Raw genomic sequence first — 116,999 nt, 5'->3', positions numbered from 1 at the left:
TAGTCCAAGGAGTCGAGGACCAAACTACAGACTGTGACGGAGAAAAGTGTACGTGCGTTTGATTTTAGGGTTTCATGGATAACGCATCATAAGAGTCCGATGGCGTCACGAATTTAAACTATTCACCTAAACAAGTGGCGCTCACCTGTCTACCCACAAAATGTCTAAACATGCTACTGCACTGCCAATGTGATGGGTTTTCCTGACGTGTTAGTCACTGATGCGGATGCCAAAAGGGGACCATCCATTGCATCAATACTTTAACTATTATTCATTTTACTGAATGTTATTTCACGGCGTGTGACGCACCTTGCTCTGAAATATTAATTAAAATAAATTTAATCTTAGCCAAGCTTTTTAATCCAAACAAAATTTACAAAAATGGAACATTATTGTATATTGCAAATGCCTCCCTAGAAGTAACATACGGGAATTTTCAAGATGTCAGCCCTCAGTAGAAATTTGGTTGTTTTAAAAATATTGGAAAAGGTTTTTTTTGTAAACATTTAGTATTCGGACATGTTATCATTTGTGTGATATGACCTTGCATTTATTAATTTTAGAGATTAATGGTGTTGTCATAAATTGCGTCCTGAAACATTGCCTTGTATACAAAGGTCAAAGACTACGCAAATGGTGGCGGTGTATTTTCCATTCTTAGATGTTGGAGCACCAACCACGTCGTAGTCTTCAAAACCCCAAATCACTAGATTAATACAGACTTTTAGAAATGAACGTTTTGCTTAATGGTGTAGTGAAAGTTAAAAGTTTGTTTTGTTTATCAACACCACTATTGCACATTGATTAATTAATCATCGGCCATTAGAAGGAAGGAAATGTTTTATTTAACAATGCATTCAACACATTTTATTTACGGTTACATGGCGTCAAACATATGATTAAGGATCACACAGATATTGAGAGAGGAAACCCACTGTCACCACTTCATGGGCTACTCTTTTTGATTAGCAGCAATGGATCTTTTATATGCACCATCCCACAGACAGGATTTTACATACCACAGCCTTTGTTACTCCAGTTGTGGAGTACTGGATGGATAGAGAAATAGCCCAATGGGCCCACCCACGGGGATCGATCCTAGATTGATCGCGCAGCAGATGAGCACTGTACCACTGAGCTATGTCCCGCCCCAGCTATTGGATGTCAAACATTTGTTAATTATGACTTGTAGTCATCAGAGGAAACCTGCTACATTTTTCCATTAGCAGCAAGGGATCTTTTATATGCACTTTCCCACAGACAGGAAAGCACATACCACAACTTTTGACCAGTTGTGGTATACTATTTTTCTATTTTCTAAATTACAACGAATATGTCACCAGTGTTTTAAATGTTGAGCATTGGCTGGAATGAGAAAGAGCCCAATGGGCCCACCGACAGGGATCGATCCTAGATCGATCACACAGCAGACAAGCGCTGTACCACTGAGTAATTATAATTTGTCATTGGAGGAAACCCACTACATTTTACCATAAGCAGCAAGGGATTTTTTTATATGCACTTTTCCACAGACAGGAAAGCACATACCACAGCCTATGACCAGTTGTGGTGCACTGGTTGGAACGAAAAAAACTTGATCAGTTGAATGGATCCGCCGAGGTGGTTTGATCTTGCGATGTAAACACCTCAGGTGAACACTCAACTGACTGAGCTAAATGTGACCCTTGGTGTAATGAATTATGTAGGCTGCAGCATGACTAAGATGAGTGTATTTTTTAAGTATGGTAGATTATTTTTATATTTTCTAAATTACAACGAATATGTCACCAGTATTTTTAAAGGGAGGGACATAGCTCAGTGGTACAGCGTCGCCTAATGTGCATCCGATCTTTGATCAATCCCCATCGGTGGGCCCATTGGGCTATTCCTCATTCCAGCTAGTGCTCCACAACTGGTGTAACAAAGCTGTGGTATGTACTATCCTGTCTGTGAGATGGTGCATATAAAAGATCCCTTGCTGCTAATCGGAAAGAGTAACCCATGAAGTGGCTACAGCGGGTTTCCTCTTTCAATATCTGTGTGGTTTTTAACCATATGTCTGACGCCATATAACGGTAAATAAAATGTGTTGAGTGCGTCGTTAAATAAAACATTTCTTTCTTTTTTTCCTTCCAGTATTTTAAATGCATTTCTGTTGGTTTTATTATTCAACAGGTCATGAAACCTTTACCCTGTACAGGTAGTTCAGTTCGACAGTGCAGTTCCAGTGAAGAACATGCCAAGTTTTTCCCACCAGAGTTGTCTCCCATGCTTCCTGCTGGAACATTCAAAAACAAAACTGCATTTTTAACCGGAGGAGGCACTGGGCTTGGTCGGGGCATGGCACAGTTCCTGTCCCACCTTGGTGCCAGGGTCATCATTGCTAGCAGGTGAGTGACACAAATTAATGTATCATCAACGTCCCTAACTGCGTTATGCTTCAAATTCCGTTCACTATGTTTTCTCGTTCACGGTTCGCGCAATCAACATCCGATTTGTTGTCATCGGCATGTCGTTCATTTATGAGGTTTTTTTTCACAGTTCAGGAACATTTTTATAAACAATAAAGTGTAGAAAAGTAAGTATCTAAATACAAAACGTTACAAACCAATTTTACCAAGTCGTTTTTGTTTATTCCTTAAAATTACCGATATCGGGTCCACATGACTCGTAGAAATTGACTTAAAATGGAGAAAGATGAATTAACATTCGGTGCGTGTCACATGACCTCACACGTGCCAGATCAACAAGGCCAAAAAATTTAAATTTTAAGATTTTTAAGACTCATGTTGTAAGAATTTGTTTTCAATTATTATATTCGATCTGCAAAAGGTATGCTACATTTTTGTGCCGCTATTGTTGTGAATAGTATTCATAATCCATTCATAACAGTTGTAAATAATTTTGAATATATAAATTGTGTTAATTTAGAATCAATTCATTTAAAAAATGATATTTTACAAACTATTCGCAGGTATGAATGTAATGCCTATCAGTATTGACATCAAGTGTGAGCGATGTGTGTTGATAAAACATGGACCGGACCAGAACGCTTGACAAATTGAAGTTTTCCTTTAAATTTTTTTAAATAAATTAATTGTTCGGCAACTGTGCATAATTAAGAAACATATATTTTTTCATGTAGTTGCCTTAAAAATGGAAAATAATGAACTGCACATGCGCAGTACGATGCTTTTTGGAAACGCATGCGCCTGAACGCAGTTAGAAACGTCGCACCCTTTCCTGTTTACCGGAGGGTGTTTCACTTTTATTTATTATAATGAATTTGTTTTACGTCCACATTGTTGATTTTTTACGTTACTTGATTGCAATTTATTTTGTTTCACGTATTGTAGCTGAAAAATGTAGAATATTATTTCCGTAAATATCGTATTTTTGTCGTTAGGTGAACACAGTTTGGGATGTCGATGGTATATATACTGTAGATCCTGAAATTAATTAATGTGATCATAATTAATACGAAAAATATGAACCAGTGCTAGCTTGCATTATTAAATTGACGCATTTATTGCTTATACTTTTCTCTGTATCACATGTTATTCAAGTACTAGTATATATATATATATTTTTTTTTTTAAAGTTCAGGGTACGTAATAAAGTATAAGGGATCATCTCTAAATTTCATCACTTCTCCCTAAACGAATAGCCCTCTAATAGTTTTCAACCCTCCTCCCCCCCCCCCCCCCCAAATGAATTTAGTCAGGGGAAAAGGTGTTGAAATGTTTTGTTCAAAGAAGTTCAAAGCACGCCAATTTCAAATAAAATCAGTTGTATTCGTATGTATTTTGTATTGTAAACATTTGGCTATAGAAAGAACACTGTTGTGCAATGATGATGGTGATTACATAATGTAATGATTGTATGGGTATGTGACATAATGGCTGATGGAATTCCCAAGAAGCAAACCATGGTCGACGAGTTTATTTACAATTTTTAATAGTCATCCTGCAACTCCTGTAACAGAGTGTATGTGTTTAAATAACATCCCGGCACATTTTTGTTTCACCTAACAAAGTTGGAAGACAAGATGTAAGTGTCACTGCTATCATTGTCAGCAATTTTGTGTTACGTTTTCATGTTCAGCACCATTTCTCATAATACAAACTAAATTCCTTAATATATCTGTTGTTTTAATTTAATTTCAGTGCATTATTGGGTTTTCTTTTAAAGCAACATAAAATTAAGTTTGATTTGATCATATATGAATTTCAAACAAAATGTATCATTAATTTATTATACATATTAATTTTTTGTTAATAAATTTCACGGTTGAGAAAATAATTCATAATAGTTTTACCAGAGTTTTGTATGGTACATATGATATTCAGTTACTCAGTATTCTTATTTGGATAATGCACAGACATGTACATGTATAACACATTTGTTTGCATATCGCTAACATCAAAGTTCTTTTTATTATTATGCTTGACAGAAAACTGCCAGTTCTAGAACAAACTGCAAAAGAAATCAGCCAAGAAACTGGAAACAAAGTAATCACACATTATATTAAATATGTTGTATCATAGTTGCATAATGGCCAACGTCATGTATTAAAGTTGCAGATACTAGTTTGAACCCGTGAAAATAGACATTAAGTTTGGTTAATCTACAAACCTATAACACATCTCAATAAAGTTACAAAAGAATGAAACGAGAATCTGATGATGAAATGGGAAATGCCCTCTAAAAATAAACTAATGTTTCATCTCCATAACCATTACTTTTTAGAGGTATGTGCATTTTTAGAATGATGAAAAATATATTTCATGGCATTACAAACACGAGAATGACCATAAACAACTTTGGATGTTTAGAAAAGGATATTCTAAAGAATAAAATATAAGTAACGTTTGATTTCAGTGATTAAAAATGGCTTCAATTTTGAAAAATATGCCTTGGTGTTTAAAAACTATGGTCTGTTACTTTAAAGTTTTCTTTTAAAATGCCAAGAGAAAACCTTAAATAACTTGCCCATAATCAATTATAATTAAATAATTTAATTTACTAATTGAATTTTGTTTTATTTTAGTAAATGTGTGGAAATCTTTAGAGGGTAATTGAAAAGTTAACGTGTTTTGATAGATATGTGATACATACGTGTACATTTTTTAGTTTCATTACTCTATATTTTCATCGAGAATCCTCGAGGAATTTATTACAGTTTTGATATTTTTTAGTTTATTATACAGACAATAATGTGTGATAGTTTAATTTGTAATTGTTTATTACAAATAATTGTAAAAACAAAGAAGGCAAAATATGGCATTGCAACTGTGGTAATGGACCTTTAATTATTTCTTGTAATTAGTATATTTATTGCTACACACTGGTATCTTAATTGGTCATGTTTTAAATTCAAACCTGCAGTCTACATGTACATCATTTCAAACTAATTTTTATTTATATTCTACATACAAACGTATAGTTTATATTTAAACACCCCTGCACGTGCTGTAACCTCACCGTGGTGCAGGGGTGTAACATTCTCTTTGAGAATGGCCAATACAGCACAAATTGAAGTTTAGAGTAAAAGTCAGTATCTTATCTGTGATGTTTGTATTTGTACTTTTTCACAGTTCTTTACACTATTTTTATTTATATCTTGAATTTTTCTGTTGATGTTGATCATCACCTTGTTTGTTTCCATTACCATAGTTTGACACCCGGTGGCCAATGTATTTTTCGTGCTGGGGTGTCGTTAAACATTCATTCATTCATTATATTTAAACATTTCATATTATTATTTTATTTTTATTTTTTTAAAGTGTTTTTTACAGTCCTAATTAAAATATTTCACTGAAATTCAGACACAATGTCTCTGTTATTATTATCTTATATGCTTGCAGGTGATACCACTGGCTATGGATGTTCGCGATCCCAATGTTGTGAAGGCAACATTTGACAGAGTAGAACAAGAGTTCGGTTTGCCTAATATCATCATCAACAACGCTGCTGGAAATTTTGTATCCCCATCTGAGAGGCTGTCGCCGAATGCATGGAAGACTGTGGTTGACATTGTGCTTAATGGGACAGCTTTTGTGACTCTTGATGTTGGCAAGAGACTAATAAAAGAAGGAAAAGGTACGTTGTACATGTAGGTGGTGTGTTTCAACACAATCTTATTCAAAGGTACGTTGTACATGTAGGTGGTGTGTTTCAACACAATCTTATTCAAAGGTACGTTGTACATGTAGGTGGTGTGTTTCAACACAATCTTATTCAAAGGTACGTTGTACATGTAGGTGGTGTGTTTCAACACAATCTTATTCAAAGGTACGTTGTACATGTAGGTGGTGTGTTTCAACACAATCTTATTCAAAGGTACGTTGTACATGTAGGTGGTGTGTTTCAACACAATCTTATTCAAAGGTACGTTGTACATGTAGGTGGTGTGTTTCAACACAATCTTATTCAAAGGTACGTTGTACATGTAGGTGGTGTGTTTCAACACCATCTTTTTAAAAGGTACGTTGTACATGTAGGTGGTGTGTTTCAACACAATCTTATTAAAAGGTACGTTGTACATGTAGGTGGTGTGTTTCAACACAATCTTATACGTTGTACATGTAGGTGGTGTGTTTCAACACAATCTTATTAAAAGAAAGATATTACTTAAAGCCAGATCTGAGCAGCAAGGGACAGGTCGTAGCCCAGTGGTAAAGCGTTCACTTGATGCGATTGGTCTCGGATCATTTCCCGTCAGTGGACCCACTGGGCTATTTCTTGTTCCAGCCAGTGCTCCACAACTGGTGTAACAAAGGCTAATGACGTCATTAGCTTTCTGGGTGTTATTTTCATTTCATACCGGAAAAATAATGTAATTAACCAATCATAATACAGAACACATGTACTTGCCATCAGTTTACAATGTACGTGTATGTTACACCAGTGTATGATAAAGATTTTTATTTCTCCAGTTAGGAGTTCTCACTGGGATAAAAAAAAAAGTGTAATGTGTTATAATATGCTAACTTTACTCTTGTCGCAAATCATTTGAAACAGTGTCTGTGGTTTAAGTTTCGATTTGTATGGATCCTAGAGGTTTTAAATATTATGTTTTTATTAATTTTGCTTTCTTTATCTTCAGGTGCTGTTTTCTTGAATATATCAACAGACTATGCTGAAACTGGGTCAGGCTTTGTTGCTCCAAGTTCAGCTGCTAAAGCAGGGGTTGAAACTTTGACAAAGTAACTTTACGGCATTACATTATAAGTCACTAACCTAACAGTGTTTCTGCCAGAAAGAACTTTTTGGGTGTAGCGCTATGGAATTGAATGCAAACACAGTAAACAGAGGATATGGGAGACCTCTCCCAGAAAGAAAATGTGTTAAGTTTAGGGTTAGGGTTAAGAAAATCATACAGTAATGATAAACGAGTCATTCATTTTGTCAAAAGGTTAACTTTAAAAAATAAAAGCTGCCAAAAAAGTTGGGTATGGCGCCATACTCATTTTACGCTCTGGCAGAAACCTGAACTAATGATGTTGAGAAAAAAAGAAGTTTGTTTTGTTTAACGACACCACTAGAGCACATTGATTTATTAATCATCAGCTATTGGATGTTAAACATTTGGTAATTTTGAGTCTTAATTAGAGAGGAAACCCGCTACATTTTTTCATTAGTAGCAAGGGATCTTTTATATGCACCATCCCACAAACAGGATAGCACATACCACGGTCTTTGATATACCAGTCGTGGTACACTGGCTGAAATGAGAAATAGCCCAATGAGTCCATCAATCAAGCGAGTGCTTTACCACTGGACTACGTCCCGCCCCTAATGACGTTGAATTGTTATTGTTAGTCAATATATTTAAAAAAAATGGACGGGACTATATGTTTTGTCTCTGTCCTTCACTGTCTGTCTGTCTGCCCGTCTGTCCCACATATAGTTTTCCAGAACGTTTTTTCAGCAGTGCATCAGGATACTCAGCTGAAATGTTGTATATAGCTTTATCATAAATAATTACAGATGAAGTTTGACTTCCATGGCGATTTACCCATTTTTAACGAGTTATGATTGGATCAAGTTTGACTTTCCTGGGAATTTGAACCGGCCTAGGTGGTGTCGTGGTTAGGCCATCGGTCTACAGGCTGGTAGGTACTGGGTTCGGATCCCAGTCGAGGCATGGGATTTTTAATCCAGATACTGACTTCAAACCCTGAGTGAGTGCTCCGCAAGGCTCAATGGGTAGGTGTAAACCACTTGCACCGACCAGTGATCCATAACTGGTTCAACAAAGGCCATGGTTTGTGCTATCCTGCCTGTGGGAAGCGCAAATAAAAGATCCCTTGCTGCCAATCGGAAGAGTAGCCCATGTAGTGGCGACAGCAGGTTTCCTCTCAAAATCTGTGTGGTCCTGAACCATATGTCTGATGCCATATAACCGTAAATAAAATGTGTTGAGTGCGTCGTTAAATAAAACACTTCTTTCTTTCTTTTCAAACCCTGAGTGAGTGCTCCGCAAGGCTCAATGGGTAGGTATAAACCACTTGCACTGACCAGTGATCCATAACTGGTTCAACAAAGGCCATGGTTTGTGCTATCCTGCCTGTGGGAAGCTCAAATAAAGATCCCTTGCTGCCTGTCGTAAAAGAGTAGCCTATGTGGCGACAGCGGATTTCCTCTAAAAAACAGTGTCAGAATGACCATATGTTTGACGTCCAATAGCCGATGATAAGATAAAATATCAATGTGCTCTAGTGGCATCGTTAAATAAAACAAACTTTATTTATTTATTTCATGGGAATTTATTCAAGGGCCATAACTCTGGTATTTATCCATGTTTGACAGAGTTGTGACCTTTGAAATAAGGGTGTCAGATGGGGACATGTATTGCTTTTGCAATATTCTCAGGATGCTTGGTATTTATGGGGTTTTTTGGTTGTGGTGGGGGTTGTTGTATAATTTAACGGAACAAGGTAAGAAAGAATCCAAAGAGGAATCCCATCAATATATACTTTGTGTTTTTATTAGGATTTGTTGCTTCAAGCTCTGCTAAAGCCGGGATGGAAACTTTGACAAAGTAACTTTTCTGCATTACATTATCAGTCTCCTACCTGTAGTGGACGTAGGAATGAACTGTTTCTGTTTTTTAAGTCACAAATGATGTCCCAGTAGTGTTGGTCAATATCAATCTAATTAAAATTAGCTCCACTATTACATGTGGATCTAACAGCAGCCAGTTGGAGCTCATGTCCACCAATCAAAACCTTACTTGCAGAATCATGTCAGTGATTTAAAAATAATTTGAAAACATTCCAAATAATCCTGAGGTATACGACATATTTCGTGTGAATTACGAATGCCTTAAAACGTTTTATTTTATAAAATAAATAATTTGTAATGTAAAACTGAAGACTGATTTAGTTGGGTTTTTTATAAATAAATAACTAATTTTTAATGTACAATTGAAGACTGATAACCCATCCCGTACGTATTGGTAATGGTTCGCTGTACTGTGGCCACTAAAATAGACTCGCCTGATATTTTTAGAATTTGTATGCTCCCAAATAACGTTATAAAAGGCGAAGTGTGATTGGTCAGTATTTAAATTATTATTTACAGACGAAATGTTACCTGGACATTGGAGATTAAAATTAGTTCTACTGGTCTAAATAAGGCATTCGTAATTCACATGAAACATATTGTATACCCTCAGAATAATTCGGAATGTTTTCAAATTATTTTCAAATCACTGGCATGATTCTGCAAGTGAAGGTTTTGATTGATGGACATGAGCTCCAACTGGCTGCTGTTAGATCCACATGTAATAGTGGAGCTAATTTTAATTAGATTGGGTCAATATACATATATATATATATTTTTTTTTTTTTATTAAATGTTTTTTTTTTTTTTTTAAATAAAAATAATTTAACTACAAAAGGCAAGAAAGAATCTTTTAAAAATCCCATCAATTACATGTATATTCCTTATGTTTTTATTAAATACCATATTTAATATTATGTTTTGTTATTTCAGGTCACTGAATGCCGAATGGTCACGTTATGGAATGAGGTTCAACTGTATTTCTCCAGGACCAATAAGAACCAAGGTAACAATGCAGTTATTAGTTCCCTACTGGTCCAATCAGAGAGGACTATATAGGTTTTGTCTCTGTCTATCCCACATATTTTTTTTTCAGACTCTTTTTGTTTTTCATTGTCTGAAGATGTTGAGCTGAACTGTTTTGTATAGCGAGGCAAGCAATTTTATTTTTTAGCTTTAAGTGACAGCATGTCACAAGCTGAAGCACAATTATTATTAGTCCCCTGCAAGTCCAACCGGAAAATGTTGTTGAGCCTTCGAAGAAGTCAAGACCGTTTACTTTTCCAGATGGTTTAGAATTTGATACTCACTTGTCCAGGTCATAAAATATAATTACTCTTCCCGTATGCAATTCAGCACCGACAACACATAGGTTAATTTCTTGGCGTTGTTAACATTACATACATAAACTGTTTCTCTACCAATACAAATGTGTTACCAGAGTACCCATGCTAAACAAAATTTCCCTTTCTAATAAAGAACAATCATTTCATTAATTAGACAGCACCTTCTCCGGTGGATACAGTATCATCAGTAGTTGGTCTAAAACAAACTGTTCATCCATCCCATTGCAAATATTTCACATAATTAGAATTGAATCATTACCACAACTGTATAAAAGTTAGAATTGAATTCCGGTTACTACTACTTTTAACGCGGACTGGTATTGCATCGATGCGTGCGAACATCAGTACGAAAAATGAAATCCGGAAGTAAATTTATCTAGTGGACGCTGCTGAAATGCGGAATGACTATAATTGCTTGCAATTGCACAAGTGCGCGCGAACATCGATGCAATTCCTTATGAGAAAATGAAACGCGGAAGTCCGGATTGCATTGCCTGGTTTACATTTGGAATCGAAACTACCGTTACCTTGAAACTTTTGTCGAGAACGAAACACCGTTCTCGACTTTTCTTACATGTGGTAACCTCCCGGAAACCTGAATAACTGTTCTCAACTTATTTCGATGCCTGGTTTCCTCTCTCAATATCTGTGCGTGGTCCTTAACCTTATGTCTAATGCCATATAACAGTCAATAAAATGTATTGAGTGCATCGTTAAATAAAACATTTCCTTCCTTCCTTCCCCCATTATTGGTTGGAATAATTCTAATCATTGCTAAAAGTCAAAGATCTGGTAGATGATGTTTTCAGAAATAGTTTTGATATTTTGTTGCACTGCAGGGTGCCTTCGATCGTCTTGATCCAGGAGGGAAGTTTATTCGAGAGTTCACAAAACGGATACCAGCTGGTCGTACAGGGGAAGTAGCAGAACTCTGTAACCTGGCAGTGTACCTCGTCAGCGACTATTCAAACTGGATATCTGGGCAGGTAATTTCAGTGTTGTATTTATATCCATGAACAGACTTATGAGAAATGACAGTTTATCAGCTGTATTTCCTTCAACACATATTTCATTTTCTTCTTTTCTGTATGTTTAAAAACAAAAACAATAACAAACATTAAAATAAAAACTGATGGACCAACCCTTAATTTTATTTAAAAGAAAAGCAGCTCCACCGCTAGGCTTTTGATGTTACGAATACAAGTGACTGTTAAATTCATGTCATACAATTAAGGTTAAACAAAGTCTATAATGGGGTTTTTTAAATGTTAAATGGAATTTGATATATTTTTGGGGTTCTGAATTACATATTCTTTTTTATAACCGGCCTCAGTGGCGTCGTGGTTAGGCCATCGGTCTACAGGCTGGTAGATACTGGGTTCGGATCCTAGTCGAGGCATGCAAATAAAAGATCCCTTGCTGCTAATCGGAAAGAGTAGCTCATGTAGTGGCGACAGCGGGTTTCCTCTCAAAATCTGCGTGGTACTTAACCATATGTCTGACGCCATAAAATGTGTTGAGTGTGTCTTTAAATAAAACATTTCTTTTTTCCTTTTTTTAAGATAATCCGGATCAATGGTGGTGAATTTCCGAGTGGATCAGGAATGTTCAATCCACTAAAACAAGTAACTAAAGAACAGTGGGATGTCATGGAAGCCATGATCAGATCGGTTAAAGGATCCTGATTGGATGTTCATTATTCTTACGTTGTCCGTGATTGGACAGATTAGCATGCACAATACTTTTCATTGGTCAGGATGAAATTCTACAGCCAATGATAGAATGAAGAACTGCATTCCGTATATGAGATTTATATTTGATTTTTGTGACTGGCCTCGGTGGTGTTGTGGTTAAGCCATCGGACATAAGGATGGTAGGTACAGGGTTTGCAGCCCGGTACCAGCTCCCATCCAGAGCAAGTTTTAACAACTCAGTGGGTAGGTGTAAGACCACAACACCCTCTTCTCTCTCACTATAACAACTAACAACTAAACCACAGTCCTGGGCAGACAGCCCAGATAGCTGAGGTGTGTGCCCAGGACAGCGTGCTTGAACCTTAATTGGATATAAGCACGAAAATAAGTTGAAATGAAATTAAATAATTGTTTTTTAAAAGGTAAATTTTTCTAAAATGACAAAAAAAAATACATCAAGACTAAAGATTATTCTTTGCTGTACAGCATCAAATCAAATAGATTGTGAATATACCTACATGTATATAAAGATATGATTGATAGATTGAAACATATGTTATTGCTTTAAAAGAAAACCCAAATGGATTAGGCACAAGTTATACAACTTGCTAGACCTCCTCCATAATACATGGACGTCACGACACTAATATATTTATGCAAGGTTTGATTTGGTGGATTATACGTGAACAATTCAATGTACTCGTGCATAGGAGCATAGGTTAGGTGGATATTACCCCACAAAAGTTTGCTTCCTGGTTTTGTTGTATATGTCTTCTTCTCTTTTGTTTTTGTTTTTGTTTTGTTTTATGGAGGTGGTCGGGTGAGTCAATTGCTAACGATCGTCCAAGTAAAACAGTGTGTATTGGGACCTTGATGTTTTTCAGTTCTACTCCATCAACTTAAAGGGGCGGGACGTAGCTCAGAAGTACAGCACTCGCCTGATGTGCAATCGATCTAGGATCGATACCCGTTGGTGGTCCCATTGGGCTATTTCTTGTTCCAGCCAGTGCTCCACAACTGGTACATCAAAGGCTGTGGTATGTGCTTTCTTGTCTATGGGATGATGGTGCATATAAAAGATCCCTTGCTTCTAATCAAAAAGTGTAGCCCATCAAGTGACGACAGCGGGTTTGCTCTCTCGATATCTGTGTGGTCTTTAACCATATGTCCAACGCCATATAACCGTAGATCAAATGTTTTGAGTATGTCATTAAATAAGACATGTCCTTCCCTCCTTCCATCAACTCAAAACACCTTCGTACATCAATCATCACTGTACACTCATTCCAAGCCCGTAAGTAAGAGTAAACTTGTGGGGGACAATCGCATCCCAGCCAGTGCACCACTACTGGTATATCAAAGGTCATGGCATGTACTATGCTGTCTGTGGGATGGTGCATATAAAAGATTCCTTGCTACTAATGGAAAAATGTAGCGGGTTTCCTCTCTGTGTCAAAATGACCATATGTTTGACATCCAATAGCCGATGATTAATACATCAGTGTGCTCTAGTGGTGTTGTTAAACAAAAACAAACTAACTTTCAAGTTGGGGACACCGTCCAAACTCCCAGTTCTATTATTCCATCATTCAGACGGAGAATTAATTCTTACTATAGAAATATTTGTGGTTCCAACAAAATATATATCTAACCATTAGTTTAAAATGGTTCCTTACTATAAGAGAAATATAGTAAGTGTAATAGTATTCAAAATTGTGCCTAAATTCCTTCATCACCTTTGTAATACTACAACCACTTTGTTTTTTGTTTATTTTTTCAACCTTGTTTTCTCTGTACTAGCCCGTCCTCAGAACAAATAAACATAACAAATAGCTTACAGGTGTATATTGAGTGCATTTCAATATCCATGATTTAGTTTATAAAAAATGAATGTACTGTACAATTAAACAAACTGTGTAGATTTTATATACCTGTTAAAATGTGTGTGTATGTTGAATATATTTGAATATTTTCTATGCATATAAATTCTGTAAGGCATTGAGACAAGGCGCCCCAACCTTGACTTTGCCAAAATGATCTGGGGAAATAAATTAAAAAAAAAAAAAAAAAAAAAAAAAATATTTTATCAAAATGCGCACCATTTCTCTTTGGCTTAATCCTACGGGACATTCCAAATTCCATAGCACCATACCACCCTCCGCCTGTTACCGGCCCCGGTCAGACTGCTGGTACTCCCTTGCACCTGCCAGAGCAGGCGGTCCCTCCTCCATCCACCCCAACCCTTTCCTGTCCTGGATGAAGGAACCGGTTGAGGCCGGCACTTGTGCCCAGGACAGGCATGCACTACAGAAGCTTGCTCTGAATGTTCATGTTAAACAATTTTCCATTCCATTCCAGTATTAGTATTACACAATATTCTTGTTTTCGGTCAAAATGCATCAACCTGAGACTTTTTTACCATGTATGTCCATTTGCAACCTTGTATAGCTGTTTTGTAGTAATGCTAATATGAATAAATGTTGTTATCCAGATTTGGACATTTCTGTTTAGTTCGGGTAAACACCAGCCTCCCCACACCACCCCCCCCCCCCCCCCCCCCCCCCCCCCCCCCCCCCCCCCCCCCCCTACAAAAAGGGAAACCTGTACGCCTATGGTCTTAAGACTAGGTCTAATTCTTAGATCTTTTGCAACTTTGTGGTTGGTCTTGCAGTGTAATGTAAAAACGACATGCAAGGGCAGTGCAATGTTGTTTAAGAGAGTTTTGTGAATTAGGCCATTGTCTGTAACTGTTAATTAGCGGGATGTAGCCCCGTGTTAAAGCACTGGCTTCATGTGCAGTCGGTCTAGGATCGATTCCCATCAGTGGGCCCATTGGGCTATTTCTCGTTCCAGCCAGTGCACCACGACTGGTATATCAAAGGCCATGGTATGTACTACCCTGTCTGTGGGATGGTGCATATAAAAGATCCCTTACTACTAATGGTAAAATGTAGCGGGTTTCCTCTCTAAGAGGGCAGGACGTAGCCCAGTGGCAAAGTGCTCGCTCGATGCACGGTCGGTGTGGGATCGATCCCCATCAGTGGGCCCATTGGGCTATTTCTCGATCCACCCAGTGCACCACAACTGGTACATCAAAGGCCGTGGTATGTGCTATCCTGTATATGGGATGGCGCATATAAAAAATCCCTTGCTGCTAATCAAAAAGAGTAGCCCATGAAGTGGCAACAGCGGGTTTCCTTCCTCAATACCTGTGTGGTCCTTAATCGTATGTCTGACGCCATATAACCGTAAATAAAATGTGTTGAGTGCATCGTTAACTAAAACATTTCCTTCCTTCCTCTCTAAGACTATATGTCGAAAATACCAAATGTTTGACATCCAGTAGCTGATGATAAATAAATCAATGTGCTCTAGTGGTGTCGTTGAACAAAACAAAGTTTTAACTTTTCATTCATTATGTGAGAGTAGACATTTATTTTTACTTTGATCACTTTCCGATATACTGTTATATTATTTTAATAAAGGTTTTTTGTGTTTGTTTTTATTGTCTTTTCACTGAAGGAAGGAAATGTTTTATTTAACTCCGTACTCAACACATTTTATTTACGGTTATATAGCGTCAGACATATGGTTAAGGACCACACAGGTATTGAGAGAGGAAACCTGCTGTCGCCACTTCATGGGTTAGTACAGGTAAAACACTTCCTAAATACCTAACAATGGACCTAATAATGCAGTTAAACATACACTGAATTAGTTTACAATAATCAGATTTGTTAGACAACACTGGCGTAGGAAGCGGGGGGGGGGGGGGGGGGGGGGGAGAGACAAGGGAGGCATGTCCCCCCACTTTTCAGATATTTTGCTTTATAATAGTGTAAAAGTGTGTAAATATAAAAGTGTGCCCCCCATACACACACTTTTTGGTACCTTACGCCACTGAATAATATAATTGTAAGACTGTGAGGTGACATTTAATAAGTTAGCTGGATTTTAAAAAGACGGTAAATTTTTATTTTATTAACGATTGGTTTTTTTCATAAATGGAATATACTGTGAAGTCAGCATTCTTAGTCTTAGGTATTTTACAAGCAGAAATCACAACAAGCATTTAACACGACGCTGAAATCAACCGCACCAACATGGCACAAATTATGAAACTGGTGGGAGTGGGGAATTGGTGGGTTACTTAATTTTATTTTTTTTTAAAAGAAAGCATGATTAGGTGGATTGAAGGCAAACACTTAACCGTTTTCAACCCACTACCCCACTTATTTTGGCTTGATTTGTGTTATACTGATGCTAAAAATGTAAGCTCCTTAAAAAAATTCTGGGTAAAGGCCTGCAAGCTACGTCTCGCCCCCCCCCCCCCCCCCCCCCCCACTATGTGAGAACAATCATATGGCAGCCTACGACTTGTTAACACATATGCGTGTATCTCACCTGCAATAGCCCCATCCTTAGATTGCCATGGTGCTTCAGGGTCCAAGCAAACCTAAAACAATTATATTTTTAATTAAAGCTGACAACTTTAAAGCATATACAAACAAATATTCAAGAACTGAACTTAAAATAATTTTATTTGTTTTTCAAAACAAACTAAGACCTTGAATTTCATGAAGTTGAATCAAGAAAACTCAAGTGTCTATTTTTTTGTCTAGTTTTTTATTTAACGACGCACTCAACACTTTATTTACAGTTATATGGCATCAGATATATGGTTAAGAACCATACAAATATTGAGAGAGGAAACCTGCTGTCGCCACTTCAAGGGCTACTCTTTTCGATTAACAGCAAGGGATCTTTTATATGCACCATCCTACAGACAGGGTAGTACATACCACAGCGTTTGATATACCAGTCGTGGTGTACTGGCTGGAACGAGAAATAGCCCAATGGACCCACCAACAGGAATCGATCCCAGACTGATTGCGCATCAAGCAAGCACTTTACCACTGGGCTACGTCCCGCCCTTCAAGTGTCTAATCACATGTAGTTTAAAAATAGCTCCCAGAGAGATTAATATAACAACTTGCAGAAAAACACGGCAAAAAAGGAGACAAAGATGGGAAATAATTCATCAGTTCTTGCAGTTAATAAAAAAACAACCAAGCTTGAGCAAAAATAAATCTTGAGGCGAAAGTAAATTTCCTCAGTTAAAATACACTTTTCCCTGGCATTTGTGTTTCTGATATTTCTTCACTAAAATTACTTCAGCTTTACCCTGCTAATATAAAAAAACCCTGAAAAAATGTGCAGTGGTTTTGCGTTTCTCACTAGCCCGAACTTAAAAACCACTAGCCACGGGCGTCAGACTAGCGGATTTGTCGAACTCTGGGGTTACTCTTTTTGATTAGCAGCAAGGGATCTTTTATATGCGCCACTCCACAGACAGGATAGTACATACCACGGCCTTTGTTACGCCAGTTGTGGAGCACTGGCTGGAACTAAAAATAGCCCAATGGGTCCCCCGACGGGGATCGATCCTAGACCGATCGCGCATCAAGCGAACGCTTTACCACTGGGCTACATCGCGCCCCTGTCTTTTCATTGAAGCCTATGTTATATTTGTGTAAGACGTGTGCTTGGAGAGCTGTGACATTGTGGGGTCGTAAGTAATTGCAGTTGAACATGGCCGGTGTATGCATTCTTAAAATCATTGCGCTGTGTTTAGTTTTCAGAAGAGAATGTGCCGGTCCCTAGCAAAAAAAGAAAGAAATGTTTTATTTAACGACGCACTCAACACATTTTATTTACGGTTATATGGCGTCAGACATATGGTTATGGACCACACAGATTTTGAGAGGAAACCCGCTGTCGCCACATAAGCTACTCTTTTACGACAGGCAGCAAGGGATCTTTTATTTGCGCTTCCCACAGGCAGGACTGCACAAACCATGGCCTTTGTTGAACCAGTTATGGATCACTGGTCGGTGCAAGTGGTTTTACACTTACCCATTGAGCCTTGCGGAGCACTCACTCAGGGTTTGGAGTCGGTATCTGGATTAAAAAACCCCATGCCTCGACTGGGATCCGAACCCAGTACCTACCAGCCTGTAGACCGATTGCCTAACCACGACACCACCGAGGCCGGTCTAGAAAAGTGTTAAATGCACTAAACAAATGTAAATTATTTACGGTAATCACTAAGCGTACCTCTGTATAAAACGTTTAAGGCAAAAGTGTAAGATATATGTTACGACACAACGATATGATACATGTTGAATATCAATTTAAAGGCATCTGATTGGCTTCTTTCATATAAATCCAAACCATCCACTGAGATTAAGATTACACACGTCGATTTCTATTGTCAGATATACAGGTCAAAAGTGAATATTACGTAAACGCGAGAGCCGTATATAACTTGGTTCAGAATACGTTTTAATTTCTCTTAAACTTGTATTTTAAAGAAAAAGAATTCTACACTCGTGTCTCCAGCTCTCGTGTCAGTTATATACCATTTGTCTTGCATTTCGTTTACAATTGTATTCATCTCGCGTTCGCTCCCATTGGCGTAGTCAGGATTTTATATTGGTGGGGGACCACAATAACATAGAGGGTCAACCACATTGTTTTTAAGAGTGAAAGAAGGAAGGAAGCAAACATTTTATTTAAGTTCGGACATAATTATAGTTAAGGATCACACAGATATTGAGACAGGAAACCCGCTGCCGCCACTTCATGGGCTATTGCACCATCCAACAGACATGATATTACATACCACGGCCTTTGTTACATCAGTTGTGGAACACTGGCTGGAATGAAAAATAGCCCACCGACGGGGATCGATCGTGCATCAAACGAGCACTGTATCACTGAGCTACGACCCGGCCCCCATGTTAATAGAGTGACGGACAAACATAAACAGTGTAATTGTGGGGGGGGGGGGGGGGGGGAGATGTGTGCTTGGGCAGAGCATAATCCCCCTTCCCCTCCACAGGCAACGCCAATGTTTGCTCCTTAGACAAGGTTTGAAGCAAATCGGAAGCTAAACGGTATGTAACGATCATTCATGTAGTTTTTTTTTATGTTTATACAAGAACATTCTACAGCGGTCACGATTTAAACGCTTGGTGATGCTATTAATATTCAATTATATAAATAATATAACAAACATAATTCCCCTTTTAAGAGTGGATATTTGAAAACATAAGCCACACCTGGATAGGCCAGTAGTATAATACAGGTCACACCTGGATAGGCCAGTAATATAATACATGAGTTGACAAAAAGAAATGTCAGTTTTTAATTAAAATTACTTTATTGAAATCCAACAGTTAAAGCTCCTATATCCTATATCCGGTTTCCATGTCGAATACTAATGCAAAATAAAAGCACAAATGCACCTTTATTGCACATTTTATCGCTATCAACGAATATTGTCAAAAACCTACTAAATTCGCAAGACGTAAAAGTGCGGTTATGCCTGCATTTTGATTTCGTAATCGATGTTATAACATGGTAACCGGATATAGCAGTTTCAACAAGGACTACAACACACAAGACATCCGGCACAATCCACACTGTTCAACAGATAATAATGTTTTTAGCCCAAAAAGACATCACCACAAGCTTCAAACACATTCTCGAACAGCATAGGAAACTGCTGTCCAGTAGTCTTCCAACGTACGCCGCCCATTATTGTAAGACTGTGCGCCCCTTTTCCCTTCGAGTGTTTGGTGAACTTGAACTGATGGATTTTCTCTGCGTGGTGCTGCCGCCGCTGAAACCTCCAAGAGTTGCTGATCCCCACAAAAATACTATATCCAAATAATTCCATTGGCTCCAGGCCATACTAGTCTCTATGTTTCGAACATGCACGGATTTGAATGTATGCTATGCTTTTGAAGCCAGTTTAAACTGAAGCTTGATAACCAGACTATTTTTTTTTTTTTTTTTTTTTTTTTTTGTTAATTCGGTAACGATTTAGTCACTGATTATTCAATTTAATAATTTTTTGGAAATATTTCACGCGAATCCAAATAGATTCGGATGTTTTATGCTTGCGCGAGGGTAAAATACATGTTAACATATAACGCCCTATTTATACGATGCACATATCAGACGTAGTAAAATATTGGCCTATATTCACGGAGTACAGTGTTTCGGATCAAAAGAAAAAGAAAGAAAGAAATGTTTTATTTAACGACGCACTCAACACATTTTATTTACGGTTATATGGCGTCAGATATATGGTTAAGGACCACACAGATTTTGAGAGGAAACCCGTTGTCGCCACTACATGGGCTACTCTTTCCGATTAGCAGCAAGGGATCTTTTTTTTTTGCGCTTCCCACAGGCAGGATAGCACAAACCATGGCCTTTGTTGAACCAGTTATGGATCACTGGTCGGTGTAAGTGGTTTACACCTACCCATTGAGCCTTCAGGAGCACTCACTCAGGGTTTGGAGTCGGTATCTGGATTAAAAATCCCATGCCTCGACTGGGATCCGAACCCAGTACTTACCAGCCTGTAGACCTTTGGCCTAACCACTACGCCACCGAGGCCGGTGTTTCGGATCAATGAACCTTCGAACTACTAAACCATCGGTCCACTGAACCTGCGGACTATAGATCGAGCGGTCCCCTGCGCCAGCACAGACGCAGTGTGCTTTGTCACATTCGATTCAGTGCGTTTCATTTTCGACTGGTACCATTACATATTCGCCAGACCCAGACCTGGTGTGTTTTGGGGTTTAGAGAACTAGACGGACATGTGGATGGTTTTCATTTCATTTCAACTTTTGTTCGTGCTTATATCCAATTAAGATTCAAGCACGCTCTCCTGGGCACAAACCTCGGCTATCTTGGCTGTCTGTCCACGACAGTGGGTTAGGTGTTAGTGGTTAGTGAGAAAGAAGAGGGTGTAGTGGTTTTACACCTACCCATCAAGTCGTTAAAACTCGCTATGTGTAGGAGCCGGTACCGGGCTACGAACCCAGTACCTACCAGCATTATGTCTTAACCACACACCTCAGCTATCTTGGCTGTCTGTCCAGGACAGTGGGTTAGGTGTTAGTGGTTAGTGAGAAAGAAGAGGGTGTAGTGGTCGTACACCTACCCATCAAGTCGTTAGAACTCGCTATGTGTGGGAGCCGGTACCGGGCTACGAACCCAGTACCTACCAGCATTATGTCTTAACCACACACCTCGGCTACCTCGGCTATCTGGGCTGCCTGTTCAGGACAGTGGGTTATGTTAGTGGTTGTTATGGGGATGGATATAATCGTTCTCTCAGTCAGAGGTAACTTTGTACATAATCATAAAAAATTGGATTTTTGCCCACTGCTGAGTGGACTCGGTAGGCAAATATTTCGCTCCAATGCAACAATAATCCTATGTTTGATGTTAAATACCATTACATTGATGATTTTCGAATTCTCCGATAACAAATATTTAAATAACTAATCGCTAATACACATTCTACATGAAGAACACGTCGGCATCAACGTATTTAGCAGACACGTTGTTGAATGGGACAATCTGGTTGAAATCAGCTCTATACATCACATATATATGTATCAGTAACACTTGTATTAATTGCTTGCTACATCGTGTTTAACTCTTAATCTTGTTTAGTATATAGAACAAAAGAAATATTATTGTATTATATGCACATACATACACACACACACACACACACACACACACGTATATATATATATATATATATATATATATATATATATATATATATATATATATATACACACACACACACACACACACATGTAGTTTTGTCTATATATATATATATATATATATATATATATATATATATATATATATATATACGTGTATGTGTGTGTGTATATATATATATATATATATATATATATATATATATGTATATATATATATATATATATATATATATATATATATATATATATATAATACAATAATATTTCTTATATATATATATATATCCTTACACACCCGTTGGTGAGCACACCATTTGTTATTTTTGATAACACATGGTTGGTTACACATGTACGTGTGTTAACAATTTCAAGACATACGACTGGCTGTTCCTAGGTGATGATCAGGTCACCACTTCCATACATCCAATGAAAAACTACACGATGGAAATTAATGACATTGTGACGTATAGTTAACCTGACAATCATGGGTCTGTGACGCGTAAGTTAGCTACAAGTGCAACGGCTATAAATAACTTTTAGTCGAAAAAGTTGTTAAAATTTGCTTAAAACCTAGTCTTTGAGGATATGTAAGAAATAGAATAACACATTCGTGTCCGTTAGATACCATTTATCTCACAACTCGGTTGTTTAAAAACGTAGCAATCTCGCTTTCGCTCGTTAGATACATTTTCAAAATGGAATCTAACTCATGTATTATTCTCTGTTTACATTGATGATTTTCGAGTTCGCCGATAACAAATATTTAAATTATTAATCACTAATACACATTCTACTTGAAGAACACGTCCGCATCGACGTCTTTAACAGAAACATTCGTGAATGGGTCAATCTAATTGCAATCAGCACTACTGCTCATGGTTATTAACTAGTGGAGTTGGTTTTAAAGGGACATTCCTGAGTTTGCTGCATTGCAAGATATTTCCGACTAATAAAATATTTCTACAAGTTAACCTACATATTAAATATATTTTCTTGTTTAGAGTATCAATGTCTGTATACTCATTGTGTTTCTGGTTGTCTTAATATTTGTAAGAAACCCAAACTGGATTTTGTCTTCAAATGATTTCGTACGTACGAAAAAATAATATTTTAGGAAATAAAATTATATTTAACCTAGTACATATATAAGAACTATCAAAAACACGTTTAATATACAGCTACTAATATTTTATGCAGAAAAAAGATATTTGATATGCAATTACAATCGATTAAAAGTCTGTTAGTCGATAACATCTTAAAAATTGCAGCAAACTGAGGAATGTCCCTTTAATCAGACTGTTGAATGGGAGTGCTGTTGCGTGTCTTCCTGTATTGTGTGTGTAAGTGGGTTTGTGTTCCAAAACCACGCTACAACAGATTCATGAAATATTCATTTTGTTCTTGGCGAATTGTAAAACGATCGATGTAAAGGTATTTAGCGTCAAGCAGGATTATTGTTACAGTGCCACAAAAGAAAATTGCAGGAATGTGCAGAGCCGGTTTAAGGAACTTCGGGGCCTGTAGCACAAATAACAGCGGAACCCTCTTCCCAAGATATATATTTTACAACCCCCTCGGGGAGAGGGGGGAAACCTACCTGGGGAAAATAAATGTGCACATCACCGGTGGGCCCCCTGAAGTGCGGGGACCGTAGCACGAGCTACGTGTGCTACTAGGATAAACCGGCTCTGGGGATATGATAAATTCATTTGTTAGTGGGAGACATGTAATATTATAGTCGGCTTGGTGTTTTATGGGAAGATAGCCATATTATAATGCCCGTTTCCGTACTCTTTTAAATACTGTGGCGTTACCCCTCTTCAGACAGAAGGGCAACTACCCCCCCCCCCCCCCCCCCCCCACACACACACACACACATAGTGTTTGAATAAATCCTTAAATTCGGGTAAAAACGATGGAGATATTCGGGACAAATTAGCTGGTCTTGTGCTTATACAGAGAATAATACATGATTGGCCGTTAGATACCATTTATCACACAACGAGTGGTTTTAAAATGTATCTAACGAGCGAAAGCGAGTTTGATACGTTTTTAAACAACGAGTTGTGAGATACATTGTATCTAACGGACACGGATGTGTTATTCTATTTGTTACATATCCTCAAAAACTAAGTTCAAAGTAAATTTTAACATCTTTATCGACTAAAATATATCTACAACCCTTTGCACTTGTAGCTGCCTTGCGCGTTACAGACACATGATTGTCAAGTTAACTATATGTCACAGTGTAATCCATTTCGATCGTACTGGGTTTTTTTTATTGGATGTATGGCATTGGTGACCAGGGCCCGTGCTTATAAAACTTAAAGTCTAGACTTTAATAAAGTCCAGACTTTAACGTCATGGCAACGCCATTCAAATAGCATTACCTTAAAGTCTGGACTTTATTAAAGTCTAGACTTTAAGGTTTATAAGCACGTCTAGACTTTAAGGTTTATAAGCACGTCTAGACTTTAAGGTTTATAAGCACGGGGCCTGGGCCCGTGCTTATAAAACTTAAAGTCTAGACTTTAATAAAGTCCAGACTTTAACGTAATGCTATTTGAATGGCGTTGCCATGACGTTAAAGTCTGGACTTTATTCAAGTCTAGACTTTAAGGTTTATAAGTACGTTTAGACTTTAAGACCCGGGCCCGTGCTTATAAAACTTAAAGTCTAGACTTTAATAAAGTCCAGACTTTAACGTAATGCTATTTGAATGGCGTTGCCATGACGTTAAAGTCTGGACTTTATTCAAGTCTAGACTTTAAGGTTTATAAGCACGTCTAGACTTTAAGACCTGGGCCCGTGCTTATAAAACTTAAAGTCTAGACTTTAAGGTAATGTTATTTGAATGGCGTTGCCATGACGTTAAAGTCTGGAATTTAAGGTTTATAAGCACGGGACCTGGTCATCACCTACGAGCAGCCGGTCATATATTTTGAAATTGTTAACACACGTACGTGTGTAAACAACTATGTGTTATTAAAAGTCTAGACTCCAACTCTAATAGAGACTGAGACACTAATGTCATGACAACGCTATACAAATTGTATGTGTGTGAGGTCATTAGAGATTGAGTCGATATTTTAGAAAACACGGGAACGGGGTTCATTTACACTAATCAATATGTCGATTTCACATCCTATAAACAAGAAATAAAACAAATCTCGGCGATCAAAGAAATGTTTTATTTAGCGACGCACTCAACATATTTTTATTTACGGTTATATGGCGCCAGACATATGGTTAAGGACCACACTGATTTTAAGAGGAAACCCGCTGTCGCCACTACATGGGCTACTCTTTCCGATTAGCAGCAAGGGATCTTTTATTTGCGCTTCCCACAGGCAGGATAGCACAAACCATGGCCTTTGTTGAACCAGTTATGGATCACTGGTCGGTGCAAGTGGTTTACACCTACCCATTGAGCCTTGCGGTGCACTCACTCAGGGTTTGGAGTCGGTATCTGGATTAAAAATCCCATACCTCGACTGGGATCCGAACCCAGTACCTACCAGCCTGTAGACCCATGGCCTAACCACTACGCCACCGAGGCCGGTCTCTCGACGATCAATTCATACAACAGTAGTTTTTCGGACATTATAAAAACATTTAGGGCCAATTTTAATTCGAAATCAATTTAACGAGATTGTCGTACTAAAATACATACTGATATAACTCAGGTCCGTACGCGGGGGGGGGGGGGGGGGGGGGGGCAGGTGTGCGTCCGTGGATGTGTAAATTTTTTAAAAACATATTCCAATTTACTTCCCAGAATATAAGAAAATGCATCTCCTGCGTTCTAGATTTTTAAAATTTCAGGGGGGGGGGGGGAGCATGCCCCCGGACCCCCTGGCAACTCCGGCCATCGATTACGCACCCCCCTCCCCCCCCCCATATAAATTTCTGCGTATTAACTAACTTGCCTACTTCAGAGAACACCATGCGTTATTTTTCATAACACATAGTTGTTTACACATGTACGTGTGTTAACAATTTCAAGACATACAACTGGCTGCATCAAGGTGATGATCAGGTCACCAATGCCATACGTCCAATAAAAAACAGCACGGTGGAAATCAATTACACTGTGACGTATAATTAACCTGGCATTCATGCGTCTGTGACGCGTAAGTCAGCTATAAGTGCAACGGCTGTAAATAACTTTTTGTCGAAAAAGATGTTAAAATTTGCTTAAAACCTGGGTGGTTTTTTTTTTTAGGATATGTAAGAAATAGAATAATACATTCGTGTCTGTTAGATACCATTTATCTCACAACTCGTTGTTTGAAAACGTATAAAACTCGCTTTCGCTCGTTAGATATATTTTGAAACAACTCGTTGTGACATAAATGGTATCTAACGGCCACTCATGTATTAGTCTCTATTTAAGATTAACATTAGAAACAGGTAGATAGATTAACATGCTATGTAAACTTTGTAATGTTGATATCGGAGATGAACACCATTATTTATTCAATTGTAAAAATATAAAATATATACTTTAAAAAAAAGCAGGGGAACCTGAAATATTAATATCAACTATTAGACCAAAGACATCCTAGTAAAGAACGTTCAGGTCTGTTTATCAACACACCGAAACACATTCTATAGTTTGCACATGCATCACGCAGTTGCCCCGTACACGTGCGTGGGGTGTCATTCTCGATTTTGACCATTTCCAGGAAGGTTCATTAATCACTGTGGAATATTATTTCAGTCAGTCTTTTTCATTCTGTTGATCATACAGTTGTTATTGTTTTGTTTTGTTTTAAGTCATTTTTATTGTTTGAATTTGCGATTTATTGATAAAAAACCGTCAAGTTTAAAATTTCACTTCTGACCCCAATCGTCCTTCAAGATCTTCGGTGGTCATAAAACCTACTGTAATACTGAACTACCGGTTGTAATATTTGCCCAATTAATTCACTATTATCATATAACCATTCCCCACAGCTAATATACCTTACAATGTTGGCCATTGTAAATTCGTATTAGAATTCCCTTATTTTTTTTAAAGAGTATATTACAAACAGAAGAAGAAATTATATATGAAAATATAGAACTAATCCTAGCTCAGGTCAGGTCAGGGCAGAGAGTTTAACGTGCACATTCAGAGCAAGCTGTTGTAGCGCACGCCTGTCATGGGCGCAGGTATCGGCCTCAGCCGGTTCCACTGTCCAGGACAGGAAAAGGGGGTGGGTGGGGGGGGGGGGGGGGGGACACCTGCAGTCCGACCGTGATCGGTAACAGGCGTTTAAAATGAAAGGTGTGCTGTTCTTGTGCAATGCATTATTATTGAAACACCTTTCTTTCTTTATTGTAAACATTCCAGTCTTGTGAATTGATGTTTCTCTATCGCACACTTTAGCTATTTCGGTTAAGTACCCGATATTCATTGTTAATTATAGATAGTCCGTGTTGACGCGTGTTCTTGTCATGTACTGTAACTATGCATCTGCAGTCTCCTCTAGTTACATACTATAATGTGTCACAGTGTTTTTCAATAAATCAATCCGAATCCGTTCAGTCGGCAATTCAAAGCTCGTCTCAAAATAGTTCAGAGCAAAAAAAAAAAAAGAAAAAAAAAATGTGAACTGATCTGGTGGTTTTCTGCATGAGGTTCCGGTACATATTTGTTTTAGTCATACTGTTTTAGTGTTGTTCATATTTTTTATATTTGTATTTATAATTTTGAGAAGTCAAAATACATAGCTAGGTTAGCTACCAATCACTACTGCATTATGATTTTTATTTGTTTTCGTTCGTAACTATGCTTTTTAGCGGTTATTAATACACAATTCAAACTATAAAAACATAGTCAGTTTAATGATTCAGATGTTGTTTAGTTGGTATTCGAATATTCAAATATTCGCTCTCATTTCCATCAAATATTCGATTACCATTTCCAGGTCGAATACCGAACACTAAAATTACCAAATGTTTGACATCCAACAGACGATGATTGATGAATCAATGTGCTCTAGTGGTAACATTATGACATTAAACAAAAATAAAACGTATGTAAGTTAAACAAAATATATTGCTAGTCTCTGGTCAGCGCGCGCGTCGATATTTATTTCCAATTTACCGCGGTAGCTATACCATCGCCATCTATACCATCACCATCTATACCATCACTATCTATTCCATCGCCATCTATACCATCGCCATCTATACCATCGTCATCTATACTACGTCATCTATTCCATCGCCATCTATACCATCGTCATCTATACTACGTCATCTATTCCATCGCTATCTATTCCATCGCCATCTATACCATCGCCATCTATACTACGTCATCTATTCCATCGCCATCTATACCATAGTCATCTATACTACGTCATCTATTCCATCGCTATCTATACCACGTCATCTATTCCATCGTCATCTATACCATCGCCATCTATACCATCGCCATCTATACCATCACCATCTATACCATCACTATCTATTCCATCGCCATCTATACCACCGCCATCTATACCATCGTCATCTATACTACGTCATCTATTCCATCGCCATCTATACCATCGTCATCTATACTACGTCATCTATTCCATCACTATCTATACCATCGTCATCTATACCACGTCATCTATTCCATCGTCATCTATACCATCGCCATCTATACCACGTCATCTATTCCATCGTCATCTATACCATCGCCATCTATACCACGTCATATATTCCATCGTCATCTATACCATCGCCATCTATACCACGTCATCTATTCCATCGCCATCTATACCATCGTCATCTATACCACGTCATCTATTCCATCGCCATATATACCATCGCCATCTATACCACGTCATCTATTCCATCGTCATCTATACCATCGCCATCTATACCACGTCATATATTCCATCGTCATCTATACCATCGCCATCTATACCACGTCATCTATTCCATCGCCATCTATACCATCGTCATCTATACCACGTCATCTATTCCATCGCCATATATACCATCGCCATCTATACCACGTCATCTATTCCATCGTCATCTATACCATCGTCATCTATACCACGTCATCTATTCCATCGTCATCTATACCATCGCCATCTATACCACGTCATCTATTCCATCGCCATCTATACCATCGTCATCTATACCACATCATCTATTCCATCGCCATCTATACCATCGCCATCTATTCCATCGCCATCTATACCATCGCCATCTATACCATCGCCATCTGTTCCATCGCCATCTATTCCATCGCCATCTATACCATCGCCATCTATTTCATCGCCATCTATACCATCGCCATCTGTTCCATCACCATCTATACCATCGCCATCTATTCCATCGCCATCTATACCATCGCCATCTGTTCCATCGCCATCTATTCCATCGCCATCTATACCATCGCCATCTATTTCATCGCCATCTATACCATCGCCATCTGTTCCATCGCCATCTATACCATCGCCATCTGTTCCATCGCCATCTATACCATCGCCACCTATACCATCGCCATCTGTTCCATCGTCATCTATACCATCGCCATCTATTCCATCGCCATCTATTCCATCGCCATCTATACCATCGTCATCTATACCACGTCATCTATTCCATCGCCATATATACCATCGTCATCTGTTCCATCGCCATCTATACCATCGCCATCTATACCATCGCCATCTGTTCCATCGCCATCTATACCATCGCCATCTGTTCCATCGCCATCTATACCATCGCCACCTATACCATCGCCATCTGTTCCATCGTCATCTATACCATCGTCATCTATTCCATCGCCATCTATACCACGTCATCTATTCCATCGCCATCTATACCATCGTCATCTATTCCATCGCCACCTATACCATCGCCATCTGTTCCATCGCCATCTATACCATCGCCATCTGTTCCATCGCCATCTATACCATCGCCACCTATACCATCGCCATCTGTTCCATCGTCATCTATACCATCGTCATCTATACCATCGCCATCTATACCATCGTCATCTATACCATCGCCATCTATACCATCGTCATCTATTCCATCGCCACCTATACCATCGCCATCTGTTCCATCGCCATCTATACCATCGCCATCTGTTCCATCGTCATCTATACCATCGTCATCTATACCATCGCCATCTATACCATCGTCATCTATACCATCGCCATCTATACCATCGCCATCTATACCACGCCATCTATACCAGAAATAATGTCATGCCGCCTCAACAAATAATATTGTGACGCACCATGATATTTTATGTATCCAAACGAGGTCATTTTGGGGACAAAGTCGAAGTTACTAAATTAAAGTTGTCTTGGTTATATGGAAAATGTGATGGAAGGAAGGAAGGAAATGTTTTATTTAACGACGCACTCAACACATTTTATTTACGTTATATGGCGTCATACATATGGTTAAGGACCACACAGATATTTAGAGAGGAAACCCGCTGTCGCCACTTCATGGGCTACTCTTTTCGATTAGCAGCAAGGGATATTTTAGATGGATCACCCCACAGACGGCAGGGTAGTACATACCACGGCCTTTGATATGCCAATCGTGTTGCACTGGCTGGAACGAGAAATAGCCCAATGGGCCCACCGACGGGGATCGATCCCAGACCGACCGCGCATCGAGCGAGCGCTTTACCACTGGGCTACGAGCATTTAGCGTACCAAGACAAACGAAGGGACACCGTGGCCAATTAATGAGAAAATGCCTAATAAATAAATAAATGAATGCTTAACGACACCACAGCATAAAATATACTAAAAACAAAAATAGTACATCGGCTATTACGTGTCGAACTAAGGTAAATGCATCAATGATGTGAAGATCAACATCAATATAAAAAATCAAAAGTTCAAATAAAACAGTGTAAAGAGCTGTGTAAAAAAGTATATATATACTGTGTGCGTGTGCATATATATATATATATATATATATATATATATATATATATATATATATATGATAATAAACGAGTTACCAATTATTATAAAATATATGTCCCGAGTGAAATAATTTTCAGTTGTCACGAGCTTTAGCGAGGGACATAAATTTGATAATAACTGGTACTGAGTTTGTTATTCTATTTATTACCTCAGCTATTGTTCTCTAAAAGCCTTTAATTTCGACGCACATGCACGAAGGCCAACCTGTATAGGAACGATGTAAACCACTTTACGCACTGTTCTGAGAATTACTATAACGTTGTAATTTAATCACGTTCATAGATAATTTTTAAAAACACAAGTTCTCTTTATTCTGCTCCAAATTTATAATGAATTGCATTAAAATGATATTTTGTTATTAATTTAACACCAAAAACAGAGACCCGTAAAGGCAAACTCTTTAAACTACATGACGTCATTTTGTGTGTTTGTCAAATCGTGATGACGTCATATTTAGTACCGACAAAGTCATTGGTTTGTAAGCGTCAAATTGTCCAATAGTATTGTTCGTTAGACCAATGCATCATAATTTCTCAGTGAGAAATTATGATTTTTATTTTCCCTGTTATGAGTGACCGCTGGGGTAATAAATATATATATATATATACATACACATACACATACACATACACATATACATATATATATATATATATATATATATATATATATATATATATATATATATATACACACACACACACACACATATAGTTATGGTAAGTAAATATAAAATTTGGGATAGAATTCAGTATCTTCTATACATTTCTAAGGAACATAGTACTAGCATGTCATAATATATATATGGTTAAGGACCACACAGATTTTGAGAGGAAACCCACTGTCGCCACTACGTGGGCTACTCTTCCGATTAGCAGCAAGGGATCTTTTATTTGCGCTTCCCACAGGCATGATAGCACAAACCATGGCCTTTATTGAACCAGCTATGGATCACTGGTCGGTGCAAGTGGTTTACACCTACCCACTGAGCCTTGCGGAGCACTCACTCAGGGTTTGGAGTCGGTATCTGGATTAAAAATCCCATGCCTCGACTGGGATCCGAACCCAGTACCTACCAGCCTGTAGACCGATGGCCTGCCACGACGCCACCGAGGCCGGTGGACCATGTAAAAAGTCCGGTTTTAGGGTGTATACTACCAAATCAAATCCCACAGACGACAATAGTAACATATGTAGCTAAAATTCCTACCTGCAGCGTATCAGTCGACATAAACGCCACGGATATAAATACTGTCACTCCTCACACTTAAAGTGAATCAGAAGAAATTGGGGGTCAAGCTGCTCATTTTTGAAATTACGGGTAGCGTCTATGACTATCCTAGTTCCGCACAAAATTCGAGTACTTTTTTTTTTTACAGGTACCCCATACATGTTTCAAGCACAAGGCTACTTGACACATTGTACTAAATGAAATAAAATTGGATTTTTTTTTTACCCAGATGAAACTATTATAACCAATCACAGGACTTTGACCCAGCCGGAAATTATTTGGTTTAGTACTACCTTTAAGAGGTATCCGGTTTAGAGAGGTTCTCTTCTGTACAGATATTTAAAAAGGGGCCATGAAAAAACGTCCGGTTTTGATGGGATTCCGGTTTACAGAGGGTCCGGTTTGAGAGGTTTCACTGTATATACAATAATATGTTGGGGTGCTTTTTTTTTTGCTTTTTTTTTGCTTTTTTTTTTTGCCTAGCTTTCAGTGGTATATTATAATATACACAATCTACACTGGTATAACTCTTCTACGCAAGAAATGTTATTTCCCGATTCATAGGAAAGTCATTTCCGAGATAAAGGCTGACTATTAACTGAAGCAAACAGAGCGGTGGTCCCTGCGTTTATGTATACATTATATATTTAGTGCTTGCTGTAAATTGTACTTTGTCGACAATAAATAATCACCAAGTAAATAAAACGTGATCACCACGCAATTGCGAAACAAACATTTGAATTCCTTTGGGAATGCTAGGGGAATAAGTCAATCCCCAAAGTCACAGAGGCGTCTGTATATATTCCTTTGTGATTTTTAATGGGGTGGGGTAAGTGTATTATCTTCAGAGTTGGAGAGGGGGCAGCAAGTCAGCAGGAACCTGGGGCGGAGGAGTTTTGTGCTTCCACCCTATCCCCACTCGAGGATGAATTTTAAAATTATTATTTTGTCTTCGTCCATATAAGGGGTTGGACGTAGTCCAGTGGTACAGCGCTCGCCTGATGCGCGATCGACCTAGGATCGATTCCCGGCGGTGGGCTCATTGGGCTGTTTCTCGTTCCAACCAGTGCACCACGATTGGTATATCAATGGCCCTTGTATGTGCTGTCCTGTCTGTGGGATGGTGCATATAAAAGATCTCTTGATACTAATGAATTTTTTTGCGGGTTTCCTCTCTAGGACTATATATCAAAATTACCAAATGTTTGATACCCAATAGCCAATGTGAATGGAGGGTTTGGGACTGTATGTAAAATTAGGACCTGGTATATACTAGTATATTTTAGAGCATTATGAAATTAAAATATGACAGAATCACGAACTCAGCCTGAAATAAATAGAAAATTATAAATAACTTCCTACATAAATTTGGGGCAGGACGTAACTCAGTGGTACAGCGCTCGCCTGATGCGCGATCGACCTAGGATCGATTCCCGTCAGTGTGTCCATTGGACTATTTTTCGTTCCAGCCAGTGCTCCACAACTGGTGTAACAAAGGCCGTAGTATGTACTATCCTGTCTATGAGATGTCACATATAAAAGATCCCTTGCTAATCGAAAAGAGTAGCCCATGAAGTGGCGACAGCGGGTTTCCTCCCTCTATATCTGTGTGGTCCTTAACCATATGTCCGACGCCATATAACTGTAAATAAAATGTGTTGAGTGCGTCGTTAAATAAAACATTTCTTTCCTTTCTTACATAATGTTTTATCTTGAAAATTGACCTGCGATATTTATTTACTCTTTTTTTTTTCTTTCTTTTTTTAAGTTTAAGTTTAATTTTTGTTTTTACCGGCGTAGTCTACACAATGGACTGCTTTTCACATTCCGGATGGCCGCTATTTCGAGCCCTGCAGGGTTATTTTAATTTATATCAGGTAAACTTTTAACAAACTTTATTTAATTGTAAATGGAGAACTGACATTGTTTGAATAAATTATGCTATGCTATGCTATGCTATGCTATGCTATGTAATTGGTATACGCTCGTGTGTATTAATTTGCATTCCATCCGACATCAAAATATATTGATATTCTTTCCACTTTTACTGAGAAAATTGGATACAAAGTCATTAAATGGAAGACTTAAAAAATGTATACTTGTTTCATATTCTACATTGATATGGGTATTGAAAACTATTAATGTAGTTTGAATTTTTAAGTCTGGTGTTGACCATAATTTTTTTAATATGCCCTCAGCTTCGACACCGAAGCCAGAATATCAAAAGCCCACTGCATTCTATCGAAGTTAATATTTTAATGCATAACTTTATTATATAACATTTAGTGAAATATCTTAAAATATCAGTGAAATAAAAGTGTTATCAGTCACTCACTGACGATAACACATTTTAGAGTGAAAATTTCACTCTAAAATGTGTTATCGTCACTGTAGAAAGTGTTATCTTCACTGTAAGAAAGCCGGAACTATTTTGCTGCTGGCATTTTAAAAATAAAGGTAAATTGCCAAAAGTTATATAATAAATAGAAAATTTCATGTTTTTAGTCAAATATGATTTATATCTCATCTCGTGAAGTTTTTGTTTAACGATATCACTAGAGCACATTGATTAATTAATCATCGTCTATTGGATGTCAAACATTAAACGGGTAATTCAGACTCGTAGTCATCAGAGGAAACCCGCTAAAAATTTTCCTATTGTTATGTTATAGGGATTAACGTTCACATTCAGAGCATGTTGTTTTAGTGCACGCCTGTCATGGGCACAGGTGCCGGCCTCGGCCGGCTCCTTCGTCCAGGACAGGAAAAGGTTGGGGTGGGTGGGAGAAAAGAACACAAACAGTCTGACCGGGTCGGTAGGTGGCGGAGGATTGTTCCTAATGCAGCAAGGGATCTTTTATATGGATTTTCTCACAGACAGGAAAGCACACACCACGGCCTTTGACCAGTTGTGGTGCACTGGTTGGAACGAGAAACTGATATTGAAACTTGCACACTCAGTAATACAAAGTATCTTATGTATATCGTCGCGTGAGAGCTAAAAGGTCGTAAGTGGCAGATACGACCTAAAATGTCTTTTTTGCATATTCGGAATCGCGACCGGCCTCGGTGGTGTCGTGGTTAGGCCATCGTTCTACAGGCTGGTAGGTACTGGGTTCGGATCCCAGTCGAGGCATGGGATTTTTAATCCAGATACTGACTCCAAACCCTGAGTGAGTGCCCCGCAAGGCTCAATGGGTAGGTGTAAACCACTTGCACCGACCAGTGATCCATAACTGGTTCAACAAAGGCCATGGTTTGTGCTATCCTGCCTGTGGGAAGCGCAAATAAAAGATCCCTTGCTGCCTGTCGTAAAAGAGTAGCCTATGTGGTGACAGCGGGTTTCCTCTAAAAACAGTGTCAGAATGACCATATGTTTGACGTCCAATAGCCGATGATAAGATAAAAAATCAATGTGCTCTAGTGGCGTCGTTAAATAAAACAAACTTTTTTTTACTTTATTCGGAATCGCCATCCCCGATTAGGTTCCCTCCCATTCTGCCTACAACCCACTTTGCCTACAGCCATTTTGCCTACAACCCAGTATGCCTACACTCAGTTTGCCTACAGTATGAAAACGTGACATCCCCAGTTAATAGTGGGACAATCCCTATTATTTTGTGTCTCAAACCAATATCAAAACATTGTATTATATAAACAATAATATTATAGTGAATAGAAGTAATGTAATTGGGGCTTAGTTGCGCAAAGGTGATTTCATGCTCGTTGTTGTGATTAGTATTAATCCAATGATCCCATACTGTGATCTTTAATAAATATGTGATCAAAGTTAAATGTAATGGCCTCCATAATTCTTTGATATAGGATTAAAGTTAAACTTTGTACAAAATATTTGTCATATTGTCACAAAAAAATCGTAGCTGTGTCTCTAATTGCATCGCTTATACAGAAGGATTTAAATGGTCGTAAGTGAATCACAGATACCAATTTGCACGAAAATAGACGTAACTGACACATACGACTTTCCTCCGATTTGCTTGCTGTCCATTATTATTGACCACGACTGGTCGTGTGTGGTAGATACACCCTTTTTAAATACAGTTCGTTATATCTGACACAGTCTGACACAGGTCGTATGTGCCAAATACAACACATATGTATTCTTTGGTGTTGGTCTGTGATAGAAATTACAAATGCGAAGTACAATAGAGCATACATTATGTCAATATTTTTATGTGCTTGAATCCTAAAAAAATAATATGACTTTTGTCTTTGTGAGAGCCCGGTCTATTTAAGAAAAACATTTAGTACTGCATGCAACGAACCATTTGGCAACAGACAAGAATGGTGTCTGTATATATAAATAGGAATTGCAGTAACATTAATGTTTGTATGGTTTGCTAATTATGTGTACTATAATTATAATAATAAACATGACATTGTTTTGGTGAATTTTCTTGGAAAACAAATATCTGTTTTGAAATGTTTTTAATTGAAGCAAAGTATCCAACATGTAATTTGTATTTGTAGATACAATTTTAATTCATAATAATGTTGTATGTGGCATATACGACCAAAGTGCAAGCATAATCACACTGATTTTGGATGTACATGTATTTAATTATATGTTACGGTGATCAAATTCCGCCTTTCAGCTGCCTTTGAAAATCTACAGGATTGCCCTAATGCAGGCATCATGGATTAACAATATTGCAGATACAAACATCATTGTAAGTTATCCAGGATAAAGTCCAGTAACAAAAGACATTGTAATCAGACGTAAGGTTAATTGGTGAATAAAGTGAATGTGGCCTCAACATAAACGATAGCAAGATTTATGAACTTTGATTAACTATACAGTTAACAAATATTTGCAACAGAATATCCCTGTCCTGAGTCAGACATCCGGCCGAACTCGGGATAGGCGTGTTCGAAACCCTAGAGGTATATGGACTATGGACACGTTAAACCAGTTACTAAGCTAAGCTAACCAACAGAATGTTGAACGTGAACATGGCACTGTCACAACACACACACCAAAACATTAGCTTAACATAGCACACACAACATAAGCTGAACATGACCTAGCACACACGACTTAAGCTGAACATGACATAGCACACACAACAGGACATGAACATAACATAGCACACACAACAGGACATGAACATAACATAGCACACACAACAGGACATGAACATGAGAAAATAATCATCATAGAAAATGAACGTGACATAGCACTTGCGACAGTTTATTTGTGTGTTTTGTTTAACAACACCACTAGTGCACATTGATTAATTAATCATCGGCTGTTGGATGTCAAACATTTGGTAATTATGACTGCAGCAAGGTATATTTTATATGCATTTTCCCACATACCACGGCCTTTATCCAGTCACTTGCGACAGAACCTGAAAATGGCTCGCATAATACAATTTGTATTCCTAATATATGATATTGACGATATCGAAAAACACTCAGGTAATAATCTCTCTCTCTCTCTCTCTCTCTCTCTCTCTCTCTCTCTCTCTCTCTCTCTCTCTCTCTCTCTCTCTCTCTCTCTCTCTCTCTCTCTCTCTATATATATATATATATATATATATATATATATATATATATATATATATATATATACTGAACAGCATTGAAAACGCACCACCAAGAAATGTTTGGATTTCGAAAAGAATACCTGAGCAATATATGTTTTCGTTGTGAACAGCAAGAGATGGATGATTGATAATGACAACAACATCTACGTATGAAAGACACGTAGGGTCACAATGAAAAGTCAATAGCGCGTATGACCACCATCTGCAGCAACACAAGCCACGCAACATCTTCTCATCGACCTGATAAGTCTGCAAATAGTGTTCTGGGGGATAGCATTCCACTCCTGCTGTAGTGCGTTTTCCAGTTCTCTAAGGTTATTCATTTGTGGACGATGCACCAAGGTAATCCCAAAGATACTCTATTGGCGATAAATCAGGGGACAGTGCTGGCCATTCAAGCAAAGGGGCATTAGTGTTCGACTGATACTGTGTTGTAACATGTGTTGTGTGCGCTCGGACGTTGTCTTGCTGAAATGTGTGCATATCCCGATGCTGATGAAAGAAGGGAATGACGTGATTTTGCAAGACGTTATCCCGGTAGTAAATGGCATTCATTCTGCCACGGAAAATGTGGAGCGCTGTCCGGTGATGATAACTGATCCCGCCCCACACCATGACACTCCCACCCCATCGATCCGTCTGGACAAGGCAGTCATTGCGGTAACGTTCTCCACACCCGCAACCGACTATCAGCATTCCTTAAATAGAAACGGGATTCGTCAGAGAATAGCACACCATGCCAACGTTGTAATCTCCAATGACGATACCTTCCTGCCAAACATCGGCGCCTATTTCGATGTCGATCAGTCAGGATAGGTCCAACATATGGTCGCTGAGCACGCAGCCCAGCAGAGCGAAGACGGCGACGCACAGTGTCTGCGCTGGTAACCCCTCGTCAACCTTGAACAGTTGGTGCAGTCCTGGTAGCTGGCAGCGTTCGATCACGAATATGGAGGCGAACAATATGGCGATCTTGTCGTGGTGTCGTAACACGTCGTTGGCATGGACGTGGACGGTCCCTGGTGGATCCTGTCTGCTGGTATCTCCTGTGGAGTCTAGTGATTGTTCAATGGTGGCATCCAAACCGCTGTGCGATGACTACTCGAATTGCCGATTTGAAGCATGCCTACGGCACGTTTACGTTCCTCAGCTGTCAACCTTGCCAGCACTTGTTTAACGTTCCCTCAAAGACTACTTCATAAATGAAAGTGGCTTTTCAGAGACCATCTTTTATAGCCCCAATCAGCATGATTTGCGCATTCAATTTATGTTTTTCATGCTATGCATGCAATATGTTGTGTTTTGGTGTTATGTTTCATGGAGTGTTCAGGCAATCGATTTTGTAAGTTATTCGTCGTCATGCATGGTCTATAAGGTAGTACGGTACTTATTCATTGATATTTTTAATGCTGATATACGCCCCATTCACATTTGTTATCGTCAATTGGTGGTGCGTTTTCAGTGCTGTTCAGTATATATTTGCTGAAGAAACTAACGTATAGTTGAGACCCAGGTGAGGAGAAACAACAGAAAGTTATTACTTTTTCCCCGTTGGTGTATTTTCTTTGTGTTTACTTCCATTGTCTTGTGATCTTTGTCTTTACTACCACCTTTCGTTCCGACTGGCACTTTTGTGTTTTACATTTCAATTAACTTCTCCCAAATTACGACGTGGCACGGTTACCACTTGAGGCAATGCCTGCAGCGATAAACGAACTGCCTTTTTGCTAGCTACAGCGAGACATTAATTCACCCAGTATAATACTGTTATACGATGATGCGTGGCCTTGATTCACTGAGGCGTGAACGAATTCAGGTTTCGGATGTGGAGGTGTGTCAGTTTTTTTTTCTTCTTACGTCGAGCAGATATGTGTAAGGTATCATGACTCGACCCCCCCCCCCCCCCCCCCCCCAGTGGTATAGTGGTTAAACCATTGGACATAAGGCTGGTAGGTACAGGGTTCGCACCACGGTGTCACATATAATTTGGACCCCCTGGATTTCCACTCCCCCATCAACATTATATGTAGCATAACCACTCCCCAGTGCATATTATACATGTAATATACACTCCCCCAGTCTATATTATATGTATAATATGCACTCCCTCTGAATAATATACATTCCCCTAGTCTATATGACATGTAGGCAATAATATTTTTTTAAGTACTCACATAATGTTATTTGTTATAGTGTTTTTCATGTTTGTATAGCCAGTACATTTTGTAAACGTTTACATAAATCTGAGTGGCGAATCTAAATGGGTATGTGAATCAGGGGCGGACCTAAGGAGGCCAAAACGTTCCTGGGTCCGCCCTTGCAAATGAATGTGGATTATATTCATTGAATAGCATTTGAATTATTATTAATCCAAAGTTCTTTTAAGAGACAATTAATGTATTCAGTATTTAAACATAGTAGTGGAGAGTGCATATCATATGTATAACAATAACTAGGGGAGTGCACATAATTCAAGGAGAGTGCGTATTATATGTATAATAATAACTGGGGGAGTGCAAATTGTATGTATAATAATGACTGGGGAGTACATATTCTTGGGGAGTGCAAATCAAATGCTACACTGGTATCGGTTCCCAGCCAGAGCGATTTTTGACGACTCGACTCGATGGATGTAGTCCAGTAGCCAGGGCCCGATCATTGTGATTGTTTCCGTCCAAGACAGTTCCATACCATTGGTATATGAAAATACATGTTTTGTTCTGCCCTGTCTTTGATGAAAGTAAGTATAAAAATATGGTGAAGGAATATTTTGTTAACATCTCTGCACATTTTAACTACAGTTACATATGGTATTGTGACACTTGTCCGAAAGAGAGAAAGATGAAATCCACTGCAGTCATATAGTTTACTAATAACGAATACAATGCAATGGATCTTTTATATGTACATTCCCGTAGAAAAAACCCGTACATACCACGACCTTTGATATATAAGTCGTGTAGTTTATTGGTAAAGCACATACAACCCCCTAAAATGATAGAATGTGACTGATTTCATAACACACTGGTTCATTTTACGCAAAGTATGTATTATCAACAACCACCCCTCAGGGTGTACGTACATTGGGGACATTCATAAAGTTTTACGCCCAAAATGATGTGGGGGTGGGGGTAGGGGTGGACAGAGGTGGTGATAAAGTACATACTACTGTGTACTGAAACGTAGTTTTTGTAGATTTTATGTTAATGTAGCAATGTGGGTTAGTACTGAAATGAAAAGTCTGTTTAAAATGTTTAATCACAAAAGTTAAATTCTTCAGTTCTTATATTTCTTTTATGGTGTAAATAATTTCACCTCTTAACTGTATCCAGTGTACTTTTCGGGGCGCGACGTAGCCCTATGATAAAGCACCCGCCTACTGCGTGGTCGGTCTAGGATCGATTCCGTCAGTGGGCCCATTGGGCTATTTCTCGTTCCAGGCAGTGCACGATAACTGGTGTAGCAAAAGCCGTGGTATGTACTATCAAGTCTGTAGGATGCTGCATATAAAAGATTGCATGGCGGCATATGACAAAATAGATCAAAGCTTCATAACAGTATTAAAAAGCTTTGATCTTTTTTGTTATATGCCGCCATGCAATAGGCTAATCTTTCCGATTATTTGTGAGTACAATGCAAAGAGACGAAAGAGGCTTTGAAGGACCTTTCGCGCATGCAGGGGTTGTCCATTATATTTTTGTAGAGGGTAGATATAAAAGATGGGCCATTCCAGACAGCAATATAAGTGCACGTACATGGAACTAAGATACAAAGAAAATATTTAGAAATCAAAGTTGTTAAAAATCTGTTGAAGCAAATGTTTGAAATAGAAAGATTTATTTTATATAAAAATTGCAAATACGAAATGTTTAATAAACAATGGGCTCCATAGGCGCCATGGGCTCCATGGGCTAATTTATTTAATGATAACGATTAAATGAAATTAATGATGTTAGCTTAAGTTTGTTCTTGTCTATGGCCTGTTTGGAGATAGCGGAAAACAAGCAAAAATAAGCATACACCTCACGTATAACCTTATCTCGTCTTCTACCACTTTCTCCTCTTTCTTATCTTCTCTTTATAATATCCCAGATTAAACCAATTACATGTATGTATATTTACTACTCTTGTACCCACTTACATTGATGCCTTTTTGCATATATGTATGTGTATGTATGTGTGAATCTATGTATATACATAGGTGTATGTATCGGAGGACATCCGGGTACGTGTGTACGTATTCGTTTGTGTATGGATATATGTGTTGTATATTTATTATACATGTATGTACAGTAGTGATTTGGGGCTCCCATCCCTGACACTGCTATGTCTGTGATCTGGGACCTTGTGAACCTTGCCTTACTTCCCGCTCCTTACATATACACGTACCTTAATAAACCTTGGTGATTAATTATTATTAATTATAAATTTAATATATAGTTGAATTTATGGTGAGCCAAGTTTTCATCTCGTATAAACCCGCCATTAAAAGGTTCTAAATTCGGACTAATTTTAGATCTGGTTCAAAATTTGTCTTAATAGTCCCATTAAAATAGTTTTAGATTAGAGAGCCGTCTAAATTGCGTACAAATTTAAATAAACAAAAACAAAACAATTGGATATACGCAAACTGTAAAACAAATTTAGTTTTTGGCTATTAATTATACCAAATTTGTATCCATTAATAAATCCTTTTTTTTTCATATTTCAGTTGCCTTTTTTTACCCCTACTCCCACTTTTATATTTACACACTTTTACACTATTATAAAGCAAATATAAAGCAAAATATCTGAAAAGTGGGGGTCACATGCCCCACTGCCACTCCCCTCCCGCTTCCTACGCCAGTGCCTGGGTACTAGAAGAGAACAACTATTACATTGTAGACATCGTCTTAGTATCAGGTGTTTACGTTTTATATCAGATGCGGACATACTATATAATTAAAGACTCCGAACACTTCAATCTTTATTGTCCTTTATACAATGAACACGATCTTGTAACAGTATACCGGCCTTGGTGGCGTCGTGGTTAGGCCATCGGACATGAGGCTGGTAGGTACAGGGTTCGCAGCCCGGCTTCCACCCAGAGCGAGTCTTAACGACTCAATGTGTATGTATAAAGCCACTGCACTCTTCTCTCTCACTAACCACTAACCCACTGTCATGGACAGACATCCCAGAGAGCTGAGGTTTGTGCCCAGCACAGCGTGCTTGAACCTTAATTGGATATACGCACGAAAATAAGTTCAAATGAAATAAATGTACTGAGAGAAAAAACCCGGCTGTAGCTACGCAATGGGCTACTTTTTCTGATTAGTAGCAAGAGATTTTTTAATATGCATTATTCCACAGGCAGAATAGTACATACCACGTCTTTCGTTAGACCAGCTGTGGTTCATTGGCTGTAACTAGAAATAGCCCCAAGGGCCCACCCACGGGGATCGATCGACGTCGAGCTCTTTGCTACAGGGCTACGCTCCGCCCTCCTACTTAGGTAATGAAAAAAAAAAGGATAAAAAATAATTACTTTTCCCCGTTGTCTTATTTTCTTTGTGTTTATTTCCATTGTCCTTTTTAACTTTTGTCTTGACTACCACCTTCCATCCAGACTGGTATTTACATGTTTCTAATTTCCACTGAGTTGTAACATAAATTATAAGGTGGCCCTGTCACCTGTCTATGGCCAAATGCAAACACTAAGGCGGTATATTAACACCTATTGATGAGAACACCATGCGTTATTTTTGGCTACACATGGTTGTGTTAATAATTTCAAGACATACGTTTGGCTGCCCTTAGGTGATGACCAGGGCCCTGTTCCACGAAGCGATCTTAGCCCTAAGATTACCTTAAGCGCATAGCTACCCTATGCACTTAAGTTGATCTTAGTCTTAAGATTACCTTAAGCGCATAGCTACCCTATGCGCTTAAGTTGATCTTAGGGCTAAGATCGCTTCGTGGAACGGGGCCCAGGTCACCAATGCCATACATCCAATGAAAAACTACACGATGGAAATCGATTAGACTGTGACGTATAGATAACCTACATTGTGTCAGTGACGCGTAAATCAGCTACAAGTGCAACGGCTGTAAATAACTTTTAGTCGAAACATATGTTAAAATTTGCTTAAAACCTGTTTTTGAGGATATGTAAGCAATAGAATAATACATTCGTGTCCGTTAGATACCATTTATCTCACAACTCGTTATTTAAAAAGGTATCAAACTCGCTTTCGCTCGTTAGATACATTTTAAAGGCATACTGTCACGGATTTAAGGACCTTATATCTTTAGAAATGGATAATAAATAAAAATTACATTAATTGTTGGAAACCAAATCTAGCTATTGCATCACCTTAAATGAACCATGATGGAGTGAAATCCATGTCATCCCTCTCGGCAATTTTAGTTTTTGAATTATGGACCATTGCCATAATTCAATTATTTTTTACAAAATGTCATTAATAAATGGAATATGGTGGTCATGAAGATAGTTGAATAAAGTGCATTTAGGAACAAATCAAATTATATTTGTTCAGGTAATACTCTGTTAGACCATTAAATAGGTCAGTGGTCTGTGACAATATGCCTTTAAATAGGTCAGTGGTCTGTGACAATATGCCTTTAAATAGGTCAGTGGTCTGTGACAATATGCCTTTAAATAGGTCAGTGGTCTGTGACAATATGCCTTTAAATAGGTCAGTGGTATGTGACAATATGCCTTTAAATAGGTCAGTGGTCTGTGACAATATGCCTTTAAATAGGTCAGTGGTCTGTGACAATATGCCTTTAAATAGGTCAGTGGTCTGTGACAATATGCCTTTAAATAGGTCAGTGGTCTGTGACAATATGCCTTTAAATAGGTCAGTGGTCTGTGACAATATGCCTTTAAATAGGTCAGTGGTCTGTGACAATATGCCTTTAAATAGGTCAGTGGTCTGTGACAATATGCCTTTAAATAGGTCAGTGGTCTGTGACAATATGCCTTTAAAGCACTCATGTATTGTTCTCTATTTACAGGGACTGACCTAGATTTGCTATTGTTACACGTAAGATGGAAAACGCTACTTTAGAAAACGTAAAAAATACAAATGGTATGGGATTAGTTTTACTAAATTATTAAATAAAATTTAGAGTGAGAGCGGGGCGTTGTCCTGCGGTAAAGCGCTTGTTTAATGCGCGGGCGGTCTAGGATCGATCCCTGTCGTTGGACCCATTGAGTTATTTCTCGTTCCAGCCAGTGCACCGCGACTTGCATATCAAAAGCCGGGGTATGTGCTATTCTGTCTGCGGGGTGGTGCATATAAAATGTCCCGTGCTACTAACGGGGAAAAAAATGTAGCAGGTTTCGTCTCTAAGACTACATGTCAAAATTACCAAACGTTTGACATCTAACAGCCGATGATTAATAAAACAATGTGCTTCAGTGGTGTCGTTAAATAAAACAAACTTTAACTTCAAACAATTTTAGATGTGATTAAGTCTAGTTTTTTTGTTTTTAATTTTTAAAAAAAATGTTATACTCCTGGGGCCTATCTCACAAAACGTAAGTTTACGGGCATACGATTATACGTTTTTGACATCTATTTTACGAAGAAAATTACATCATTACAGAAGATGGAGCATTTTAAGGACAAAAGAAAATGAAATGTGTGTACTTTTAACTATATTTGTTGTACTATAATAGTAACAAAAACTCTGGTTTTGTCGTAGATTTACGTTTACGTGCAAAACTAGGCTTACGATGTTTTATGAAATTGGGCCCAAAGCTGTTTCACGAAGCATTCTTAACGCCAAGATCACCTTGAGTTCATGATTACGTTATGCACTTAATGTCATATTAGCGTTAACATTGCATTGTAAAACGGAGCCCGCTGGCTTTTAAATGCTGCTCTCCTGTTTTTATGTTACGGTTACACACCACCATTAATTACTCCATGCAGTTCAATACAATTTCTACGTCAGAATATATTCAGTGAAAAATACAACACTATCGAGAGGGTCACGTGACTACTAATTTTAAGGAGTGCTCTCAACTGACATGTACCGATTAAAAAGTCAACATTAGTCGGCCAGCAAATTTTTCAATTAATGCCTGACATTCGCCTCGAGTTGCTGTTATAAAAGTTGCACCATGCCACTTACAGTTGTTATCAGTTAGCAACTACATATAACAAGTAACTTCAAACCAGTGGGTTATTTAAATATTACAAAGGTCAACCAACGTGCAATCACCAAGCAATCTAATTAAAATTAGCTCCACTATTACATGTGGATTTAACACCCAGCCAGTTAGAGCTCATGTCCACCAATCAAAACCTTACTTGCAGAATCCTGCCAGTGATTTAAAACTAACAACACTGCGTAGTCCCCAATGTCCAGGTAACACTTCGCCTTTTATAACGTTATTTGGGAGCATACAAATTCTAAAAATATCGGGCGAGTCTACTTTAGTGGCCGCAGTACAGCGAACCATACCAATACGTACGGGGTGGGTTATCAGTCTTCAATTTTACATTAAAAATTATTTATTTATTTATAAAAAAAACCCTAACTAAATCAGTCTTCAGTTTTACATTACAAATTATTTATTTTATAAAATAAAACATGTTTTAAGGCATTCGTAATTCACACGAAACATGTCGTATACCCTCAGGATAATTCGGAATGTTTTCAAATTATTTTTAAATCACTGGCAGGATTCTGCAAGTAAGGTTTTGATTGGTGGACATGAGCTCCAACTGGCTGTCTTTAGATCCACATGTAATAGTGGAGCTAATTTTAATTAGATTGATCACCAAGGAATTTTTTTAGAAAAGCATATCAGAATTTTGTAGTATTTTTTTTATGAGGAACTATTTCCTAAACCGGACTATATTAAGCTGCTACAGCAAATAACGGCATTACTTGGCGACACGGAAAAGGAGGACGTCGTCAACTACAACGTCTGGAAAATAACCCTGGAACAACAACGCCTTGCCTACCGGTGTTACACAATTGCACGAGTCTCCCCTGGGTTGTCATGCCACGACCAGAAGAGGTCAGGCCCCTTTTAAGGGCCCTATGGGCAACCTAGGGAGACACCCCAGCACCACAGAGGTCTAATTAACGAGCTACTCTCGAGTCACTAATATCAAAACTTATGTTAGCTCCGAAACTTTCTCTTTCTCTGTAAATAACTTTTAGTCGAAAAAGATGTTAAAATGTGATTAAAGGTAGCACTAAACCAAATAATTCGGCTGGGTCAAAGTTAGAGGTGCACCGGACTTCTGATAGAGAAGTTAACACCTGTGATTGGTTATAAATGTAAGTGTTGGTTGTAAACCCCCCCCCCCCCCCCCCCCCCCCCCCGCTCCGGAGTTGGTCACTGGCGATGTCAGAGGCTAAGTCCGTAGTGGGCGTGCCTGAACCTTTTTGGATAGGGGCACGTTAATAGAATTCCCAGTCCCAGTCCCACAATTTGTTTCATCTGGGCTAATAAGGTATTCAATTTTATACACTAGGAGTGTTGTAAAAACATCTGGTTATACCGAAAATGAGCCACGAAAGGTACTATTTTCTTCACTTAATACTTTGAGGTAGGTGTTTAGTACTGATATTTAAAGGCATATTGTTACAGAACACTGACCTATTTAATGGTCTAACAAAGTATTACCTAAACAAATATAATTTGATTTGTACCTAAATGTACTTTATTCAACCATCTTCATAACCACCATATTCCATTTATTAATGATATTTTGTAAAAAAAAAAATTAAATTGAATTATGACAATGGTCCATAATTCAAAAACTAAAATTGCCGAGAGGGTTGACATGGATTTCACTCCATCAAGGTTAAGTTAAAGTTATGCAATAACTAGATTTGGTTTCCAACAATTAATGTAATTTTTAGTTATTATCCATTTTTACAGAAATACGGTCCTTAAATCCGTGACAGTATGCCTTGGTATAGTCATACCTATAGCACGTATTCAGTGCATAATAAAAAAGATTATGATTTTTGTCATTTAATTAAATTAAACTATACTATTTGATTAATTAGCCGTCACTCGGCCGTGCAAGTTCACAACGACCTTGACCTTGACAATAATTACTGTACATGGCTCTGAATGGAGTTTGAATAAACGTTACCACTGAGGAAAAGTTGGTTTTGGCCTATAATTCATACAAAAAAGTTTTTAATATTTTTTGTTACATTGTGTTTGACTTGCCATATACAACTGCTCTTAAATATGGTAATATATCTGGGCAACCTGAACTTAGATTTAAATAGCAATTTATTTTTATGTGCCAATATTGGGTAAATGTCTTTAATTTCCATAAACATAGTTAATGTTTGATGTATGTAATTCTGAAAGCTTGACTTTTTAAAGACCTTGATTTTATTTATGGGTCATAGTTTTGTCGATATATTGCGTATATTGTTGTTTTTGTTTTTTTAAACCACAAACATTAATATGGTCGCCTATGATATTTTATTTGGTATAGTCATACCTATAACCTGATTTTTGAGGATATGTAAGAAATAGAATAATACATTCGTGGTCGTTCGTGCCCGTTAGATACCATTGCGATAAATAGTATATAACGGCAACTCATGTATTATTCTCTATTCAAAGGGTTCATGTTTTCACACCCAATAGCCGATGTATTTTTAGTGCTCAGGTGTTGTTAAACATTCACTCATGCATTCATTCTATTCAAGGGGACTGACCTGAATTTGCTTGAAGCTTGAAAATGCTACTTTAGAGAACGGAAACGAATACAAATGCAGGGACGTGCGCAGGAAAGTTTGCAGGGGGGGGGGGGGGGGGGGGGGGGGGGGAGAGGTGTCAAATTTTGCAGGGGTAGGGGAGGGTCGAGGTGGCTGGCGAAGCCCGATAACATCTCAGTTCATCCATATCCATTCACAGGAATGTAAAAAAATCGGAATATGAACATTTTTTTCGCCTTGAGCGGGGGGGGGTCGACCCCCCAAATCTCCCCCCCCCCCCCCCCCGCACACGCGCCTGAAATGGTATGGGATTACTTTTACTAAATTAAATAATTTTAGAGAGGGCGGGACGTTGTCCAGTGGTAAAGCGTTTGTTTGATGCACGGTCGGTCTAGGATCGATCCCCGTCGTTGGACCCATTGAGCTATTTCTCGTTCCAGCCAGTGCACCACGACTTGCATATCAAAATGAATAACTTTTTTTTAAATATGAGTGACATATTTTAACGTATTTGTCATGAAGGAACGACGCACTCAACACATTTTATTTATGGTTATATGGCGTCGGACATACGATTAAGAACTACACAGAAATGGAGAGAGGAAATCCGCTGTGGCCACTTCATGGGCTACTCTTTCCGATTAGCAGCAAGGGATTTGTTATATGCATTATCCCACAGGCAGGATAGTACATACCACGTCCTTCGTTACACCAGCTGTGGTGCACTGGCTAGAACGAAAAATAGCCCCAAGGGCCCACCGACTAGCAGTAAGGGATCTTTTATGTGCACCATCCCGCAGACAGGATAGTACATACCACGGCCTTTGTTACACCGGTTGTGGAGCACTGGATGGAACGAGAAATAGCCCAATGGGACCACCGACGGGGATCGATCCCAGACCGACCGCGCATCAAGCATCAAGCACTGAACTACGTCCCGCCTCCTTATTTGTCATGAGTGCTTCGGAAAGCCCTATCGACCTCTTTAAACAACAATGCAAGTAATTAACTGTGGTGAGGTGGGGTATTTTTTTTTTTTTGGGGGGGGGGGGGGGGTAATTTATAAATGCGACACGATGTATTCGTGACAGGGTATTATCGCGTGCTGCATTTTGCTGCGTTAACTTACTGAAGTACTTTTTTTCTTTAAATTTATTTTCCAATGAACAAATGAATGAATGTTTAACGACACCCCAGCACAAAATTACACATCGACTACTGGGTGTCCAACAAAGGTAAGTACATAGTATTAAATTAAAATTCAAACTTATATAATTATGTAAACAACACAGTGTAAAGAACTGTGGGTAAAAGCACAATACCATAACCGTATTGTTTTTATTTGTTTACAGTTTTCGAGGTTATTCTTTTTCCTTGCTTTGGAGTTAATCCTGGGGGATGTAGCTAGAGAAGGAAGGAAGGAAATGTTTTATTTAACGACGCACTCAACACATTACGGTTATATGACGTCACACATATGATTAAGGACCACACAGAGAGGAAACCCGCTGTCGCCACTTCATGGGCTACTCTTTTCGATTAGCAGCAAGGGATCTTTTTATATGCACCATCCCACAGGCAGGATAGTACATACCACGACCTTTGTTACACCAGTCGTGGTGCATTGGCTGGAACGAAAACTAGTCCAATGAGGCCACCGACGGGGATCCATCCTAAACAGACCGCGCATCAAGCGAACGCTTTACCACTGGGCTACGTCCTGCCCCATAACACTTTAGCGTGGGAGCAAACCAAAGATAACCTAGAAAAGATCACGATATGAGTGGGTCCGTCGTTTATTTCTCGGTCAGATGTGTGTGTGTGTGTGTGTGTGTGTGTGTGTGTGTGTGTGTGTGTGTGTGTGTGCTACATGGAACAGTTACATATACAGTATAAGACAATCTTAAGACTACAATAATTACCATAATATATACTGAGAGCAAGTAGAAACTTTACACTGCATAAATTTGACCGCACAAATTAAATACAGGGTGCATGACTATAAAAATGCTATGTAAGGATGTCGATATTATTTGAGAAGCAATACAGATTGACACAAGTCGATGTGGGGATCAATTTATTGCGTATTACCGCCTGATGTCATGTGACCTCCCAAAACGATTTTCACATGATGAGATCGTGGCACGTTGTGAAGTCAATAACGCGTGTGACCGCCTCGCGCAGCCACCACAGCCGCACAACGTCTTCTCATCGACCGAAGAACTCCTCTGAAAATCCGTACCGGAAGTCGTCGCCATTGGTTGATCAGTGCCTGCCCAAGAGCTTGAAGGGTCTGCGGTGGGTTGACCTGCTGTCTCAGTGGTCTTCCCAATTCATCCCAAATGTGTTCGATGGGATTCAGGTCTGGTGAACGGGACAGCCAATCCATGACGTTAATACCGGCGTTTCGCAAGAAATTCGCGCGTCAAGATCGCTGTATGGGGTGTAGCGTTGTCTTGTTGAAATGTCAATCCTGGACCGTGTTGTTGCATGAACGGCAGCAGTTCCGGTGTCAACACTTGATCACGGTATTGTGCGGCAGTGAGGTTGCCCTGGACGACAATCAATCGGAAACGACCATGGAAACAAAATGAACCCCAAACCATTACGCTGCCGCCACCAAATCTGTCGACCTCCTGAACACAACACTGCGCATAGCGTTCTCGCGGTCTACGCCACACCCGTACCCTGCCATCAGCAAACCTAAGTGTGAAACGTGACTCGTCAATAAAGACAACGTTATTCCAACGTCTCTGATTCCATCTAACGTGTCGTCGGGTCCATTCCAGACGTTGACGACGGTGAAATGGCGTGAAAATGGGTCCTTTGTATGGTCTCCTAGCTCGCAGACCAGCAGTCCGCAGTCGATTCCTGATGGTGAATTGTGACACCCGACCCCTGAACAATTGTCTGCTTGTGGACGCGGCCGTCTCGAACCGATTACGGAGATGACGTAATCTGATTTGTCCATCCTCTCGGCGTGACGTCACACGCGGATGTCCTGGCCTCGGACGATCCGTCACTACACATGTCTGTTGCACACGGGTTCTGAGATTATGAATTGTCTGTCGGCTGCATCCTAGTGTGCGAGCAACTGCCGCAACGGATTGTCCTGCGTGCAGCCTACCTACAGCACGCTCACGTTCTGCATTTGTGAGACGTGGCATTCAGTCACTAATTTGTCACCAGAAATTTTAATGTGTTTTCCTGTTAAACAATACAGTGTGAACTGATTTGAAGGCATACGCGTTCACTGTGTTGATCACGTGACCCTGTGCACGTGCTTGTCAGGTTTTGCGCTTTAGACGTGCAGAAAGGCAATATGTGCGTTTTCACTCCGCCCCGCCCGTGCAGTATCATTGGGAAGACCTTTATCATCCATTATGTAACGCAAATTTCAACTGATTTCCTCCAAAATAATTTACGATAAAAAATATGATTGTAAAGTTTCTACTTGCGCTCAGTATTTATACATAATTAGTAGTTCGACTGTAAACAATTTATAATGCTATATATGCGAGAATTGTTGTGTCTTTATTCAAGTGCGTGTAATAATAAATATTAACCGTGTAACTGGAATGATTATGACGTAATGGACATTATTAATATTTCTTACGTTAAGTGTCTTTTTTTAAATGCGCATGTGATAATTGATATACAATTATTAACCCGGATTAATAAACTAAATTATCACTTGGTTTTATGACATGGATATCATGGGTAAGTTATATATATATATATATATATATATTTTTTTTTTTTTTTTTTTTTTGTCCAATACAAATCAAAATATTTTTTAAACTTTAAAATTAATTCTGGATGGAATTTAAAAGATTCTAATATATTTAATTTCTGATACAAAATAAATCTTTTATCGTCTGCTTGAGATGATTACTCCACCAAAATAAACGAATCGGTACATTAAAAAGTTAGCATATTAGTATTTTTTAAATATAAATGTAATTATTAATGTATTTCAGCATCCTTGACCGCAAACAGGCAGCCACCCGCTCCAATTTCTCCTCAGCACATTTAACAGATTATTTATTATTATTATTATTAAAGATGTTATCTAAAAAGCCCTTTTGGTCACACACACTCAAATCAAAAATATTTACCATTTTGTTTTCCAAAATTCGCTGACCACCCTTGTCCCAAAACCAAAAACATTTACCATATTATTTTCTCTTTTTTTTAACTGTAACATAACCGGGTGTTTTGTTTATAAGTAGGGCCTATTTGGCTACCCGTATATCTACATTATATATTTGTTTTCTTATTAATAATAGAGTATTATCAGTATATAAATATATAGACACTAGACAGACAGACAGACAGACAGACAAGATAGATAGATAGATAGATAGATAGATAGATGCATGCATACATTATATTATATTATATTATATTATATTATATTATATTATTTTATATTATTTTATGTTATTTTATATGTTATATTATGTTATATTATATTATATCATAGTGTCTAGGGGGTATGTTGGTTTGTGTGTGTGTGTGTGTGAGGTGTGTGTGTGTGGGGGTGGTGGTGTGTGGTGTGGGTGTGTGCGTGCGTGTGTATGTGTGTGTGGGGGTGGTGTGTGTGTGGTGTGTCGTTGCAAGGCATGTTGGTAGTTCTAGTCGAGCGATACGAAATCTTCGCGTAAGATTTCGAACGACAGGAAGCACCAACGTCCGCGTGTTACAACGTGTGGTCAAGACCGCTATATCATGAACACGCATTTGCGCAATCGATTCCAAACTGCCACTGCTACTGCTGCTAACACACCTGGGCTTCATAATAACCGAATCAGTGGGCAAACTGCTCGTAATCGTCTGCGGGAGAACAGTTTACATGCACGACGTCCTTACGTCGGATGCGTTTTAACGCAACGTCATCGTCTAAATCGTCTTAATTGGCCACGTGTACACACTCGTTGGACACGGCGACGCTGGAATACCGTTCTTTTTTCGGATGAATCCAGATTTTCTTTACAACGTGGTGATGGCAGGGTGCACGTCTACCGTAGGAGAAATGAACGCTATGCTGACTGTTGTGTTCTTGAACGAGATCGTTTCGGGGATGGGGGTTGTGTCATGGTCTGGGCAGCCATTGCCCATGGTTATCGTTCACCACTAGTCGTCATTGATGGCAATTTAAATGCTCAACGTTACCGCGATGACATTCTCGCTCATCACGTCATTCCTCTGTTCTATAACAACGCCAACATCTCGATTTTTCAGCATGATAATGCCACCTCTCATACAGCTAGAGACACTGTAAATTTTTTTAGGACAAATAACTTTGATTTTATTGATGACTGGCCCGCTAAAAGTCCTGATCTCAACCCCATCGAGCATGTCTGGGATAGTCTGGACAGACGATTGAGGCGTTGTCCCAACCCACCCGCTAATGTCAACGAACTTCGTCAATTCCGCAACAGCGCTAAGTCAGTACATTTGGACACTGAATGATAGATTCACCCCATACACCATTAAGTGGAAAATTTTATCCAAAGCAAAATCATACTCTCCAGCGAGCAAAAGATGTAACCTCTGCCTGAAGGAAAAACTGTTCATAATGTATAAACCTGAAACCAGCACACTAAACTCCAAGAATGAACTCGTATCAGCATGTCGACACAGACGCAAATACCTTCTGTGCGCATACCACACATCACCTATAGACCTGCATAGTGACGTAACCTCGACGTCACAGAGTCCATTACGTCATCAGCTTTCCGTTGACGGTGTAATTAAATCTACATCTGATGAGTGAGAGCAATAATTCAACTCTCTCACGAAACAAGCCTGTCATGTAGAGAAAAACATACACTTTTTAACGATATATATATATATATATATTAGTGTGTTTACAAATACTTGTTCTTGTTCTTATCAAAACCCGAATCAATAGACGCGGGTCGAATCACCAACCTAGAGAGAGAGCTTTATCACCAAGCTACGTCTTTCCATTTGTTAAAAGGATCGTGATGGCCTCAGATTACAGTTATCTTTCCATTTGTTAAAAGGATCGTGATGGCCTCAGATTACAGTTATCTTCCCATTTGTTAAAAGGATCGTGATAACACAAAAGCAAAATGTCTGACAGCGACATCACATGACTGGGGACCGTTTAGAAATTGCGTAACGTGCTCGCTCGCTCTACTAAAGGTTCCAGTGTACTAAATCAATTCATATTATCCACAATATTAACGTTTACTAATTTCATTTCATTTCAACTTATTTTCATGTTTATGTCCAGTTAAAGTTCAAGCATGCTGTACTGGAGACACACACACACACACACACACACACACACACACACACACACACACACACACACACACACACACACTTCAGGTATCTGGGCTGTCTGTCATGGACAGTGGGTTAGTTATTAGTTGTTAGTGGTTACTAAGAGAGAAGAGGGTGCAGTGGTCTTACACCTAACCATGGAGTCGTTAAAACTCGCTCTGGGTGGGAGCCTGTACCGGTCTGCGAACCCTGCATCTACCAGCCTTATGTCCGATGACTTAACCACGACACCACCGAGGCCGGTGTTTACTAATAAAACAGATATAAGCAGCGTATCAACACACCCAGGCCCCTCGCTCACGTCCGATTCCCCCCCCCCCCCCCCCCCCCCCCCCCCGCCCCACCCCTCCCTGTCATTGACAGAACTCTCTGGCGAAGTCAGATGTTGTGCCCACGACATGCGTACTTGAACAGTTCTCTGATGGAAGCATGCCAAAAATTACCCACACCCACAAAAATCATAACGTCACCAGGTAAGCTGGGAAGACTAACAAACGGAAAGTTAATTACTGCTTGGATCATATTCATTTCAACTCCTCCAGGTGTTTAAGCGGTGTATCCAGAGTGATTCTGCAATGTTCAGTTTAGGTCAGGTCAGGTCATAGGGGTTTACGTGCACATTCAGAACAAGCTGTAGCGCACGCCTGTCGTGGGCACAAGACAGGAAAGGTGTGGGGAGGGGAGAGGAGGGACCGCCTGCACTGGCAGGTGCAAGGGAGCACCAGCAGCCCGATCAAATCGGTAGCAGGCGGGTGGGGGTGGTGGTGGTGCTATGTAATTTGAATGGAGCAGTTAAATGCCAAAGAGAAAAGGGTGCGCAATTTTGATTGAGGGAATTTGGCGCAATTTTGAAGGGTCGGTCGAAAGGTAAATGGCCGAGCTAATATAGGTTTAATGTTCAGTTTGGATTTAGCAATCTTTTATAGTACAGTGCCTTTGTAACTGTGTCCTGCTAAGTTGAAATGAGGGGCAACGTGGGGTGCTTTACACTGTTTATTGTACAGAATATTGTGTCTGTGAACAGCGAGGCGGGTACTGAATTGTTGAGTAGTTTGTCCAACATACTGAATTTTGCAGTTTGTACGTGTCAAACAGTAAACTACAAAGGTTATACTACAGTCTAGACTGTGTGTCGTAATGTTTTCACAAGTTTTGCATCTGGGCCTGTGACAGGGGCGATAACCCCAAGTAGTATTTATTTATTTTCCACAGATAATAACATTTGCACAAATAATAAATGTCACATATTACTACCAATCAGAGCCCCACCTGTTTTTACTCCGTAAGTAGTTTACCTCGAACGTTGACACGGAACTTTGTTGTTTGGTATAGTGCAACCTATACATACCACATGCCACCGTTAAGGCTATCGTTCTAGTTGACTGGATTGTGCATTGCTTAACTATGTGTGGTTGGTGATCAAGCCAACACAAGCACTCAGCCGCGAAGACCGCTCATCTTATATGGAGATAACGATTTTGAATAAAAGGTAAGACATGTTTATTTATTTGTTTTAATTTTCCTACTAAATATACGAAAGAAAGACATGTTCAGTGTAAAACAATATTAAATAGAAGTGTTTTTAAACCAGGTCAAAATTAATGATTGGTTTATTGAACAATATGTGTAATATTGTTGGCTCAAAATTATGAATCAATTAAATTATACATTTCTGTGATACAATACGCACGTGTACATATATTTTATAATTTCAATAAACGTGAATGCTAGAAATTCCTAAACTTGGTGTATACTTTAGAAAACAACCCTAGCCATACTATGTAAGCCACCCATTCAAAAAAACCAAAATGAAATGCGCTAGTTTCTCAAAACAAAAACCCCAACAAAATGAAATGCACTATTTTTTCAAATCATCATTTATAATAGATGTACGCCCACTTCATAGTCCATTCTTTGACGTGGTGGGGGGACTTGTATGTCTCAGTGACCCAGATAGCTATGCCAGCAGAAGCTTTGGCTTCTGTTAGGGACACCCATGCTGACCTGGTTAATGGGTAGAGGCTAGACTGATATGGACTAAGGGTGAGGTAACCCTAACAGAAAGCTCCAGTGCTGAAGTCAGGGGTATTGGGCCGCACGGCGCACTCTAATAGACCACAATACCATGCATCAACAGCTATTATGACTACCGTATATCTTCGCCTATAAGTCGAATTTTTTTCACCCAAAAATTATTTTACAACTTGGGGGGTCGAGTTATAAGAGGGTAAAAAAATTTCAACAAAAAATATTACTGTTTTGGGGATTATTTTACAAGTTTTATTGTTGAAGTATGCCATGTATTTATACTCAAATATGTTAATTTGACACATTTATTTTTTATACCCTATTTTTTTTGGCATTAGAACGGTTTTGGTTATGCGAAAAGGCGTACGATCTCACTCACATGCCAAGACAACAGTCCACTTAGTTAAATTAACAGTCATCACTAATAGTAAAAATGTAAACAATACTAACTACCTGTTGCCTGAGTTTATTTTGAAATCTGGTCACTGGCATTAATGGTTGTTCAAACAATGTTTTGGCGGTGATTAACTTCATGAATATTACTGAGCTTTCCCTTAAAATAGACTGATCTCTGCAGTTCACTATCTAGAGCAATAGGGACACACATCATTTGGTACAAAAACCAGTGTACTTTCCAGAGTTATCCTCCTTACATGTATTAATATGGCGGCAAAACGTGATACTTTCAGTTTTATCGTAGTGATCTGTTGTCAGTGTTTTATAAATAAAGTCGTTGTCTGTGCACAAAACCATCTGTACAGTACTATACAGTAACAGTCAAACAGCTTTCACTCTCTACTAAGGGAATATTTCGTTTAGATGCTATGTAATAATGATAGTTTGATTGGAATAGTCTGATCATATTGCGATGTACAAAACGTGAAAACCGAAGTTTGTAAAATAATTTTCTTTTGTTCCTATATTATTGTTCTCATGTGCTGAAAATAAGAAATATTTCAATATTTATAAGTAGTTTTTCATGGGTCGACTTATAAACGGGTCAATAAAAAAATACGTTTTCAGGGCTTGAAATTAGGGACTCGACTTATAGCCGAGATCGACTTACAGGCGAAGATATACGGTACATAGATGTACGCATATATGAAAGGAGGCGTTTTATCAATGACTTACCGACCTCGGGTATAAGGCTGGGCCCAATTTCTCAAAACATCGTAAGCCTAGTTTTGTACGTAAACGTAAATCTACGACAAAACCAACAATTCTTATTACTATTATAGTTCAACAAATATAGTTTGAAGAACACACATTTCATTTTCTTTTGTCCTTAAAATACACCAGATTCCGTAATGATGTAATTTTCTGCGTAAAATAGACGCCAAACCGGTATAACTGCTAGTAACAGACTTAAACTTACGATGTTTCGTGAAATGGGCCCTTGGTACGTACAGTACTGGGTTAACAGCCCGGAACCGGCTCCCACCTAGAGCGAGTTTAGCTACTCAGTGGGTAGGTGTAAGGCCACTACGCCAGCTTCCCTCTCACTAACCACTAACAACTAACCACTAACCCTCTGTCCTGGAGAGACAGCCAGATAGATTAGGTGTGTGCCCAGGACAGCGTGCTTGAACCTTAATTGGATATAAGCACAAAAATATGTATAAATAAAACAAAATCAAATCAACGACCGTGTTCCGGGGTTCTTACAAATATTTTAGAAATATTTTCTCCAGTATTACTATTGCTTCCGGTATTGTTTTTGTTTTTGTGTTGTTGTTTTTTGTGTGTGTGTTTTTTGTTGTTTTTGTTTTTTTTAATTGATTATGCCTACGAATTGAACTGAACTGAAAAAAAAATCAGTCGTATTATTTAACGACACTTCAGTACGAAAAACATAACGGCTTTTGGTTGTCATGGGTAAATTGTCTATCAACACAAACATTCTAAAATCATCAATAAAATCATCATACAGAGTAATCAGGCGATAAAGAGTCACAATAGCTATGGCGTAAACCACCAACATACATACTTTTTTCTTTTTTTAAAAGACAGACAAAGATAAGGATAAAAAGAACACTAAAACTACTTCCTTCCACAAAACAAACGTAATGGCATACCATGGAAACAGAGTATGTGTCTGTGGTAAATACGTTAAAACACCACCACGAATTGCATGCGAATGTGAATGGTGGGTTGCAATCAATTTTGTTCCGAATTATCCACACGTATATATAAAGAAAATTGCTAAAACAAATTACATATATTTATTGAAATTTTCGTATGCAGATGATACTGTAATTTTCTCCGAAACTCCTGAAGGTATGCAATATGCTTTAGATATATTTAATGACTGTTGTAACTCTTGGAATCTTAGCATTAATGTGAGTAAAACAAAAGTTGTGATTTTAGCAAGAGAAAATCGAGGTATAATGTTGAATTTATGCTGCAAGATGAACGATTGGAAATTGTTGATTATTACTGTTATTTAGGAATTTGTTTTAAATGTAATGGGACTTTTTCTAAATGCAAAGCAACATCTTGTAGACCAAGCTCAAAAATACGGAACAATAGCATACCAGTTCATATACAATTAAAACTTTTTGATTCAATGGTTGAACCGATTTTATTATATGGATCAGAAATTTGGGGTTATGAAAATTTACAAATAATAGAAAAAATTCATCTCCAGTTTTGCAAACGGATTTTGAAGGTAAAAAAATTTACCCCAAATTTTATGGTATATGGAGAATTAGGAAGGTTCCCTTTAGAAATACAAGTAAAGGTACGAATGGTGTCATTTTGGAGTAAACTGGTTAAAGACGAAAATAAACTTAGTAGTATTTTATATAAATTAATGTTCTCTTTAAACAGTGGTGAAGGAAATCAATTTAAATGGTTGAAATTCATAAAAAGTATTTTCGATAACTCGGGAATGGAGTACATCTATATGAATCAAAATAATGATTTCAAATCGTATAAACAAGAATTAAAACAAAACCTCTGTGATCAATTTATACAATAGTGGTTCTCGGAAATTACAAACTCTTCTAGGGGTCAATTTTATACATTATTTAAAACAGAATTTTATTTCGAAACCTATTTGTGGAGATTATCGAATCAAAATAGATGCTGGATAACTAAATTGCGTACGTCAAATTTAAAATTACCAATCGAAACTGGTAGATGGTTTAAAGTTCCTAGAGAAAATAGAATATGCAAACTTTGTAATACCGATATTGGAGATGAATACCATTATTTATTTAATTGTAAAAATCATCATATTGAAAACATTAGAAGAAAATATATAAAACAATATTATAGAATTAATCCTAGCGTTTTTAAAATGAAAGGTATGCTGTCATTATGTAATGCACCATTATTAAAAAAAGAGCTATATTTATTAAAAGATTATCTTGTCTTGTGAACTGACGTTTCTCCGCATATTTTAGCTAGTTTGTTTGCATATCTTGTGTTCTGTTAATTATAGATACTTCTGTGCTGACGCCTGGGTGGGGGTCAGCCATTACTTCCTCGTTTTCCAGATATATGTATGTATGTATGTATGTATGTATGTACAGTCAAACCTGTAATCACTTGCCTTAAAGGCATATTGTCACAGACCACTGACCTATTTAATGGTCTAACAAAGTATTACCTGAACAAACATAATTTGATTTGTCTCTAAATGTACTTTATTCAACCATCTTCATAACCACCATACTCCAGTTATTAATGACATTTTGTAAAAATAATTGAATCAAGGCAATGGTTATAATTCAAAAACTAAAATTGCCGAGAGGGTTGACATGGATTTCACTCCATCATGGTTCAGTTACGGTGATGCAATAGCTAGATTTGGTTTCCAACAATTAATGTAATTTTTAATTATTATCCATTTTTAGAGAAATAAGGTCCTTAAATCCATGACAGTATGCTTTTAAGCAGACATACAGTACAGGCAGTAAACAAGAAACAACAACAAATCTTTTAAAGACTATATGTGGCAACCTGTAATCAGCGGCCACCTATCTTAAGCGGCCACTTTTATCTACTCCCGTATATTTACATATATGTGTGTGTGTGTGTATATACATATATATATACATATACATATACATATACATATAGCGGTTTTTGACACGGCTCGATCGCGGTTTTCTTCTTCTAAATTTAATTTTTTTAAATATTTTTGTATATATATATAATGTATGTATATGTATATGTATATGTATATGTATATGTGTATGTGTGTATATATACATATATATACATATATATATATATACATACATACATACATACATACATACATACATACATACATACATACATTATATATATATATACAAAAATATTTTAAAAATTAAAATTTAGAAGAAGAAAACCGCGATCGAGCCGTGTCAAAAACCGCTTACACAAAAAAGGCTTTTGCAGTCGGGATTACATTTTTAAGCGTGCATAAGACTGTGCGACCCAACTTGTTTTAAATTCGTGCTAGTTGTGTTGAACAGGTAACAGCAGTCACAGAACGTGACCAAAGCACTACCATGTTGCTGAGTAAAGCTAAGCCTGTTTTTTCAGCTCAGGCTTGCAGTACTTAGCATGACGTATTTAAAATACCAAACAAACAGAAAGATAGTCTTAAACAGTAGACGAACAGAACACATAAACAAGGAGCAGGCCCGTACTCAGCATGGGGGAAGGACTTTCCTTTGGCACTGTCACTAACCCTAACCCAAATTCTATTTATTATAAGTATTTATAATTTTCTTTATACGTGACAGTGCCAAAGGAAACTCCTATCAGCATGGGTGGGGGTGGTTGGGACATGGGGATGAGGTTTTTTTTGGTTGTTTTTGTGTGTGTGTGTGTGTTTGTGTGTGTGTGTGTGTGTGTGTGTTTGTTTGTTGGGGTTTTACCGTTAGTGTTACGCATATTGATAGGTCACCACTAAGTGTGGTTGGTGATACCGTGTTGCTTTCCGCTCTTTAGGATGAAACGGCCTGTTATTACATATAATAAATTCCGTGGCTAATATACAATTTAAAAAAAATTAAAATTAAAAATAACACTAAGTCTTCTAAGAATACCGCCATCTTTAAGTCACCACTGACGTAGCAGCAGCAATAGTTTTATATATTTATACATATATTTATATGTGTTGTGTGTGTGTGTGTGTGGTCCCCCCCCCCCCCACCTCCCCCACACACTTTTTGGCACCTTCCTACGCCTGTGGTCACTAACTTAGTAAAAAAAACCTAGCGAAACGATTAGTACTGTTACCGAATCATAGTTACTGTTACCGAATCTGTTTAAATTATTAAACCAGCCCCGCGTGCAGGGATTTTAGCGGAGGGGGGGGGGGGGGGTGTCTAGACTGTTGTGGCGACCGACGTTTATAAGGCGGGGTTCGATTCATGCTCTTCCAGAAAATATATTGAGAAAAAAAAAGAGAAAAATTACTTAATCAGGGAGAGGTTTCGATCCCCGAAACCCTTCCCCTGATAACGCGCCTGTAATGCGAAACCTCTTTATTAACCCTTGTTTGACACCGTATAGGTGATAAAATTGTTGTATACACCTGAGGGTCGTTAAATATTCATTCAGTTATATTTATTTTCTTACACACCATTTGGTGAGAACACCATCTCGTTCCAACCAGTGTACCACAACTGGACAAAGGCCGTGGTATGTGTTTTACTGCCTGTGGGAAAGTGCATATAAAAGATCCCTTTCTGCATTAAGAAAATGTAGCGGGTTTCCACTTATTGACCACGAGTCAGAATTACCAAATGTTTGACATCCAATAGCCGATGATTAATATATCAATGTGCTCTAGTGGTGTCGTTAAACAAAACAAACTTTATTTTTGATAACACATGGGTTGTTAACACACGTACATGTGTGTTAACAGTTTCAAAACATACGACTGGCTGATCCTAGGTGATGACCAGGTCACCAGTGCCATACAGCCAATGGAAATCTGGCGTAAGTGTTACGAGTGCTTTGTGTTACCGGGCCCTAGGTCACTAAATCTTTTTTAACTTTCGGTATTTTTATTTAGGTATTACTTCACAACATAGTTACTGAACGCAATTTAATTCTCAGTTGAATATTGTGCAGAGGATAAACAACTTAAAACATCAGTAGGATTGTGTGTGTGTGTGCGTGCGTGCGTGCGTGCGTGCGTGTGTGTGCGTGTGTGTGTGTGTGTGTGTGCAGTTCGCTTGCGGTATTCCATCAAATCAAATTTCATTTCATTTTCATTTCAACTTATCTTCGTCCTTATATCTAATTAAGGTTCAAGCACACTGTCATGGGCACACACACCTCAGCTGCCTGGGCTGACTGTCAATAACAGTGGTTTAGGCGTTAGTGGTTAGTGAGAGAGTGTGTAGTGGTCTTACACCTACCCATTGAGTTGTTAAAACTCGCTTTGGGTGGGAGCCGGTACCGGGCTGCGAACCCAGTACCTACCAGCCTTATGTCCGATGGCTTAACCACGACACCTTCAAGGCCGGTTGTAATTTGATAGTTTCGGTGAACCTTTTATTCAACGGCATATGGAGGGGTTTTATGTAGGTTTTTAAAATTATTATTATTGTTAAAAAAAAAAAAAATTATCCGCTGATCAATGACATTAAAAGTTTTGTCAGGGTTATAAACATATTTATTTAGTCGGGTTTTGGGTTGTTGTTTTTTTGTTGTTGTTCGTGCTGGCATGCCACTAAGAATTCGTAAATTATATATGTAGTTATTAAGCAATTACAGTTAATTTCCGATTATTGTTTCAATATATTATGTTATGTCTATTTGTCCACCTCCTCTCCAAAACATATTCTTCTCCCCCTACCCCGCCCTTGGGCCCTTACTGCCCTACCCCCAGCCCCCCCAAAAAAGAAGAAGAAGAAAAGAAATGTTATTAATTTTTGTTTTTAATGCATGGATCCAGCCCTGTATCTGTCTGTTACTCTGCCTCTGTCGCGAATTCCATTCCTCTCTCTCTCTCTCTCTCTCTCTCTCTCTCTCTCTCTCTCTCTCTCTCTCTCTCTCTCTCTCTCTCTCTCTCTCTCTCTCTCTCTATTATTGCATGTCAAGGTCTAGATAGATTTCATTAAATAGCTTTTGCAGACATGCTTTTAACAAAACACAGTTATGCCTACATGGACCAAATAACCAGTGTTGCTAGTTTACTCTGTGTCATATTATAAAGATGCAATCAATGTTTCATTGATAAGGACTATTGACATCAGTTAAAACTATATGTATCTTGGTCTGGGTATTTACAAAGGCAAAAATTACTTTCAAAAATTTCGCATTTGACGTTCTGTCGAAGTTTATCATGATGGTCTACTTTCAACTAAGTGTTTGCTAGGTGGTGTGTGGTTGTGCATGACAGTGTGAGGATTACTTCGCATTCAAGCTTTGTAAGACAGCCTGTCCACTCGTCTGCAGTCATATCGACTAACAATATATATATATATATATATATATAAACAAAAAAAAACATACCACGTTACTGCGGTCGGCTTTCACAACTGTGGCTAAACAATGTATTGTCAAACGTTGTTTAGTTGGGAATTCAGATTCGTAACAACACTGTACACGCTTAGAGAGGAAAGCAAGATTTTGTATTTTTGTTTGACATTGAATTAGGGCAGGGCGGCGATAATCAGGGGCGGTGCGGGAACAAACACGGCAGAGGGGAACAAAACAGGGGCAGGGCGCAGCACCCCTCTATTTAATGCTAGCTAGAACACTGTATATGTGTGCATATGTTTGAGTGTGTATGCGCGCGCGGCAATGGGACTGATGATTTTCAGTTGAATACATTTTACTGCACCTAGTCATGCGATATTATAAGGTTTGTCTTGTTTAACGACACCATTAGAGCACATTGATTAATGGGTTATTGGCTATTGGTCCTGGATATCAAGGTCATGTTTTATGGAGTTTGGTCCTACTATAAAAATGATATTGTTTGTTTTATACTCTTTGCTATACGATACCAGAGGCGGATGTAGAGAGCCACCCTCCCCCCCCCCCCCCATCTAAATTTTGCGACAGTTATAATTTTATTATATATTAATTTCTTTTTCTTTTTTTTACGATCCCCCCAAAACATCCCCCAAAGTTTCCTTGGCATTCCGCCTCATGTCATTGACCCCCCCCCCCCCTCCCTAAATGAATATTCTGGATCCGCCACTGAATACAGTATAGTTATTGCAACATGAACAATGCAATCGTAGATCTCCGTTGACATTCACCGGCCTCGGTGGCGTCGTGGTTAGGCCATTTGGAATACGAATTTAGTAGTTAGGTCAAAGACCTAAAGCCAAAATGAGTCGATTCATCCTACTCATGTCAGTCCAAAAATAAAATTAGAGTGCTCGCCCAAAAAGGTTTTAAGGTGATTTGAGCAATTTAGATGGGCTGCCAAAATAAAGTGCGTCGGACTGGTCACACAAAAAAAACAAAAACAAACATAACATTTTGAATGCCGGCCAAAAAATTTAAAGTCCGACTAAGCCCCCCAAAAGAGGTTAGGTCTCACTACACAGATGTCATCTGCCATTGAAACCCATGTTAAACTGCCCAACTTCAAGCGAAGATTGCCCATAGAACGGGTTCTCGTTGGCACTAACAACATACACCATTGCGAACATACATTATATAAGCATTTATTTTCACTCCAAAATTGAGAACATTTCCGTCTCAGTTTTTTGCTATATGACCGCATCTGGCTGTAGTACCGGTCCGAACAGGTGGTTCATTAACCGATTCACTCCGGCTGTCACTTGCGCTGTATACCCATGTCCCAAAAGGTCGATGCCCAATATTACAAAATAACATGGGCAAAATACAGCCAGAAGGCTTACCATTAAACATGCATATTGTTTTAATTCTTCACCATTTCCTAAAAGTGAATATGTGAACCATAACATGTGTCACAATTAGGAACTATAGTGGACCGTCATCAATGAACTCTCACCCGGAAGTCATCTGTGTAGTGAGACCTTAAAGTCTAGTGACCGATTTTGTCAAACTTGGTTTGAAGTCAGTTTGATAATTTGGGTCATTTACACCATGAAAAGCTATACTAGAGCCGTGTAACTTATGAACTCTAACCAATACACCAAAAGATAGATGCACCATACCATCCAATAAAACTTCATATCACATTGTTACTCCTTGGTCATCCACACAATAGATGGCCATCAAACAAGCAGCCACTATATGGTAATGTATGACCTTGTTGGTAGTTCTGATATGGGGAACATACAAAGAAGCTAATTATCTAGTTAGTTCATTAAAAATATTAGTTTCCATCAATTGTTGCTATGGGCAACAATTGTTTCATAATGAAGTGTTGAAATCCTGTTTTTTTCTGTATATTTCAGCATGAAGATCCACATATTATTAATGGCAGATATAAATTCTACTTTCATAGTAGAATACTATGTTATATATTCACAATACAATCAAAACTGTTTGTCACTATGACTGTACAATCTAAAAAATTCATTATGCACAAAATCACAGAAATTAGGGTGAATTTGGATATTGACCTTGTGACCTTGAATTTTGACCTTTTACAATGAGAAACTCAGTGTTAGACACTCAGATCAATTTATTTATTACATGTAAGAACACTAGAATATACATTTTGACACACACACCCCTAAAAAAATAAAAATAAAATAAAAATAAAAATAATAAAAATAAATAAAATTGACATGTTTCCAATATTTACCCAAATAGGGCCCCCATACGCTTGGCTCAAATCCACATCGATGTAATTACCTTTTATAAGAATGCTACACTAGTACATTTTCATTTTGGCTTGCTAAACTTATATATTTTGGGATAAACAGTAATTTCATGTTTTACATTATGGTCTCACTACACAGATGTCATCTGCCATTGAAACCCATGTTAAACTGCCCAACTTCAAGCGAAGATTGCCCATAGAACGAGTTCTCGTTGGCACTAACAACATACACCATTGCGAACATACATTATATAAGCATTTATTTTCACTCCAAAATTGAGAACATTTCCGTCTCAGTTTGTTGCTATATGACCGCATCTGGCTGTAGTACCGGTCCGAACAGGTGGTTCATTAACCGATTCACTCCGGCTGTCACTTGCGCTGTATACCCATGTCCCAAAAGGTCGATGCCCAATATTACAAAATAACATGGGCAAAATACAGCCAGAAGGCTTACCATTAAACATGCATATTGTTTTAATTCTTCACCATTTCCTAAAAGTGAATATGTGAACCATAACATGTGTCACAATTAGGAACTATAGTGGACCGTCATCAATGAACTCTCACCCGGAAGTCATCTGTGTAGTGAGACCTTACCTGTCCTAGGAAAGGTTGGCGGCGGAACTCATGGCGTGTTGATGGGCCGTTCGAACCTGAACTTCGGGAGGAAGTCAGGGGGGTTGGGGTAGCAGCTCCTCAGGATTCCTGGGTAATCCTCACGTAGGACCATCTTAAGAATGCGATGTACTACTGCATTGTCCATTTCTGGTTTGAGGAGTCCCTGTCAAAACAGCCCGTTCCGGTCCGCGGTGATGTAACAATTGTTGGTTGTGGCCAGCTTTGGTCCCCCCCCCCCCCCACACACTCCCCGGGCCGCTCCTTGCGTGGGCTGCTGTCGAGTGGTGGAGGGGGGGGGACGAAGCAGAAGGGTCCGCCCCTGCAGTTGAGCCGCAGGTTTTGCCCCTCCTCCTCCCCCCGAGCCGCCCCTGCCGGTCTTGCCTTCTTCTTGGAGCCACAGAGTTTGGTTCCCCCTGGGTCGCCTTGGTTTACCGTCTTCTCCTGTTGTCTCCTCCTACTCCTAATCTTCTTTGCCTATTGTCGCCGTATACTAGCGTGACAACAGCTGACCTTCCGTCGTGCTGAACGTGATACTTGGACAAAGGTTCTTCTTCTTCTTCTTCGTTAAAATTGTGAAAATTGTCTCATACAGACATTCCGATCTCAGCGATGAATTGGGCAGTTGTTTGCAAGTCCTCCCTGGATCCCCAGAGCTTCTGATGTAGGTCTGTTCCATGCAGCCAGAAGTGGCTTCTCTCCGAGTTGTGTAGTGGACATTGTTGTAGGATATGTTCTGGTGTTTGCAGGCCTGTGCCACAAAGGACAAAGGTTCAAGTTCACGCAGCAAATCCCCTTGGGTGGGGTGGGGTAGAAATCAGCACGTTCTCACAACACAACCGCATTGTTAGAAATCTCGACTGATCTGATACCCAATTCACATGATCACATTCACTTCCTTATTTCATTTCATTTCAACTTATTTTCGTGCTTATATCCAATCAAGGTTCAAGTACGCTGTCTTGGGCACACACCTCAGCTATCTGGGTTGTCTGTCCAGGACAGTGGGTTAGTTGTTAGTTAGTTAGTGATTAGTGACAGACAAGAGGGTGTTGTGGCCTTACACCTACCCATTGAGTCCTTAAGAACTCGCTCTGGGTTGGAGCCGGTATCGGGCTGCGAACCCTGTATCTACCAGCCTGTAGTCCTTTGGCTTAACCACTGCGCCACCGAGGCCGGTATTCACTTCCAAACGTTTGAGCATCTTTCAAGCAAGAAGTTTGTTTTGTTTAAAGGGACATCCCTGACTTTGCTGCATTGTAAGATGTTTTAAAGGGACATTCCTGACTTTGCTGCATTGTAAGATGTTTCTCTTAATGGGACATCCCTGACTTTGCTGCATTGTAAGATGTTTCTCTTAAAGGGACATCCCTGACTTTGCTGCATTGTAAGATGTTTCTCTTAAAGGGACATCCCTGACTTTGCTGCATTGTAAGATGTTTCTCTTAATGGGACATCCCTGACTTTGCTGCATTGTAAGATGTTTCTCTTAATGGGACATCCCTGACTTTGCTGCATTGTAAGATGTTTCTCTTAAAGGGACATCCCTGACTTTGCTGCATTGTAAGATGTTTCTCTTAATGGGACATCCCTGACTTTGCTGCATTGTAAGATGTTTCTCTTAAAGGGACATCCCTGACTTTGCTGCATTGTAAGATGTTTCTCTTAAAGGGACATCCCTGACTTTGCTGCATTGTAAGATGTTTCTCTTAATGGGACATCCCTGACTTTGCTGCATTGTAAGATGTTTCTCTTAATGGGACATCCCTGACTTTGCTGCATTGTAAGATGTTTCTCTTAAAGGGACATCCCTGACTTTGCTGCATTGTAAGATGTTTCTCTTAAAGGGACATCCCTGACTTTGCTGCATTGTAAGATGTTTCTCTTAAAGGGACATCCCTGACTTTGCTGCATTGTAAGATGTTTCTCTTAATGGGACATCCCTGACTTTGCTGCATTGTAAGATGTTTCTCTTAAAGGGACATCCCTGACTTTGCTGCACTGTAAGATGTTTCCGACTAATAAAATATTTCTACGATTAAGCTTACATATTAAATATATTTTCTTGTTTAGAATATCAGTGTCTGTATATTCAATGTGTTTCTGGTCGTCTTAATGTTTGTAAGAAACCCAAACTGGATTTTGTCTTCAAATAATTTCGTACGTACGATTTGTTTGGGTTTTTTTTAGGAAATAAACTTAAATTTAACCTAGTAGACATATTAGAACGATCAGAAACACATTTAATATGCAGTCACTAATATTTTATGCAGAAAAATATATTTGATATGACAATGGAGTAGGTCGGATACAGATTGAATACAGTCAACGAGAAGTCGCGAGGCACTTTTATGTCAGTCAGAACTTGATTGAGTGGATGGGGCAACGACTTCAAATGACTGGATCGTTTCCTATGTACAGAAACCACGGTCAGCATTAAGCAAAGCAAAAACACGACGTGCTGGGGTGTCGTTAAACATTCATTCATTCATTAATCCACGAAGGCCATACATTCCTTCTTTCATGATTAGTGTGTTGGACGGGCATCGTTAACATGTGTAGTACTAACCATATGAGTGACCCTTTAATAGTGACGCTGAGTATATATCGGGATTCTGCGAGTTATAGGTGGATAGAAATACGAGCGGCGTTTTTGCTGTAACGATTTGTTTTGGTTTTAAAAGATATTTTCTGTCTAATACTACCGCCTTTTCGATACTATCTGAGATTAGCTGTTTTGGACAGCCTCGCGTTTTAAGATACGTGTTGAGTTCCCGGAGACGTTGATCACGTGTTTGTATATTTGACACAATCTTACAGATACGCCGTGCTAGGTTACATGTATAGGGTATACTTCTTCTCGTATGACTCGGATGACAGGATGAGAAAAAAAGGTACTGTTTGCTATCAGTTGGTTTGTAAGATAAATCAGTTTCTCTTATGCGTCCACACTTGATTACTAAAGTGTCTAGAAAAGGAATTGTATTTGCGTTTTTTTCTATTGTAAAGTTTATGTTACTATTCAGTGTGTTAAGTAACTCGTGAAATATATATAATATGTAGTTTCAAGTTTGCCTCACCATGTCACAACATCACTGATGTCAACTGCCTTCTTATATAATATATAATAGACGGCGAGACGTAGCCCGATGTTTTTGAAGCGCTGGCCTGTCGCCCGGCTGGTCTGGGATCGATCCCCGTCGATGAGCCCATTGGGCTATTTTCTCGTTCCAGCCACTGCACATTAATGATCTATACCAAATGGTTAAATCTTTTTTTTTTTTAATATGCGAGACTACAGCTTTAATATTGTGAACGTACAGAATTGTACCTCGTTTCTTGAACACAAATAATACAGTTAAAGTTTGTTTTGTTTAACGACACCACTAGAGCACATTGATTCACAAATAATAATGCCAAGAACAAGTCAGTCCGTAGTTGGTTCGATCTTGTTATTTCAACTCGACTATGGGTCGTTATTATGTAGATAGTTTACACAGTTGTAAGATATATATTTCTCTTAGGTGTAAATGACCTAAGTCTTCCAGTGAGAAATATATTCCAGTACTTCAGAACAAAAGGCACATGTGTTCCACTACAGGTACATAAAGCACATTATTTCCTTAGAACAATGGGTACTAGTGAATTAGAGGTTCTCTCCTAGAGATTCTCTGACAACTACATACAAAATTGGCCGAATTTACAAATCCTGTTTATGTCTAATGCTAGGTTCATCTACCAACTGCCGCGACAAAGTTGGCCAACTATCAGCTCTCACGACTTGTACGATTGTGCAGTTGCTAGTCTGAGCGCATTACAACTCGGTTTTCGTCCTATTCGACTTCTACGACTTATTTGTTGTTAATCTGAGCGCACCCGTCGTAAGTTGGCAGTTGGGGAAATTACAATGCAGCTGTCGAGCTTTAATATTGATGGTCTGTTCTAAATGGTTAAATAATTAAAATATACCCGAGACTATAGCTTTAATATTGATGGTCTGTTCTAAATGGTTAAATAATTAAAATATACCCGAGACTATAGCTTTAATATTGATGGTCTGTTCTAAATGGTTAAATAATAAAAATATACCCGAGACTACTTCTTTAATATTGATGGTCTGTTCTAAATAGTTAAATAATAAAAATATACCAGAGACTACTGCTTTAATATTGATGGTCTGTTTTAAAGGAGGCAAAACGCTAACCTGCGGCAATTTTAAGCCTGCCGGTAGTAATTTCACACCAGTTACTTTTGGAACAAAAAACCCCACGAAATTAGAATCTAAACATTCCCCTTTAAACCGACAATATTTACCCAATGGATAAAGATTTGTCATACGAGAAACCCATGATCTGCTGCAAGTCATGTTGTAGTTAGGTCGGCTTGTTTCTGATTTAGTTTGATGACGTCGCTCCTCTAGGAAGTACCAGCAGCTCTGATCGGTTTCTAGTAATACACGGTATGTTAAAGTTTGTTTTTGTGTAACGACACCACTAGAGCACATTGATTAATTAATCATCGTCTATTGAATGTCAAACATTTGGTAGTTTTGACTCGTAAGTCATCACAGGAAACCCGCTACATTTTTCCTAATGCAGCAATGGATTTTTTTAAATATTACAAATCACTATAAAATCGGAACGACAAAACCATATTTCGATATCAAAGTCGTATCTCTGCACAAGACAGAATCGAAAGGAGGTTAGGCAAAGTCGTGATTGCTTCCATGATCCTAATGAGGACCGCCACTCCACTGGCAGAGCCTAACAGGATGTCACATCCCTCCCACACCGCTCATAGGACTGCCACTCCCAAGACTCACGTAGAAAACCCCAACTGTACAGGAAGGAAGGAAATGTTATATTTAACGACGCACTCAACACATTGTATTTACGGTTATATGGCGTCAAACATATGGTTAAGGACCATACATATATTGAGAGAGGAAACCCGCTGTCGCCACTTCATGGGCTACTCTTTTCGAGTAGCAGCAAGGGATCTTTTATATGCACCATCCCACAGACAGGATAATACATACCACAGCCTTTGTTACACCAGTTGTGGAGCACTGGCAGGAACGAGAAATAGCCCAATGGGTCCACCGACGGGGATCGGTCCTAGACCGACCTCGCACCACGCGAACGCTCTACCACTGGGCTACGTCCCGCCCCAAACTGCACAGGATAATGATTGATTAAACATTGGCTAATGGATGTCAAACATTGGTAATTCTGACATATACTTGTAGATTTAGAGAGGAAATCCGCTCTATTTTTCCATTAGTAGCAAGGGATCTTTTATATGCACCATCCCACAGACAGGATAGCACATACCACGGCCTTTGATATACCAGTTGTGGTGCACTGGTGGTAAAAATTATAAAAATGCAAATGACATATCATATATATAAAAGAGGGTTTCTAAAACAAAACATCTGACATGTCTTAAATGCCATAAAACACTCCCGATCCACATCTTTGCAGGTGGTGTTTAGTGAGTCATACTGTATGGGTTGGTTAAAGACATATTGTCACAAATCATTGACCTATTTAATGGTCTAACAAAGTATTACCTGAACAAAAATAATTAGATTTTTCCCTAAATGTACTTTATTCAACCATCTTCATAACCATCATACTCTATTTGTTAATAATATTTTGTAAAAATAATTGAATTATGGCAATGGTCCATAATTCAAAAACTAAAATTGTCGAGAGGGTTGGCGTGGATTTCACTCCATCATGGTTCAGTTACGGTGATGCGATTGCGAGATTTAGTTTCCAACAATTAATGTAATTTGTATTTATTATCCATTTTTAGAGAAATAAGGTCCTTAAATCCGTGACAGTATGCCTTTAATACTTTCATTACACGCGAATTCATTTGGTGTGAAAGAAACTATACTAACCTAAGTACAAATAAACGCCGAAGGGGGAAGCACACACACACACACACACACACACACACACAGAGAGAGAGAGAGAGAGAGAGAGAGAGAGAGAGAGAGAGAGAGAGAGAGAGAGAGAGAGAGAGAGAGAGAGAGAGTACAAATAACGTAAATCCAAGTTATGGTCGTTAAATAAAACATTTTATTTATTTATTTCCCAGTTATGGTAGTGACCATAGTGTTTTATGTGCACATTCACAAGCTGTTGTAGCGCACGGCTGTCATGATTATGGGTGCAGGTGTCGACTTTTGCCGGCTCCTCCGTCCAGGACAGGAACCCCAGTTGGGTCAGGTCAGGTAACAGGGCTTTACGTGCACATTCAGAACAAGCTGTCGTAGCGCAAGCCTGTCCTGGGCACAAGAGCCGGCTTCTCTGTCCAGGACAGGAAAGGTGGGGGTGGGGAGGAGGAGAGACCGCCTGTATTGGCCGACCGTGGTTGGTAAAAGGCGGAGGGGGGTGGGGGGGGGGGGTGGTAATGTGCTATGGAATTTTGATGGAGCAGCTAAATGCCAAAGAGAAAATGGTGCGCAATTTTGACTAAGGAGATTTGGGCGCAATTTTGAACGGTTGGTCGAAAAAGAACCCAGTTGGGAAATCAAATTAATTTATTTACCTTTTCACACCACAGCAGTCATCGTCTGACGCCTATGGAGGTTAACTCTTTTTCTTCTTCTTTTTTTTTTGGTTGATTATTTGACGTATGAAACACGATATGTGTGGCTCAGTCACAACAATTTAACTACTATATTTGTAAATAACTGAGCCCGATTTTAGTCATCCATCTTCTGTGAACAGATATGGAACAATAAGAAGCCGTGATACATTTTCTTCAGTCCGTTCTTGAATTCTTCTTTGGCGTGGATATAGTGATATCGATTAGCTAATTCAGAATATGAAGCCGAAAACTGGTCAATAATGTATTCCCGTCTCCGCCATTGTGACAGCATGTGGTTGTAGTCATTAAAGCGTTTGTACTGGCGATACCCCAGTATTACAATGACTAATAATTAGCAGACGACAGAACAGTAACCTCGCGCAAACTGCTTGTCCGTGTCGCGGAGTGAGCGACAGATGCCAAAACAAAAGCTCGACGATGTGTCTGGGTTCACAATGAGTCTGTGGATGTCTCGTATGGTCTGTAATCTCCATACAGAAATTGGGAGATTTATGGTTGTCATGTAGAGGTAAGTAAGGTTTACGCGTTTACTTACTTTGTGGGTTTCGTGGTATTTTGATTTTAAATATTCCATGATGAATTCAAATAATGTAACTTCCTTGATATTTATAAAATTTTCATCATTATTAACTTCTATAATATTTCACTGGATGTGCTGACACCATTCATGATGATGTTAAATTTTATGTAGTGCATTATTGCATAATTGCTAGTCTCTTTATTATTTCATAATTCAGCAGCAATAAATATATATTTTTGTATACAAATTTGCCTTTTATACAATTTGTTTAAACAATATTTAATACCGCCACATTTCCTGTTTTTGGTATCGGCCAACACGCATACGCTTATATATTAAGGCCTCTCCCTAAATGTTTACAATATAGTGTTTGATTTGCAGCCAACATGACAATGATAATAAATAGATATTTACAAACAAATAGAAACAAATTGAGAGAGAGAGAGAGAGAGAGAGAGAGAGAGAGAGAGGAGAGAGAGAGAGAGAGAGAGAGAGATGAAAAATTATATATTTTCAATCATAATAGCCTCTATAATGAAATCCAAAATGGCTACCAAACAAACGCTTAAAGGGACATTCCTGAGTTTGCTGCACTTTTTAAGATTTTATCGACTAACGAAGACTTTTTAACGATTGTAATTGCATATCAAATGTATTTTGCTGCATACAATATTAGTGGCTGTATATTAAATGTGTTTGTGATCGTTCTAATATTTGTACTAGGTTAAATTTCATTTTATTTCCACGTACGAAATTATTTGAAGACAAAATCCAGTTTGGGCTTCTAACAAATATTAAGACGACCAGAAACACATTGAATATACAGACACTGATATTCTAAACCAGAAAATATATTTAATATGTAAGTTTAATCGTAGAAATATTTTATTAGTCGGAAACATCTTACAATGCAGCAAACTCAGGAATGTCCCTTTAATCTTATGGAGTTGTAAATGGCGTGAATAAGCTCGACATATCCAAAGCAATATAAGTACACAGTAGAATGGGTTTAAGATAATTACATTATTTGAAAGTAAAACTAAAAGCAGTGAATGGTTACCGTTAAGTTATTTGAGACCGTTTACTTTTTATAATGAAGTCCTGGACAGAATTGAATATGCTGGTAATTTCTTGGTTTTATATATTTGGGTTGCCAACTAATAAGAGTTACAATTGAGATGAAAAGATTAGATAATTAAACAAGTGGAAATTACTAACCCCATCATATGTAGGGACAACAGCGCAAAAAGTGTACTGTTTTATTATATGCCGATGACATGGTACTCCTCGCAGACAATTATGATTATATGCAACATTTATTAGATGTCTTTCATGTGTACTGTACCGGCCTCGGTGGCGTCGTGGTTAGGCCATCGTTCTACAGGCTGGTAGGTACTGGGTTCGGGTCCCAGTCGAGGCATGGGACTTTTAATCCAAATGCCGACTCCAAACCCTGAGTGAGTGTTCCGCAAGGCTCAGTGGGTAGATGTAAACCACTTGCACCGACCAGTGATCCATAACTGGTTCAACAAAGTCCATGGTTTGTGCAATCCTGCCTGTGGGGAGCGCAAATAAAAGATCCCTTGCTGCCTGTCGTAAAAGAGTAGCCTATGTAGCGAAAGCGGGTTTCCTCTTAAAAACAGTGTCAGAATGACCATATGTTTGACGTCCAATAGCCAATGATAAGATAAAAAATCAGTGTGCTCTAGTGGCGTCGTTAAATAAAACAAACTTTACTTTACTTTTTGATTTTGTATTGTAGTACATGGAAATTAACTGTCAATTGCACGAAGACTAAGGTTTTAATTTTTGGTGGTAGCAAGGACTATAAAAAAAAACTATTTAATTTAGGAAACATAATTTTAGAGATTGTAGAGATCTACAAGTACCTTGGAATAATTTTTCGTAAGTCTAACAAGTTTACTAATACTAGAAAAGCTTTGTTTTCATAAGCCGAAAAAGCTACGTATTTTATCTTAAAACAAGGAAGGCGGTATGACCTTTCTGTACAAGTCCTTTTGAAATTGTTTGATTGTATGGTACAACCTATGTTATATGGTTGCGAGATTTGGGGTTTTGAAAACTTGTCTTATTTAGAAACGTTACAAAATAAATTCATGAAGTTTCTGTTGTCAGTTAAGAAGTCAACGCCTGTGAATATGTTATATGGAGAACTGGGGCGTTACCCATTCTCCCTTGATGTCAAATTAAGAATGATCACTTTTTGGTTTAAACTAATAACTGGAAAACACATAAAGTTATCATTCTTGATATATGAATTATTGCTGAATGATTATAAAAATGGAATATGTGGTCATAAACGGTTAAAGTTTGTCAAATCTGTTTTGGATGACGTTGGATATAGCAATGTATGGACTGCACAGTGTAACCAGCTACCAGATGTAAATCTATTAAAACAAAGAATTCTTTTAAGATTACAGGATCAGATCTTACAAACATGAAACAATGAAATTGTTAACTCATCTAAAGCATCTTGTTACAGACTGTTTAAAACAAATATTGTGTTCGAGACATTTAAGCAATTTAGAGAAAAAATATTGGTTACCACTATTACATTTTCGACTCTCAAATCATTATCTTCCCATTGAAAAAGGCAGATGGAAAAAAATAACTTTAACAAACAGAACATGCTTTCTATGTACAAATAACGAAATTGGTGATGAATGTCATTATATAATGTGTTGTCCTTTTTTTAAAGATGAAAGAACAAGACTTCTGCCAAAGTGTTGCCAATCTAGACCAAATGTTTATAAATTTAGAATGCTATTTGACAGTAAAAAAACCCGGTGTTCTCAGAAAGCTAGCAGTTTTCTGTAAACAAATTATGCATATTCTTAAGTCCCATGGCAGAAATCTATGTTTTTACAATTTCATTTTATTTGTATATGCAATGTATGTCTTCAAATGCAAGTATGAATCCATAGATATACACTTGTTTTATCTGATGTACATTATTATGACGAATGTGCCATCTTGTTATTTATTTATTTAATTATATTTTCACAGTGTACGTCATATGCCGTTGAATTACGGCCAGAGTTTAAATAAAGTTCAATTCAGAATGAATGAATGAATGAATGAATGAATGAATGTTTAACGACACCCCAGCACGAAAAATACATCGGCTATTGGGTGTCAAACTATGGTAATGCAAATAAATAAAGTGATGATCAACATCAATATAAAAATTCAAGGTTTAAACAAAAACAGTGTAAAGAACTGTGCCAAAAATACAAATACAAATATCACAGAATTTTACGGACACCGAATTTTACTCTAAACTTCAATTTGTGCTGTATTGGCCATTCTCAAAGAGAATGTTACACCCCTGCACCACGGTGAGGTTACAGCACGCGCAGGGGTTCAATTCAGAATGTCCACGGGCGCAAGTCGAACTGCGTGAACTTATGGCCATTTAGATCACTATTACCCAGACGGAGTCTATTTATGTAGTTTACATAATTCGGTTTTTATTTTTCATTCTTTCTTTGTTCTTCTTTTTTTATGGTTATAGTTTTTTCCTTCTTTTTTAATTTAATTTAATTTAATTATTTTTATTATTATTTAAAAATTATTATTATTATTATTATTATTATTATTATTATTATTTTAGATTGTAAGAGGCGATTATTGTGTAATAAATAGAGGATATTTCAGGTTGGGGGTGGGGGTGGGGGGGGGGTTTCGGGGTTCGGACGAACCCTCCCCCTCCCGCTGAAGCAAATGGTCCGCTTTCAGAACTAAAACATAATAGAAAAAGGGTCCACTTGGTTCATATTCGACCCCCCCCCCCCCCCGCCCGCCCAGGTCCAGATCATGCTACGCCCCTGCAATCATATCTCACGAGTCGTGCTTGCGCGACGAGTGTGATATGATTGCAAACTTGACAAGATGAGATATAAATCATATTTGACAAAAACCCATGAAATTTTCTATTTATTATATAACTTTTGGCAATTTGCCTTTATGTTTAAAATGCCAGCAGCAAAATAGTTCCGGCTTTCTTACGGTGAAGATAACACTTTCTACAGTGACGATAACACATTTTAGAGTAGCCCAATGGTAAAGCGCTCGCTTAATGCACGATCGGTTTGGGATCGATCCCCGTCGGTGGACCCATAGGGCTATTTCTCGTTCCAGCCAGCCAGTGCACCGCAACTGGTATATCAAAGGTCGTGGTATTTGCTATCCTGTCTGTGGGATGGTACATATAAAAGATCCCTAGCCACCAATGGAAAAAATATAGCGGGTTTTCCCACTAAGACTATATGTCAAATTTAGCAAATGATTGACATCCAATAGCCGATGATTAATAAAGAAAAACAAACTTTTAAAAAGAAAATCTTGACACGCTGAGATCAAAGATATCTCTCTAAAAATGCAGGGTTGAAAATTAGCGGTCGCCCTGTAGCCCGTGGCGACCTTTATTGGCTAACGGCGACTAAATAATTTATAAAGGTAGTCCGTTGGGCGACCATCGATTTTAGGGTCTGGCAAGTATGGTACCAGGGTTGTTTTCTAAATGCACTGACACTGAATCGAATGTAACAAAACACACCGGATCTGGCGAACTACAGATCTGACAGCAGAAGGCAGAACATGCTCTATATTTTGACATCGCCAGCTTCTGTGGTTTTGGGTCGAGTCTTTCTACAAATAAATTTCAAAACGTACCGCATGTATTAATCTGGAAGTAATCGGCTTATTGGAATACACTGGATACGCCATAACTATCTCTTTCTTGACAAAGATTACTGTAAAAAATAACAAGTACACTTTTATACTTTGTAATATGATAACATAATACATCGTATTTTGTGGTAATATGTTTGTTTGTTTGTTTGTTGTTTGTTTTTTGCACAGATTTATTTTTCTTTCGATATTTATTTTATTAGTAGTCTACTACTGTAGCATTTACAATATCCAAATTAAACGCATCTCAAATAACCTTTTTGTTTTGGTGTGTGTGTGGGGGGGGGGGGGGGGGGGGGGACGTTCAGTGTAAATAATAATAATAAAACTTTACAAATTACCACCAAACTGCATAGGTTAAACCTTCGGGCTTAACGGCAATTGATGGAACATCCACAATAATCTGAACAACAGAATCGTAATACATAACTAGGGGCCTAATTCACAAAGCTCTCTTAGGCTCTGCTAGACAACAAAGCATCCTCTTTGCAAGTCTTTTAGCATTGCACTGCGAGATCGCAAATCTGCGAGAGTTTAGTGAATTAGGCCCCAGGGCCGTATTTGTCCAATGAAGAGTCGAATGGGCATTTGGCAAAACAGTGGACGATCCCAGTGAGTGCCTCGTCTATAGGAGGAGAGCCACTCCCGAGAAATCCTTTACTGGAGATTGCATCACTCCAGAGTTTATTTCATCTCTCTTGCATCGCCACAAAGAGGACCGCCACTCCCAGACTAGTTTACTAAAGCACGCAGTTGTACCTTTAGTCTTTTTGTACTGCATTATCTTTTACATCGGGGACAATGCAAATCAAGCTGCATATCTTGGCTGTTCTAGCATTTCGTCTTCACCCATGTATTAAAAATGAGATTTAATTTGTATAATTTAATGGTAATTTGTGAGAAAAAAACACATTTTAATTTATACTGGATTTCTTTTTCAATTTTTCTTTTTGAGTTGGTATGGGTTTAAAACTTAACAACATGTCTTCAAATGAATTTTAACTTTATTCATTATGAAGTTACATGCCAATTCATCGGTTTCCTTTTTAGGTAAACGTACTATATATGGCGAGTACATGGTTATTAATCAACAAAGAACGTTCTAGTTTTTATTTTGGCTGTGCAGGTGAATTTCAATATGATAACTGGAGGGCTAGTTGAATTTGACAAGGGCCAGTAAGATTTTTCTTTAACTGGCCCTGCTGGCGACCATTGTTTTCATGTTAATTTTCAACCCTGAAAATGTATTTCATTCTGGAACAAAAGACTGCATGGGTTGTAAGAAACGAAAATAAAGCTTGTTTTGTTTAACAACACCATTAGAACACATTGATTTACTAATAATCGGCTATTGAATGTCAAACATTTGGTCATTTTGACATATAGTCTTAGAGAGAAAACCCGCTAAATTTTTCCATTAATAGCAAGGGATCTTTTATATCAATCATCGCACAGACAGGATAGCACATAGCACGACCTTTGATATACCAGTCGTGGTGCACTGGCTGGGACGAGTAAGAGCCCAATGGGCCCACCGATGGGGATCGATAAAAAACGAAAATAATGGGCCAATCTACGATAGGTTTTAGTCCGTACAGTAGATGTTAGGTAGGTTCTCATTGGTGTAGCTTATTTTGATATGACGTTTCATATGCGTCAGTTTAAAAGTAAGACTTATCCAATACATCAACATGAAACGTGTACCATCAATACAGAACATAATAATCTGTTGGGTTTTTTTTGCAAAATACGTGCCCTGCTTTTCTGGGTCATGCTTTCTTCATTTTCACTGGCAAACGTGTATATGCATCCCCCCCCCCCCCTCTCTCTCTCTCTCTCTCTCTCTCTCTCTCTCTCTCTCTCTCTCTCTCTCTCTCTCTCTCTCTCTCTCTCACACACACATACACTCAGAATGTATGTGTGTGTGTGTGTGTGTGCGTGCGTGTGTTTGTGTTTGCTTACGATTTTGTGTAAGTAACTGTTAAACCATAGAATAAATTTTCCAGTTATTCCGTTCGCATGTATTTTATATGATAAGCTTTCATACCAAACACGGTAAAAGGCTTTGCTAATGTCACAACATACTGCTTTAACTTCTTTCCCATGATCCCATGTAAGTATAAAGGTCCGTCAACTGATAAGCTTTGGAAAGGCGATATTTCATTATCAAGAAAGAAATTTGAGACACATTTTCATAACGCATATATATATATATTCACAATGCACATATGTATATACTCCCATAACACACACACACACACACACGCATATTTGAGACTAGTGGAGTTGGTTAATTGTTTCATATATTTATCCATCCATCCATTCATCCATCCATCCACCCACCCCCCACACCCACCCATCCATCTATCCATACATCCATCCATACATGCATACATAATACATACATACATACATGCATACATACATACACATACACATACACATACACATATATACAAACACATAAACACATAAACTATTTGTTATATATTTAAGACAATTAATTTATTGACATTCAGGCTTCACGTGTTTAGTTTTAGGTCATGTATCTATAATAAAAACAGCATGCAATAGTATGATCTTAAGCTGACTTGACCTACTTCATTATGGGATTCAGTTACTCCGCTAAAAGTGCGTAAACCAATGTCATACTTCCATCATTATCTACATGCTATGCGATTGTAATTCTCCGGAGTTATAAATAATACAAAAGTAATGACGTAAAGGATTGCATCACTATAGAAAAAAAAAGTCTGTTTTTGATGTAAGTAGACATTTCAATGTTTACCTATTAAACTGATATATTTAGGTAACTATTTCTTTCATCCGTTCATTCATCCATGCATTCATTCATCCTTCTGTCCATCTAATCAACCAACCATTCATCCATTCATTCATTTCGATAATCAATCGATATTAGTAAATTTAACAAAAGTTCATGGAATTAAATTATGTATTGTCAAACCTTACCTTAACATTAATTTTTTTCCTTCCTTCTTTCCTTTCGTCCTTCCAAACCTTTTTCTTTTTTCTTTCTTTACCACCCCCCCCACCCCCCCCCCCCCCCCCAAAAAAAAACCCCACAAAAAAACCAAACAACAACCCCAAAATAACAAACATATATTGTCGTCAATACATTTATTTGGTGAAACAATGCATGTTAGAAAATAAAATGTTTCAAGCGCAATATATGGAAGCTGGTACACAGACACTGGTTCAAATTAAGGTACAGGAATGTTCTGTCCAGATGAGACGACAACATGACAACAAACGCTGTCACATTTATCATCAATGTCGGGACCGATAGCGTTAACCGTGCCTTTAGCTGTGTCTCGCTTACATCTTATGGCTGGACCTGTCAGCCTTGTTTTCAAAATAAACAGTAAAACCATAAACGCATAAGTGTACGGGACAGAGGGCGGGCGTGGGGGTGGGGGTGGGTTGGGGGTGTGGGCAACTGCTCCGCTATTGCTGGAGCAAAACATCAAATTCGCGCAATAATTATACAGATATTCGGGCAAAATTTAATGTGCTAACCTGAGACCTTTTTACCATGTTTCTCCATCATTCTGCCCTCAAAAGTAGTTATAATGCATGTAGAAATACGCAGTTATTCGTTGGCAAAGCCTATGTAGTAGCTGTTTGGCAGTAATACTAATATGAATAACTGTTGTTATCCAGATTCGGGCATTTTCGTTTAATTCGGGCAAAAGCCAGCCTGCCCTCCCCCCTCCCCCCTTTACAAAAATGGGAGCCCGTACGCCTATAAGCGTCGGGAGATGCTAGTAACGGGGACGAGGGTGGGAGCGGTTATGAATTAATTTTGCGTGATGTTGCTCATCACATTTAAGTTTTGCATTTACCATAGTTTGACACCCAATAGCCGATGTATCTTTCGTGCTGGGGTGTCGTTATAGGAAGGGACAATCAAGGCATTTGACTTGGTATGCATATTCGACGATATATAATGCACATTATTGCTTAATATCAACAAGTATAATCGTATAGTTAATTAATAAAACGGTTAAATGTGACGGCTATTATATATAACGGGCGCAGCCATTTTGTATCATCCCAGTGAATACACCCTCTGGCGAGCTGGTGGTTACGTAATACCTAACGCAATATTCTGTATTAATAGTCATCCCAATAAGCCAGCAACAATTATATATTATTTTTAATACTAAATAAACCACCATTATCAAAGTGTTAAAATAACTGTATTATGGTTTGTACATAAATTAACCCACTTACTGAAATAAAAATCGGAGTGTTTATTTAGGTGTATATTTAGACGGTCCCCAGACACTGTGTCTCTCTGCACGTGCGTTTGTGGCGTGTCAACCTTGACTCGCGTGTGTTGTGTTGCTGTCTTGTCGTTTGTCTATTGTTAATTTGTTGTTGCGTATTTCATTTGTTACATGTAATTTGTTTTTAGTAATTCATTTTCTCCAATTATTTCTTGTATATATATATATATATATATATATATATATATATATATATATATATATATATATATATATATATATATATATATATATATATAATATTATTTTTCGCGTAGTTGTAACATTTAAGGTATTGTGAAATGAAATATATGTATTATTCATTCTGATATTCAGGGTTTTTTTTTACGCTTGACCATCTACCATCATTCCGTCATTGAAACGTCTATTGTATTATGTGGTGTTTTTTTCTATTTCAGATGCGATTCATAAAGGTGTTAGCTGCTGGGCTGATAGTCCTGGCCCTCGCCTTCCCGCTGGTCATGTTCTGCTGTTTTAATTCCAACCTACGTTTTAATAATACACTCACAGTTTCTGTTGCACCCTCAGTTAAGAATCACAGCACAGTTCCTACAGGGCGTAAATACGTCATATATCTGTGTGACGGAACTTTCCCATGTGGAGGCTGGGCGGACAGACAGAAAGGAGTCATCGCAGCATTCGTTTTGGCGCAGGCGTTGGGAAGAATATTTAAAATACAGATAACGAAGCCCTGTGCATTGTCTGATCATTTGTCGCCAAAATCTATCGACTGGAGAATAAAGCCTGGTGAACTGAATGGATTGTCAAAAACCTTCATCAAAATAATTGACAACAAAGCTGATGGTTTGAGAAAGCAGATGGTGACGATGGATTTAGAAGCTACGTACCCTCAAGATATCTTATACTTCACTAGCAATATGGAGTTTTCACAGTATTTATTACAAAATGAAAAATATAAGGAGAGGACACGATGGATGAAAAAATACAACTTACGAGAGTTGTATGTTCATCTGCTGGAACAGATTTTCCAGTTTGTTCCAGATTTGGAAAACAAGTTCAGAAATTTTACTTCAGCCATTCCTAGAAGCAAGGGCTCAAAGTTGTTTTGTCTTCAGGTAAGACTCGGGAGGAACCCCACAGTTCCAAGTGACACAGAATCCTTCAACACACTGAAGAGCGTTGATGCCGCTTGGGATTTCATCAGAGGATTAGGAGATCTAAATAAACATAAACTATTCGTGACGTCAGACTCGGAACAAGTCCGCGAGAATTCCAAAAAGTTATTTCCGTCTAACATCGTGGACACAAAAGGCAGAATACTTCATGTGGAACGATACGGTAAACCCGAAGGTCTTTGCGAGGGAGTTGCCAAGGTTCTCCTAGATCAGAGAATTTTGTCCACGTGTGATGTGCTGGTTATTAGTCGAAGTGGGTTCGCTATGATTGGTGCTTGGATGAGAACAAAATTGGATGACCTTTACTGCTTTTCCAAAGGTAAAGTTAAGCAGTGCCACCCCGATAAACTTGGATATCTTATTGAGGCATGGTGACAGAAGTGGGATATTGTTGATGCAATAAGCTTCAACAAATCCTTGAATGGATCCACCAAATTATTTTAAATGATTATTGTCAGTCAGAAATCCAAGTGATCGTGAGCTGATGATTGAATGTATGAATCTTAGTTAGATATAATTTTCATCGTCATCGTCATCACCATCGCCATTTCAAGGTTGTGGATAGGATATTGAAAACGACATGATAATTAAAACGATCTATTGATGTTGCTCATCACTTTAGTTTTATATTTACCATAGTTTAACACCCAATAGCCGATGTATTTTTCATGTTAGGGTGTCGTTCATTTATTCATTCATTCATTCATTCATTCATTCATTCATTAAAAAGATATAAATAATATCGCTATCATCATCAAATGATCAATTTGATTTTAGTTTGAGAGAAATATTGATTTTAAAGGTTGATGTTGCCTGAATGTGTCACATTCACTGCATTTAACAAAACCGAATACTGCACTGCTGTATGGTGCTGTTGGTATTATTCGATATACATGATATCATGTTTTTGTTGATTTTATATATTAAAGGGACATTCCTGAGTTTGCTGCATTGTAAGATGTTTCCGACTAATAAAATATTTCTACGATTAAACTTGCCTATTAAATGTATTTAATTGTTTAGAATATCAGTGTCTGTACATTCAATGTGTTTCTGGTCGTCTTAATATTTGCAAGTAGCCCAAACTGAGTTTTGTCTTCAAATAATTTTTTACGTACGAAAAAAACTATATTTTAGGAAATAAGATGACATTTAAATTAGTACATATATTAGAACGATCAGAAACACGTTTAATATACAGCCACTAATATTTTATGCAGAAAAATATATTTGATATGTAATTACAATCGTTAAAAAGTCTCTGTTAGTCGATAACATCTTAAAAAGTGCAGCAAACTCAGTAATGTCTCTTTAATAAATATGAATTTGATCTTGTGGACATTGATCATTATTTTCTTAAAGTGAATACTAGTATGTTTTTCAACAATGAAAGCTAGCAGAATTAATGTTTTACTATTATAGTAACTATAGTAGAACGACAAACCAAATTAACCAGTCTTTCAAATACGCAGTAAAACTATGATGTCGATATATAGAGTATCCTCCCCACGTGTCTTGTGATATCATAATGTATCAACGAGTTGACAAAAGTATGAAATCCTCCCCTCGTGTCTTGTGATATCATAATGTATCAACACGAGTTGACGAAAGTATATCCTCCCCTCGTGTCTTGTGATATCATAATGTATCAACACGAGTTGACAAAAGTATGATATCCTCCCCTCGTGTCTTGTGATATCATAATGTATCAACACGAGTTGACAAAAGTATGATATCCTCCCCTCGTGTCTTGTGATATCATAATGTATCAACACGAGTTGTCAAAAGTATGAAATCCGTGGCTTGCAGATGATTTTTATACTTTTATCAATGAGTGCTGATAAATTATGATATCACAAGACACGAAGGGGGGGGTGGGGTGGGAGGAGGGGGTATTTGTTTTATCATCCATTATCGTTCTTTTCATTTGCGACAATTGTGAACAATGTCAGTAATGTGGGTTGAATGTCACTATATTTGACAGCGGTAGATCCGTTAACTAGCAGAACGACAGTGGCGTGACGTCACTATGATTGGTTTAGCGCTGAAACACACATTGACGTAACAGTGATGTAACAAAAGAATCGATATCTCCTAGGAGAATATCGTAGGAGATATCACAAATTATAGTTTTGAGATGTTTTATTGATCAAAAAAGAATCAAAAGGATTGCACAACAGGCAGAGCCTATATAAGCGCTCTCCTAAACAAGATAATATTCATAATCATATATATCTAAAGTATAATAACAATGTCCAATGGCATAAAATATTTAACATAATTAATATTTTTTAACATATAGTAATAAAAGGTAGAGAGTATTATTATTATTATTATTATTATTATTATTATGGTGCCAGCGATATCTCCCACACAAGCCTTTAATGAATGATAAAAAACCCCACTGAAAACTGTTACAGCACACTTCTGACGTCACTATAGTTTCTATAGCAGCTGCAAGCTTGCGAAGGTCGCGACTATGATATTGACGTCATTCCGCGTCACTGCAATTTCATAATTTCTTAGACAGACAGACAGTAGGGATGACTATTGCGGTCAGTTTTACTACTGCAATAGTATTGCGATAGTTAAACTACTATTGTGATAGTATTGCAATAGTGATAGTACTATTGCAATATTATTGCGAATTCTTAAATCGCTTGATAACAGTAATATAAATAGATATTTCACATAACTATTTACTTCAATCTTCAAATATATATGTATATATTGATGTATGTATGCATGTATGTGTGTGTGCATGTGTGTGTGTGTGTGTGTGCGCGCGAGCGTCTGTACGTATGTTTGTGTTTGTGTGTATGTCTGTGTTTGTACTTAGTTATTTGTAATAATGGCACAAGGTAGTGAAATCATATTTAATAAATTTATAATATAAAGACCACACATTGTTGTTGTTATGCTTTGTTTTCTATGGTGTCCAATGTTTTTGCACAAAGATCAACTTGTTATTCACCATTCATTGATGGTTTCCAATGTTTGTGTAGAAAAATTAACTTGACCACGTGTTTTGACTTTAATTGCGATCACTGTGCAGTGACAATATCGCCGGCTGTTGTAAAGATTTTTTGAGGGCACCGACGTAGCAGGGGCACAGAGGTACTTCTTTGCAATGATGGATAACGATGAATATCTTTGATTATTTTTACTCCACAAGATCAAAGGATTTCACTATGCATACTATCGAAACTATCGATAGTGGAGCAAACAATTGCGATAGTTATCGATAGTTGAATTAACTCTCGATGCATTGCTATCGGAGACACTGACTATCGCAATATATCGATAGTTCGATGTATTGTTACGCCACTAACAGACAGAGAGAGAGATTTTTTTATTAAGTCGCGCCTCATACACATTAGAAATAAATTCAGTTTAAAATACAACATAAATTTAAAAGTACACAAGCCGTTCCTACAGGAATCATAAGATATTCATAAGCGTACAAGAAAGGGGGCGGGGACAATTGACCCCCTAGTGCTGGAGCCAAACCTCGAATTCGGGCAAAAATTATACAGATACTCGGCCAAAATGTGCTAACCTGAAACCTTTAAAATTGCATAGTGATTCGTTTGCAACCCTATATAGTTGTTAGACAGGAATCCAGGATAAATCCACACTCGGACAAAAAAACACTTGACAAAAGCCCACTTGGACAAAATCCCACTCATTAATAAGAATTCTGGACAAAACCCCACTTGGACAAAAACCCACTCATTAATCAGAATTCTAGACAAAAAAACACTTGGACAAAAGCCCACAAGACAAAAGCCCATTTGGACAAAAGCCCACTCATTAATCAGAATTCTGGACAAAACACCACTCTGAAATATTTCTACGTGCACTTCAAAGGAATGGTTTTTAAAGGGACATTCCTGAGTTTGCTACACGTTTTAAGATGTTATTGACTAAAAGAGACTTTTTAACGATTGTAATTACATATCAAATATATTTTTCTGCATAAAATATTAGTGGCTGTACATTAAACGTCTTTCTGATCGTTCTAATATTTGTATTAGGTTAAATTTCATTTTATTTCCTAAAATATTATTTTTTCGTACGTACGAAATTATTTGAAGACAAAATCCAGTTTGGGCTTCTTACAAATATTAGGACGACCAGAAACACATTAAATATAAATATGTAAGTTTAATCGTAGAAATATTTTATTAGTGGGAAACATCTTACAATGCTGCAAACTCAGGAATGTCCCTTTAATAGAAATTTTGGTTGTGTTTATTTCTAAAGAATCATCTAATGACACATTACAAAGATATGGTCAGTAGTCGATGGCTTCCCTTAATTGCTAGGTACATCACAATTGATCTGCACATAAAATCAACATTCTGCACACACAAAAAAACCCACTCTGAAATATTTCTAATTGCACCTTTGTCGTTGTCGTCTAATATGGGGGGGGGGGGGGGGGAAATATGATACTGCAACGACTGTATGCAACGAACCAGTTGGCAACAGACAAGAATCGTGTCTTTATATATAAATAGGAATTGCAGTAACATTAATGTTTGTATGGTTTGCTATTTTATGTGCACCATAATTATAACAATAAACATGTTTTGGTGAATTTTCTTGAAAAACAAATATCTATTTTGAAGTTTTGTTAATCGAAGCAAAGTTTCCAACATGTTATTTGTATCTATAGATATAATTTTAATTCATAATAATGTTGTGTGTGGCATATACGACCAAAGTGCAAGCATAATTACACTGATGTTGGTTGTATTTAATTGTATGTTACGGTGATCAAGTTCCATCTTTCAGCTACGTTTGAAGATCTATAGGAATGCCCTACATGTAGGCATTATGGATTAACAATATTGCACATACACACGCAATTGTAAGTTATCCAGGACAAAAGTGTTTCATCAATTACCCACGTATTTGTACAATTTGTCTATTTTAACCCTATGTCAAATTGGCCAATAAAAATCAACTCCTTTACAAATTTGAGTTCAGTAACAGAAGACAGTGTAATCAGACGTAGGGGTTAAAAGGCGAATAAACTGAATGTGGCCTCAACATAAACGATAGCAAGAGCTATGAATTTTGATTAACTTTACAGTTAACGAATATTTGCAACAGAATGTTGAACGTGAACATGACACAACACACACACACACACACACACACACACACACACACACACACACACACACCAAAACATTAGCACAACATAGCACGCACAACAGAAGCTGAAAATGACATAGGACACACGACATAAGCTGGACATGACATAGCACACACAACAGAACATGAACATGGCATAGCTTACACAACAGGACCTGAAAATGATATATAGCATACACAACAGAACTTAGCACATCAATGCCAAGAAGACCTGAACATAACATAGCAAAAAGCTGAACATGAGAAAATAATCATCATAGAAAATGAACGTGACATAGCACTTGCGACAGTTTATTTGTTTGTTTTGTTTAACAACACCACTAGAGCACATTGCTTAATTAATCATCGGCTATTGGATGCCAAACATTTGGTAATTATGACGCGTAGTCATAAGAGGAAATCCGCTACATTTTCCCTAATGCAACAAGGTATCTTTTATATGCACTTCCCCACAGACAGGACGGCACATACCACGGCCCTTATTCAGTCACTTGCGACAGAACCTGAACATGACATAGCACTCACAACAGAACATGAACATAATAGAGAACTCACAACAAAACCTGAACATGACGTGGCACACACAACATAACCTGAATGTGACATAGTATACACAACAGAACCTGAAGAAGAACATGACAGAACACACATACAACATACCATGATCATGACATAGCACACACAAGAGAAATTGAACATGACATATCACTCACAACAGACGCAGAACATAAGTTAGCACACACAACAGAAACCGGAGGATTGATAACTTAACACTCAATAAAACACGGAGAGAACACTGCACATAACATAGTCTGAAGATATCACTGAACACACATCATACATAACCTGGAGAGATCTCTGAACACAGAAGAACCTGAAGAGATCATTGAACACTATAGAACCTGGAGAGATCACTGAACACACAACAGAACCTGGGAATATCATTGGACTTAGAACAGAACCTGGAGAGATCGCCGAACACACAATATAACCTGGAGAGATCACTGAACACACAACATAACCTGGAGAGATCACTGAACATACATCATAACCTGGAGAGATCACTGAACACACAATATATCCTGGAGAGATCACTGGACACACAACAGAACCTGGAAAGGTCACTGGACACACAACAGAACCTGGAGAGATCACTGAACACACAACAGAACCTGGAGAGATCAATGAACACACAATAGAACCTGGAGAGATCACTGGACACACAACAGAACCTGGAGAGATCACTGAACACACAACAGAACCTGGAGAGATCACTGGACACACAACAGAACCTGGAGAGATCACTGGACACACAACAGAACCTGGAGAGATCACTGAACACACAATAGAACCTGGAGAGATCACTGGACACACAACAGAACCTGGAGAGAGCACTGAACACACAATAGAATTTGGAGAGATCACAGGACACACAACAGAACCCGGATAGATCACCAAATACATAACAAAACCAGGAGTGTGCACTGAACACACAACAGAACCCGGAGAGTACACCCAACGCATAACAGAAGCTGTTGGGGTTACTGTTCACTCAATATAACCTGGAGAGAATCCTGCATACTCAACAGGTGGACATGGCATAGTGTTCACTACTTCGATCCTCTCTTCTTTCTCTTCTTTATTTTTGGACTGTCCTTCTAAAATGCTCCAAAATATATAAATATTCGGCCGAGCAGTCAAATTTTTTTTTTTTTTGGCTTGTAACTTTTTATTTTATTTAAAAAACAAATTCTATGAACTTTTTTTTACTAATTTTTATTTTTAAAATTCTGCCGATTTTCAACTGTTTCCAAACCTCCCCCTTCTGTCTCGGACCCAATTCCAATTCCAATATTTATTTACATGCTTATATACCACTAGGGTTTCAAGCATGTCCGTCCCGGGCCCGTTCTCTGGATAGCCAGTGAACTGGTCCGGGACAGAAATATAGAGGACAATTTTGAACTTTATAACCAAAATAAAATATATATGGGACTTTAAATAATTTTTGTGCGCAGTCCTAATGTATATTTTAAACCTATTCTTTATTTAAAAATTTGGTCGCATTTTAGATCGGGCGGTCTAATTTAAATTACCATAATTTATTTTTAAATTAGCCCTACTGGAGGAGGAAGGGGAGGATGGTAGGAAAGGTTGGGGCTCCCGTCTCAGGAAATATTTAGTGGGTTGTAGGAGGTGCAGCACTGGTATTAGTAACCTTAGTGTGGCCGACCGGAGGCCGGCCAAGGAACGGGGGGGGGGGGGGGCAGCCCCCCCTCCCCCGGACATACCTAACTCTCCCTACGGCCGAAACCGCCTACGCCTAAGCGTTCTATCCCCTAACTTCCGGTGGTATACCCCCCCCCCCCAACCCAACCCTCCCCCCGTCGGCCAAACCGCAGTGCCCTCCACCCATGGTGCTCCTCGTAAGAGTTGATATCCTCGTCGCTGCCACTAGTAGAGTGGCAGACCACTAGGAGAGTGGTATAGCAGATTGCTATTTAATAAAAGGAAAGCAAGGTTTTTCTTAGGAAAGTTGCGTCTGGCCGATCGGTGGTGCGGAAACGTATTCTGGTTGACCACTTAGAACCGTGGCGCCTCTCTGAGTCCTGCAAGAAACAAAACGTTACGTCACTCACCAGACGCTGTCACCCTTTAATTTATAAAAACCGAAGGGAGGGCTCAAGGCAAGGGAAAACTGCCAGGGCTCTCCAGACCGCCCCATCGAATTAAATATTTTTTATTATATAAATGGATAAAAATAAAGATTAAAAAATATGAAACAGATTAAAAACCGAGCACGCTTGTAAACATGTATACAAATATTTTTAAAACCAATAACACAAATATGAATTTATATATATAATATATTGTCTAGCCGGTGAGCGGGGAGCACATTACTGCCAGGTAACACACACACACACACACACACACACACACACACACACACACACACACACACACACACACACACCCCTTCTACTTACCCGAAGCTGACACATACATACCATTCACACCACACAAACAAAAGCATATAAAAGAAAAATTATAAATATTAAAAATATGGTCACGGACCAATTATATACATGTTAATTCTTTAAAATTGTTTAAAAACCGGTACAGTTAAAAGGTCGCAGTTTCAACCTTATATTAACCTGCCAGGCGCGAACAGCGGCGGACGAGTTTAACTCACCCCATAAAATGATTGTCAGAGTTATAATAAAGGTCAATAATTCTATAAAATTAATAATAGATTAACCAAATATAATACATTTGACCGTTAGCTACCGCGGAAGAGTAAAATACATTCGTGGTGCCTCCAGGCAAATTAAATTAAAATAATCTAAATAGACTATATATTGGGTCCATCAACCGCCACAGAAAGATAAAACTAACATGTGGCGAGACAGCGCCCAACACGCATTAACCCCGTGTGTATAAATTAGTAAGAACATTATTAACAACCAACTAACGTCCTATAACCATGAATCAATGATGAGTTATTAATTAACCCACAAATAATTAGTTAAGCTATCCATTCAGTTATATATAAATAGGGGTGAAACCAAAATTATTATTTATTTTTTTTTTTTTTTAATTATATCTGGCGCCGGGCTGAGGCAAGACGAACATCCCAAAGCGCATACCCTAACGGACTAATGTGCATTTTACAGGGGGAGTCCCGGCTAGACCCGGGGACGCAACAACCAAAGTGTTGCACCCCGCTCCATCACCGGAACTTACCGAATGCAACCTCGGGACGTCCCTACCAGCCAATAAGCCCGACACCGAATTAATTTATATCCCCATATGGACAGCCACAAGAGAGTTTACAATAACATACGGACAAAAATACAGTGATTAAATAGAGAAAGAAAGGTACTCATATAACAGTTTTAGTCTGAAACACAAAGGCAATCAGGAGCCTGTCAATTATCGTTTTATGTTCAGCAGGTGGGTTTAATAAATTATAGCTGCTGAAGGCTAAACCATTTTTATTTTTAAAAATTACCAGTTTCTGTCTTTTTTGTACATGCCTTGGTGCACACCAGCAGAAAATGTCTAACATCCTCAAACTGGTTGCACACCAGGCAATTTGGTGTGGGAGATTTCTTAATTTTAAATTTGTTATCATTCAAGCCAAAACATACTCCCATTCTTAAAGGGACATTCCTGAGTTTGCTGCATTATAAAATGTTTCCGATTAATAAAATATTTCTACGATTAAACTTACATATTAAATATATTTTCTTGTTTAGAATATGTGTCTGTATATTCAACGTGTTTCTGGTCATCTTAATATTTGTAAGAAGCCCAAACTGGATTTTGTCTTCAAATAATTTCATACGTACGAAAAATTAGTTTTTAGGAAATAAAATGAAATGTAACCTGGTACATATATTAGAACGGTCAGAAACACGTTTAATATATAACCACTAATATTTTATGTAGGAAAATATATATGATATTTAATTACAATCGTTAAAAAGTCTCTGTTAGTCGATAACATCTTAAAAAGTGCAGCAAACTCGGGAATGTCCCTTTAACCTAGAAATAATTTTAGTGGCCTGCTGCCTTCGGTTTGATATGTGCGTGCCACGCCCTGGTATGATGGTCCCATTCGGACTGCCATAACCCTCCAAGGCGTGGCTCAAGTATAGAGTTGACCTCACTGTAATTATATGCAATTCTAATGCCTATGTTGACGTCACGCAGACTATTCTTGGCATAATGTCAGCCAACTCGTTTCCTGGTATACCGACATGCGCCGGCACCCATTCAAGTCTTACCAAGGTTCCACCGGTGATAATATTGTTATAACATTTATAAATTTTATTTATTATTTCCGGTCTTACACCGCCACAGCTCATTATGGCCTGTAGTGCACTCAAACTGTCAGTGAAAATGACGTATCCACTAGGGCCTTTATTTTTAATATTATAATTTTGGATCCACATCAACCCATCAAGTATGGCTATTAACTCACAAGTGTAGACCGATACATTATCTGTAAGCCTGGCCCTAATGGCTATCGGTTTAGTTGTTTTATTAATATTTTGAATAATAAAAGCCATACCTGTTTTTCCAGTGATGGGGTCCTTTGACCCATCGGTGTACACGTGTACACTATCTGGGTAAAATTTCTCCACCACTGCCTGAAAGATTATTTTCTTAAACATTGGGTTTTCATATTTTAATATTTCATTTCGGATGTGGAACTGAACCACTGGGGGTTCGAACCGCCATGGGACATCCAACTTATCAATGGCCGCACTCATGGTCAGTCCAAACACTCCAAAATCAGTGGTAAATTTATTATGATAAGATATAATGGATACGTCCTTATCCCTGACAGTACTGATTTTTTGAGGTGTCAATTTATTTATTGGAGAATCAGGCACCAGGTTCCTAACTTTATTTAAATATCTAAAACCCTGTCTGATTCTCCTCAAAGTTAATGGCAATATTCCCAACTCTACCATAATACTATCATATGGAGTACAGATAGCTCCGCCCCCATAAATTATCTTGAGGGCCCTACCATATACTCCATCAAGTTTTTTTAAGTGAGTTGGCGAAGCACACCCGAATGCCAACGCACCATACTGCAGTCTAGACACTATGAAGGCCTCGAAGACCATGAACAGAGTTTTTCTATTTGCGCCCCATGACGTACCATATTTAAATAAAATATACAATTGCTGGTCACTTCAGTAATGTGTTCGCCAAAACTGAGAGCATGGTCGAAGATTACACCAAGAAATTTGACAGACTGCACCTGTTTAATTTTTATATTTTTAAATTTTAATTCTAGATTACATATTGATTTAAAATATCTACGTTTTTGGAAAACTATACTATTAGTTTTTGCTTTGGAAATGGTAACCCCCCAGGCTGCTGACCATCTATGCAAATTGTTGAGATCATTCTGGAGGTCTGCTTTGACATTATCAATTGTTTTTTCCTATCCTCCAGAATGCAGTATCGTCAGCGAATAAGCCAATGCTTAAAGATGTTTTAATGCTTTTATTTGTTGTGATAAGCGCTGTTTCTAGATCGTTAATAAAGATGCCAAACAATGTGGGCGCTATCACTGAGCCTTGTGGGATACCATTTTCCAAATCCAAAATGGGGGAGAAATAACCATTTACATTTACGGCAAATGTTCTATTTTCTAAAAATTGTACTATAAAAGTGAACATTGCCCCTTTAATCCTCATTTGGTAAACTTTAAACAACAATCCGCGTCTCCAGACCATGTCGTAAGCCTTTTCAATGTCCACAAATACACCGGTCACCTTGAGGCCCTTCCGAAATGCATCTTTAATTTCGGTTTGAAGCCTAACCAGGTGGTCGGTGGTTGAGTGGTGTCTCCTAAAACCACTCTGGAAGACCGACTTTAATTTGTTGGTCTCCAAAAAGTGGATAAGGCGTTGATTAACCATACCTTCCATGGTCTTGCAGACGCTGGATGTTAAAGATATTGGTCTGTAATTGGCTGGGTTGAGGAGATCCTTACCCTGCTTAGGAAGCCCAAAGACTTCCGCATGTTTCCATTCCCGGGAAAGGACCCCCTCAAACCAGACCAAATTATAGAATTCCAGGAACAGCTCAAGGGTCCTGGTAGGCATATTCTTAAAAAATATATAGCTAAATCTATCTGGCCCTGGAGATGAGTCCCTTCCGGTTACCAAAAGTCCCGAGCAATTCCTGGAGTTTGAATGGTGCATTATATGGTCTGTCAAAGTCCGGGCTATGATCTTCATGGGGGATAGGGCTATCTTTTTCCATTTTGATTTTTCTTGTTTGAAAATTAAGGGAATAGTTAGTAGTTGCTGAGTTTTGTTTAAAAATTGCTCCTACGGCATTTGCCTTTAGTTGGTCATTAAGGTAAATTTTACTATTTTTAAGGATGCTATTGTTTTTTGATGATCTCCCCTGAATCCTTTTAATCTTGGACCATACTTCCTTAACTTTTGAATCTCGATTCAGCGAACTACAGAACTGATGCCATGAGGCGTTTCTTGTTTTAACAATAGTTAACTTAAGTTTATACTTACTGTCTTTAATTTTTTTTATATTTTCTATTGTTCTATTTTTCTTTAAATTTCTTCTACATTTATTTCTAATAGTTTTTAATTTAGTTAATTCTTCATTCCACCAAGGGACAGATGAACGTTTACCCTTATTATTATAAACCGGAATTGTTTTATTAGCTATTTCTATTCTAGCATTAATTAATTAATTATTAAATTTATTAATATCTTTATCTTTAATCCGCTCATGGTCTAACAGACCACACATGTGTCTAAACTTAGCCCAATCTGCTTTATGCAAATTCCATTTAACTTTATTAATGTTATTATTATTCAAATTTTCAGAGGTATTGAACTTAATTTTGATGGGGATGTGGTCACTACCCAAATCATCAAGAAACTCCCACTCACATTTGGCTGCAATATTATTAGAAACAAAAGACACATCTAAACAGGACCAGGTGTGGTGAGTGTCAGATAAATAGGTATGGCTGCCATCGTTGAGGCAGGCCATGTTAAGACTATCCATACATTTTTCAATAATACGGCCTTGTAGGTTGGTAACCGCAGAACCCCAAAGTATATTTTTACAATTAAAATCACCAATCACTATTAAATTTTTCTTATGGTTACCAACCGGTTTCAAAAAATCATCAACAGTTAACGTTTTACCCGGAAGTCTTGTGTACATAATAATTTAAAATATTAATATTATCAGCTTTAGTATGTATAGCCACTTCCAACACCTCGATTCCCGGATGTGTTTTAATCACAGTAATTTGACAGTGGGATATTCCATTTCTGATAAAGGTAGCTAGTCCGCCTGTTGAAATATTGCTATTTTTAGAAAAGAGCCCTGTGTAACCAGGTATTTTCTTATCTTTAATTGTTAAATTAGGAATTAAGGACTCTTGAATAGCAATAATATCAATATTTTTATTAGTATCTAAATATCTTTTAAGTTCAGGGCCATTGGTGCGCAGACCACGGGCGTTCCACTGGAGTATGCTAAGTCCACACAGTTTATTTAACTTATTAGTATTACCTTACGTTAGTAGTAATATCTGAAGGGCCTATCTGCATAATGAGAAAGAAAGAAAGAAATGTTTTATTTAACGACGCACTCAACACATTTTATTTACGGTTATATGGCGTCAGACATATGGTTAAGGACCACACAGATTTTGAGAGGAAACCCGCTGTCGCCACTATATGGGCTACTCTTCCGATTAGCAGCAAGGGATCTTTCATTTGCGCTTCCCACATGCAGGATAGCACAAACCATGGCCTTTGTTGAACCAGTTATGGATCACTGGTCAGTGCAAGTGGTTTACACCTACCCATTGAGCCTTGCGGAGCACTCACTCAGGGTTTGGAGTCGGTATCTGGATTAAAATGCCTCGACTGGGATCCGAACCCAGTACCTACCAGCCTGTAGACTGTGGCCTAGAACATTTTTTGGGGGTCGGGACCTTTTTGATCTCTCGGGTCAAAAATATGCCTGAAAGTATTCTTACCAAATCGAGAGCCGTGATACAATGGTCCGAATTTAATTTATTGGTCCCTGAAGCAGCGCCGGCGTACGTAGTTGAACTAGACACAGGTCTGTTTACATTGTTAATCAAAGACTCAGTCTTATTAGTTAGGTATGCGGCAGCTTGGCATGGGACCCCTGTCCGCCATGATGCGGACCGCTCTCCTATAATCTGGGCACCCCTTGTTATGGGTGCAATGCCCCCCCCCCCCCCCCCCCACACATTTCGCACACAAGACGGGTCTCGTGCATGGACTGTCTGGGGACCTCCTGGGGTGAGCGGCACCGCACCTAAAGCACACCGGGAATTCCCTAGTCGACCTACATTTTTTGGTTATATGTCCCTACCTCTGGCACCTAACGCATTTAATCGGTTTAACCTGGCATATTAAATTCAACTTCTAGGCTTTGGCCACTAGTGTTAGCTGGAACTTTAGCCCCCTTCACCCATATGGTCTCCACCCCCGAGGGTTCGGCCAGCAAGACATCCAAATATCCGTTTCCCCAAACCTTTTCGGTCGAGCAATCTAATTTTATTGTTTGGACTTGAATGTTTGTAGCACATTTTGGTCTTCGGTCTTTGACCTAACTACTAAATTCGTATTCCAAATTCAGCCCAACAAACTTACGCCCCCCCCCCCCCCCCCCCCGGCCCGGACCATAAGATCAGACTTTAAACTTTTAGACCTTCGTTCGAAATTTTTTGTCGAAATTAAAAATATTTTTTAAATATTATTAAATTGTCCGATCCTCCCTTCTTTATCTTATTTATTTTTGGACTGTCCTTCTAAAATGCTCCAAATTATATAAATATTCGGCCGAGCAGTCAATTCAATTATTTTTGGCTTGTAACCTTTTTCTTTCTAATTTTAATCCTACTAATTTCTTTTACTAATTGCTATTTTCAAAATTCTGTCCATTTTCAACCCCCATCCCAAATCAGGCGTGTTATATCTGTCTATCTAATTTCATTTTGACCGCCCGATCTAATCTAGCGACCAAATTTAATGAGTAGAATTTTCTTTATTAATTATATTAATTAGAGATGCGCATCAAAATTTTAAAGGCCCACTATTTAATTTTTGGATGTAAATTTCAAAATTATCCCCTTAATTTTATTGTCCCGGAGCAAGTCACTGGCTATCCAGAGATAGGCCCCGGGACGGACATGCTCCAAACTCTTGCTTTATAGTGATACCATCTCGTATCCTCCGGAGCATGTTAAAATTATTCGCACTCGCACTCGGACCCAGTCGACTCCCAACTGTTTTCGCGATGCGAGTAGACGTGTCTACGTGCGCTCGCGAGTTGCCCCCCCCCCCCCCCCCACATGGGGGGACTGATAGCCAGCTTTGGGGCTCTACTGGAGCTCCGGGTTACCTATACCGGGACACGGGCGACCGTGTCTTTGGCATACGGTGACCCGCCTCCAAAGAAGAGGATCGGAGGGACTGGAAGAGGAAGGAGGAAGAAGAAACCCGTGCCAGGGACGGCTCGGGGGGAGGGGCGGGGGCGGAGTTCGCCGGAGAGGACGCGACTGCCATCGGCGCCTGCATCCCCGGATCAGCCGTATTCGAGCCTGGACATCGCGAAGTGCCAGCCTCCAAGGGCGGTACCACCGACCTCCACTCCACGGACGCCGACTCCGGTGCAGCGGTCAATTATACCGACCGCTCCCATTGAGTCGGCGCAGGGACATGTTGTTGTTGCGGTGGCGAAGCGGAAGGCAACATTACCGACCACCCAACCAGCCAAGACCAAACCGCCGCCGGTAGCCCCTCCCCCTGACGACGCCGACTGGGTCCTTGCCATCAACGGACTTCGACGCCAACTGCACCAGTATATGCAGGGGGACACGCGGGATCCACAACGACTTCGGGGAGGATACCTCAACGCGGACTGGAGACCACTGGGTGACGGCAGCAGCTACAAGCTACACAACAAGATCTTTAGTGGAATACACGGAGTAGTCGTCACGCACCGGAGGGACCAGACCTACAGACAGTGCATCATGTTCGCCAAGATCGACAACAGATCCATACACAAGATTATCAGTGCAGTCTGCGGCCCCGGCTATTCCAGTGTAGTTCAGACACTACGTCAGCGACAAGACCAGCTGCCGACACTCCGGGAATCTCCAGCCTCCCCGAAGTAGAAACCAACCTTACCTAGGACAGGTAACCTCCTTTTTTTGACTTAGTTGACTTTAATTTTTTTGGGCGCGGCTCAAAATTCTTATGTTTATTTTTTTTATAAATAGTCCAACGCACTTTACTTCGACGCCCGTTCAATCGCTCAAATCACCTTAAAACCTTTTAGGCCGAGCAGTCAAATCTACTTTTGGATTCAATTTCTTAGTCCGGACATGATTAGGGTGCAGGTTATTCTCCGTCGACTTAGGCTTTGACAGGTATACACAAGGAGTTCAACTTCAGCCAATAACATCACGGCCCTTCCTTGGTGTCTACTAGTCGGTCCGCGTAACTTTTAGACTTCTACAACCCACATTCCCAGTCTGGAGCTCCACGCGGTACGACGTGTTTGTTTCGCTTGTGCACACTGCACGTGCTTTCGTGTGCTCGACTTGGGGGTCCTTCTTTTCGTTGTTTTTGTCAGCGAAATGAAGTTTACTACTGGGATGTATGCGGCCATTGGAACTGATTGAACGCTGGAACGCTTCTCGTTTCGACAGTCTGCACCACCAGGATGGATTCTTTTTTAGCGAGATTCCTTGCCTCCACGTCATTTCTCCGTCTGACTGTCGACTTGGTTTTTTTCGTGACTCGTATGACGGCCATTCTGCAGAACGCCACGGTTGTTCGCGTTTAGTCTCTACATGTCCGAGCCTGTCCTACCAGCACTGGAAGATTGACCGCCCCACTCTAAGAAGAAATAGGAAGCGGGGTCGGCCCCTACTACTCTTTTTCTAGACTTTACATTGCTTTATAATGATACCACCTCGTATCCTCCGGAGTCGGGCCCGTCCGCACCACTATACCAACCCATGACGACTGGACTATACCCTAGTCTGATACTCTACTGTTCAGACGGATCCGGCTTCTCAAGATCTGTATTTCAGCACAGCACTACACCTTCAACGTCTATCGACTGTCAATCTAGGGGTTTTCTTAACGGGATGCAACCCATCTCGTCCCTTTAAGCTGTGCACCTAAACGGCCTTAACGAGGCCACTCGCGTGGACATATCGATCGGACTTTAAACTATTAGATCTGCGTTCAAAATTTTATGTCGAAATTACTTCTTCTTTTTTTAAATATTATTAAATAGTCCGATCTCTCTTCTTTCTCTTCTTTAGTTTTGGACTGTCCTTCTAAAATGCTCCAAATTATGTAAATATTCGGCCGAGCAGTCAATTCTTTTTATTTTTGGCTTGTAACCTTTTTCTTTTTTTTAAATGTATTCTATTAACCTTGTTACTATTTGCTATTTTCAAAATTCTGCCCATCTCTCCCCCCCCCCCCCCCCCTCCATCCCGAGTCAGGCTACCGATCTTATCGGAGGTCGGACTCGGGATGGGCGTGTTCGAAACCCTAGTGGTATATGAGCACGTTAAACTAGTTATCATCATCATCGTCCCTATAAGCTGTGCACCCAAACGGTCTTAACGAGGCCACTCAAGTGGACATATCGATCGGACTTTAAACGTTTAGATCTGCGTTCAAAGGTTTATGTCGAAATTACTCTCTTTTTTTTATTATTAAATAGTCCGATCCTCTCTTCTTTCTCTTATTTAATTTTGGACTGTCCTTCTAAAATGATCCAAATTATATAAATATTCGGCCGAGCAGTCAATTCTTTTTATTTTTGGCTTGTAACTTCTTTTTCTTTTTTTTAATTTATTCTATTAATTTTTTTACTAATTGCTATTTTCAAAATTCTGCTCATTTTCAACTCTACAACACCCCGTCTCCCCTCCTCCATACCGAGTCAGGTCACCGATCTTATCGGAGGTCGGACTCGGGATGGGCGTGGTCGAAACCCTAGTAGTATATGGACACGTTAAATAAGTTATCATCATCATCATCTACTAAAAAATATTTATTCCAAATTCTGCCCACTTCAAACTCAACACCCCCCCCCCCCCCCCCCCCCCCGTCCCAGACTTGGTCACTGGCGAAAGTCAGAAATTAAGCCCGTGATAGGCGTGCGTGAAGCCTCCGTGGTATATATGCACGTAAATACCTCGTGGTCATTGTCGGACCCAGTCACTGGCGAAGTCAGATATTGTGCCCGGAAAAGACGTGCTTGAACCTTAATTGGATAGAGGCACGTTAATATGTTATCCAGTATCCAAGCTCACAATGCAAATAACTGAAGCAGGTTTGACACTTGGATTATTCTTTGCATTTCAAAGTAAATGTTAATACACCGTCATTGCCAAATAATTTATCAGCTTACGCATTGCTGACGGCAACCGAAAAGGAGGGTGGGGCGTAAAATTTACAATCAATATTTACCAAACAACCATCATTTTGAAAGATAATGTTGGTTAATTCGGTATTAAGACTACGGTACCCCACTATTAAGACCACTTAAAATAAGTCTCGCCGATGGTCTTCATGTTGTTGTTTTTAATATATGGGAATAAGGAAGGAAGGAAATGTTTTATTTAACGACGCACTCAACACATTTTATTTACGGATATATTGAGAGAGGAAACCCGCTGTCGCCACTTCATGTACTACTCTTTTTCGATTAGCAGCAAGGGATCTTTTATATGCACCATCCCACAGACAGGATAGTACATATCACGGCCTTTGATATGCCAGTCGTGGTGCACTGGCTGGAACGAGAAATAGCCCGATGGGTCCACGGACGGGGATCGATCCCAGACCGACCGCGCATCGAGCGGGCGCTTTACAACTGGTCTATGTCCCGACCCCATATGGGAATAATTTCTTGCCACGAAGCTATAGCATTAACCCACATGGCCGGCGTCGTGTTTAGGCCATCGGTCTACAGGCTGGTAGGTTCTGGGTTCGGATCCCGGTCGAGGCATGGGACTTTTAATCCAGATACCGACTCCAAACCCTGAGTGAGTGCTCCGCAAAGCTCAATGGGTAGGTGTAAAACCACTTGCACCGACCAGTGATCCATAACTGGTTCAACAAAGGCCATGATTTGTGCTATCCTGCCTGTGGGAAGCGCAAATAAAAGATCCCTTGCTGCCTGTCGTAAAAGAGTAGCCTATGTGGCGACAGCGGGTTTCCTCTAAAAATCATACGTTTGACGTCCAATAGCCGATGATAAGATAAAAATCAATGTGCTCTAGTGGCGTCGTTAAATAAAACAAACTTTGTTTAACCCACATGGCAACAAGTGGTTTCATCTTTCACTCTAGATCAAATGTCACTCTCTCGAATGTTAAAATAAATAGTCGTTGATTAAAACGTCAATAGTGTGTCACAGACACGGCGGAAGCAAGAAGATATTTGGGGGGGGGGGGGGGGGGGCAGTGAGCTGGCTGAGATCGAGGGCGCAAAGCAAAGTTTCTAGTGGGTTCGGGGATATGCTCCCCCGTAACAACTAGATTTCCTGAACTTTTTCTGCATACTAGAAGTACAACTCACCTCTGCCTTTAGATTTACCGCCTCCACCCCCACCCCCCAACCCCCCCCCCCACCCCCACCCACTAACACTTAAAAAGGTGTTTTTTGGAAATGCGCGGTCAGTCTAGGATCGATCCCCATCGGCGGGTATATAAAAGACCATGGTATGTGATATTCTGTCTCTCAAAATCTGTGTGGTCCTTAACCATATGTCTGACGCCATATAACTGTAAATAAAATGTGTTGAGTGCGTCATTAAATAAAACATTTCTTTCTTTCTTTCCTCAATAATGACAGTTAATTTTTTTCAAAAATTGCGAAATCTCACGTGATCTCTTGAATCCTATACTTGTGATAAGCCAATGAAAACCGAGATCGGTAGGAGCCCGTCAAAAGTGTCCCACTTTCAAAATACTGGCTTTGTTTTTGACCTGGATAAGCCAGCGTAGTGAAACCAATGCGGAGTGCGGCGTCTAATATGCACCAAACGTTTTTTGTTCTATATGCTTAAATAATAAAAATATTCTGGATACTGCCGCTTTCACTAATGCAAAATACAAATTAAAGTTAAAGCGTGTTTTGTTTAACGACACCACTAAAGCACATAGATTAATTAATCATCGGCTATTGGATGTCAAACATTTGGTAATTCTAACACGTAGTCATCAGAGGAAACCCGCAACATTTTTTTCTAAAGCAACAAGAACTCTTTTATATGCAAGACAAGACTTTATTTACACTCGGGCCGTTGCACAACGGCATAGGAGGAATATATACTTAAACATTTTGTTATATACACGTGACACGATGGTTGACGGTAAATACATTAATTACTATACATACAAACATACACAAACACACACGCAAACACATGCAATCACACATATCAATATGTTTTGTAATAATACAGATATTTAATACAGATATACGAATATCCATACATTTTACATACCCTCCCTATAAAAATTCTATACCCGCCCCGAAATGTTATCTTCACTGTGCAAAATAACGCTATTATTTCATTAAGAAATATTTTAAAGATATATTACTAAGATATAAAATAAATACACTGACCTGTTTTGGTGATATCCGTACTGTAGAGCATTACTGAAATAGCAGCTAATCGTTTTGACTGCTTCGCCATTTTTAACATATTATAGTAAATTACTATGTCTCTTTGTACACATTAAATATGCGCATAGACGTCAAATAGCGATATCGTTGACATATTTTTGAATTTATGCTATATTCATAAGAATGTACGTAAAGCAGCTTTGACGTCCATAATCATAGTATTGAAACGTCATCGTATTGTTGACGTAATAGTTGTTTCCGTCAACGTCCGTAAATACGGAAACTTCTAAAATGAGGGTGACTTGAAATCCATTGAATATAGGCCTAAAACATTAATAGTCTAAGCATTAAAAGCAAGTTAATTGTATTTGTAATTAAATGATTGTTGAGAGAAAACAATATGTGAATGACTACAAACCCAAGAAACGGTTGAAAGTATATGTATATATTTTTTTTAATTCTAAAAATATGTTAATAAATCTTAATCTCGTAAAATATTTTCCTTGTTTTCTTTGATGACTATAAATGCATAGATGTCAGTTATGGGGTGTTACCACAGTGTGTTTGATGGCTATAAATGCATAGATGTCAGTTATGGGGTGTGACCACAGTGTGTTTGATGGCTATAAATTTGAATTATATGGGTGTATACCACAGTGTGTTTGATGGCTATAAATGCATAGATGTCAGTTATGTACGTAAAGACCACAGTGTGTTTTTGATGGCTATAAATGCATAGATGTCAGTTATGGGGTGTTAAACGTCATGGCTATAAATGCATAGATGTCAGTTATGGGGTGTGACCACAGTGTGTTTGATGGCTATAAATGCATAGATGTCAGTTATGGGGTGTTACCACAGTGTGTTTGATGGCTATAAATGCATAGATGTCAGTTATGGGGTGTGACCACAGTGTGTTTGATGGCTATAAATGCATAGATGTCAGTTATGGGGTGTTAGTGTATGTGATAATTAAATGCATTTGTTGAGAGGGGACAATATGTGAATGACTACAAATGTTAGAAAACGTAATGAAGTGACCTCGATTAATTTACATCTAATTTGCAAAGTTATCAATCTGACTGAAATGAGCTCTGCATAGGTTGCCAGCGCCCGGGGCAAGGCACGTATTGCGCCCCCTAACCAGTGGACCATTAGCACTCCCCGAGTCCCTTCCACCAGTCCAGACTTTTACGCCCAGGGCAACCGCCCCAGTCGCCCCGACCACGCTACGCCACTGAATTAAGTTAAGCACTCGACGAAACAAGTCCAGATTTCGAGATATAAGTCGAAGTTTAGGGTCTTTATAAATAAGAAAAAAATGTTTTTGAGGTGTGTTTTTTTTAGATTGTATGAAAATAAAGTATTTTGACACCGTATGGCCGAACGTTAATTCATTTCTGTGGCAACGGGATTAAGTAATATTAATAGTCGTAACCATTTTGAATTAAATTTACGAGCCCTTTGTTTAAAAAACGTGGGGGAAAAAGTACAGTAATAAACTCTGGATTGTGTACTAGAATAAATATATTTTATGGCTATACTATCAAGTTTTTCCCCGTCTTGAAATGAAAGTTCAATATTAAAATTTTATTTTGAAATTAATTTCCGGCATAATTCGTAATTCACCCGAAGTATTTTGTATAATTCCGAATGTTTTCAAATCGCTGGCATGATTCTGCAAGTAAGGTTTTGATTGGTCAAATGAAAAGTCAACTGGACATGAACTCCAACGGGATGCTGTCAGATCCACAGGTAATTGTTATTAACCAGTGGAGCTGATTTTAATGAGATTGCAAAGTTTTCAAATTCTGAAAGTATGTGATCTGAAAGCTATCATATACTTTTATTACAGTGGATATGCTATTATATGATAACATATATACAAATATTTTGCTTGTAAAACTGCGTACATATGCCATCAAAACATCAAAACATTTTCAGAATTGCTCACAATAACGGCGGCGAAGTTCACATTTCAAATGTTATATTTTGTACGGGTTTTTTTCCTAACACTGGAACCTAAGCATATAATATAAAGTACTATGAACCCATGAGGACAAGTATTGTAATTATTTTTCACAAATAAATGACTTTAGGACACATTTTCATTTATTGGTTCAACATGCACACTCAGATGAGTTTTACTTCCAATTAACACAAAGTAACGTGTAAAATAAGGTTGGCAATTTGAAAATGCCGTGATATCTACAGACTGTTATAAACAAGAATATATAATTTACATTCACACTCATGTCGAAGATATAAAATGGGTTTCAGTTTATCTGCTCATGTTCGGAACATAACTAAATACAGTATCATTGCTCAGAATTTGGGTTGGCAAATACTGTTATATCTACATTTTTAAAAGCATGTATTTCACAAAAAAGTGGGTATATTTAGTTTTTTCAGTGTCCTTCTCGTCTGTCTTGGTCCCTCAGTGGCCATGGTGTCATCCCGTTTGCCTTAGTATTTCACATAGCCCTACTTTCCTTTACATGTTTCATATAGCCAAGGCACCTTTTGCCTCAAATGACCTCATTTTGGACCCATAATGTCATAATGCGTTACAATATTATTGGAGGCGGCGCAGCATTATTTCTGGTATGCATGGTGTTGTAGCCATCGCTGAAAATTAATATATATATATATTTATAAGGTCAAAATCAACCAGAGACCAATATATTGTTTTGGCCTAATACAGTTTAAAATATTCAAACGCATGTCCAAATGAATGAATGAATGAATGTTTGTTTAACGACACCCCAGCACAAAAATACATATCGGCTATTGGGTGTCACAAATGGTAAGTATATGAACATATTATTTATATATATTTATGTAAAACCACAGTGTAAGGAGCTGTGGGGGGAAAGTATAATACAATATATAAAATCAAGTTAAGTATATCTTAAAATTTTGTATAGAAGTCAAAGTGTTTTAAAAACTTTACAATTAACATTGGATGGAATTTAAACGATTCCAAAACATTTCTGTTGCCAAATATATAATTTCTTGTCGGCTTGAGATGATCACACTCCACCAAAATGTGCCGCACAGTCAGTGTACACTGACAGTGTTCACACTGAGGAGGAGGGTCCTTCTTTAAAATAAATGAATGTGTCAAATATGTATGGCCGATGCGGGCACGGCATAAGACTACTTCATCCTTCCTGCATCGCCTGTAGGATGACTGCCACTCTCCCAGGTCTGCCTTGACAGAATGAAGCTTATTCGCAACCGCAGCGTCCGAATCATCTTGCCAAGTCGAACAGATATATTGGTTAATATGAAATTTAAAATCACTGTAGGGGACACCAACATGGACACGGGGCAAGTTCAAAGCAGACTTGGCAGCAACATCTGCCTTTTCGTTACCCTTAATGCCAACATGGCTGGGTACCCAACAAAATATAACATCTTCATTGGCAATTGATAAAAAGATACACTTTCGTATCACCATCCCAACTAAGGGATGCTCCAATTTCATGTACTGTAGAGCTTGGAGTCTGTAAAAATAATATACTTGTATGTACATGAATCCTTAATCTGTTCCAGGGCTTTAATCATTGCCCAAATTTCAGCAGTAAAGATTGATGCTGAATCGGGCAATCTCATGGAAATTATTGCGTCTGATGGAAAAACTGTAGCACACGCCACAGAATTCCCATGCCGTGATCCGTCTGTGTAAACAGGAATGTAATCACAGTACCTCTCTTGGATTTCCATGAAATATTGTTTATAAATAACTGCATCTGTGCGATCTTTTTTTAGATGCACAAGATCGAATACAATTTTTGGTGATTTGATACACCAAGGTGGAAAACTAAAATATGAAGGCGTTTCCAAAATGTCTGCCAAATCAATGTTGGAAACTGATAAAAACTGCTTAATGCGAAGACCAAATGTTCGAATTGCATTCGGTTTCGCATCAAACAACTTCATATATTTATTATCAAACACCGCATTGTGTGCAGGGTGTTTTGGCATTGATTTAATTTTTGTCGCATGCTGCAGAGAAAGCTTTGCACGTCTAGCACCCAAACTAGGTTCGTGTGCATCGACGTACAAGCTCTCCACAGGAGATGTTTTGAAAGCACCAGGACAAAGCCTAAGTCCCTGGCTGTGTATAGGATCTAGCATTTGCAAGTAAGACTTGCGTGCTGACCCATACACAATGCACCCACAATCAAGTTTAGACCGAACTAAAGATCTATAAAGTCGGAGCATAACCTTTCGATCTGCTCCCCATTCAGTCTTGCCAATAACCTTTAAGATACTGAGGGCCTTTAAGCCCTTCTTTTTCACATACTGTAAATAAGGAACAAAAGATGGCCTCCTGTCAAAAATAACCCCCAAAAATTTGGTCTCCTCCACAACTGGAACCGGAGTTTTGTCCAGAAACAGCTGAGGATCTAAATGGTGACCACTTTTCTGACAGATATGCATACAGACTGTTTTTGACTTTGAGAATCGAAATCCATTGTCAGTTGCCCATTGTTGAAGTTTATTCAAACAAAGCTGCAACTGACGTTCAATGATACTCATACTGGACGACCTGTAGCAAATCTGAAAATCGTCGACATATAATGAGCTATCAACGCCAAGTTTTAAACACTGGGTGATGCTGTTAATTTTCACGGAAAATAAAGTTACTGACAGGATGCTACCTTGAGGCACACCCATCTCTTGGGAGTGAGAATCGGATAACGTAGATCCCACTCGTACCTTGAAAGACCTATTCTGTAAGAAATTTGAGATAAAGTCAGACATACGGCCTCTTAGGCCCATGCCATGGAGGTCTTTCAAAATCCCATACTTCCACGTGGTATCATAAGCTTTCTCGAGGTAAAAAAAGACCGATACCAAATGCTGGATATGGATAAAAGCATCCCTACAAAACGTTTCAAATCTAACAAGATGATCAACCGTGCTACGTCTAGTCCTGAACCAACATTGCATGTTAGTAAGCAATTTGTGGGACTCAAGATACCAGGCAAGTCTACGGTTGATCATTCTTTCCATGGTTTTACAAATGCAACTTGTCAAAGCAATAGGGTGTATACTACCAAATCAAATCCCATAGACGACAATAGTAACATATGCGGCTAAAACTCCTACCTGCAACGTATCAACCGACATAAACGCCACGGATATAAATACTACCACCCCTTACACTTAAAGTGAATCAGAAAAAAATGGGGGTCAAGCTGCTCGTTTCTGAGATAACGGGTAGCGTCTATGACTACCCTAGTTTCGCACAAAATGTGAGTACTTTTTTTTACAGGTACCCCATACATGTTTCAAGCACAAGGCTACTTGACACATTGGTACTAGATGAAATAAAATTGCACATTTATTTTACCCAGATGAAACTATTATTTTTTACAACCAACACACTCACATTTATAACCAATCACAGGACTTGTGGTGTTCGCTTCTCTATCAAAAGTTCGGTGCACCTCGAACTTTGACCCAGCCGGAAGTTATTTGGTATAGTACTACCTATACTGATAACATACATTTTTCAAAAAGTGTCCAGCTATGTGTCTTTATGACAACCAGGATCTGGTGTATTCTGACATAAACTGACAACCTCACTGAAAGTGTTGTTTCTACAGTGCAACCTAATATAATGTACACCTCAAAAAGCATATATATTGCATATAGTTTTGTACAAATGCAATATGTCATATTAAACAACAAAATGTTTTAAAATAAAACTCCTGAAGATATTTACTTTCAGTTGGGTGTGTGTACTCAGGTATATATGTAGAGACAACAAAGATAGTCAGAGTACCTCTACCCCTTTAAAGAATGCCATTAAAACACATGCACTTGACTGACCCCTAGATTATGAAGACCTTAACAGGCACATCAAAGAAATATCAGTATTAAAAAAATACACTGTCTGAGGAAGGAAACACAAACATGACTGTACCTGTATGAAGTAATGACTTAATGTCCTGAACATTAGTGTTGGGAGGAAATCCTGTATGCTGGGTGTGGGTGTCTTCAAGTTACCAGGTGTGGGAATTTCAAATCCATCGGCCATGCTGATTTTCATAATGAACCATCAAAACCATTGGCAGCCACCAATATTCCTGACTATATTTTATTTATAGCCTACTGTAGTTGGAGGTTTTAATAGTTGTGATATCTGGAATAATCATGCAGCTTTAACACATTTATGTTTGATTAATAGCCTACTGAAAAAAAACTGTTTTTAAATGACAAAATTACCCGAACATCTATTTTCTTGCATTATTTTCTAATCCGGATGAATACAATATGTCCATTAGATGTATTCCTACAATCTGTAATCCAGCATTTTATTTAGCTAGTAACATTAGGTAATACAGCTTTAACAATAAAATAAATTATCAACTTAATCCAAGGCAGATAATCAAATCTGAAAAAATTGGTTCTGAATCTAGTATAAACTCAAAATGCTTTTCATGAGAGCTAACTAAGTGATTATTAAAAAACAAAAATGATCTGGAGATCTAAGTATATGTTTAACAACCTTATTGTTATGTACAAATAAGAACAGAAGGCACAATAGTGACAACAAATTTAATTAAGTTTTTGGTAAAGTTTTTCTTCAAATTTACTTTAAATTTTGCATAAAACTACAAATTTGTCTAAAATATAACTTAGCACCCTATAAATATGTCAAAATGACAATAAAAATCAACTTCTTTACAAATTTGAGTTTTCAGAATTTCATACATAAAAATTAACAATGTTAATGGAAACTAAAGACATTAACCCACTATTGGCACATGCTATTTTTAATATAAAAATAAATTGCTATTAAAATCTTAGTTCAGGTTGCCTATATATAATACCATATTTAAGAGCAGTTGTATATGGCAAGTCAAATACCATGTAAAAAGAAATTATTGAAATCTTTACAGTATGAATTATAGGCCAAAACCAACTTTTCTTCAGTGCTAACTTTGATTCAAACTCCATTCAGAGCCATGTACAGAGATTATTGTCAAGGTCAAGGTCATTGTGAACTTGCATGATCGAGTGATGGCTAATTAATCAACCAGTATAGTTTAATTAAATAAAATGACAAAATCATAATATTTTTTATTATGCACTGAATATGTGCTATAGGGTGTATACTACCAAATCAAATCCCATAGACGACAATAGTAACATATGCGGCTAAAACTCCTACCTGCAACGTATCAACCGACATAAACGCCACGGATATAAATACTACCACCCCTTACACTTAAAGTGAATCAGAAAAAAATGGGGGTCAAGCTGCTCGTTTCTGAGATAACGGGTAGCGTCTATGACTACCCTAGTTTCGCACAAAATTTGAGTACTTTTTTTTACAGGTACCCCATACATGTTTCAAGCACAAGGCTACTTGACACATTGGTACTAGATGAAATAAAATTGCACATTTATTTTACCCAGATGAAACTATTATTTTTTACAACCAACACACTCACATTTATAACCAATCACAGGACTTGTGGTGTTCGCTTCTCTATCAAAAGTTCGGTGCACCTCGAACTTTGACCCAGCCGGAAGTTATTTGGTATAGTACTACCAATAGGGCGATAACTGGTAGGATTTGTTGGATCCTTACCAGGCTTAGGAATAGGAATGACAATGGCTTTTCTCCAATCAGAAGGAAAGTCACCCGAAATCCAGATTTTGTTAAAGATATTTAATAGAACCATTAAGGATGATTCAGGTAAGTGTTTTAAGAGTTGATAATGTATTTCATCTGGTCTTACTGAAGTATCATGGGCTCTACGTAGAGCGTCCTGCAACTCCTCCAAAGAGAAGTGCCTGTTGTATACTTCAGCATTTTCAGATGAAAAGTTAATAGGTTGCTTTTCAGCTTTATTTCTGACAGATGTAAAAGCATCTGTACTGAAAGAAGAAGAAGAGTTATGAGAGAAATTGTCTGCCAATGCATTGGCAATGTCACGATGAGACGTCACATCCGTGTCATTGACAGACAAATGGCGAACTGTATTATTGGATTCTTTTCCCTTAATTTTTCGTATCCTATTCCAGACAGATTTCACAGATGTTTGAGAACTCAACTTGGAGACATAACTTCTCCAAGATGATTTATTACTCTGTCTGATAGTTTTACAAGCTTTTGCCCGAGCAATGCGATAACTATTCAGCTTATCCTCGGTAGGTTCGCGTTTGAACCTCTCGAGGGTCCTGTTTCGCTCTTTGATTGCATCTTTGCATGTCTTATTGAACCATGGTCTTAGGAATAGTTTCCTCTGCAATATCTTTCAAGATGGAGGTGAACAAAGACATGGGATCATCGGCACCAAACATGGCAGTTTGTTGGAGTCGAGTGCTGCATAGTTGCCGAAATTGATCCCAGTTTGCCCCTGTCAACCTCCATCTCTGAACCCTTTCAAGTGATGGAGGTCCATCATTCTCCAAAATAATTGGAAAGTGGTCACTACCACAAGGGTCTGGACAAACTTTCCAGGAGAAATCAAGACAAAGTGATGGACTACAAAGGGTTAACTCAATGGATGTGAAAGAACCACTTGCTGGATGAAAGTAATTTTTGATAATTAAGTCTTCTAATTGTTTACCTCTAGTATTTATGTCATCGCATCCCCACAAAGTGTGGTGAGCATTAACATCTCCCATGATAATAAAGGGAGTAGGGAGTTGATCAAGAAGACCTTGAAAGTCCCTGGTGTTAAAATTGTAATTGTTTCGAGGAGGTAAATAAACTGAACAGAGAGTAATAGTTTTATGAGCCGTGACCTTTACAGCCACAGTTTGTAAATTTGACTTTAATATGACTTCACTCTGGGGAATGTTTTTATTTACAATAATGGAAACGCCCCCAGACGCTCTGTTTTCAGTTTCTTGACATTTATGGTAGAGATTAAATCCTCTGATATTAATACTGCCAGTATCCTTCAGGAAGGTTTCCTGAAGACACACTGCAAGAGGATTATACTTTTGAATTAGAAGACTTAATTCATCAAAATTGGGCCTAAGCCCACGACAGTTCCACTGGATAACTTTATTTTCCATCGGGAGGAAGTATGGGTTTTATCTTTGGCTTTGCTGGTGGTCTTTGTGGTCGCAATGATCTGGAGATGAAATCTCCATATCATCATCACCGATATCAGCCAAAGTATCATACATATTGCTGATCGGGACCGAACGTAATTCGATCTTTTTCAGCCTACCAGACAGTACTTCTGTAGCTTTCTTTGTGTCACTGCCTGTCTTAGGGAGACTAGTGCTCGACCTATTTGGGGGGTTCTTAGAATCCAATGACACTTGGGTTTCAATTTCCTTGTGCTGGGGAGTAACGTTTTCTTTTTGTGCTGCTTTCTGCACTTGTCTTTGTGCCTTCTCAATGTCAGACAGTTTTTTGTACTTGGCTTCGTCACAATGCCAGGTGAGGTCTGTATTGACCGCAACACTTTTGGTGGCGACTTTGGCAGCAGCTGCAGCTGCAGCTGCATATGACTTGTCACCAACTGTAGGTGTTGCTGTCTCCACCAACCTCCTGGCTTCCGTGAAGGACAGTTTATTTTGTACCTTCACCCGTTGAACTCTTTTTTCCAGCTTCCACCGCGGACACTCTCGCGAGTATGCACAGTGGTTGCCCTTGCAGTTGAGACAAAGTATATCGTTCTTACATGTCTTGCTGTCATGGTCAAACAGACCACAACGAGCACATATAAGTTTTCCACGACATGTGTTCTGACCATGGCCAAACCTCTGGCATTTGAAGCAACGCAAGGGGTTTGGAATAAAGGGTTCAACAGGAATATTAAGGTAACCGGCTTTGACAGATTAAGGAAGGGTAGGGACGTTAAAGGTGATGATACAAGTATTTGTCGGTAACACATTATTGTTTCGACGAACCTTTATCCTCCTTACCGCAGTAACACCCTGAGAACTTAAATTTTGACAGATTTCGTCTTCACTGACGCCTTCCAAATCTCTGCATCTGATCACTCCCTTTGACGAGTTTAGGAAATAAAATTAAATTTAACGTAGTAAAATATTAGAACGATCAAAAACACGTTTAATATACAGCCACTAATATTTTATGCAGAAAAATATATTTGATATATAATTACAATCGTTAAAAAGGCTCGGTTAGTCGACAACACCTTAAAAGTTGCAGCAAACTGAGGAATGTCCCTTTAAATTAACATTTATTTAATAATACTGCTGTACAAACATACCTGACAAAGCGGTCCTCCCAAAAACCCCACAAAAACAAAAGAGAATCGAACGCCGTTAAAGTGTAACTTACACTCAATGACAGGAAATTGTGTCATATTCAATTCGTTTTAGATATTTTATCGTAATTGCTCTTCATATCCCTATATAAAAGGTACAGTTATTTAACTTACTCCTTTTTTGTTCAAATACGATCAGATGCATTGGTAATCATCAAACTTAACACGAAGAAACGAAACAAGGGAGATAATTTAAGCATGAACTTTTACCCCCAAAAAACTAAATACGACTTCTATATGTTCACTGTAGCTAAAATACAGTGACAATATTACTTTTCACCCGATATCACTGTTATGGTTTCCGTAGATCAATATATTTCATTGCTATGTATATAATGAATTTATCTGCGTTATGTTCGGAAAGTTACTAAATATAATACCATTGCTCTGGTTAAAGGTATTCCTCGTGGAACGAGCTTTCAATGAGTGCATTTGCAGAAGATAGCTGAGGTGTGTGCCCAAAACAGCGTGCGTGAACCTTAATTGGATTAAAGCCCGAAAATAAGTTGAAATGAAATGAAATAATGTCGCCTATATTAACGCATATAAAATTACAACTGTGTGACACGAACTCTGTTTACGGCCATCTCAGGCACAGCGTCTCGCAATTATTAGGTACTTTGTTTACGGCCATCTCAGGCACAGCGTCTCGCAATTATTAGGTACTTTGTTTACGGCCATCTCAGGCACAGCGTCTCGCAATTATTACGTACTTTGGACAGATTCTGAAAAACGGAGTTTAATCATATCCGTTACCTGTACAATGATAACAAAATATTATTATACGATTTGTTTAAGTACATGTACAAGGGGCTGCAACTGTTACATTTAGTTATAGCTTAGTCTTAAAGTGGTTAGCTCCCCTTTGTTTAGTAAAATACAAATGGATGTTTCTAAAATGCATGCACCCGTTCGCTCATCCTAAACATACACAGACGTAACTAACACACACACACACACACACACACACACACACACACACACACACACACACACACACACACACACACACACGATCGCGTGCATATATATAATACACATGCATGTACACACACACACACTCGCACGCGCGTGCATATATATACATGTGTACTACAAACCCACATATGCGCAAACACACACACACACACACATATATATATATATATATATATATAGAGAGAGAGAGAGAGAGAGAGAGAGAGAGAGAGAGAGAGAGAGAGAGAGAGAGAGAGAGAGAGAGAGAGAGAGAGGGGGAGACAGAGAGAGACAGAGACAGTGATAGAGGGGGAGACAGAGAGAGACAGAGACAGTGATAGAGAGGTAGACAGAGACTGAGAGAAAGAGACACTCACATACACACACATACACACACACATGTACATACATACATACATACATACAAACATACGTACATAAATACACGTTCGCGCGCATACATATCATACACACAAGTGCGCAAACACACACACGTATACACGCACACGTACACACGCACACAATACAATACTGTATTATTTAGATTCTACCTTTAAAGAGTTTGTTGCTATTGTAACTTGTTTTCCCCTAACAGAACTTTTTTAACAACTAAATTACATTAAATTCATTTTCGTTTTAGAATATCAATATCTGTATGTATTTAATGTGTTTCTCGTAGAATTTGTAGATCAAACTGAATTTTGTCTCCACGTAATTCTGTATGTACGAAACAAAATTGTATTAGGAAATAAAAGGACGTTTGAGCTACTACAAACATTAAGATGATCAGAAAAACATTGAATTTAAAGGTACATTCTCTGGTTACCATATTATAGCATCATGTACAAATGTGAAATACAAGCTCAAATGCACTTTTAAAAAAGTCGTGTGTGTTCGCTATGAACGGATATCGTCAAACGTATACGCTTGATTCGTCGCCTGTGCCGCCATAGCTCGGCAAAGCACAAACGACAGCCTGTTGTCAGTTTCAGTTAACACGTGCGTTTGCCGATTTCAAATTGTAGGGTTCGTCTCAAAAAATTAAAAGAGAAATCTTGCGCTGTACGAAGAACGTTCGGTTGAGGATACGGTACTAGTCTTTCGTTAAAACCGGTTTGATCTTGACAGTCGTACCTTCCTATTTCAGAATTGATATTTTATAAAGTGTTAGTAGAACTTTCAAAGTTTAGTTTGTATGCTAGTAACAC

At 38.5% G+C, this 116,999-nt stretch overlaps 4 protein-coding genes across 5 annotated transcripts in view; 2 read left to right on the top strand and 2 right to left on the bottom strand.

The window, feature by feature from the left end:
* Positions 1-242, bottom strand: part of LOC121388324 (bolA-like protein 3) — a 5,129-nt gene extending 4,887 nt beyond the window's left edge. Inside the window, exon 1 of the mRNA XM_041519619.1 lies at positions 146-242. Coding sequence (XP_041375553.1) covers positions 146-172 — 27 coding nt within the window. The 5' untranslated portion in view covers positions 173-242. The remainder of the gene's footprint in view (positions 1-145) is intronic.
* Positions 243-435: 193 nt separating this feature from the next.
* Positions 436-12,213, top strand: LOC121388688 (2,4-dienoyl-CoA reductase [(3E)-enoyl-CoA-producing], mitochondrial-like). The gene is made up of 8 exons (XM_041520141.1): positions 436-489; positions 2,176-2,390; positions 4,454-4,511; positions 5,868-6,102; positions 7,109-7,208; positions 10,003-10,075; positions 11,255-11,401; positions 11,978-12,213. Exons 1-8 carry the CDS (start codon positions 442-444, stop codon positions 12,098-12,100), a joined length of 999 nt encoding a protein of 332 aa, XP_041376075.1. The 5' UTR covers positions 436-441; the 3' UTR covers positions 12,101-12,213.
* A 16,622-nt stretch (positions 12,214-28,835) lies between these two features.
* LOC121389218 (protein qua-1-like) lies at positions 28,836-37,780 on the bottom strand. The gene is made up of 3 exons (XM_041520820.1): positions 37,698-37,780; positions 29,529-29,896; positions 28,836-29,269 (listed from the first exon to the last, which is right to left on the bottom strand). The coding sequence occupies exons 1-3, from the start codon at positions 37,778-37,780 to the stop codon at positions 28,836-28,838; spliced, it is 885 nt and encodes a 294-aa protein (XP_041376754.1).
* Positions 37,781-55,854: 18,074 nt separating this feature from the next.
* Positions 55,855-84,886, top strand: LOC121388585. 2 transcript variants are annotated; one of them, XM_041519981.1, is made up of 2 exons: positions 55,855-55,980; positions 83,433-84,886. In XM_041519981.1, the coding sequence occupies exon 2, from the start codon at positions 83,433-83,435 to the stop codon at positions 84,543-84,545; it is 1,113 nt and encodes a 370-aa protein (XP_041375915.1). In that variant the 5' UTR covers positions 55,855-55,980; the 3' UTR covers positions 84,546-84,886. The 2 variants fall into 2 exon arrangements, with proteins under 2 accessions (XP_041375915.1, XP_041375916.1); XM_041519982.1 differs by lacking the exon at positions 55,855-55,980 and adding an exon at positions 73,625-73,999.
* Positions 84,887-116,999: the final 32,113 nt, after the last annotated feature.

Source organism: Gigantopelta aegis, chromosome 14 (assembly GCF_016097555.1).
Source record: "Gigantopelta aegis isolate Gae_Host chromosome 14, Gae_host_genome, whole genome shotgun sequence".
Classification (NCBI taxonomy): domain Eukaryota; kingdom Metazoa; phylum Mollusca; class Gastropoda; order Neomphalida; family Peltospiridae; genus Gigantopelta; species Gigantopelta aegis.
The sequence above is the reverse complement of the archived record's forward strand: the minus strand, read 5'-3'. Positions and strand labels throughout refer to the sequence as shown.

What these genes read in the sequence shown, in the direction of transcription:
- LOC121388585 (XM_041519981.1), top strand. Translation starts at nt 83,433, where the DNA reads ATGCGATTCATAAAGGTGTTAGCTGCTGGGCTGATAGTCCTGGCCCTC.
- LOC121389218 (XM_041520820.1), bottom strand. Translation starts at nt 37,780, where the DNA reads ATGAATAACCTTAGAGAACTGGAAAACGCACTACAGCAGGAGTGGAAT. An exon ending in ACTATTTGCAGACTTATCAG is followed by an intron (nt 29,897 to 37,697) that starts GTCGATGAGAAG and finishes TTTCTGGTATAG; the next exon opens with ATGGCGTGGTATAGATGGCG. An exon ending in CGATGGAATAGATGACGATG is followed by an intron (nt 29,270 to 29,528) that starts GTATAGATGGCG and finishes ACGATGGTATAG; the next exon opens with ATGGCGATGGAATAGATGGC.
- LOC121388688 (XM_041520141.1), top strand. Translation starts at nt 442, where the DNA reads ATGTCAGCCCTCAGTAGAAATTTGGTTGTTTTAAAAATATTGGAAAAG. An exon ending in ACTAATAAAAGAAGGAAAAG is followed by an intron (nt 6,103 to 7,108) that starts GTACGTTGTACA and finishes CTTTATCTTCAG; the next exon opens with GTGCTGTTTTCTTGAATATA. An exon ending in CAAACTGGATATCTGGGCAG is followed by an intron (nt 11,402 to 11,977) that starts GTAATTTCAGTG and finishes CCTTTTTTTAAG; the next exon opens with ATAATCCGGATCAATGGTGG.